We start from the raw sequence: 144,179 nt of genomic DNA, 5'->3' as shown, positions 1-144,179 counted from the left end.
CTATATACATATATAGCTATAGATATTCTTTAGTATGGTGCATGCTTTTATGTTCTCAAAACAATTTGATGTTCCAAATTGAATATTTTTTAAATTTCCATTGTGTTACAAATTTTGACTATTGTTCCATTTCCGAACAAAAGCAAATTTTGAAATGTTGGAATTTCCCATGGGACCAGCTCTGATAAGATGTGCTCCCCTTCACAATACTAGCTTGAAAATTCAAGGAATTAAATGAGGGATATAGTATGCCCAATGTCACTGGAGGAGCATGCAGGGCTTTTCCTACACTGGTGCAAAGGCTGTTAGTTACTTTGCAGTAGTAGTATTTTTCCTGGGGACTGAACTTTGATATGGTGGGAAGGTGTGCATGCTTGAACAACCCTGTGCGCTATGCTGGTGGGTATTTTAATTCCTAGTAGTCACCAAAGCCAGACAGATCAAAGGATACGGACAGATGAAAAGCAGTCCACTGGCCCTCCAGGTTGCCACTACAGGTCCAACAACCTATCCTCTTAAAGTTAAATTATGGAAACACAAGACGATAGCCAGACATGCCAAAGTAATAAACTCTGTCTTGGCAGGAAGGATGAGTCTTTGTTAAATCCATCGAGAAGTCAAGATGTTGAGAAGTTCTTTACTGAAGATAAAACAATCTATGATGGTAGTGAAAAACAACAAGGAGTCCGGTGGCATCTTAAAGACTAACAGATTTATTTGGGCATAAGCTTTCATGGGTAAAAAATACACTTCTTCAGATGCACAAAGAAGTGAATTTTTTTTTATCCATCCTTGTTGTTTTTGTGGATACAGACTACAACATGGCTACCCCCTGATACTATGATGGTAGTGTTTGGAACTTATGGCAGTGGCTGCAACAACAAAAGCCATGCAGATGATGAAAAAAATGGAGGAATATTATCCTTTGAGTAAGCAAATATTGATGACAATTTATCATAATCTTTATAGATTTTAAGAGGATTTGACAGTCTCTACCTTGATTGATTCTGGAACACATTGAAATGTGATGGCATGCCAACAAAGATAATTAACCTCATTGAGCCTTTATATGAAGGTGCCACAGGCATAGTTAAACCAGTCACTAAACTCTGCATTTACCCTAACATAGACACTGGCAAGCAAACAAGGATGTGTTCTCTTGTCTCTTCTGTTTGGCATTTCCATTAACTTCATTATGAGAAAAACTGTAGAAGGATACAACACAGGCAACGTGTGGTTTAACCTTGTACACTAGCATATTTAGAAGTTGCTGCTGATGTTGCTCTTCTAAGTGATATCTCAACTAACATGCAAGCAAAGATCAAAAAATGGTCCAATATTACAAAAAGATAAGATCTATATCAACTCCCAATTCAAGCATTATGTTAGAAGGCAAAGGGATACAAGAGATAAGCCAGTTCACATATAGCTTGACAATCAAGTGCAAGCCAATGGGGATGTCCAAAGGGAAATAAAGTCATGCATTGGCAAGGCAGCACTTGTATTCACTAGCTTGAACAGGATTATAAAAGACCAAACTACAAATATTAAATTCAGATGTTATTTCCATCTGAACATATGGATATGAAAGTTGGAAATCCACCAAAGGTATAGACAGAGATCCAAATGCCTTCAAAAGCGAATACCTCAGGAAAACATTAGGTATTAAATGGAATGAATTTATAACAAATGCCTAGGTTCAACTCCTTATTCCCAAAGTTATCCAGAAAAAAAGATGAAAATAACTGGGACATGTATTAAGAATGAAGCCAAAGCATCTGCCATGGCAGGCATGCCATTGGACAGCTGGAGGAACATGTAAAAGGGGCCAATTGAAAGAATCCCTCTGTCAAACAGAGAGGGAAAACCTAATGGGACTTAACAACCTAGAGGACATATAAAGAGCAGCCCAGAATGGATAGGATTGGGAGAGCCTTGTTTGTGCCTAAAGCAATGTTTGATGGCATGGGAAGGATTCAGATTCAGAAATATTTTACATTTCTGTAGAACGTCTTTACTGTGAAGTATTTCACAGTGTGCCTATGTTACCACTACTTTTTTGAAATTCGCCCAACTTTCTGACAGAGGGAGATGGAATATAGGACAAAAAATGGAGGCGAGAGCAACAGATAGGATTTTGGTTTTTTTTTTAAGCTCTGAAAAACTTCCCCCCACAGTAAACTGCATGATACTATATGCACTACATGTTGATGCTGCTGACTTTTAAACACATGGCTCCAGGAAGCCTAGATATGCCAAACTAGGTGCTTATGCAACTAAACTATTTCCCATCTTGCAGCCATATATACTAATCAATGAGAATTACTGTGCGGAGTTCTAGATTTGAAAAATAGTCACTTTCAGTTTCTATTACTGATTACAGCAATAATAGGTCAATGATTGCTTTTGTATCCTGTCCAGTTGCATGGAGAGTCTCTCTGGACTGCAGGGATACTAGATCATCATTGTTTATGTTCAGGATGTCAATGACAGAGACTATTCAGGAAAGGAATTTAAAGCATTTAGAGGTTGATTTCATATTCAAAAGGGACCAGGATTTATTTTTAAAGGCAATCTATAATTTGTGACATCTCAGAAATTCTGATTACAGGGAACTTAACTGTTGCCAGTAGTTACTTTAACAAGCTTGGCAAAGACACACATGAAGCATACTTTGAGTTATAATTTACACATTAATCTCTGATGACCAGATCAATCTTGCCCTTGTGCAAATGCTGTAGTAAGAAAGAATGCAGCCTTTCCTTTGGTGCATGTACCCCTTGAAAAAGTAGGTACAGCTGAAGTTTGTTTTGGGGGAAGTGCAAACTATATGCACCCTTGGATGGGGGTGTGCATTGTGCCAAAGGGTTTGGAAGAGGCCCTCTCCCCACCTTCACACAGATCTGGCTGGCTACACCATGGGAGGAAAATGATGCACTATGCAAAAAGATGTTCCAGTTCGTGCACTCCCCCTGCATAGTAGCTGATGGATTGTGTTTACAGTTATTGAGTTTTGGTTTCACAATGGATTTTCTTTTTAGGTCAGTGTCTTCCCGTGTTTGTTTATTAGAACACATCTTAATTGCATTAAGCACAAGGGTTTCTTGTTATGCTACACGGGAAACTTCACATTCAGGCATGTTTGCTTCAAGGGATGGAAGGTACCACTGACAGTTATCTTCACAGCTGAACACATTCTAGCAAGAAGATATATTAGCAGGCAAAATATATTTAGTTTACAGCAAACTGTATAAATATTCTGACTGCTAAAGTAGTAATGCCTTCTAAAAGCTTAAGTGTCTTATTGTCTGATTTTATTAGAATTCAGTCTTTTCCTTAGTGTATCCCTGTTAAGAATAGCATTGAATATCTGGAGGGCTTCCATTGAATATTAGAGGAAGGATGCTAGGAAAAGCAAGACATCCTTTCTAAATTTTCTTCTATTGGAGTTATGTCATGGATCTCCATGCACTTTACGTAAGAGTCAAAAGGCATGTAGCTCCTGCATGATATTAGTTGCTGTCATTTCCAGTTTCAATAGCTATTGAACAAACCATAGACTGGTATGATCACCTTCTTTGTGGTTCAAAAGTCACAGAAAACCCAGAGTAAATCTGCTCTAAGTCCCTTCTGAACAAAGTACTGACCATAGTCAATGTGTATAACTGTAATGTGGAAACAGTTCTCCAGAGATTGAACTGAATCAAAAAGGTTTGAATTTCAACCACAGTGAAAAATCTGACAGGAAAGTTATTTATCTTGTTAGCTGCCCAGCTGCTGCACTGCAGAATAAAGAGATCTCATTCTCTTCAACCTAATATAATCCAGTGTTCCTAAATCTTTATTTTATCCTCATGATATGGTTTCAGAAATGGGTCAATTCTGCCATTCCTGAGATTTCCAGCTTGTAGGGCTTTTGTATATGGAACTGCAAAAGCAGGTTAATATGCAGCTAAATTAATATCCAATCAACAGAACAGGTGAAGTCTTCCCACAGGTCCAGACTAAGTTGTGTCAGTATTTTCAGAGCTAATCTCATTTTCCAGCTATCTCTGCCAAAAACTAAAGTTTAATTTAGGTGAAGACCATAATTTCAACCAGAGATTGATTTTATTTACAAAATATATATACCTATGAAGTGTGTTTGTGTGTATGTTTGGGGGGGCATTATTTAAATGAGATATTGTGCGCGATTTATGGTTGGAGTATAGGCCACTAGTGAGGGTGGATTAATTCAGAAGAACTTGGGTTTTAAATACTGTGTTAACTCTCTTCCTATTGTTCTGATCTGGAAAAGATGATCTTTCCTACTACTCCACTCAGATTGGTCTTTTTTTAATGTAAGGTTAAGTTTTTAGGTAAGCATCAGAGGGGTAGCCATGTTAGTCTGAATCTGTAAAAAGCAACAGAGGGTCCTGTGGCACCTTTGAGACTAACAGAAGTACTGGGAGCATAAGCTTTCGTGGGTAAGAACCTCACTTCTTCAGATGCAAGTAATGGAAATCTCCAGAGGCAGGTATATATCAGTGTGGAGATAACGAGGTTAGTTCAATCAGGGAGGGTGAGGTGCTCTGCTAGCAGTTGAGGTGTGAACACCAAGGGAGGAGAAACTGTTTCTGTAGTTGGATAGCCATTCACAGTCTTTGTTTAATCCTGATCTGATGGTGTCAAATTTGCAAATGAACTGGAGCTCAGCAGTTTCTCTTTGGAGTCTGGTCCTGAAGTTTTTTTGCTGTAAGATGGCTACCTTTACATCTGCTATTGTGTGGCCAGGGAGGTTGAAGTGTTCTCCTACAGGTTTTTGTATATTGCCATTCCTGATATCTGACTTGTGTCCATTTATCCTCTTGCGTAGTGACTGTCCAGTTTGGCCAATGTACATAGCAGAGGGGCATTGCTGGCATATGATGGCATATATAACATTGGTGAACGTGCAGGTGAATGAGCCGGTGATGTTGTAGCTGATCTGGTTAGGTCCAGTGATGGTGTGGCTGGTGTAGATATGTGGGCAGAGTTGGCATCGAGGTTTGTTGCATGGGTTGGTTCCTGAGTTAGAGTTGTTATGGTGCAGTGCGTGGTTGCTGGTGAGAATATGCTTAAGGTTGGCAGGTTGTCTGTGGGCGAGGACTGGCCTGCCTCCCAAGGTCTGTGAAAGTGAGGGATCATTGTCCAGGATGGGTTGTAGATCACTGATGATGCGTTGGAGAGGTTTAAGCTGAGGACTGTAGGTGATGGCCAGTGGAGTTCTGTTGGTTTCTCTTCTGGGCCTGTCTTGTAGCAGGAGGCTTCTGGGTACACGTCTGGCTCTGTTGATTTGTTTCTTTATTTCCTTGTGTGGGTATCGTAGTTTTGAGAATGCTTGGGGAAGATCTTGTAGGTGTTGGTCTCTGTCTGAGGGGTTGGAGCAGATGCGATTGTACCTCAGTGCTTGGCTGTAGACGATGGATCGTGTGGTGTGACCGGGGTGGAAGCTGGAGGCATGAAGGTAGGCGTAGCGGTCGGTGGGTTTTCGGTATAGGGTGGTGTTAATGTGGCCATCGCTTATTTGTACGGTGGTGTCCAGGAAGTGGACCTCCCGTGTAGATTGGTCCAGGCTGAGGTTGATGGTGGGGTGGAAGCTGTTGAAAGCATGGTGGAATTCTTCCAGGGTCTCCTTCCCATGGGTCCAGATGATGAAGATGTCATCAATATAGCGTAGGTAGAGAAGGGGCATGAGTGGACGAGAGCTGAGGAAGCGTTGTTCCAGGTCAGCCATAAAAATGTTGGCATATTGTGGGGCCATGCGGGTGCCCATAGCGGTGCCACTGGTCTGGAGGTATATGTTGTCACCAAATTTGAAATAATTGTGCGTGAGGACACAAGTCAGATATCAGGAATGGCAATATACAAAAACCTGTAGGAGAACACTTCAACCTCCCTGGCCACACAATAGCAGATGTAAAGGTAGCCATCTTACAGCAAAAAAACTTCAGGACCAGACTCCAAAGAGAAACTGCTGAGCTCCAGTTCATTTGCAAATTTGACACCATCAGATCAGGATTAAACAAAGACTGTGAATGGCTATCCAACTACAGAAACAGTTTCTCCTCTCTTGGTGTTCACACCTCAACTGCTAGCAGAGCACCTCACCCTCCCTGATTGAACTAACCTCGTTATCTCCACACTGATATATACCTGCCTCTGGAGATTTCCATTACTTGCATCTGAAGAAGTGAGGTTCTTACCCACGAAAGCTTATGCTCCCAGTACTTCTGTTAGTCTCAAAGGTGCCACAGGACCCTCTGTTGTTTTTAGGTAAGTTGTCCTCACTTCCAGTATCTGACCAAGACAAGAAGAGTGCCACAAGAAAATATTTTCAGAAGGCACCAGAAGTGCCACAAGAAAATATTTTCAGAAGGTCTCCAGCTCAAGTAAGCAGGGGCTTCATGTGCTGTGATATAATAATTTTATTGAAATAAGTTACTTTTAACCCTATATAACATTTCACACTAATTATTTTATTTATTCCATACATTTTATTTTTATATTTTAAAAAATCTTATTGTTTTCTACTTTAAATTAGTAAAATTTCTTATCTCTTTCGTTCAGAGTTTTCTCGTTACTACAAACCCCACAGAAGGACAAAGGGAAGTAGCAAACAATAAAGTGAGGAAACCACTAAAAATGATATAAAATAGCTTTCTGTATACCATAATATTGCAACTTTAAAGCATGTACTGTACACTCTTGGGGCTAGACAACAAGTTATTTTGCTGGGATGGGAGGTTAAAGGGGGTTGTTTCTTGTTATGATGGTTCACAAGAAATTTAATCTTAAATGTATCACTGATCCATGACTATCCTACACTGGAGACAAAGTGATTTTGAGGAAAGAAAGATACAGTTTATTAAGCTGCGTTCATTAAACCAACCAAATAAAAACCTCAGGCATCTGCTTGAAAAGCGTGACATTCCAGTACTAGTTTTGGTGGGGATGGATCGAGGAGACAGTGGAAATAGATAGTCACAGGTACAAAAAAACAACAGTTTATCAAATGGATCTAGTACTTATCACATTGGATCTTAGTTCTACGGATATGGTTACATGTTCACCCTTACAATTCTCATGAAAATTTATCAGCTCAAGCACAACTTCAACCCACCTGTCCTTTAGTTCGATATAATGAAGAAACTAATTAAAGCTTACGTGAATGCTAGAAAATATACATATACTCACCACAATGAATGAGTCAGTAAAACCTGGCAAGACTATGGATGCTCGCTGGTATATATGGATGTTCACAATGTTCCATCTTGCAGGATGGAAAGTACTATATAGATCAAGTTTTATGATCTTTTTTATGAGATTTGAAAGAATATCTGAAGGCAGTTGTGTTTGTTTATTTTTCCATACTGTTGGTTGATATTTTAGCTATGTCCCAGAAGTGCTGAGTGCAGCTGGTGATGTACAGCAAATATGGTACTACACCGCTAGCACGGTCTGTCCCTACCTAGCCCTGCGCCCGGTTATTTTTAGTGAAGTAACAGACAGCTCATGGCTTCATGAATTTTTGTTTATTTGCTGTGACCTGTTTGTGACTTTTACTAACAATAACCATGAAAAAATCTTAGCCTTATTCATATAGCATGGTGGACAATCAAGCTCTTATATTGGCGGATATGTTCTGTGTTTGTATATTGTCTAGTACAACAGGGTCCTGGTCCAGGACTAGGGCTCCTAGGTGCTACAGTAAGACAAATAATAATATGACCCTAAATTTGAGTAGACACTGCAACATTGAGCCCTAAAGTTGCAGAATCTGAAAGGCATGCTGACAACTGAAATCAGAGAAAGTGAAACCACGGTTAAGCCTTGTTTGGATGAGTGAGGGAGGGTGTTATGTGGGTAGATACCATCTGTAGAGGATTATAGGACAGTCTTGGTAAAGATACAGAATAGAGCAGCAGTGTTCAGATTCTCCCTTTGTGTTTTACAGTAAATATTATGTTTTAACACCAAAAGGTATCATACAAAGTATTGTGAGAATTTACTGTACATATTTTTGTAAAGAAAGCTCTGAAGAATTCTTTTTATTGAACCAAACAGAAGAAGCCCTGAAAACGCTGCCCTGAAATATCAGTGTTTAATATACAGTAGCAGGTCTGTTCTATATCATCTCTCTCTCTTTTTTTTTAATGTTTGCTAATCTTCATAAATTCTACCTCCCTCCCTCTCCCTCCCCCCAAGATTTTCATTTTACAAATAAAAGAGCTTAATTATTTTTATAATAGAAGGATTAGAGTTCCCACAAACTGATTCTTTCTGTTTAAAAATCATTGTGGGTATAATAAAATGTGAGTAGTTGGTGACCCATGCAGCTGCTTCACAAATTACTAGAGTGAAAAATGAGAGAAGAAATTCTTAAAAAGGATGGCAGTACACAAAACAGTTGTCATTAGTGGATGACAGAATTCAGGTCTAGACTAAGGAAAATAAATTAGTGAGGGAAACCATGGTACAGCAGTTTGTACTCAAGCAACCTTTTCTGTTTTTGTGGGTTTCACAATATGACTGCAACAAAGGGTACGGGCATTATCTAGCCGCAGCCAAAATAATTTCTCTCTGCTGTAGTTAAAGTGTCTAGGGTACTCTGCCCTCTTTACGGTATGTATCATATTTATTAGTTATTGGAGAACAAACTTGGGTTTTTCTATTCTCACGTACACTGGTACAATTATTTATTTTAACATAGTAACTCATTGGTGTAAACCAGGAATGTAAGATTAGATTCCTCCCCATAGAACAGAATGTTATCTATATAAGGAAGACACCACAGTGCATTCTGGTTCTCTTAACAGCCTCACATATATTTTAAACAGGAAGGCTGACAGAGTAGAACCACTGAGAGTGACTTTAAGGAAGACAAGGAATTTTCCAGTGCTGCCCTCTGAGCCCATTTAGGGTAGCTTAAATAGCAGTAAAGATACAGACCCTGGTGGGCTAGGAATTCAAGCATATACCCAGAGTTTTGGGTGTGCTTGTGCAGCCTGTGCTGAAGCCTGCACTGTTGCATCTTCTTCTGTTTTTAGCCACACTACTTTAAAGCTAGTGCAGGCATGTCTACATGGGAAGAAAGCATACCTGCGACTGCAGTGTAGAAATACCATCAGTTAATAGAGCTCAAGAGTAGCTCCATCTATTCCTGCCTGGGATTGCAGATTTTACCACTTCATCTGTTGCGGATCATGAGCTAATTAGACATTGTCTTCAGTTTGGACTTTAAAGTCATACTGAATTGTCTAGTCCATCCACATCCCCTTCCAGTTAATGCTCTGGGGATATGTTTTCTGTTTTATTTGGTTTGTTTCATATTAACCAATGTGCTTTACACCAATTATCTCAGGATGCTATTCCACATCCTATAATCTCCGGTGAGATTGTGCTGCTCCTTTTAGAAGTAAAAATAATTTACAATCAGAATTGGGGTATGGGGCTAAAGCACCTTTAAACCACTTTTGTGCCCTCTCTGTCCTGGGCTACTCTGCAGGTTGGAGGGGCTTCCATATAAGTTTGGACAGTCCTGGGGGCCTGTCTAAATTACAACAGGATCTTTCAAATCTTGTGTACTGCACTCTCACCCCTGACACACCCTCTCTTTGTCCTAGGCCTACCCCCCATGCTAGGGCTTGTGGGGGAGAGGTCCTCAGAAGGCAGGCTTACTGCTATCATCTACAGTGCTTACAGCAGGGTAATCCTCTGACAACTGGAACGGAGGCTTTTTAGGGCCCCTTTACTTTGCTCTGGACCCTTCACATGCCACAGAGGGGCCAGACAGGGGGTGAGGAACTCACTGTTACCGTTAACTTTTTCTTAATATGAAATACCTCTGAAAGTAGAGTCCTAGGTGTCTCTAATTGGGCACCCAAGCCTAGAATGAATTTTTGACAATGTGAATCTTATTTCTTATAATTATTCCCCATATTTTGATCCTTCTGGCCTGTATCATTTTCATTGCTCTTCTCTAACTGTTGCCCAGTTTTGGTAACATATTTTTGATGTTGAAGATATTTGTAACTGAAGTCACATCAGCACATTATAATAACAGACTATCCTCTTCCTGCTGCTTGATGCAATGCTTTATGTAGTCAAGCATCAATCACAAAATCAAATTTACCTTATTGGCTGCCATATTGAAACTGCAAACTCCTATCTAACTTGCTGTACATTCCACAGCTTTTTCAGCATTACCATGGGCTTTTCACTTCTACTCAGTGTATATTCTAGAATATTTCCCCCTTAGCTATTGCCTTGCATTTTTCCAGGTTAGCATCTCATTTCAGTTATTTCCTGCCCATACTTCTAATGTCTCTTGGCCCATTGTATTATTCTCCATCTTTACTAGCATCTTGGTTTAGTATCATGTGTTAGTTTAATTAACATGCCATTTCACTCCTTCTTCCAGGTTGTTAATGAAGATGTTAAATAAAACGGGACCAAACATTGATTCCTGTGTTGCCACACTAGACACCTCCAACCAACTTGATATGTTGCCATTTCTCATTACCCTTTGTCTGCACTCAGCTAGCCACTTTTAAATCTGAGTGACAGTGCTCCCATTGCCTGAACAACAACAAGAACAAAAAGTAAACAAATAATACTTTAAAAGAGGGGAAAGTTCACCGAGAGGCACAAGGTGACAGACTGCTGCTTTTGCTGCTGGGACAATGTGAGCCCCGTGGTTAGAGAGAGGAAAATAGGCAAATAAAAACAGAAAAAAGGAACAGGCTGCTGCTTGGAGCTTCTGCAAACAAAACATTGAAGGAGAAGAAAGCAGCCATATTGGCTGATCACATGCAACCAGGCAGGCAAACAGCTTAGTTTGCCCTGAGGGTTTATAGCCAGCAGAGGATGCCTAAATACAACCAACGGAATAGTTCTATATGCAGTGTTGGCACACAGCCAGAAGAGGTAGATCAAGCACAGATAGTGCTGTAACAATAAAATTAGTTTCCTTGTGGAACCAAAAGTGTCGAAGAGAGCATGAAGTCCAACAGGAGACGAGAGAAAATGGCAACTTTTGTGGGCATTGTAGGTAAGTTTAATGACAATTGTGACTCATGGGTGATGTACTTTGAATATTTTAAGCAATTTATAATCTGCAACACGTTTCCAGATGGATGAGTTCCAACCTTGTTGATAGTGATGGGTCCAAAGATGTATCAACTGCTACATGATCTATTGTCTCTAACTGTGCCTGTAACTGCCACATATGTCGCAATTACTGCAGCAATGCAGAATATTTTTCTTCTCCCCCATCAATGATACCAGAATATCTGATCCATCAGTGACATCAGAGAAGTGGAGAGTCAGTAGCATAGTTTGGTGCTTCTCTATGGAGGTTGTCAGAGCATTGTCAGTTTGGACAAACATTAAGCGATGCCCTGCATGACCAGTTTGTCTCCGGATTATGCAATAACAAGGTTTGGAAGAAGTTATTGATTGTATCAGCACTTATATTCAAGAAGGCTATTGAAGTATCAGTTGCCATGGAGACCACAGAAAAGGATTCTCTGGAATTCTGTGGGAACCAAGAAGTTCATCTTGTGAATTGTAAAGACAGAGGACCACAGGAACGTAAGGAATTTCCAAGTGGCTGTTATGAACAAACTGCATGCTGAGAAGGATTTCTGGGCACAGCAGGTAATTTGCAGAAAGTTCCAGAATAAAGGACACATTGCTGTAACCTGATGCACAGTTCAATGACCAGCAACATCCAAGAAAACACCCATGACAACTGAACATAAGCAGGGATGGATGTCAGGAGTTCATAATGTGAAAAAAGACAAGCTTTAGTGACAGTGACCAAAATTTAGCACTACATGAGTTATTGCAAGCTGGAGTCAGAGATGACATCTAGGTCTCACCTTTAATTGAAGAATTTCCTACAAGAATGGAGCTTGATATTGGAGCTGCTGTTTCACCAAATTCTGCATGTACCTAGCCCAAGTCATTGTCACAATTTCCTTTGGAAGAAAATTCCACAGTTTTGAAGACTTATCCCGGGGAAAAAATTAGTCCCCAAAGGGATACTCAAGGTGAAAATTCAATGAGATGGACAATCAATCATTTTATCCTTGTATGTGATTGAAAGAAAGTATCTGGCTTTATGTGGTTGATTTTGGCTTGAAAAGATCAAGGTGAATTGGACAAAGAGTAAGGTGATCTTGAAAGCACATCAAAATCTTCAAGAAATACTGGACAGACACTCCAAAGTTTTTGAAAAAGAGCTTGGACAGGTGAGCAACATATCAGTGAAGCTCACTGTTAAGTCTGACAGCCAGACAAAATATTGCAAGCCCAGAGTTGTGCTTTATGCATCTCTTGTGGAAACTGATTTAGATTGTTTTTAGTGAACATTAGAGTCCTGTCACCGGTTTCACACAGTCAGTGGTCTACACCCATCTTACCACTGATCAAGAAAGATAGCTCAGGCTGAAATTGTGGAGATTTCAAAATGTCACTGAATCCAGTTTTCTATGCAGACCAGTATCTGCTACCTCATATTGAAAATTTGTTTCCTAATTGTAATGGGGGCAGTGTTTCAATAAATATGGATTTGCTCAATGCATATCTACAAATGGAGATTGATTTGGCATCTTGCAAAATATCTCACATTCAACACACAGAAAGTCTTATTCTGTTACAACAGGTTGCTTTTCAGTATCACATCTGCACCTGCAATGTTCCAGAAAACCATGGATGAAATCCTGAAGGGACTGAATGGAGTTCAATGCTATTTGGATGACATCCTTGTTACAGGATAGGATCAAGAGAATCATCTTTGAAATTTGGATGTTGTTGTACAATGTTTGGAAGACTGTGGACTGAGAGTATGTCAAGACAAATGTGAGTTTTTCAAACCTTCAGTTGAATACCTGGGGCATGTAATTGATGTGAAGGGCTTAAGGAAATTGCCAGAGAAAGGGAAGGTGGTTATTTAAGCTCCACCCCCAGAGAACATGTCACAGTTATGTTCGTTCTAGGAACTGCTTAATTACTATGGTACATTTCTGCCTAGTCTGGTGATAGTATTGGCACCTTTACATGAACTGTTACAAACAGAAAAAATGGAAACGGACTAAAGAGTGTGAGTTTGCATTTAAGGAGACAAAAAAACTGTTGACATCAGCCAAAGTTCTTAGGCACGACAATGCTTCACTATCATTGAAATTAGCTTGTGATACTTCACCATATGGAGTGGGTGCAGTTCTTTCTCACATTTTTCCTGATGGCATGGAAAAACCAATAGCTTTTGGTTGAGCTTGAGAAGAACTGTGCACAAGTAGTGTGAGAAGCTCTCAGCATTATCTTCAGAATTCAGAAGTTCCATACCTATCTTGTGTGGTAGACATTTTAACTTGCTGATGGATCATCACCCATTAATTTCAGATTTTGAACAGAAACATGGAATTCTGTCATTAGCTGCTGCTCCTATACAACGATGGGCATTGCCATTTTCAGATAATTCTTATACTATTAAATTCTGTAAAGAGACTCAGAACGGCAATATTGATGGTCTGTCATGCCTGTCTTGCCCAAAGCTCTCATCAATCCAAAACAACTTTGGATGAAATGTTCTCTCAACTTAATGGATAGATTACCCATCACTAACACAGACATCAAGAAAAAAACTGCTAAGGATTATATGCTTTTCTCTTGTGAAGAGAATGGTTCTACAAGGTACAGCATTAGATCATAAGAATTCCAAGTTTTCACAGTTTGTGTCGCGTCAACATGAATTGTCTGTGAATCACAGTTGCATCTTAGGGGGAAAGAGAATGATCATTCCGAAATCACTTTGATCTCAGGTTTTGGCAGCTCTTCACAAAGGTCATTTTGGCATTGTACAGATGAAGGCCATGGCCCGGAGTCATGTCTGGTGGCTAGGTATTGACAAAGACATTGAGAGGAAGGTGAAGTGCTGTACTACATGTCCTGGCCCAGCTTATCTACACCCTTAGCCGTGGCTTTAGACTCCTGGGACACATTTTCAAGTGAACTTTGCCAGATCTTTAGAAGGTTATATGTTTTTGGTTGTAGTCCATGCCCATTCAAAATGGCCAGAAATTTTCAGAATGTCTTGTATTACAACTACCAAGAACATTGGACATCTTTGTATCTTTTTTTACCCAATTTACTTCATCATTACAGTTGGTAAGTGACAATGGACCTCAATTCTGTTGTGAAGAATTGCAGAAGTTGCTAGCTTCAAATGGAATTCAACACGCACACTGCTTCATACCATCATGCTACAAATGGGCTAGCAGAATACTTCGTACAAATACTTATGCATGCCTTAAGAACTAACAAGTCTATTTTGAGTCATCAGCAGAAATTGTCCAATTTCTTGCTTGTCTACAGGAACACACCATATGCTACTACCCTGGAATCATCTGCAAATCTTTTCTTGAGATGATGTTTGTGTATCTGTTGGGACCTGCTATGTCCTGATATTGCCTCACAGGTGGCCAAATCCTAAACTATGCAAATTGATCAACAATGTGAGACTTGTCATTGTTGTTTTCAAATAGAAGACTTAATGTGGACTCACAGCCATGGTTCTAGAGTGAAATAGGTATCTGGAGAAGTGGTAAAATGCACAGGACCTATTTCATTTGTGGTAAAACTATCTGATAGTATTTATAGAATGACATATGGACAAGTTGCAGCCTTGACAAGTACCAGAGTTTGGGAATCTCTATTCCTCTGATCAAACCTCCTTCTTTTACAACTCCTAATTTCAACAACTTGTTGGGAGAAACTTTGATTCCTTACCACTGTTCCTGTTGTTCAGGACATTGCTACACCACTATCACCATGTTAAGAGCATGCAAAAACTAGTTATGCATCTGAACTTAAAAGTTGTTTAGCTAGTGAGTTGCTGTTCCAGGGCGGAATAATCCTTTGCAATTTGAGAGTCTGTAGTAGTCCACCTACAACTTGTATTTAGGTTATATAGTGTTTAATGCTAGCCACGTAAACAATAATGTGTATACATATTTAGAAAGTTTTTTAAAGTAGGGTGGAGGAATGTGATATCCTGTCCTTTTAAATGTTTGCACATTCACCCCTTTCCAAAGATTCCTCAAAGTCTCACTTTCATGCTCGTTTCAGTTTTACTGCCTAAACAATAAAGCTACCACCACAGCAGACAGGTGTGTTTCAGTCTCCTTCTCTGCTGAGTCCAAATATAACAGTTTGGGGTTTGGTAAACAGAGATGGCAGCCAGCTTAGTATTATAGCAAACACACATTACAATTTTTTAACTTTCTGTTGAAGGTACAGAAAAGAAGTAAAAACATTTAAAGCTTTTGAAATGTAAAGTATTAAATAAAGGTTTATTTTAACAACATTCCTTGTTTCCTTTCCTGTAACCAGAAGAGAGGTTGTTTTTTTTTAATTTTGATGAATCAAAAAAAAATTCTAAAAAATTGAAGTTGAATTAAATATTCCATATAGGCAAAATTGAACTGTATTTCAAATGTGACCATTTTAAATTATTTTTGATTGTTTTATAAACAGAATTAGAGGAAATTTTGAACTGAAAAGTCATTCTGAACTGAAAAAATCCAAATATTTTATTTAGAAAATGTCAGAATGAAACATTTTGATTTTTTGAAGATTTTTCTGGCTGGATTTGACTGAAATAATTTGGCAAAAATAGACACAAATCTGCAATTTTTGCCAAAAAGGTCAAAAAGTTGCTGAGCTCTACTCAATATTAAAGGAAACTCCTGATGTCTTGAAAAAAAAATGCATTGATTTGAAGACCTTACATTATCTCTTCCATAATTTCCCTACTTCTCTAACACATTGAAATGGTTTAAGTGGTCATATATATATGGTAAGTAATTGTCTTGAAGTTCAAGCTCCCAATTACTATGGGCGTGGTTCTGCAAACTGCCAAGTACCCTCAATTCCCATTGAAATGATCAGTTTCCATGGGATAGGAGAGAGTGAACAGCATCTTGAAGACTATAGTCTCCAGCTCTCTAAGCCCTGTATTGGAGAATGGGATGGGAAACTCTAGGCATGGGACTAGTAGTCAGGAAATCTGGGATATACTCCTGCTTTTGATGAAGACTTGCTGTTACTTTGGGCAAATGACTTGGATCTAAATAGTCAGAAATGTCTGTAGTTGCCTCAAGTTCTGGGTGGTCAGGAAACCCAACATTTGTGCACACTTTTGAAATATTAATCATTATCCTCTTTGTGCTTCCATTTCCCCATCTGTAAAGTGGGGAAAATATTTTCCCATTTCATAGGTGTATTATGAACCTTAGCGAAATAATCATTGTGATGTGCAATTAATGTCTGGTCCTGCTACCAGTGAACTCAATGGCAAAACCCTAGTTGACATCAGGGGAGGAGGATCAAATTATCTAATGAGATATCATTAAGACTGGTCAGTGGCAAAAGTGGGAGGAGAAATCAGGTTCTCTTAGCTTTCAGTCTTGTGCTCAGTCTACTAGATGAAAAAGATTTTAGGTGTCGTAATTACTCCTGCCAATTCCTGCTAAACTTTTTGCTGCCTTCCTTAAAAATTCATATTATTCCTGCTGGTCTAAGTTTCATTCTAAATGTTGAATTTTGATAGGTTTTACTGTGACAAGTGATTCTATCTCCCAGCATTTTGTGGGGGAAAAAAAAAACTTCTGGGTTTCAATAGGTGTAAATATTTTCACCAGTTTCACCCAGCCTTCCCCACTATTTTCCATCTGCTCTATATTTCAGTTTAGAAGAAACTGACGATATGGCAGTGACAGATTCTAGTGGTATAAGTGGCTTAAATAAGCACCTGTAGTGGGTGATGTAACTTCTCTGTTTCATCCTAGTACTTGGAGCTACAGCCACCGGCTATTTTTTAAATAAATTTCATTTTCATGATTCTCATTCCAGCAGTTGAACACCTTCAGCCTCAGCTCTACTGCCCCTTTGTTCTACTGCTCTGAATTGCATAGAGTATGGCTGCTTTGGCAGAAGTACTTAAAACACCCATTAGAGTAATCTTCAATGGTATCTTTTCCTAGCTGAAAATGTGTGTCATCATTTGGCTTCTGTGAATCTGTTTCAGCCTCTGTACTGATTTGCACTGCTACTCCTTGATATGTATTAGTGGCAGAGATATAGATAAGTCAAGGGGTGAAGCCAAAAAAGAACAGTGATGTTGCAGTAGCAAAGGAAAGAATGAGACTGAAGGGTGTTTAAGTTGACCCTATTGATTCTTGCAGAACACAGTTCAAAATGAAGCTTTCTTCTTGTGGGGAGGGCTTTACTATATAAGAATGGACAGTGCTCCTTGCTGGTAACTACTGTTTGTTTTGTTAACTCCTTTTTGAGCCACTTCTTTCTTGTTAACAGACAAATAATGTTAAAATTTTCATGGGTAGTTTGCTGCTAAAAAATGAATGTGGAGGCACTGGTAGTAGCTCCACGTTCACAGTTGTGTTGTGATTTGCATTTAGAGCAAGAATTAAATCCTTGTTTCACACACACTGATTGAATTTATTCTCCAGATTTAGTATCTTAACTTGAGAGAATGGAATTTTCCACGTAATACTTTAAAAAATATTTATTAACTGTTGCAAAGTAAAGCTTTTAAAATTTATTTTTTAAAATATTGTCCTGTTTTCCTCAATTGGGGGGGGGGGAGGGGGGAGGAATCTTATTGCTAAACAACTTCAGCCCTACCTAATTTCAAATTTCACAAAGTCTCCTAACCTCTGAGACATAGGCCACTTTTGAACTTTTAAAATTAAATGTATAAAGAGTAGTTCCCATATTCTTGGTAATCTAATTGTGTTTTACAAACGTTATCCCTAGAAACTCAGATCCAACTGTTAGTGCCATTTTCTGATGCTGCCCATCTCATTAGGGTCCAAAAAACAAAACCCACCCCAAAACCTGCAATTGACAAAAATATAAATTATTTTTTTAAATATTCCACCCAGTTCTATCCCTGACACACCACCTGTGCTTTGCATTTATCTATGGTGAGTCAGGCTGAGCGTTTATTACAAGGCATAGTTTGGACTTTGGGGAAAAGCTAGGAATCTGGAGGGTTATGGGAGTGAGTGGAGATTTAGAAGGGCAGGCAGTTGAGCAAGGCTTCTTGGGACATGGAGGCTGATGGAGCTTTGGGAAGATCAGGGGCAGCGAGTCCCCCTCAGACCCTTTCATTTTCTGGCGGGACCCTCTCCACCAGCACAGGGGGTCCCCCCACCCACAGTCACTGCTCCTGCCCCATTCTGGACAAGGGGCAGCCCCACCCCACATCCCCAATGAGGCTACAGTGATGGGCAGCAGCAGGGGAGGAGGCGCACATGTGATGGCAGCCTCTCCCCCTCCTCCCCACCGTAGGGGAGGCGAGGGGGCTTCCTGTACCTGAAAGGGGCCCTAGGAGCATGTGGAGTGACAGTGGTGCAAGGTGAGTGTGGTGCAGCGGGGAAGTGGGGGGGCCCTCCCCCGGAGCTCGCTGCTGCCTGTGGGGAGAGGGCTGGGAGGAATCCTCCTCTCTGGCCCTTGTCCCGGGCCAACCTGCCTACACCACAAACTCCTCATCCCTAGCCCTGTCCCACCCCAGAGCCCGCATCCCCGGCCAGAGCCCTCCACCCCTGTACCCCAACCCTCTGCCCCGCCCTGAGTCCCTCCTACACCCCAAACCCTCATCCCCATCCCCATCCCACCCCTAAGCCCCCTCCCACAACCCAAATCCCTGATCCACAGCCCTCACCCCTGTACCCCAGCCCTCTGCCTGAGCCCCTCCCACACCCCAAACCCCTCATCACCAGTCCCACCCCAGAGCCCACACATTTTTACATTATTTTAAAAAATATATAGTAACTCCTTGCTTAACGTTGTAGTTATGCTCCTGAAAAATGCTACTTTAAGTGAAACGATGTTAAGCGAAGCCAATTTCCCCATAAGAATTAATATAAATGGGGGGGTTAGGTTACAGGGATTTTTTTTGCCAGACAAAAGACTATATTTTATATATATATATATATATATATACACACAGTATAAATTTTAAACAAACAATTTAATACTGTACACAGCAATGATGATTGTGAAGCTTGGTTGAGGTGGTGAAGTCAGAGGGTGGGATATTTCCCGGGGAATACCTTACTGCTAAATGATGAACTAGCATTCGGCTGACCCCTCAAGGGTTAACTCATCGTTGTTAATGCAGCCTCGCACTCTACAAGGCAGCACGAATGGGGGAGGGGAGAAGACAGCATGGCAGAGAGAGACAGACACACACCCTGTGTGCGTGAAAGAGCCTTTGAGACAGCAAGCTCCCTCCATTCTGAGCCCTGTCGTGTGTGTCCCTGCTCTGTGGCGATGGCACAGACAACAGCACTCCTCTTCCCCTCCTCCCCCTCACACAGCAAGCAGGAGGTTCAGGGGAGCAGCATCAAGACAGAGTCAGAAGCAGCACATGACAGTGGGGGGATGGACACCTGAACTGCCCAGCAATTGATAGTCTGCTGGGCGACAGCCACACAGGGAACTTAGGGGAGCTGATAGGGGGCTGTTGGCCCACCCTGGTTCCAATCCCCCACCACTAGCACTCCAATGGGCTGCTCTTTCTGAAAGCAGTGGACAAAGCAGGTGGCTGCCAAACATCACTATAAGAGAGCTTAGTGCAACTTTAAACGAGCATGTTCTCTAATTCAGAGGTTCTCAAACTGTGGTCCACGGACCACCAGTGGTCCGCAAGCTTCATTCAGGTGGTCTGTGGATAGTTCTCTCTAAGGTGCACACCTGGGCAGCTGCACATGAGAGAATGAAGGGCCACCCACCTTATTAGTGGAGCCACACAGGTGTGGCTCCACTAATTAGGTGCCTGGACCTTGGAGAAGATGCATATGGAAGGTGAGGTGGTAGCCTTGAGGGGAATAGGAGGTAGGTGGGAGGGGGCAGTGGCATGAGAAGAGGGGGTGGGGGGAATTTGCGATGTGCAGAGCTACGGCAGCCAGAGAAGGAGGCTCCAGGGCTGCGGCTGCTGGGGAAAGACCCCCTTCCTTCTCAGCTTCAGCTCTGTGGCTGTTGTGGCAGGGGAGAGATCCCACTCCTTTCCAGCCCAAGCTCAAGGGCTGCTGCAGTGGGGGAGAGAGGGAGAGAACTCCACTTCTTCCCAGCCTCAGCTTGGGGGCTGCCATGGCAGGGGAGAGAGGGAGAGACCCCCCTCTCCTTCCCAGACCCAGCTTGGGGGCTGCCGCGGTGTGGGAGAGAGGGCATATCCATCACATTAGAAAGGTTAAGACTACTGATATTAAAATATGAGTTGTGTGCTTTTATGTGTAGAACAAAAAAAGTTAATTATTATTAAGGGTATTTTTTTATATAGCAATTTTATCCAAAGCACTTTACAATAGTTAGCTAACGGTACAAACAACATTTGGAAAGACCCGCAGCAATTTTCAAGTGGTCTGCGGAAAAAAAAGTTTGAGAGCCACTGCTTTAATTGATCAACAACATAACAATAAAACAACGTTAACCGGGACGACTTTAAGTGAGGAGTTACTGTATACAGGCTTACAAGACAGGTGTGTGTGTGGAGGGGGAGGACTTAGACATGTTCTGGGCACCACCAAAAATTATACAAACCTGCCCCACTGGGGAAGATAGGTGAAGATAAGCAGAAGTCCTGGGGGAAGAAGTATGTATGGAGGAGAGAGAACATAGATGGAGTATTGCTAACCCCAAAAGTTCAAAAATCATGAGTCAGGCCAAAATTATGAGTGGTATAAAAATCTTCAGTTTTAAAAAACCACAACAAACTTTAGGTGTTTTTTGCCTTCTGGTGTTTGAGCCTTTAAGGTTCATGTTTTCCAGGTCTTCTTCACAACCATGAGGGCTAGAATCTTACTTTATTTAAAAAAATGAGCACTGAGTGTTTCACATGATCATATGATTCCAGGAGCTCAGGCTATTAGAAAGACACCAAATATAGTGAGACTCTTACTAAAGTCATAAGAGTTGGCAATGCTGGTGAATGATTCATCCGCCAATCCTATAGCACTTTCTCATAAGTAAATGGACCCAGTTTCCATTCAGGTAACTATTTTCTGCCCACTTAAATTCCCTTTCTCACCTTCAGTTGTGTGAAATATTGTCTCTGCCCTATGCTGTTGTATAGCATTGCTGTGGAAACTGCCAAACACTAATAATAGCGTCTGTGGACCATCTAGAGGTGTTTGGTTGTGAGAGAAATAATCCCCATGTATCCCTTACTTTCCTGATTGTGGTGAAGTGAGGCTTAATCAGTTTCTGTTTGTGAAGTACTTCACACTACTGCAGCATCTTTCATCCAAAATTATCCATGTTTCATTATTTAAAAAATAGTTGTGTGTTCCCTTATAAAAATGCTGAATGAACATTTATTAATGGCTGTCACTGAAGGAAAATCAAACCATATGTAAAATGGATCAAATCTGGGGTATAGTAACATACACATGAAGGTAACTTGTCAATTGTTGTTGACCAAAAATATATTTACCTTGATCATATTTTCCTTGTCCCTTAAGAATGTTTGAATTAACAACCTTTTTTTTCTGATTTCCAAAAGGAAATAAGGGGATAGAGAAGTAGAGTATCAGTATTTGGCAAGAAACTAGTACAGTATTAATTAGTTTAAGCCCATGTTATTTTGATTTGTCCTTTAAATTATTTGCCATTTCAGCATGCTTGAAAGTATTCATTTTATTAAATCAGTATAGTTAGACAAACCTTAATATCAACTTTTAGGCCTAGTTGACTTCAAGAAGCTATATGAAAGCTAAGCTCTGTCCATTCTGAATTTGGAAGTGTGCTAGCTATTGTCATATGCTGTTGTGGTATATAATCTTGGAATAACTTAATGGAAAGAAAGAAGGGGGTGGGAAGCAACCATTTAGCGTCCTATCAGAGCTTGATGGAGCCTGATATAATTAACAAACTTGTGATATCGCTAGCAATTGTAATTCCAATTATTTGCTAGCTGAAGGCAAGTTTCACTGCTCTAAGTTAGGAAATCATGTAAATAGCCTAATTAATATAATTTGCCTTATGCTGTACTAAGAAAACAAAAACAAATATGTCATTTTTTAGAATAAATAGCATGATATAGACCAAATATTATAAATATTCAGTAACTTTGCTAAGCAAATATTGCATATTACAGATCCTTTTCAGCATTGCTAAGTAATGCAACATGATTTAATGAAATTATGATGGCTTGTTTTAGCTTTACCACTACATATCAAAAAGGAGAGCACTTCTTTTGCATGGATTAGAGCTAGTTCCTTAATAAAATAGCATGTGACATGTACTACAGCGGACTGAAAGATATAAAGAAGATTTCATCCTTTGGTATCTTCAGTATTTGAATATCAAGAGATTTCCCCAAAACTTAAAATAAATCTTTGAAAAATTCCATGGTGCTGTGGTGGAAAGGTACAATAAATAATACTGTGCCTTTTCCTTCTGTGGAATGAAGAGATAAAGCTATTTATAAAAACCTAAAAGACCTACAAATCATTCTAACAGGTTGTCATATATTAATGTCAGTGAGAATTTAATCACCCAACATAAAAATCTATATATTTCTTCCTCCAACGCTGTCTGGTTTTCATAACTCTGTCTATTGACAAATTCTCGTATGATGATAAATTAGAGGAATGACTAAAAACATAACAGGTAAAGATAGAAAATTTTAAAAAAGGTAGAAGCAGCAGGGTCTTTGAGTTTGTGTGTGTGTGTGTATGTATGTTTATGTATATACATAAAGTTCCTAGAGGCCCCACTTAGGTATTTAGAACTCGTTGTTCTAGGCATTGTACACACACTTAACAAGATGACAATCCCTGCCTTTGAGAGTTTACAAAGCAAGTATGTGCTGAGAGACGACATGTGCATACAGCAAACAGATGCAATGTGAGAATTAAGATTAATGTAATAAGAAGTAGAGCTGTCCAGAAAATGGAAATCACGTCTTGTGAAAAATGTCCCATTTTTGAAAATTCTGTTCCTGAATCAGGATTAAAAGTAAATGTAAATTTTTCATGGGAAGGAATTTACCGAAAAAATTCATTTTGGAAAAACCAAAATGGAATGTTTTGGCTTGCTTGCTGCCTACTAGAAGGTGCTTGTCAATTTCATGGTCTGCCTGCACACCAGCTCTCTTCCCTACTGCCCGGATGCCTCTCTCAATCAAACAGAAAATTCCCAACCAGCTCGAATAAACAGAGGTCACAGCTCACCAGCTGCTTAATCATAGTCAAATATTTGGTAGGCATTGTGACCGCACAAAAAGCGGTGCCTGAATGGATGAAGAAATAAAAGTAGCAAAATGGTCAAAATAGGCATGGGTCACAAAAATAAATCATTACAAATTGCTTAATCATGATCTATTTTAAGAAATGATTCTAAACCTCAGTGTGCTTTACTATTAGCAATGATGCTTTGCACATATATACACCACTTTTTATTCAAGGGACTCAAAGCTTCAAAAACTAACTAAGAGGGAGGGAGGAATTTGGGCAGATTGACCTAGGACAGTCCTTCCCCTCTCAAGATTCCCATTAGCACCTAGGGGAAACCCAGCTATGCACACTGTCTAGTGGAGACCTGCTCTCTCACTTCACCCTCTCCTAGGAACAAGCTATGAGAGACACCAGCTTCAAAAGGGGTTCTATGCCCCATTCCATCACTACAGAGGCCCTCCATCTGACTAACCATCTGATAGGCAGAGGCTGTAGAATGACCACTGCTGCCTAGAGGAACCAGGTAAGGGTGTTTCCATTAGATGCTGGAAAATGGAAAGATGGTGGATGAATGGGGGCAAAAGAACTGATGGAGTTTGGGTTGATTGAGAGGCTGGAATGTATGATTTTTTGGAAAAAGACAGGAAATGTATTTTAGCTAGTGAATCTTATGAGTACCAATGGAGGTAGAAAATTTGAAAATTGTGTTAACTGTGTTAAAATTTTGGAAGCACATCTCTTGCCCTCACTTTGGAGTCTGAGTGCTAACAGGCACATTTAAGTGTGTATAAGGGATCTGAGAGACTCAGCCTTTTCTTAAGGAGTCCTGGGATATTCTGATTTTACAACTATCATTTAAAAATCGTGCTGTGTAAAATAAGGCAATAATGTCCTTACCACTCATTATACTGAATCACCCCTCATCCTCATTGCTTTGGGTTACTGGTATGTTTCCTCCTCATCTGTATATCTGTAATCTTCTACTCTACATAATATAACAACCAATGGTGCTTGTCCTCTGAGCACTTGCACTCCCCCACTTAATCACCTACCCCCAAGTCTAACTAATTTGCTTTTTGTACTTTTATTTTCATAGTCTGTTAATTGTGCGTATGTAATCAGAATGACATCCAAAAAAACTATGGTAACGTATGTGGGGTGTGGATAGTGTATCCTGCTGGAAGGTAGAAGTAGATGATGTGGGGACCTGAGGATTGATAGGCACAGATCATGAATCTCCCAGAGACACTAAAATGAACATATATTATAAAATCTCTTAAACAAACCACAGTTAAATAAAAATAATCAGCTTTCCACCAAAAGTGTGACTCATATTTTGTTACAAACTTCTATGAATTGTCCCTGAATTTCTAATATTTTATGGAATTTAGTGATATTATCCATCGGGATTCATTGCTAAATTTTCTGAGAACTTATGCAAATCTCTGTTTCCCAATGCAAAATGTTAATTTGAAAACTATAATTAGTAGATCCACAGTGACATAGACTCTATATTTATATATACTCATATCACTGAGACCAAAGTAGTATAAAGGAAAAATGAATATATGTAGAATTGCTAGATTTAGTAAGTCATTAGCTTCTTTTCTTTAGGTACTTTGATAAATCTGGTATTGTTCAGATCTTCGGTTACCAAATAGAAGGGAGTGTAACACTTTTTTCAGGGCTTCAACCTGCTTCCACTAACTTCACTGAGGATGGATTCAAGCCCTAGTCCCTTTGTTTGCTTTAATTATTTACCATAATTCTCAGGAAAAAAAAGGCTGTGTATATTAAAAAAAGGGAAATGAACTTCCTTACTCATCATATCTTCTCTGTTTGCCTTCAAAAGTAATCCCTGTATACTTGTTTATTCCATTGATCAAACCAAGGCTCAGAGTGTGTTCCCATTAAATTGAGCTCCAGGCATTCATCTGAAAACAGATTTTGGTGCCTTTTACTTCTTTTAGCTCTGCAGAGTCAATGCAATTCTGGAACAAACGGTTTGATTCTATTCTGCTTTCTGTGAACCATAGAATCGTAGGACTGAAAGGGACTTTGAGAGGTCATCTAGTCCAGTCCCCTGCACTCATGGGAGGACTAAGATTTTTTAGACCATCCCTGACAGATGTTTGTCTAACCTGCTCTTAAAAATCTCCAATGATGGAGATGCCACAGCTTCCCTAGGCAATTTATTCCAGTGCTTAACTACCCTGGTAGTTAGGAAGTTTTTCCTAATGACCAACCTAAACTGCCCTGGCTGCAATTTAAGCCCATTGCTTCTTGTCCTATCATCAGAGTATAAGGAGAACAGTTTTTCTCCCTGCTCCTTGTAACCGTACAACCTTTTTTGTACTTGAAAACTGTTATCATGTCCCCTCTCAATCTTCTCTTCTCCAGACTAAGCACACACAATTATTTCAACCTTCACTCTCTTTGATACTTTCTGGAAAAAAAAAAGTTACAAGTTACATAGGAACTTCTTTTTAGTCTATACTTAGTTACATTGTTTAGTTATTCTTAGCCTATACATAGTTACATAGTTTCCTAAGTTCATCTTAGAGGTTTTTCTTTTTAAAAAAAGGGAACAGAGAAGAAAGAAGGCTTTTTCTCTCCTTAACTCCCCATTTGGGAAGTTTCCACAGTTTACCTTTACAATTAACTCCCACCCTTATCTCTTGAGAAGCGAGAGAGGCTTAACTGCAGTCATGCCAGGCTCAACAGGATTTAAAAAGCGTGACTCCTGCCGTGAACTGATGCCGGTCTCGGATGGCCACACATCCTGCATTCACTGTCTGGGAGAAACTCATGTCTCCCAGAAATCTGCACATTGCACCAACTTAACATCAAGGGCAAGATGTGACAGGGATCTCCGCTTGAAAATGCTTCTGCTGGAGAAATCCCTCCAACCTCCTCAAGAGACGTCCTCTGGGGAGTCTCTTGAGACCGAGATCCATGAGCTCTGATAAGGCTCTGACTTCCAAAACTGTCAGGAAGCGAGCCTTGACTTCTCCAGCAAGGGTCTCTCAGAAAAAGAGAGCTTCCCCAGTGAGGTCTTTACCCTCAGTGCTCCACTAATCCAGAGTGAGCCCTTACGAGGCACCGGGCTCCTCTGGCACCGTCCCTTAGCGGACCCCTGCTGAGCCCCAATGCGCGGCACTGGAGTTGAGACGCCAAGTCTCCTCTATGGCACCGACTACCCCAGTGCAGAGCGCAGCACAGGCAGCAGCACCATGATCAATGCTTCCGCCACCAGTACCGATCCAAGACTTGATGCTGGCTAACAAGCCAAACCTGGCACCGGTCAGCGCTCCAACGGTCGACCGAAGGCGGGACCAGCGCAACTCCTGCATCCTGCTGACATAGCAGTTTCTTCGGCACTGCAGTCACCACTGCTCGGCACCGAACACTCCCCGAGCTACATAGTCCAGTACCATCCTTCATCTCCTGCACCATTCTCCATGCATAGTGGCGAGAAAGGAGACGTGCAGGACACTCGCTTCTCATCTCAATGTTCATCCCCATCACAGATGAGATCTACATGGAATGCTGTGAAGCCGAAGCCTCATCCCTCAGAGCATTCACAGCCCTGGTTTGCAAAGCACTGGCCTTACCCATTACCACCTTACCCCATGCAATGGCCACAGTGGGGTCCTTGGGCCACAGTGGGGTCCTTGGCCCACATACCAGAACGCCTATTCTGGTCCCCCTTCCCCAGCAACAAGAGGTTCCAGAGTACATCTATCATTACCACACAGAGAAACCTCTGACCTTCCTGAGACAGAGATAGAAGAGGAAGAGATACTATCTTAGGCAGACCTGGATGATTCACCACCTGCCCCACACTTATCTTCTGTACCAGATGAAGCAGTGATGCCATCTACTCCATGACACCAGATGACCTGAAAGAAGTTCCAAGAACTCTTCGAAAGAGTAGCAAACAGCCAAGAAATTGCCTTACATGAGGTGCAGGAGAAACAACATACATTGTTAAAAATCTTACATAGGCATCATCAACCAAGATTGCCCTCCCCATGGATGAGGCTATAATAGAGCCCGCGGAAGTAATATGGCAAGCACCGGCATCGGCACCACCCACCAACAAAAGGGCTGAGAGGAAATACTTCGTTCCAGCCAAAGGCATGGAATTTTTGTTTTCACACTCTCAAGTCTGCTCTCTGGTAGTAGAGGCTGCTAATCAGCACAGTAAACAGCCTCATTTCTGCTCCTCATTGCAAGATAAAGAACATAAGAGACTTGGACCTCTTTGGGCGGAAAGTTTACTTGTCAGCCACCCTTCTGCTTAGAGTTGCCAACTATTCTGCTCTACTAGCAAATTATGACTACTCTAATTATAGTAAAATACAAGAGCTCGTGGAGGAACTCCCTGACCATAAATGTCCTCAACTCACTGCCATTATCAATGAGGGTCATTAATAGCCCGCAGAGCACTGCAAATGTCAATGGATGTAGCGGACACAGCTGCCCGAACAACCGCAATAGCTGTGATTATAAGAAAAACATCATGGTTGCAGGCTTTGGGAATTCCAAAAGAACTACAGCTAAAAGTGGAGGACCTCCCCTTTGATAGGCACAAACTATTCTCGTCACAGACGACATCTTCCATACCATGAAGGCCTCCCGAGCAATGCTGCATACACTAGGCATACACCCACTGCCTGACAAATGCCCTCGCTTTAAACCAGGCCTGCACAACACACGGCCCGCGGGCTGCATGCGGCCCACGTGGGCCCACTGTGCGGCCCGCGGGCAAGTGGTGGGGGATGGTTTCCGGGTTCACCCCCTTCCCTGGGGGCCCAACCTCACAGCCCCATGCGCCACGCTCTGACTGCCCTGATAGTCAGAAGCGCGGCTGCCGGGTTCGCCCCCTGCCCGGGGGGGGAGGTGACCTCAGCCCCGCGCGCCGCGCTCTGACCGCCCTGACAGTCAGAAGCGCAGCTGCCGGGCTTGCCCCCTGCTGGGGCAGGGGGACCCGACCTCCCCCACCCCTGGGCAGGGGGCGAACCCGGCAGCCGCGCTTCTGACTGTCAGGGCGGTCAGAGCGCGGCGCGCGGGGCTGAGGTCGCCTTCCCCCCCACGGCAGGGGTGAACCCGGCAGCCACGCTTCTGACTGTCAGGGCGGTCAGAGCATGGCGTGCGGGGCTGTGAGGTCGCCCCTGCCCCCCCGCACACGCGTCTCCGTCTCCCGCTCCTCCTGCCTGGCATCCAGTGTCACTTCCGGGGCTGCTGAGGCGGGAAGCGCTGGGCACGACGCAGAGCCGGTAAGTCCGAGCGAGGGGAGAGGCACCCGGCCTGGGCTCGAGCCACAGCTCACGGGGGCTGGGGTCAGGGGGATGTCCAGCTCAGAGGGGCTGGGCTCGGAGCTGAGGTCAGGGCTGGGGGGGAGGGGGAGGATGGGGTCAGGGGGGTGTCTGGCTCAGAGGGGCTGGGCTCGGAGCTGGGGGTCAGGGCTGCTGGGGGATGGGGTCGGGGGGTGCTTAGCTCAGAGGGGCTGGGCTCGGAGCTAGGGGTCAGGGCTGGGGGGGCTGGAGAGGGGACGGGGTTCGGCGGGGCTGGGTGGCACTGGGGGGAGAGGGGGGCCTGTTTCAGCACGGCCGGGGGATTTCGGCCCTCAGCTATTTTCTTTGGAGTAATATGGCCCTCGCCGCTTTACGAGTTGTGCAGGCCTGCTTTAAACCATACCAGAGTCACAAGACTCCTCGTTTAACCGTCAACAACCATGATATTTCACTCAGAACAGACCCAAACAATGGGCTCAGAGATGATGAGCTCCACAGAATCAGGCCTCGTCCACCCATCCATCTACATCTAAGCCACAATTTTGAAGTCTTGGTCGAGGGTATGCATGACTTCCCCATACCTCTAGTGCCAACAGATACCCCATCCCACAATTTTGGTCACCGCCTATGCCCATTTTACCATGCCTAGGCTGTGATAACCACAGATCAATGGGTTTTGGAAATCATACAATCTGGCTACAACATTCCTTTCACAGTCATCCCCCTTCCCCTCCCCCCTTTCCTGTCCCTCTTCAGGGACCCCTCTCATGAGCACCTTCTGCAACAGGAAGTAGACCACCTTCTACTGCTGGGTGCTGTAGAACCAGTACCTCATCAATACTGAGGGAGGGGTTTTTATTCCAAATATTTCCTGACAGAGACAAAAGGAGGGGGATGGAGACCAATCTTAGATCTCTGAAAACTCAACAGGTTTGTACGCAACCACAGGTTCAAAATGATCACTCTGGCCACAATAATCCCAGCACTAGACATGGGGGACTGGTTTGCAGCCCTCACCCTCCAAGACACATACTTCCATATTACAATACCCCCTGCCCACAGACAGTTCTTGAGGTTCACAGTAGGACGCAATCTTACCAATACAGGTCCTTCCCTTCAGACTGTCCACTGCTCCCCGCGTATTCTCAAAAACCCTTGTGGTAGTAGCAGCACATTTATGATGCAATGGAGTCATAATCTTCCCCTATTTGGACGATTGCCTTCTCAAGGGTGCCAACTGACAAGAAACGGCAGGCATGCTGAAGACCACAATAGACCTGTTTCACCAACTAGGTCTACAGATAAATTAAAAGAAATCCACCCTAGAATGAACCCAGCGGTTGGAGTTTATCAGAGCTGACCTAGACTCCATACAAGCCAAGGCATTATTTCCAAACTACAGATTTACTACATTGAACAATCTTATTTCCACGGTGACCATCAGCCCACAAACTTCAGTGAGGACATGCCTTCAGATTCTGGGACATATGGCAGCTACGACTTTCATAGTAAAGTATGACAGACTCCATATGCGCTGTCTGCAGCACTGGTTGAGCACAGTCTATGCACCCAGGAAACACTCTCTCAACAGATGTGTGACACTACCACCAAGGGTTATCCTCTCCCTACAATGGTGGACACAGCCAGGGAATTTATGCTCCAGGATTCCCTTTCAACCAGACCCCACATCAGTGATTATTACAACAGATACCTCCCTGATAGATTGAGGTGCTCACTTGGGTCACCACAATGTACAAGGCAAGTGGTCTGTGACAGAAACCTGACTACATATCAATCTCCTTGAACTCCGTGTGGTACACAATGCATGCCAACACTTCCTCCCACTCATACAAGAGACCTCAATCTCTATTCTCACTGACAACATGGCGTGCATGTTTTACATCAATCACCAAGGGGGAGCCAGGTCTCACTTGCTATGCGTAGAAGCCATGAATTTATGGAACTTCTGCATCCACAACAATATAAACATCACAGCATCATACCTACCAGGGTGCCAAAACACTACAGCCGACAACCTCAGCAGGCACTACTCACAGGAACAACAGTGGGAAATCAACAACAGTGTTCTTGACACAATATTCCAAAAATGGGGTCACCCAGTAATCGACCTTTTCACCTCAGTGACAAATCACAAATGTCTACTATTTTGCTCCAGGGCAGGCCTGGCACTGGGATCGTTAGGGGATGCCTTCCTCATCCCGTGGAACATGTCACTCATGTACGCTTTCCCGCCGATCCCACTGATCCCATGGGTCATCCGCAAGATACGACTCGACAGAGCATACATCATTCTCATTGTCCCCACATGACCCATACAGACTTGGTTTCTGTACCTCTCATGTCTAGCAGTCTGTGCCCCACAACTGCTACCTTTGAGGATGGACCTCCTGTCCCAGAACAAGGGCCTGACGCTCCATCCAGACCAAGTGAAACTCCATCTCAAAGCGTGGCTCCTCTCTGGTTCCAACATGGGGAATTGAACTGTTCGGAGAAAGTAAAACAGCTATTACTAAATAGCCATCACCTCACCACTAGAAATACTTACTACCACAAGTGGAGAAGAACAAAAAAAGAGAGCAAAAACAGCTGGATGCGACCACGGTGCCTCTATCTATGATCCTAGACTGCCTACTAGAACTGAAGGAAACGGGGTTAGCCATAAGCTCTATTAAAGTACACGTCACTGCCATTATGGTCCTCCACGAACAGATAGAAGGGGCTTCAATATTCGCTCACCCGATTACACAGTGCTTTCTGGCAGGTATACAGAACGTGTACCCAGAAGTACGCTAACCTGCACCACCATGGGATCTCAATCTTGTGCTCAAATGTCTCACAAGACCACCCTTTGAGCAACCTGCTCGCTCCTTCATATGTCAATATAGATCGCATTCCTAGTGGCAATCACTTCTGCCAGACGTGTCAGCGAAATAGGAGCATTGATGGCTGAACCACCGTACACTGTATTTAGCAAAGACAAAATCATGTTATGTCCTCACCCAAAATTCTTACTCAAAGTGGCTACAAATTTTCATATTAACCAAACCATACACTTACTTGCCTTCTATCCCAAGCCACATAATGACACTCGAGAAGCAACGTTGCACATGCTGGATGTCAGACAGGTTGTAGCCTTCTACTTGGACAGAACTAAACCATTTTGCAAGTCACCAAGACTATTCGTGTCTACAGCAGAGCTTTGTGGTAGAGAAGGAAAGGAGGGGATGATCGGGGGAGCGTGCGCTACAGGAAGTGCCAACAGCTGCACAAGATGACTCCTGTGCGTGTCCTTCCCCCGGCCGAGGACTGCTATGAGAAATCTCCGATCTCCAGCGCAGGGACGCACCGACACCTAGAGTGGAGCACCCACAGGGACACACATCTTGAAGAACCATCGTTACTGCACAATATGAGTAACTTCTTCTTTCTGAGGCCTGGCATACACCTAAATATTAGATCAAAATAGCAACATTGTTCAGGGCTGTGAAAAATGTTGCACCCTGTACCAATTAGTTAGGGTGACCTAATCCCTGCTGTAGGCACTGTTAAATTGATGGAAGAGTTCATAGAGAGGTGGATTAGCTATGACAGGAAAAACACCTTCAGTTGACATAGGAAGTGTCCTCATGGCGGCACTATAGAAGTAGAGCTACATTAGCTGTGCTGCTGTAGCCACTGCAGTAATAGACATCATATCAGAGAAGCTACATTTTGGATCCAATGGTGCCACTTTCACAGAACTACTTTTCTGAGTAGGACCACCCTTTTAAGGATATTCATCTATCCCCATTGAGTTGTAGAATAAGCTATCCTTTTCCTTTCTTAACTTTCACTATTTAAGAGCTGTTCATAAACATGGATTTTTAAATTCATATACTTTATTTATTACCAGTGTAGAACCTGCTTTATATTGTGAGACTCCCTGATGAAAGGTTAGTTACCCAATGGTATGGGTTTGGTGGCTATGGTGTAGTGCTCTATTCTAGGGCTGTAATAGGAAATCAAATAGCTTATTTCAGAGCCTTCAAATACATGCCTAGCTGCCTCACTGTTTTATGCTGCTCTATCTTTTAGGATATAAAACCTATTCTTTCTTTATGAAAACAGTTCTTTTTGTTAGATAATCATTTCATTTACATAGAAAGGTTATACTTAGTAAAAATATATGAACCAAAATTGAAACAAAGAGACAACATCATAAAGTACCTTTTTGGAGTGTACTGTATTTTCCCCTTGAAAGGCTTCATTGCTTTTAGGACAGGAAATATTGCTTCAGAACTGAAGATTTAAAGCTTTTTTCTTCTGCCCATAGTAAAAGTAATAAAGCTTTTTATTGTACAAAGACTGTAAATATATTTAGCAATAATTTCAACAGCTGGAAGTGTCTAAATGTCTGTAGTGAAAATACAAGGGTCATATCTACCTAGGCTCAATCTAGAAATTTCTATTGCCTCTTTTTTCATTTGAGCAGTACCTAACAGTTATTGTTGTAAAGGTTGTGAGTGAATCAGATGGTGGAACTGGCTTATTCTAGTCAAAAATACCTAGATATAACTTTGTTAATGCAGTAACAAAAATAATCTAATGCCACCAATCATGCAAATTGTCTCTTATGTGTGGACCCCTGCCTCCACATGAAGTCAATAGAACCCTTACTGGGCTCTGCAGAGGCAGATTCTGCTAGGGTGGATGAGCTTGTGTGGTTGAGGCCATCTATAAAACCCGTTCTATGCCCCAAGGAACTAACAATCTTAAAACAAAACCAGGAACATGGTTTTGGAAGGAACATATGAGAACGATGAATGAAGAAAAGGGGGAAGGTGAAGTGCCTTGAAGAGATGAATTTTAAGGAAGGTTCTGAAGGAGAATAGAAGGTGCAGGAGGGACTGGGACAATCCTTATGGAGACCTCCAGTAGAATATAATATGGATTGAACCAATAGGATTCTATGGAAGTTAGTCTTAAAAACCCTATAAATTAATGTTTTCAGAGTTGGATGCCTATATTTTGGAAATGACGGTGCCAGTTCGGCAGTGAGAGATGTGAGTGTTCAGGCCTAAGTTTTCTCATGTCAAGCACCTAAAATCACTGGCCACTCTTGAAAATGTTGATCTTGATTATGTCATAATACAATCTACTTTAATATAATAAAAGATCTGATCATCACTTCACTATAGTGGTTCCTCCCATTCCCGGTACTTAACCAAGACTTCTCAATAACTTGTCAAACTCAGTAACTTCCTGTTGCAGGTTTTCAACTTCATACTAAGTACTAGAATACAAAAAACAAATGAGAGGAAGGATGGATCCTTTCACAATTAATTCAGGGCCTGGTCTCCTCACCCATTGACATTGGTGGCAAATTGCCTATTGACTTCATTGGCACTTGATCAGTGCCTTAGTCCCTTTTTATATGTTATATCTGGAATACAAATATTAAACTCCTTTCATGCATACAAACATCATAAAGAAATGGCTAATTTATTACTACATAGATTAAGTAAGCATGTTTCAGAGAAGGGGATCTGGGTTTCTTTTAACTGATAAATAATTCAGTGCTAAATGATCAATATGGACACATAATTTAACAACAACAACAAAAATCTCCTGCATACTTGGAAGTTGCCTTCTCTTGCATAATCCAGGATCAAAATCTGTTCTTCTCAGCCCCGTAGCTCCCTTATTTCTCAACCTGCTGAAGTCTCAGTGAGGGGCAAAGCCCCAAATGAGTGGTATATGAATGCTAATGAAGCAGAAACCATAAAATGCATTGGGATCCAGTTCTCTCATAGAATTAACTTTCTCTATAACCTTTGTTGTCTGATTCTGCATTGTTTATGTAAGTAATTTACAAGAGGGAAAAATGAAATGGCATCAGGTCTGTGTGAGATGGAAGTGAATTTAGAATAGGATTAAAATAAAGGGAGATCCCTATTAATGAAGAACAGCAGAGAGACAAGTCTCTGCAAAATCAGTTCTAAAATCATGAGTCAGTGGATGGGGTCTCAGTGTACAATTTTAAATAATAGTTGAACTCAGTGAGTTTCAGTCTGAAGAAAGATTTGTTAGGAGGATAACCAGGAATAAAGGCCCAGATTCTCACCTGTTATAAATGGACACAACTTTGATTTCAATGAAATTTTGCCCATTTACACTAGTGAGAATCAAGCCCTAAAATTGTAAGCAATTATTCATACTCCTCTTGTTGTATGGAAGCTTTCATGGATAATTGGCCATTAGCTCTGGAATCAAACAATAATTTATGTTGACTTAATTATTACTATTTATTTTAATATTCCATATGTTGATCCTAATATTTTTATTTGCTTGTACTCCTTTACTGTCTTCCTTCTGGCTTGTCTGATGTTTGTTTTCCCTTTCATGTATTATCTTTTGATGGTAATTTAAGTACCTGTTTTGTATTTCTTTCTTATTCCCAAATGTAACAAAAAGTTGGGAAGAGGGAAAGATTAAGTTTATCTTTCTTAAAAATAGCTAAACTTTAATAACAATCTCAAATCTATTTTCATTCCTTCTAACAGCCTACTACCCTCCTCAGTAAATATCTCAAGCTTGTTAATGTTTCACTCCTAAATCAATATTAGTGTATTTCCAAAGTTTCAGTTTTATACTATACTCCTGTTGACTTAAGATTACAAGTATCCTCTCAGCTCCTAAATCTTATTATCCTCAGTGGAACAAAATGTACAAAGAGCTGTGGGCACTCTCTGAATAGCGTAGGAGTCTACCTTTCAGCCACACATTCAAAATACTGGTGGTTGTTTTCCTTTTGTACAACGATTGCGATATAAATTCTATGCGGTTATGAATTACAACTGGTCAGATAGGGACAAAAATGAATCACAGATACATTATTTGTTAATTGATGTGGAAAACAATCATCAGTAACATATTTGGTGAGCATCATTAGACCATCTATTGGGTTAGATGAATAGTGGAAGAAAATTTAGTGAATAATTAATCTGACAATTGCCAGAGGAAAAATAAATTAAACGATTCCCAAATATTAGTCATGATGCAAGGAGCGACTGATTGGATGATCCTTTAGAGGCCTTGTCTCAGCATTTTGTGCTCTGACCTGTTCAGCGGATCTCTACATAAGATAAGGATTTGTCAGACTTGTTTAACAGTTGTTCACCTCTGCCAACATATGCATGGAGTTCTTGCCGATGTCCGTGGCAGCTGTAACCAAGTAGAGGGATTTTGACTATTGGAACAAGACTTAGCTCCATGTGATACTAGAAAATGGGGAATACATGATAGTATGGTTCCTATAATGCTCACCTGGAGTCTCTCCTGTCTTGGGCTCTTTCAAAGACAGGAGGAATTATTGAAATAAACACAAGCATTCATGAAAAGAATTAAAGACACACTGAAATAGCGAAATATTGACAGGCTTTTAAGAATTGCCAGACTGGGTCAGACCATGGTTGGTCTAGTCTAGCCCAGTATCCTGTCTTCCGACAGTTGCCTGTGCCAGATGCTTCAGAGGCAGCGAACAGAACAGAGCAATGTATCAAGTAATCCATCCCTGGTTGTCCAGTCCCAGCTTCTAGCAGTCAGAGGGTTAGGGACACCCAGAGCATGGGGTTACATTCCTGACCATCTTGGCTAATAGCCATTGATGGACCTATCCTCCATGAACTTATCTAATTCTTTTTTTAACCTACTTATACTTTAGCCTTCACAACATCCCTGGCAACAAATTCCATCGATTGACTGTGCATTGAGTTAAGAAGTATTTCCTTATGTTTGTTTCAAATCCAATTTAATTGGGTGGAGTTCTTAGTAAACAAAGATGACTGGAACTTAAGCTATCTGGAAGCCTGTTTGTATCTATGGTTTGTAGGTTTGTTTGTTTTGGGGTAGGTGGGGTAGGAAATGCCTTCTGTTTAAGATGTCCTGATTCTATATACAGGGTATTACAACAGGGGTATGCCTTGAGCTACATATAGTACCTTGTGACTCCTGCTCTAGGAGACAGTAGACTCAGGTGCTTCATTGAGGCACCATATTTTCATTCTTTGTAGAGAGGGTGCCAGATGTTGTCAGTGTTTCCAGCAGTAAGCGCTGTTTGTCCTGGAGTGGGACTGCACATCCCACCCTCAAATCAGTGCTAGAACCGTAGAACGTTAGAGTCACAACTCTGGTGTTCGTAATTCTGACATGCTACTGTGTTAAACATAAGCTACTAAAAAAAGTAAAAGGGAACATTTAAAAAAAGGATTTGACAAGGTACGGAAACTGTTTCTGTCCTTGTTTCATTTAAATTAAGATGGTTAAAAGCCTCATTTTTCTTCTTCATAGTGAAGTTTCAAATCTGTATTAAGTCAATGTTCAGTTCAGTTGTAAACTTTTGAAAGAACAACCGTCATGTTTTGTTCAGAGTTATGAACATGTCAGAGTTACAAACCTCCATTCCTGAGGTGTTCATAACTCTGAGGTTCTACTGTATGTCTGGTGAATGACAGCAATTTGGGTGTTTGAGGTATCATTCCTAGATAAATATATATAGTAATATGTTTAAACAAAAAGGTCATGCTGGTAAAGAGCTCTATAATAAACAAATGAACTAATCATCAATAGTGATTAGATATGTCTCTTACTACGCTGCAAACAAATATGTGCTGAGAAAATGAAGCTGATAGACTTCTAGAATAGGAAACCAAGTATTATTGGAGCTGACTATGTTAACTGTTTTAATGTTCAAAAGTTACTCTTTACAAAGCTACCGAATCTGCAGGTCATATTTGTTCAGATAATATACCCGTTGTACAAGTTAATATCCAGAATTCAATTAACAGTCCCTTAGGAACTATTAATGCTTGAAGAATCAATTCTCCAATACCTTTTGAGATCAGAGCTATTGAATTTAAGTTTCCTAAAACAGAGCTAGATCCTCAGCTGGTGTAAATTGACTTCAGTGGTGCTAAACCAGTTTAGGTTCTGGCTTATAAAGATTTTATGTTCCAGAGTTAAAGTCCAAGAATTATGTTAATGATTGACCAGGGTTGTCTGGAGTAACACATCAGAAGAGCATCATGACACATTAGTGCTAGGTATGCGGGACCTATATGATGTTTATACTTCAAGCAATTTCCCCCCTCATAATAGGCCTTATGTGTAACACATCTTGACTTCATATCAATAGTCCCAAAACTCTGAAAGTGACAAGCAATGGAATTGCAGCAGTACTGTATTGGTGAAACAGGATTTATTACTTTAAGCAGAGAGGGCTTGGGGGAGACTGATAATGGTGTGGAGCATTGGTTGAGGTTGGGTCTGTTTCAGGTAGTAAGCTAGTTATAGGAATACTGGACATTGTGGGCCACCTGACCAAAGACAACAAGTGGACTGTGAAATGATTGGAACAAATTAAAAAAGGCTTTTAAAATGGCCAGAGCAGAAGTGGTAATGGTAGAATTTAACTATCTAGGCATAGACTTGCTGCATTATGTGGTGGAAGATGTTTGCAGTTATGTTAAAATACTGCTTTTTAACTCCACATTTATTCCATGAAACAAACTGTTAAGGTTGAGAAATCAAGCATTCAAATGGATATACCAAAAATGAGGGTTGTCCACTAAATTTGAATGTTGACCACTTCTGAGAATAATTTAAAATGTGGTCTTTGTTTATTTTATATAAAAACACAATGTGTAACTTAATACATACTGAAATTTTGTATACATAATTTCATACAGAACACAACCTGCTCTGATTTACACTCTCTTATACCAGACAGAGAAGTTCTGGTCCTTGGAATGCAAAATGTGTGATTGTAACATACAGGGGAAAGAGTGTATTTATTTATTTTCATGCTTAAGTAAGTGAAAATTGACTGAACTGATTTTGCTTAAACTTTCCAAACAAATTCACCTGCTGGCTAAGAAGCAGAATGGGAATTTCAGCCCCTGAAAAAATTATGATCAACTTAAATATAGAAAACATTTAGAATGGAAGTTATAAGTCAATATTAACTGTTGTGTGCCCAGTGCCGATACATGCTATCTAGCCCACATGACATGTCAGGATTCCTCTCATTCACTCATATGCATATCACAAAATGCTGAGTTTCAGACCAGGTTATCAGGAGATTCATGAATCTTCCAAGTTAAGTTTGGCTATATTTTGAACAAACCTGCAATGATATGTAGCTTCAACCCAAGACAAGGTGAAAGCTTGTGGCTTCATCTGTATGCTGTTTTGACTTTTGGGGAGGTTCATTGTATTCAGAATCTGAGGGTGTGTAAACCCACATCAGTCAAAATTGATGAAAATGTTTACATGCATCTATATGAAGTAAAATAGCAAAACAACCCCCCCTGAATTTTGTACAGCAAAGGGTTAACTCCAGAGAAGCAGAATGTCATTTTTGCTATTCTTCTTATGATCCTTTTAGAATAAATTTTTCTGTGTCCAATGCAATTTGGAATCCAGACAGTGCTTCTGAGAATGGATGTCTCAGTGCAAGACAAATGGCATTTGTGGTACTACAGATTCATTCCCTGAATGAGTGATGTCTGTGATAGTATTGCTGGAATGATATCAAAAGCATAGGAGTACCCAGGCTGTTCAGAAGCTTAGCAATGTAGACAGTAAAATACCTGCTCTACTTTCAAATCTGTTCAGTTCATCATCTCTAAGAGCGTTCAAAAAGTAGTCAAAGGTGGTTGTTTTTCTTGAGGGAAGAGGGGCTGAGGGGAGAGTATGAGTTTTGAATGAAGAATACTACTATTGATACTTTTAAAGAACATAAGAATGGAATAACGTAGAGAGTATATGATTCTGAAGGGACAAGATTGCACTAATGCTGATAAGCTATATGAAAGTCAGAAATGCAAAAACAGAAGGTTATGCACTGAAGTTGAGGTGGAGATTATATAAACATCTAAGCCAGACACACAGAATGTCTTTATGCAGAAGTGATTAGAATGTTACAAATAGTAAAAGACAGCAACTGAAATAGGTAATTTTATTCCACTTTGGGGGACTTCACATGATATACAGATACACTAATTAGTATGTGTAGGTGTCTAACAAGTTGACAATATTTTCCCCAAACACCCCCACCTTGTTAGCAAGTCTTGATCATGCTGGGTAAGGGTTAAATCAGACTTCTTCCAACTTACTAAATATTGATAAATTTTATAAATGCTTGTATACAAATGCTACAAATCTAAATACTAAAATGGATTAACTTAAATGCCTGGTATTAAATGAGGATATTGGTATAAAAGGCATCATAAAAAATTGGCAGTACTATGAAAATGAATGGGATATGGTGATACATAGAATCAGAGAAGATTAGGTTTGGAAGGGACCTCAGGAGTGTTACGGGTTGGATCACAGAAACCCCCTGGGAGCTGCCACCTGATATGCCCAGACTACTTCTACCCTTGCTTTCCCTGCCAGCTCGGGACTCCAGCACCCTGTCTTGCAGAGCCAGACACTCCCGTCTGCTCCAACAAAGACCTACGGTCTGAATTACTTGCCCCAAAGCTGCAGGTTTACCTGAAAGCAGCTAACAGAAGTGTTCCTGTCTTTAACACTCAGATGCCCAACTCCCAGTGGGGTCTAAACCCAAATAAATCTGTTCTACCCTGTATAAAGCTTATGCAGGATAAACTCATAAATTGTTCGCCCTCTGTAACACTGATAGAGAGATATGCACAGCTGTTTGCTCCCCCAGGTATTAATACATACTCTGGGTCAATTAATAAGTAAAAAGTGATTTCATTAAATACAGAAAGTAGGATTTAAGTGGTTCCAAGTAGTAACAGACAGAACAAAGTAAGTCACCAAGCAAAATAAAATTAAATGCGCAAATCTATGTCTAATCAAACTGAATACAGATAAGATCCTCACCAGTTCCAGAACGCTCCCTTTTACAAACTAATCTTCTTTTAGCCTGGGTCCAGCAATCACTCTTACCCCCTGTAGTTACTGTCCCTTGTTCCAGTTTCTTTCCAGTATTCTGGGGGGTGGAGAGGCTCCCTCTTTAGCCAGCTGAAGACAAAATGGAGGGGCCTCCCAGGGGTTTAAATAGACTCTCTTGTTGGTGAAGACCCCCTCCTCACTCCTATGCAAAGTCCAGCTCCAAGATGGAGTTTAGGAGTCAGCTGGGCAAGTCACATTCATAGATTCATAGATTCATAGATTCTAGGACTGGAAGGGACTTCGAGAGGTCATCGAGTCCAGTCCCCTGCCCGCATGGCAGGACCAAATACTGTCTAGACCATCCCTGATAGACATTTATCTAACCTACTCTTAAAAATCTCCAGAGATGGAGATTCCACAACCTCCCTAGGCAATTTATTCCAGTGTTTAACCACCCTGACAGTTAGGAACTTTTTCCTAATGTCCAACCTAGACCTCCCTTGCTGCAGTTTAAACCCATTGCTTCTGGTTCTATCCTTAGAGGCTAAGGTGAACAAGTTTTCTCCCTCCTCCTTATGACACCTTTTTAGATACCTGAAAACTGCTATCATGTCCCCTCTCAGTCTTCTCTTTTCCAAACTAAACAAACCCAATTCTTTCAGCCTTCCTTCATAGGTCATGTTCTCAAGACCTTTAATCATTCTTGTTGCTCTTCTCTGGACCCTTTCCAATTTCTCCACATCTTTTTTAAAATGCGGCGCCCAGAACTGGACACAATACTCCAGCTGAGGCCTAACCAGAGCAGAGTAGAGCGGAAGAATGACTTCTTGTGTCTTGCTCACAACACACCTGTTAATACATCCCAGGATCATGTTTGCTTTTTTTGCAACAGCATCACACTGTTGACTCATATTTAGCTTGTGGTCCACTATAACCCCTAGATCCCTTTCTGCCGTACTCCTTCCTAGACAGTCTCTTCCCAATCTGTATGTGTGAAACTGATTGTTCCTTCCTAAGTGGAGCACTTTGCATTTGTCTTTGTTAAACTTCATCCTGTTTAACTCAGACCATTTCTCCATTTGTCCAGATCATTTTGAATTATGACCCTGTCCTCCAAAGCAGTTGCAATCCCTCCCAGTTTGGTATCATCCGCAAACTTAATAAGCGTACTTTCTATGCCAATATCTAAGTCGTTGATGAAGATATTGAACAGAGCCGGTCCCAAAACAGACCCCTGCGGTACCCCACTTGTTACGCCTTTCCAGCAGGATTGGGAACCATTAATAACAACTCTCTGAGTACGGTTATCCAGCCAGTTATGCACCCACCTTATAGTAGCCCCATCTAAATTGTATTTGCCTAGTTTATCGATAAGAATATCATGCGAGACTGTATCAAATGCCTTACTAAAGTCTAGGTATACCACATCCACAGCTTCACCCTTATACACAAGGCTCGTTATCCTATCAAAGAAAGCTATCAGATTGGTTTGACATGATTTGTTCTTCACAAATCCATGCTGGCTGTTCCCTATCACCTTACCACCTTCCAAGTGTTTGCAGATGATTTCCTTAATTACTTGCTCCATTATCTTTCCTGGCACAGAAGTTAAACTAACTGGTCTGTAGTTTCCTGGGTTGTTTTTATTTCCCTTTTTATAGATGGGCACTATATTTGCCCTTTTCCAGTCTTCTGGAATCTCTCCCGTCTCCCATGACTTTCCAAAGATAATAGCTAGAGGCTCAGATACCTCCTCTATTAGCTCCTTGAGTATTCTAGGATGCACTTCATCAGGCCCGGGTGACTTGCAGGCATCTAACTTTTCTAAGTGATTTTTAACTTGTTCTTTTTTAATTTTATCCACTAAACCTACCCCCTTCCCATTAGCATTCACTATGTTAGGCATTCCTTCAGACTTCTCGGTGAAGACCGAAACAAAGAAGTCATTAAGCATCTCTGCCATTTCCAAGTTTCCTGTTACTGTTTCTCCCTCTTCACTAAGCAGTGGGCCTACCCTGTCTTTGGTCTTCCTCTTGCTTCTAATGTATTGATAAAAAGTCTTCTTGTTTCCTTTTATTCCTGTAGCTAGTTTGAGCTCATTTTGTGCCTTTGCCTTTCTAATCTTGCCCCTGCATTCCTGTGTTGTTTGCCTATATTCATCCTTTGTAATCTGTCCTAGTTTCCATTTTTTATATGACTCCTTTTTATTTTTTAGATCGTGCAAGATCTCGTGGTTAAGCCAAGGTGGTCTTTTGCCACATTTTCTATCTTTCCTAACCAGCGGAATAGCTTGCTTTTGGGCCCTTAATAGTGTCCCTTTGAAAAACTGCCAACTCTCCTCAGTTGTTTTTCCCCTCAGTCTTGATTCCCATGGGACCTTACCTATCAGCTCTCTGAGCTTACCAAAATCTGCCTTCCTGAAATCCATTGTCTCTATTTTGCTGTTCTCCCTTCTACCCTTCCTTAGAATTGCAAACTCTATGATTTCATGATCACTTTCACCCAGGCTGCCTTCTACTTTCACATTCTCAACGAGTTCCTCCCTATTTGTTAAAATCAAGTCTAGAACAGCTTCCCCCCTAGTAGCTTTTTCAACCTTCTGAAATAAAAAGTTGTCTCCAATGCAGTCCAAGAATTTGTTGGATAGTCTGTGCCCCGCTGTGTTATTTTCCCAACATATATCCGGATAGTTGAAGTCCCCCATCACCACCAAATCTTGGGCTTTGGATGATTTTGTTAGTTGCTTGAAAAAAGCCTCATCCACCTCTTCCACCTGGTTAGGTGGCCTGTAGTAGACTCCTAGCATGACATCTCTCTTGTTTTTTGCCCCTTTTAGCCTAACCCAGAGACTCTCAACACTTCCGTCTCCTATGTCCATCTCTACCTCAGTCCAAGTGTGTACATTTTTAATATATAAGGCAACACCTCCTCCCTTTTTCCCCTGTCTATCCTTCCTGAGCAAGCTGTACCCATCCACACCAACATTCCAATCATCTGTATTATCCCACCAAGTTTCAGTGATGCCAACAATGTCATAGTTGTATTTATTTATTAGCACTTCCAGTTCTTCCTGCTTATTCCCCATACTTCTCGCATTTGTATATAGGCATCTAAGATACTGGTTTGATCTTTCCTCCCAGTTTTGTCCTGACCCTCCTTTCTCTCTGCCAATATAGCCCACACTCCCTCTCATTTCCGACCCGTCTCCCCGGTCTCCATGTTCCCCACTTACCTGTGGGTTTTGCTCACCTGTCCCCGTCGAACCTAGTTTAAAGCCCTCCTCACTAGGTTAGCCAGTCTGTGTCCGAATAGGGTCTTTCCTCTCCTCGAAAGGTGAACGCCATCTCTGCCTATCAGTCCTTCCTCGAATAGCATCCCGTGGTCTAGGAAGCCAAAGCCCTGCTGGCGACACCATCTTCGCAGCCAGGCATTCACCTCCATGATGCATCTGTCTCTGCCTGGGCCCCTACCTTTGACAGGAAGAATTGAAGAGAATACCACCTGTGCTCCAAACTCCTTCACCCGTACTCCCAGAGCCCTGTAGTCACTCTTGATCCGCTCAGTGTCACACCGCGCAGTATCATTTGTGCCCACATGGATGAGTAGCATGGGGTAGTAGTCAGAGGGCTGGATAATCCTCGACAATGCCTCCGTAACGTCTCGGATACAGGCTCAGGGCAGGCAGCATACCTCCCAAGATGAAATGTCAGGGCGACAGATGGGTGCCTCCATCCCCCTCAGCAGAGAGTCTCCGACCACCACTACCCTACGTTTCCGATTAAGGCTCAGCCACTTACCAGAGGCTTCTAGCTTTCAAACCTTCCTTTGAAACTCACAGCTTCCAACTGCCAGCCACAGCACACGGTCCTTCAAACAACCAAAACAAACAAACAGACTGACAAACACAAGCTCAGCACACAGCAAGTAACCCTCAAACACAAACAAACACACACTACAGACAGTCACTTACCCCCAAAAGGGTGCTGTATTGCTCCTCCTTCACCTGGAGAACTCCCTTGCGAAACTCCCTGTTAGCAGCCCCTGTTCGCAAAAAAGCTGTCATGTCCATGCATGACTCACAGTTTTTACAGGTAGCATCCATTGTTTACATGCTACCTTGAACTTCTTATGTGGATTGGAGCATTCCAAGATCCATTGTCCTTTAAGTGTTTCTTGATTAGGTACTTAATTTCAACATTCCTTCCTCCAGGAACTGACCAAATGCTCTACTAAGGTTATTTAGAAATCAAGCCAGTACACAGCCAACATTCATAACTTTGAATAAAAAATGATACATGCATACAAATAGGATTAATACATTCAGTAGATCATAATCTTTGAGATATGTTACATGGCATATGTAGCATAAAACACATTCTAAGCATATTTCTATAAAGCCTTATGGGAGGTACCGTCACAAGGAGGTCTTCCAGTCCAACCCTCTGTCTCAAAGCAGGACCAACCCCAATTAAATCATCCCAGCCAGCGCTTCGTCAAGCTGGGCCTTAAAAACGTCTAAAGATGGAGATTCCACCACCTCCCTAGGTAACCCATTCCAGTGCTTCACCACCCTCCTAGTGAAATAGTTTTTCCTAATATCCAACCTAGACCTCCCGCACTGCAACTTGAGACCATTGCTCCTTGTTCTGTTATCTGCCACCACTGAGAACAGCCTAGATCCATCCTCTTTGGAACCCCCCTTCAGGTAGTTGAAGTCTGCTATCAAATCCCCCCTCACTTTTCCCTTCTGCAGATTAAATAAACCCAAATCCCTCAGCCTCTCCTCATAAGTCATGTGCCCCAACCCCCTAATTATTTTCATTGCCCTCTGCTGGATTCTCTCCAATTTGTCCACATCCTTTCTGTAGTGGGGGGCCCAAAACTAGACACAGTACTCCAGATGTGGCCTCACCAGTGCCAAATAGAGGGGAATAATCACTGCTGGCAATGCTTCTACTAATGCAGACCAATGTGCCACTAGCCTTCTTGGCATCAAGGGCACACTGTTGACTCGTATCCAGCTTCTCGTCCACTGTAATCCCCAGGTCCTTTTCTGCAGAACTGCCACTTAGCCAGTCAGTCACCAGCCTGTAGCAGTGCATGGGATTCTTCCGTCCTAAGTGCAGGACTCTGCACTTGTCCATGTTGATTTCTTTTGGCCCAATCCTCCAATTTGTCTGGGTCACTCTGGACCCTATCCGTACACTCCAGCAGATCTACCTCTCCCCACAGCTTAGCGTCATCCACGAACTTGCTGAGGGTGCAATTCATCCCATCATCCAGACCCCTGGGCACGCCACTTGATACCAGCTGCCAATTAGACATTGAGCTGTTGAACCCTACCTGATGATCTAGCCAGCTTTCTATACACCTTATAGTTTATTCATCCAATCCATACTTTTTTAACTTGCTGGCAAGAATACTGTTGGAGACCATATCAAAAACTTTGCTAAAGTCAAGGATGTGATGTCCACCACTTTCCGCATATCCACAGAGCCAGTTATCTCATCATAGAAGGCAATCAAGTTGGTCAGGCATGACTTGCCTTTAGTGAATCCATGTTGAATGTTCCTGATCACCTTCCCTTCTGCCAAGTGCTTCAAAATAGATTCCTTGAGGACCTGCTCCATGATTTTTCCAGGGACTGAGGTGAGGCTGACCAGTCTGTAGTTCCTCAGATTTGCCAGGGGGACAAAATACATAGGAATGACATAGTAGGTCACACTGGTGGGGGAGTGGCACTATATGTAAAAGAAATCATAGTGTCAAATATAGTAAAAAACTTAAATGAATCAAACTGTACCCCGGAATCTCTCTGGATAGAAAGTCCACACTTGCATAATGAGAGTAGGAATATACTACCAACCACCTGACAAGGATGGTGATGATGATTGTGAAATGCTCAGGGAGTTCAGAGAGGCTACAAAAAGAGAAAACCCAAGAATAATGGGGGGATTTCAACTATCCCCATATCAAATGGGTATATGACACCTCAAGATGGAGTACAGAGATGAAATATCTAGAGATCATTAATGACTGATTCTTGGTGCAGCTACTCTTGGAACCCACAAGGGCAGAGGCAATTCTTGATTTAGTCCTAAGTGGAGCACAGGATTCAGCTGAATAATATAAACCACAATGTACCATATATATTCGTTCATAAGCTGAATATTTTTGGTAAAAAGGTGATGCATCAAAGATTGGGGGTCGGCTTATAAATGGGTCTACACCAAAAGGTGATGATTTTAAACTCTATGGACTCATTGAATTGAATATCTAGTACATTGTCATTTTGTTTACTTGGAGCGTCTGCAGGCATGGAGTTCCTCAGCTCCCTGTGGCCACAGTTCGCCATTCCCAGCCAATGGGAGCTGCTGGAAGTGGTGAACCGCAGCCACAGGGAGCTGAGGGGTTCCATGCCTGCAGATGCTCCAAGTAAACAAAACATCCCGACCCGCCAGCCGCTTACCTTGACGGCTGGGAGCCAAAGTTTGCCAACCCCTGAAATATAGGGTCGGCTTATGAAAGGGTCATACAGCTATTTTTACCTAACCATCTTGGGGGATCGGCTTATAAATGAATGGGCTAATGAACGAGTATCCTTTTGGGGGGCAGGGATATCAAAGAAACCCACCACAGTAGTATTTTACTTCAAAAAAGGGAAACTACACAAAATTGAGTAAGCTAGTAAAATGGAAACAAAAAGGAACAGTCACAACAATGAAATACCTGCAAGCGGTATGGAAACATTTTAAAACCATCATAATTGAGACTCAAACTAAATGTATACCCCAAATAATAATAATAAAAAAGTTAGAGAACCAAAAAAAAAAAGCCACCTTGACTAAACAACAGAGTAAAAATGGCAGTTAGAGGCAAAAATACATATTTTAAAAATTGGAAGTCAGATCCTACAGAGGATCATAGAAAGAGGCATAAACTCTGGCAAATCAAGCGTAAAACTATAATTGAGAGGCAAAAAAGCATTTGAAGAGCAACTAGCAAAAGACACAAAAACTAACTAATATTTTTTAAGTATATCAGAAGTAAGATACCTGTCAGACAGTCAGACAGACACTGGACAATCAAAGTACTACTGGGGCAATCAAGGAAGACAAGGCTATTGCAGAGAAGCTAAATTAATTCTTTGCATCAGTCTTCACTGCAGAAGATATAGTGGAGATCCCCACACTCAAGCCATTCCTTTTAAGTGAAGATCTGAGGAGTTGACTCCAACTGAGGTGTCTAACCCACCAGTCTAAAATACAAATGCACCACAAAAAGTTGCATTCAATTTTACACCACCATCCAGATAGTTAAGAATAATGCATGCCTAAGTTCCCGAAAGATTTGTAGACCAATAAAATACCTAATTGTGGAAACTTTATCTGCCCCTAAAATAATAGTCAAATTTGGACTTGATTTCCTAATTAATATGTTAAAAATCTGCAGTAGTGGGTAGTGGAACTGGAGCTGATTGAGAACACAATGGTATGCTGCCTTCAATTCACACACATGCAGTATAGCCTCTCTCCAATTCAGTACCTCTGTGGCATTTACTGTTATAACTTGGCTATTTGCTTGTTATTACAAAATATATTAGGTTCTTCTTCAAGTGCTTGTTCATGTTCATTCCAATCCGGTGTGTGCGCACCGTGTGCACGCCAGCCGGAAGATTTTTCCCTTAGCAGCATCCATAGGGTTGGCCTGGGAGCCCCCTGGAGTCATGCCTTCATGGCGCCCAATATAGCGCCCTGCCTACTCCCCACCCCTTCAGTTCCTTCTTGCCGCCAGTGTCGGCTAACTGGAACATCGCTCGCTCTTGCTTGCAAGTGCTTTGGCAGTGACCCTTTAGTTAATTGTACAATAGTGTAAATAGTTAGTGAGTTAGAAATCATTGTTAGTTCTTGTAGTAGTTGAGTTTCTTGGGGGGTTCCTCCCCCCCCCCCAACAATGCCTTCCCAAACTCTGGGGTATGCCCGGGTCCCCAGAGTTCAAACTCTGTGAGGACGGTGGCAAGTTTATGCCCAAGAGTGACCCACACTCTTCTTGTCTGCGGTGCCTCGGGGAGAGCCACACAAAGGACAAGTGCAGGATCTGCAAGGGCTTTCAACCTAGGAACCCTAAAGACCGGGAGCAGAGACTTAAGATCCTGCTGATGGAAGCTGCACTCCAGACACATTCCAACCCTGGGTCCGCAGAACCCACACTGAGTACTTCATCATCGGTCTGCAGTGCTCCAGCACTGACGGTGCGCGAGCCGGCACCGAACAAGGACCCTAAGGCCTCACGGCACCGCCATGGCTCCGCCCATAAAAAGCAATCTTTGGTGCGGCACTGCTCTCAAGTGCCACAAAAGAAGAAAAGGCCAGAGAGGGGTTGGTCTCCCCCTCTAAAGTCCATGGGAACTGTGGTATCGGCAAGCACCTCGAGCCAGGCTGCCTCGTCCCTCCAGCCCTCTAGGGTTTCACTGACTCCTGCCCCAGCTGGGGTTCAGTTGAGTCCGAAGCCCCCATGATCCCTGGAATGTCAAGGTGACCACCTCCAGCTCCCCTCTACACTGGAGGCATTTGAGGCGACTAAGGACCTTATGCACCTCATGGTGCCATCCTCCCTACAGAGGAGGGACAAGTCACAGTGACTGTGCGACCCCACTTTCAGTTGAGGGGCAGACAAGTGCTGACGGTGCGCTGATCCCCATCCCCGGTGCACCTCTCCCCGGCACGGCCCACCCACGCAGGGGAGCCACACCAATCCCCAACCTCTCGGCTCCGATAGAACCAGGATCAGAAGGTCTAGATCCCACCGTGACCATCAGCCCTACCCACCACTGTGGCCTCTGCAGTGGCAGCCTTCATCACAGTGGCCCTTTTGGACAGCCTGGATGTATCAGACAGGGACAGGTCCAGGGCCCAAGGTCCAGGTCGGCGTCGGTGTCTTTGGCGTCCTTCGCCGCCTCCCCACCCCTCAGGCACCACCGGTACTGCTAGCAGTGGCACTGCCGACACTAGCACCGGCACTGCTGTTACACTCTACAGCTCCAGCACCGACCCTCCTATCAGCAGCACTGCCAACAGCTTCGACTTTGATTCCATCGGCATCAATGAGATCGGCACTACCAGAACCAGCAGCTTCAGCTCCTACCTTGGCACTGATATTTCTGCCTCCAACGGGCCAGGCAATGCAGACTGTGGAATACTGCGTGCCGCAAGACCCATGGGCAGCTGAAGGGAGTGAGCAGGGTCCACTGCCAGGCCTCTCCTCCTCACCCTCCCCAGATGAAGCGGTCATCGGGACGTTGATGGCCCTAGTTCTGGAGGATAACAGGGCACTCCAGCAGCTCTTATGCCATGCTGCCCAGAACCTGGGCATACAGGCGGAGGAGGTGGTGGAGGAATCGGACCCAGTTGTTGGCATCCTCACACCCTTTGGTCCCTTGCGGGTCACATTGCCTTTAATAAAGATGATTGTTGAGATGACCAAAATCCTGTGGCAGACCCCTGCTTCTCTGGCCCCCTACAGCCAAAAAGAATGAAAGGTGGAACTTTGTCCCTTCTAAGGGATATGAACATCTATATACCCACCCACCCACCCCCCGACTCACTGGTGGTTGATGCAGCCAATCAGTGGGAGCGCCAGGGCTACCAGGGCCCCTCCCCTAAAAATAGGGAGGCAAAAAGACTTGACCTTTTCAGCAGGAAGGTCTATTCTACTGGGGGACTACAGCGCCGAACCAACAGGCCATCGTGAGCAGATATGCACACAACACCTGCGCGGCGATGGCCAAGTTTGCAGAGCTCCTGCCGCAGGACTCTCACACTGAGTTCTCTGCATTAGTGGAGGAGGGAAGCAGGCAGCATTGGATGCAGCAGATGCAGCCTCACATACAATGGCTATGGGGGTTGTAATAAGAAGGGGTTCCTGGTTACAGGTCTCTGGTCTGTCCCAAGAGGTCTAGCAAACAATCCAGTGGAAGAGGTTCCTCAGGAGCAAAGGGGCAAGGGCCTCTACACCCGGTATTTCTTAATACCAAAAGCCAAGGGTGGCCTAAGACCCATCCTGGACCAGCAGGAGCTCAACAAGTTTGTCAAGAAACTCAGGTTCCGCATGATCTCCTTGACCTCTATTATCCCCTCATTGGATCCAGAAGACTGGTACGCCACTCTCGACTTGAAGGACGCATATTTTCACATAGCAATAGTTCCACCTCACAGACAATACCTCAGGTTTGTGGTGAACAACAGCCACTATCAGTTTACTATCCTCCTTTTTGGCCTGTCAGCAGTACCTAGAGTTTTCACCAAGTGCATGGCAGTCATCACGGCATTCCTGCGCAAGCGGCAGATACAGGTTTTCCCGTACCTCGACTGGATGATCAGAGGCCACTCCAGATCTCAAGTGGAGGAGCAGGTCGGCTTCATAAGAAGGATGTTAATTGAACTGGGTCTCCTTCTAAACGAGGCCAAATCCACACTGTCCCCGGTGCAGAGGGTAGAGTTTATAGACACAGTGCTAGACTCGACTCAAGCCAGGGCATACCTCCAAGAAGCCAGATTTTGGTCTCTGGGTGACATCATATGGGGCCTCAGACAGTTCCCCACGACCACAGCAAGGAGCTGCCTGAAACTGCTGGGGCATATGGCCTCTTGTACCTACATAGTGCAGGATGCCAGACTCAGACTTCGCACGCTCCAGGCATGACTAGCGTTGGTTTATCGACCGGCTCGGGACACTTTGGACAGCATTGTAACCCTGCCTCGCCCAATATTAGACTCCCTTCTGTGGTGGCTCGATCCACAAGTAGTTTCTGCAGAAGTGCCCTTCGCCAGCCCCAAGCCATCCCTCTAATTAGTGACAGATGTCTCGGATCTGGGACGGGGGGCACATTTGGTAAAAATGTCAAAAAAGAAAAAAGATTTTATCCAAAACATTTGACTCCCAAGGAAGTGAAAATTTTCTGCCACAATTTTATTTTTAAAATAGGTCCATTTTTTGAGTGCTGATTAATCAGATACTTATACTAGATGACCGTGGTTTTCAAACATTTTTTCTGGGGACCCAGTAGAAGAAAATTTTTGATGCCTGTGACCCAACGGAGCTGGGGATGAGGGGTTTGGGGTGTGGGAGCGGCTCAGGGCTGGGGCAGAAGGTTGGGTGGGTAAGGGCTGCAGGGTGGGGCCGGGAATGAGGGGTTAAGGGTGTGGGATGAGGCTCTGCGGTGGGGTAGGGAGTTGGGATGCAGGAGGGGGTCAGGGCTCTGGGTTGGGGGTACAGGCTCTGGGGTGGGGCCGGAGATGAGGGATTTGGGGTGTAGGAAGGGGTTCCACATTTGGGGGGGCTCAGGGCTGGGGCGGGAGCTTGGGGCATGGGATTGGGGCACAGGATTGGGGCGCAGATTTACCTCCGGTGGTGGGGGCAGGAGATTGGCTGGGGCAATTGCCTGGGGCAGGGGATTGGGGTGCGGGATTGGGGTGCGGACTTACCTCCTAGGTGGAGGCACGCAAATGGCTTTGTGCGACTCTCGCCTGCAGGCACCGTCTCCCCAGCTACCATTGGCTGGGAACCAATCGGTGATTGGGGCGGGGGCAGCGCGCGGAGTCCCATGGCCCCCCTGCTTAGAAGCCAGGCCCACTGCTGGCTATTTCCGGGGCCCAGTGCGGTGTTGGGAAAGGTAGGTACTAGGCTGCCTTAGCTAGGCAGCACCTTTAACAGCCTTTAACTTCCCGGTCGTTGGTGCTGTTCAGAGCAAGGTGACCCAGTGCCTTACATGCTGCGACCCAGTACTGGGTCATGACCCATGGATTGAAAAACACTCTATATGAAGAATATTCCAATCCTTTTAAAGTTCCCATGTTACTAAGTTTATACATATTTTACCTTTGTTAAGGCTGGTTTATTGCATACTTTTAACTGTAGTTTTGAAATGATTACATCAATTGGACTACCCATGTGAATAAGTGTTCACCAACAGGAGTAAAGGTAGTGCAGTATAACCCTTAATAAACGTGGCTATGATGTACTGTATGGACAGCCACTTTACACTATCATTGGGTGTTTAATTGCAGCACACAAATATATTATCGTAATGTACTGAAACAAGTATGGTGGACTAGCTCCACAAAGCCATGTATCTTTTGGGCTCTGCTACTCCTTGACTTGAGTGCCAGAGGCAGAAATGGAAAAAAATGTCTAGAATAAACATTTTAATTTATTGTGGACAAAAGGCTTTGGCTAGAGGTGTCCATATTAAACTGAATTCCACTGAATAAAGACATCTCTTATTCACTTCAACTTGTCTGGTTGGAAAGGATAAAAACAAAGGCTACATTACTTGCTGCATATTATGCAAAACATATCCCATTTCAATCATTTCCAACCTTTTAACTTAATGTGAAAATGCAAAGAATTTAGATTGAAGGCAATTGATTCTTAGTTTCAAATGATATTTTTCCCACTGAAAACTGTCATTTTCATCATTCCCAATATTGCTTTATGTCCAGAAGGAAAATGCAGAATATCTGCCAAAAAACTGGTTGATTGCTTTCTATTATGTATTTTGAATTCAAAGGATATAGAAACCTGGTTACTAGCAGATGCTGCTGCAGTGGCTGGAAGATGGCCAATGCAAAAGCAACCTTGAAAAGCATATATTCACATGACCAAGTGCAAATGCCATATACATTCTGTATACCTTTGCTATCTAATTACTCTTTTATGTTTCAAGTACTTCCAAAGCCATGTATTTTCTTTTGAGTGGGAGAGAAAATTGAATATGCCTTGTTAGAGTAAATAAAGAAAGGAAACTAAAAACAGCTCCATTAGGGAAAAAATCTGTTGAACAGTGTGTTGTTTCTAAGGTACCTCTCTCAATAACTGTGTGTGTGGTTTTTTAACCAACATCTCTTTAGTGCTAGGCAATATCTAATTGAACATTGTATCATGATTTTTTGCTCTCCTTCTATTTTCTTTGTACATGTACATTCCACGAGAAAGGTTAAAACAGGATGCATATATTTAGAAAGTGTGTGCTGCATCCTTCTCTTGTGGCTGGTCCACATAGACGATAACAGCATAATATGGCTGCCAACTAATCTAGATCAGTGTTTTTCAATCCGTGGGTCGCGATCCAGTACTGGGTTGTGGCATGTCAGGCACTGGGTCGCCTTGTTCTGGTCAGCACCGCCGACCGGGACGTTAAAAGTTCTGTCAGTGATGCTGCCCAGCTAAGGCAGGCTAGTGCCTACCTTTCCTGACACCGCACTGGGCCCCGGAAGCAGCCACAGCAGGTCCGGCTTTTAGGCAGCAGGGCACGGGCCTCTGTGCACTGCCCCCACCCCAAGCACCGTCTCTGCACTCTGGCCAATGGGAGCTGGGGGATGGTGTCTGTGGGTGAGAGTCACGCACCTCCACCTAGGAGCGGGACCTGATGCTGGCTGCTTTCAGAGTGCAGCGCTGTCTGTGGTGCCAGGACAGGCGGGAACCCTGCCTCTGCATCCTGGCTGCATCGCTGACTGGGAGCTGCTGGAGGTAAGTCTGTGCCCCAACCCTGTGCCCCAATCCCCTGTCCCAGCCCTAAGCCCCCCGAAATCTGGAACCCCTTCCTGCCTCCCAAACCCCTCGCCTCTGTCCCCACCCCAGAGCCTGCACCCCCAGCCCAGAGCCCTGACTCCCTCCTGCACCCCAACTCCCTACCCCAGCCCAGAGCCCCCTCCCACACCCTGAACCTCTCATTCCTGGCTCACCCTCACCCCCCCCCCCCACACACACACACCCTACCCCCAAACCCTTCAGCCCCTGCTCCATTGGGTCACAGACATCAACAATTTTCTTCTACTGGGTCCCCAGAAAAAAAGTTTGAAAATCACTGCTTTAGATAAAGTGGTAGAGAGGTCTGTGCTTTCGTACTGAAGTTATCAGGGTTAGTCCTTGCTGATGTCCCATTGCAGAAGTCATTAAACATATAGGAAATATTTATTGATTTCTATTGGGTGTCAAATATTGAGAACAGTTAGGTTTTGTGAATAGCTGATCATCGTTAATTTCTAGCTGGGGTAGTCTTTTGTCTTTAACATAAGAATTGTAATATTATATAAGACTTGAGGTCCAGCTAATCTAGTATCCCAGTTTTAACAGTGGTTAGGGAGAGATGCTTTAGGAGAAGATGCAAAAAACTATATAATGGATGACTGTGGAATGGACTGCCTATAGGAGAAATGTATTCCTCACTCCATCAGTTAGTGGTTGGGCTATACCCTGAAGCATGAGGTTTACATCCTTTTTAAACTTGAAAACATTGCTTTTCTTGTAATGATGGATAGTCTCATAATCTTTATACATGTCTAATCCTTTTTTTTAAATCTTAAATTCATGGTCTCACTGATCTGTTGTGGCAATGAGTTCCACAGGTGAATTGTGAAAGTAAAAAAGTTTCATTTCCTATTTTCAGTTACCTTTCAATTTCAGTGGTTTTGTAATATGATAGTGTGCCTGGTTGAGACTGACGCTCGCATAAAATAAGCTAGTTGTGGTTCCATCCAGATAAGACCGATCTGATATTGATAAGCAGGGTGAAAAGCAGCTGTATGAAATGAGTGGAATTAATATCTGTCACTTCTACTGCTTGCCTTTGTGACTCATGTTTGTAATTTAGGAGTATTGCTGGGCCTTCATCTGCTTCTCGATGCCCTGAGAGCAGTACAGAGTGTTATTTTTCTTTACTCTGAACTAGAAAAAGAGATTGTGTCTGTTGGTCTCAGATGCAGAGATCACCTCCGTTACGTATAAACGTGACATCTCCAGAATGGATTAGTGCAATGCTCTCTGGGTGGGCTATACATGAAAAACCACTCACAAACTTCACCTCAAGCAGAATTCAGCTACTTGCTTATTCAGGAGTGTTTTGTGACCGGAATATGCTCTGGCTGCCAATTCATTTTGGGGTGAAATTCTAAGTGTTACTTTTGATCTGTAAAGTCCTCTATAGTTTGCACCCTCAGTATCTAAGAAGGCAGCCCTTTTTTCCTGCAGTATATCGACAATCAAGATTAACTAAGATGTGCAAGGTTACACTTGCAAATTATTTGCATCAAAGGGTTGCAGGCAGGGCACTTTTTCTGAAAGACCTTTAGCTCTGGAATAATTTGCTCCTCCATTGGCCTAAGTCTATTGAAATTACAGGCATATTGTAATACTCACTTATTTAATCAGATCTTTTCTGAAAGAGAGAGTTTTAGCTTGGAGGAATATTTTCTCTGGGTTGGAAGTACTCTTACAGTATGTCTACACTGCAATTGGAGGTGTGATTATATCTTCGGTGGGCATACATGTGCAAATTTTAATCTAGCTAACATGGCTAAAAATAGCAGTGAAGATGCAGTAGCACAGACCCCAGTGCAGGCTAGGAACATGAACAAATACAATACAGACTTCTGGGAGGGCTTGTGCAGCCCATGCTGAAGCCTGCATATCCGTATCTTCACTGCTATTTTTGGCCATGCTATCTAGATTAAAGCTGGGGTGGGTATACCTACATGAGCTGCAATGACACCTTCACTTGCAGTATAGATGTACCCTGTGAGTCTTTTAGCCTGGAGTTTAATTTTATTATTGAATGTGTTACGTAAAATGCGTGCATCCAAAATTTCATTGGTAAGTGTAATGTCTAAAACAGAAGAATAAACAGTCACCATGTAGTTCAAAGTTTGAGCCATTCTCTCTTAGTGGCTTTGTGCAAATGCTGAAAAAGGGTGGTAGTAAGACTCAACCCCTGTAGAAATCCACAGCTGAGAGTTCCAGGGAAGGAGTTATCCTGCTCTGTAAAATCTCTCCCTTTCAAGGAATAAGACAAACTAATTTAAAGGTCATTGTTGGCATAGTAGCCTCATTAAAATTCTAAACGATACTTACCCAGATTAGTGCAGATTCTGAGACTAAAACTGTACACATTTTGCCAAAATTGTCGATTATTTGTGAGAGGTAGATTGTTCTATGTTGGGCCACATTCTGGTAGGATTTTCTGGTGTGTTACAAAATGATTTGTACCTTGTTTTAGGAGTAATTGCTCAAAAATACAACCCAAAATACCATCTTTACTCTAAAATATAGGCCAATATGATAACTGCTAGGTTTGGGTGAAAAATTAATGGAGCTGCATCCATTCTTCAGGCAGTATGCTGTGTTTGGGCAGGGCATGACTGTGCTGCCTCAGAAAGGAGTTGCCCCTGGAATAAGAGAAGAGCTCTGAATTGCAAATATTTTACTGGTGCCCTGTCATGGGGTGCACGGCTGGCCCCTCTTCTTCTAGGCCCAGTTGCCCTCCCAAATAAGTCCAGGGAGACTTCAGCTCTATGCAACACCCGTGTCCCTTATTCTTTAAGTGTTTTCCCACCACTGTGTCCAACTATATACAGTCCTTACAGGTTTCTCGCCTACCACAGGCTGGGTCAGTAACCGTCTAGAACAGTGCTTCTCAAAGCTAGCCTGCCACTTGTTCAGGGAAAGCCCCTGGCGGTCCGGGCCGGTTTGTTTACCTGCCACGTCTGCAGGTTCGGCCGATCGCGGCTCCCACTGGTTACGGTTTGCCGCCCCAGGCCAATGGGGGCCTGTGGGAAGCGGCGCAGGCTGGGGGATGTGCTGGCCGCCCTTCCCGCAGCCCCCATTGGCCTGGAGCGGCAAACCATGACCAGTGGGAGTCGCGATCGGCTGAACCTGCAGACGTGGCAGGTAAACAAACTGGCCCGGACCGCCAGGAGCTTTCCTGAACAAGCGACGGCCCGACTTTGAGAAACACTGAGCTAGAGGGCTTCTGGTTTCCACCTCTCTCCCTCCCTGACTCCTCTCTCTCTCTGGCTGCTCCCCTCCTCTCGCTCCTTCTCAGCCTTTGTAGCTCCTGGCCTATCAGGCTTGCAGGTGTTGCCAATTGCCAGGCAGACATAAGGCTTTTCAACCAGCCTCAATCTATCCCCCTTGATTGGAGCTGGTGTGGCAGGGGCTGACTAGGTGTGTTTGCAGCAGCACCCTGCCACATGCCCCCAAAAGAGAACAACTTTCTGCCTGCTTCTTCATTCTCTTCTAGCTCTGTGGAGAGGAAATATTGTCATTGCTCCACCCACTCCACCCCATCCCTGCCCACTTCCTCAAGGGGGAGAGCAACCAGTCGGCAAGGGTTTTGCATAGCAGGGAACACAGAGTGAAAAGAGGGGTGGTGTGTTAAAACTTCAGTCCTGTGCCTGGCCACATTAGGGCGAGTTAAAATCTAGCTCATAATGAACGAGATACTTCACAAGTTAAACTTTTAATTTTTTTGAGTTGTTTTCATAAAGATCTCAAGATTCTCCTCTTTCTTCTTTAAGTGAGTGCACATATGCATTCCACTCTAGGCATGTGTGCATCACGCTCACAGTCATCAGAAATATTTCTCTCAGTGGTACCAGTCGTGGCTGCCAAGTGTCACTGGGTGCTAATATAATGTCCCAATCATCCCAGAACCACACAATTCTTTCTTACTGCCCGAGACAGTTGTAGGAAATGCTTGGCTTGCCTTAGGAAGTGCTCTGTGTGCTCATTGTAAATTTACTATAAATTAGTTTTCTAGTTGATCAGTACTTAGTTAAGACTGCAGTCAGGATTAGTTTTGTTTTCAGTCCCCAGTTTTGGGGTTTCCATATCTCAGTACTGAGGGATGCCTCGGTCACTGAGCTTCAAACCCTGCATCTCTTGTGCTAGTGCCGATTTCCATGAGTGACCCATACTCAAAATGCTTGAAGTGTTTAGGTGAAGCTCATAATTTGGATCATTGCCAAATTTGCAAAGACTTTATGCCTAGGAAAAAGAAAGACAAACAAATTTACTTACCTACGTTTTATCCTCAACCACACAACAATAGAGAGGAGCAAAGCCAAAATACCCTAGATCTTAGAAGATCATTGGCATACTGCTTAGACAAGCCTAAATAATTCTGTTGGTCAACCAGTCTATTTGTGGCTATCACAAAAAGGATGAAGGGTCTTCCAATCTCTTCTCAAATAATTTAATTATAGATAGCCTTCTGTATTCAGGTATGTTATGATATAGTAGGCATTTCCACACCAAGCAAACAGGGCTGGATTAACTTTTTGTGGGTCTGGCGCCAAACATATTTGTGGGCCCCCCTGGGGAATGAAGAGGACAGGGGCAAGAGCACAGTGGGCAGGATGGATTTGATTTAAATCATGATTTAAATCAGTAGTTAGGAAGACTCAATTTAATCATGGGTTTCTACACAAAAGTCCATTCTTGTTTGTTGTTATAACCTTAAAACATATTCTTCACAACTCAGAGATAGATAGAGGTAGGTTTCATTTTTTGAAGATACACACTATACATTTTTAAACTGTGATTTATTTTGAAAACTTTTCCGATGAGTTTTACAGCTATATCAGAAAATGAATGATTGTTTGGTTATTTCATTTACCAAAGATAATTGAAGCAGATATTTATGAAGTCATTGGGAGGTGAACTATCTCCAATTCAAGAGGTTAATCATTAATATTTGGAGGATTTTCTTGCCATGCTGTATTAGACGGAGAACATCACCAGACAGACATTTAAATTGTTTTATTTAACTAAAACAACAATGTTAAGTATTCTGGATTTTTTCCCTTCAACAGCAAACATAATATTTTAACCAAAAAAAAATGTCCCTCACATCTCACATTTATCTCCAGACTTCCCTTGTCCAGATCTATTCTGCACCCAACAATCTTCTATTCATTGAACTTTTTGAAACTTTTCACTTTTAAAGAGAGAAAAGGGGTTGACCCTGTGTACACAAATTTGCAGAGGAACAATAGAGTTGAGGTCTGTTATTTCTCAACTCTATACATTATTTATTTATTAAAAACATTTTTGCAGTTAACAAGCATGTTACCTCTGGAGACACAAATCCACAGTTTGAGAACTGCAAAACTAAACATCTCTGATGGTATCTTCTAGACTGAGCACTGAGTCCCATTGGGTAGATAGAAAAATTAACCTGTGTCCCCCTTCCCATCTCTGATGCCACAGAGCCTTGCCTGCGTCCCCATTCCCTATTTCCTATTCTCATTTCCCATTTCCCCCTCCTCCATTTTAGCAGGCCCAAATATATCTGCAGTGCACACCCACAGACCCATCCCTTACAACTTAGGGTCATGTTCCATTTTGGGTCTGGGATCTTCGTCCCACCTCTTTTGTATCCCATGGGAGGGGTAAGGAGTGAGGTTGTGCTGCTGTCAAGGACAGGCATTTCTTTGGCCCTTCAGTGTTTTATACCTTCTCCCCTTGTGAGTGCTGGTGATGCAATAGCTCTTTACCGCTCTTCCCCTTATAGCGGTGGGGGATGAGTAAAGGTCAGGGTGCAGTGATAAGGCTCCCCTGGCCCCCAATGCCTGCACACTTCAGGGGACAGCAGCTGTTGGAAGGGGCATTTCCCTCACTAGTGTTAAGCCGCCCGATGCTCCCAGGACTTGGAGGGAGAGCGTGGCTGCTACTCTAGCCCAGGCTGGATCTGGGAGGAAGGACACAGGTGCTGCTGTGCAAGGTCCCTCGCCCCTGTTAGGAGTTGGAACAAGCATGGGGCACCAGGGGCAAGGAGTGGGGAAGTGGGAGGGAGGAGCTGAGGGGGAAAGGGGGCCCTGGGCCAGGCAGGGGGCGCAGCGGGAGGAGGACGGAGAGGAAGATCTGGGAAAAGGGGGCAGCCTGTAAAAAAAATCACTTCCTTCCAGAGAAGCAGACTCACCCTGCCCAGGGTCCAGGCGGCGTGGCTGCTGCTCCCTCCCCCTGCAAACAGCTGATCCGGAGCAGGGCGAGAGAGTAAGAGGAGGAGGGGCGAGTACACAACACGCTGGGGAAGAGGCGGGGGAGGGGGAGCTTTGCTGCCGGCTGCCCTGCGAAAGCAGAACAGATCCCCAGGCACCGCAGCGTCAAGCTTCCGGGAGAAGAGAGGCCGGGCCGGGCCCCTTTTGGAGCGTGGGCCCTGCACAGTGGCGCCACTGTCGCCATTGTAAATCCGGTATTGCAAGCAAAGTGACTACGCTTTTCTCAAAATCGCAAGCAGCCTTGGCGGTGTTCTTTGCATAAGTTTCTATCCAGGAAACTTGTAGAGTGGCAACCTGGTCTTCAGTCTACACCTTCGCATCCCATTATGAAATAACTCAGCACTCTAGAGGCAATGCTAAATTTGGATAAATTGTATTCCAGTCTGTGTGTACATAAACTCCAACCTTTCCTCCTACTTTGCAGCTTGAATCACCAAGAGTGGAATGTACATGTGCAATCACTTGAAGAAAAAACAGTTACTAACCTTCTGTAACTGTTGTACTTCAAGATATGTTGCACATGTCCATTCCATGCTTTCCCTCCTATCCCTCTGCATTGCAATTGTCTGTCAAGAAGGAACTGAGGGGGATCTGGGGTGGCTGGGCCCTTTGTACTAGCACACTATGGTGTGCAGCAGCAGAGAGCACTGAAGCCACTGCGACAGATGCCACTGAGGGAAAAAATTGTTACAACAGTGCACCAGCATGTGCACATATAGAGTGGAATGGTCATGTGAAACACATCTCAAAGAACAAAAATTATGGAAGCTTAGTAACCATGTTTTTACTCATTGTTCAGAACAATTTTTGGATTTCTTAAGTGAATAGTTCCTGTTCATCAGATTCTTATATGAGTCATAGGTTGTGGAAATTTAGATTGTATTGGGCATGTGCAGTCAAATGGTGTTTCTTTCCCATGATTGGCTGACTTACGTATCCAGTCAGTGCTAATTTTCAACTGTGAATTTTTAAATTCAATAAAATTAAAAATGTACTCATGACCAATAATTGATCATTCAGACTTTCCACTTGCTATGAGAATTGTGCTTGAATATTTGTGGAAAGCAAATATGAAAGGGTTATGAACATGGTAGAATCAAACTTGACTTTCAGATTTAACTGAAATTCACCCATTTGCAATGGATCTCCACTCCTAGTGCATTAAGTATTTATTTATTAGCTACCTACATTGAATAACTCTTCACAGCTCCCTAGAATTCTAGTTCCAATACGTTATCCAGAGTGTAGCTTAGGGCTCTACCACAATACAAATCAATAACGACTTCAACATTACTTATAGCTAGCTCCCTGTGCAGCAAATTGTCAACAGAGAAATTTACAATTTTGGTGTTACTTTGTTAAGTTTTATATTTAAGGTAATAGGTCATTGCCAAATATTTAACAGTCCACTAAGCCCCTGGATCTGCTTGATATCATCACTTTGTTTCCACAGTAGGGTTTGTAATTAACAATGTAGATGAGTAGCTACAGGCAAGATTTTTGTGTGTTGATATGTTAGCTTTCTCTCTCATTTGAAGGGAGCTAATCAGATTTGCATACTTTTTTCATTGCCACGACCTTTATTGCTGCCTATAAAGTTTTTAAATATCTCAAGCATAGCAGCAACTTTGCTCAATTGTTCGTGGGCTCAGTTCATTCACACTTTAATTGTTAAATGAAATCAACATTGCTGAAAAGGAGATGAACGTTTCAGAATAGGAGTGAGTGCACTGCTATCTCTTCTGCTTTTTTGAAGATAGTAAAAAATTAAAATAATTAAATGCAAATGGGAGCAAACTTAGTGCTATCTGGACTGTGTAGTAGAGTGCATGGTTTCTAACAGCTTTCAACTGGAGCAAAATTGCACATTTAATTTCTTTAAAAGCAAAATGAAACTTTAAACTATATAAGAGCCAACTGCATGGTCATTATACTTACCGAAAAAGCACAGTGGCAAACATCATATGTTTGAAAAGATGCAAGAAGAAATTTAAAAAGCATCCAGTTATATCAGACAAATGAAGCTTTAGATGAAGACTCCAGCAGAGAACAAATGAAGACTTTGGCCCAGAATGTGGGTGGTAGTTTTGGACTAATCTTGTAGCACACATTTGTATCCCTAGATGCACTGTGTAGAAAAATCTTTTGGTATAATTCCTTTGGATCCCACCACCATACTGTAACTCTTTGGGCGCCAGGGAAACCCATGCTTCACTGAGTACGGTGATGCATGTAAAAGCCCATTCACTTTATTCGTTCCTGTGAGTAAAATAAGGCAGGTTTGGGGACTATCACAAAAAGCAGACTGTGAGGTCAAGCCTAAAAATATTATGGCCAAGATTTCCAGAAGTTTTAATGATTTTGGGTGCCACGATTATTTTTTATTTTTTTTTATTTTTTTGGAGGAAGGTAACATTGGAAGACCTTTGAGGGACTTGATTTTCAGGAGCTGGATGCTTAGCACTTTCTGAAAATCAGGTCCCCTTCAGGTGTCTCAAGTTGTGCTTCAAAATCACCAGTCCCTTTTGAAAATCTTGAGCTATGACTTCACTGCAGGATACAAAAAAGTATGTGAACATGTATTGTGAGCAAGGGTAGCCTGGCCAAAGGGACATGGAATGGTGAAAGCATTCTGGCCTGTACTTATCAGGCCTTCAACATCACTTAGATGCAATGACAGTCCTTCCATTCCTGTTAATACATGTTAGAGGCAAATAAAGGTCTCATTTAACTCAATAAAATATTGTGCCTTGATAGGTAAAAATACCACTACCGGTCAGTACCTCTTGCCAGTCAGGTACTATATAGTCAATATAGGATGTGCACTGGGAAGGAAACCAGGTAGGAGTGCATCTTCAGGACAAGAAATAATTCACTTTGTGGGAGAAGCCATGTTCATTTAATCTTGTTTTTGCAGCATAAGATACTGGCCTGAACCAGCCAGCCAGCCAGACAAATCTTGAGAGAAGCTCCACAAGAATATTCAATAGTAGCTAGACGAATACAGAAAATTGCTGGCTAATTAATTTGCATATTGAAATGTTTTCCGTTTTTAGTTTCCTTTCTATGCAAAAGTCCTCCATTAAGGTTTTACGAAAATGTTAATACCTCCTACTGTGTAAATCTGTTTTAAACTGTTCTTCGTGATTCTAATGTGAAAAACTCTGAGTATATCTTGAAACAATTTATTGCTAGGACAGCTGCACTGAGTGAACTTAACTTACTTTTAAATTCTCCTTTTATTGATTCAGCTCTTTTAATTAACATTTGACTTTTACATCGTAGAAAAATAGGAGGAAACCCTAAATAATTACCAATATCAATGCTATTAAAATACATATTTTATAATCCATTAATGAACATTACTAGAAGTAAATCCATATACATTATTTTTATCCTGCAAGGGTATAACAGGGCATTATATTTGCCTGAATAAATACAATACTATATTATTTATTGGTAAGTTCCTTTATATACATTTTCTCTTTCCATCCCCCCTTACTCCCAAATGTTAATGAGCACATGGAATTTTTTGTGGTTCACTTGTAACATGGATTTACAATGTAATATTTCTGCAGGATCTTTCTTTGCTGCTGTTCTAAGTTGTTTTCATTCATTTATTTTTAGTGATGACACATATGGCACTGGTCTACATAGCCTTTCAATAGCTGACTGCACAATATACAAGAGAGGAAAATATGCTCTGACATCTTTACTGGGCTACAATAATGCTATCTCTCAGCTTCTTGGTTTCACCAACTCTAGACAAAGTTGTTCATTTTTGGAGATATGAACTTCTTGCCTATACCTCTTTAAGTTAGCTAAGTCACACATGCAGCCAGTAAAACTCATGCTTGCTACATTCAGTAGTAAAAATAGCGTAACTGTGTAAAAAAACCAACTGTGCACCATTTACTTTAATAACATCATTACAATAAGAGTTTAATTTGCCATAATTCGATATTTAGAGAACAGTGGCTAAATGAATGTAGTTCACTTTGACACTGCAGTGATTGCAGATATCCTAATGAATAGTTCTATGATTGATTAGCTTGATGACATCAGCACAATTACAAGACTGCAAAAGCATTAAATAGCAGAATTGTCAGTTTAAAAAAAACAACAATGAAGCATGGAGCAGCATATAAATGGGCCTGCACTGTATACAGGGATCTTTTGGAACAGAACTGTGTTTCATGGAAATGCAGTTGGAGTAATTTCACAGGAAGCAGTCATGGTTAGGCAGTGTTCCATGTCTGAAGGAACAATATTCTCTTTTGTGTGCATAGTTGTTTTTCCCAATGCATTGCCCTGGCATCATACCATCCTTGTTAAGCTTGTTATGGAAGTCTTCAGTAATGAGCTCTTCAGATCTGGGCCACATTTCTGTTTGTTGTGGTGTAAATTAAGCATTAATGAAACAGTTGTAACCTTTTTAAAATCCCTGGTTATTTTCCTCATCTACAGCTTTTGGAATCTGATTTTAGGTATTTGCATTGACTGTAATTGACACCTGCTCTGCTCTCTCATTACACACACATACTGTATATGAGTAGATACAAAATAACTAGTTTGGATCAGGGCTGCTGTAGGTTTCAAGATCCTCTTATGTTTGTACTTAAATATTCCTATCATGTCTTTGAAACATAGCCAGAAATATGTATAGAAGTGAACCATCTGTCACATTGTCCTCACTGCCTGTTATTAGTGGATTTATGATGTATCCGTATTAAAGTAACATAAAACACAAATACAAAAAAGCAAGGAACTAATACTGCAAGCATTATTCACACAAATAGGCCTATTTAAGCCACTGGTACAGCATGCTTGAGGAGTGACTACTCATACGAGTCAGTGTTGCCAAAGCAAGTTCTAGTTTTGGTATTTTATAGTTGGAAGATGCATGTCACAAAAGGAATGTTAAATTTCCTACTAGAATGGTAGAAGCAGTTAAGGGGGACATGATTGGTCAAGAGATGAGATACTAGTGACACTACAGCAGTGCTGCTAAATTACCTGCTGAAGGTCCTGATTCAGCAAAGCACTTGAGCACATGCTCAAGATTAATCACATGCTTAAGTGCTCTACTGAATCATGGTTTAATGGATGATTCTCTTTCATTCTCATTAGAGAGGTGTAAAATAATCCCACATGTATGGATGATATTGGGATATCCACACCATGCAGTATTTCAAACGTGGACACAGCAGGAAGTATTGACAAAAGTTCAACAATGAATATGTGGCTTAATTTGTAGATTAAAGAGAGAGAAATGAAGAAGGTGTGTGTGTTTTTAAAAATAAAATATATCCTAGAAACAAAGACAGAAATAAAAAAAGACCTGGGGTGTGTGTGTGTGTTTGGGGTTGTTCCCCCTTTTCTGGCCAAATGCATGGTTGTTCTCTGTGTTATAATCTGGTAGTTGGAAATCTAGTGAGTATACTAGTTGCATGTTTTATATGATAAACATGGAAAGATGAGCTGTTTAATTCACCAAACTATTTAATAGAGCTGGAGTCTTATCATTACAATTAGTGAAGTAGGTTTGACTTCTGTTTTTTCCAGAAAGTTTATTTAAACTTTAAAGAAAATATTAAATGTTAACTATGCTTTTTTTCTTTTTTTAAGGTGAAGAACTACATCATAGGAAAGTTAACAAAAAGGCGTCAGTTCTTGCCTTGGTGGAACTTTGGTTGAGCAGTTAGTTATGTTTTAGTGATGGTAAATGTAGTGTACATGTGTTGAAATCGTTTTTTCTCTGTTCTGTTCAACACCATGAGAATGTCGAAGAATGAAATTGTTATTCTAAGTTAGAGCACAGTTTTCCTTCCAGTCCTATTATCATTGAAGGTCAAGGCTGTCTGTACTGGTGCAGATGATCTGACTCTGCAACTGTCTCTAATGTTCAGTACAGGAAGCTCTGTGCCTAGTGGCTCTCTGACTAGATTCGTTGCTGGGAAATAGTGGATTGAAGGACTTTCACAGCAGTTCATACCTTTGAAAAATCAATTATCAATTAATAGGGCCTTCAGGACACCCCAGTTTTGAAGTATGGCATCTTGCCATCAAAACACTCAAAACTTTTTGTTGTTACAGTAACATTGTTGGACTGTTCATATGGACAAAAAAACATTTGGTTTCTAACTGCTCCTGTGAATCAATGCTGGGACAGAGCCTAAGGTTTTGTTCTTTTAAAGGCAGATACATTTGGTATGATGATGCTTTGCTGTAAACATTTGTGTGCATAGCAAACTTCTAATTTTGCTCAGACGTTCCACAAGCTCTTTTAAGCCTGTACTCAAACTTCCACATAATCTCCTTGAAGCATAAAAGCAGCCAATACAGGAAGATGCATTAAGCTTGCTTATTTCACACTGATACATCAGCTACACTATAAGAATTCTGAAGTTGAATCCTCGAGGAATCGAAATATGGTCAAAGAACAGCTGGTTTGGGATAAACCTGAATGAAACTGAATAGCTGAGGATCCTCCTCTTCCCTCCCCCCCACCCCGAACAAAAATGTTTCAAGGCAATTTCAAAATACCACGAGAGTCCAATGGTATTTTCTTCCTAAAATAACAAGGAAAAATGGTTTTCTTGTAATTTCACCCCCTAAAAGTCTCCTCAAAGTGGCTTTTTTAAAAGCTTTTGGAAAAAAAACTTGAATATTTGAGGTACAGTGTACTGGACCCTGTGCAACCCTTTTCATTCTGTAATACCAGTTCTTTGAGTGATTGCACGTATCTGTTCCACTTCAGGTGTAAGTGCACTACAGTCAGAGATTTTTCATTTAGCAGTTGGGGCAGCATGCACATGCCCTCTGCTGCCTCACACCACTGTGCAATGGGATAAAGGATGAAGCCACCCCGGAGCCCCATCAGTTCCTTCTTACTGCCTATGTTTGATAGTTGGAGCATGCTGCCTTGTTTTGCAAGTGTTCTTCCTTTCAGGGAATTTGTTCTCTTGTATATAGTTAGTGTGCTTGTCTATAGTTATTTAGAGCTTTAGAATACATTTCACTTGTTAATTTTAATAGTGTGTTGGTACCTATGTATTTCTTGGTACCAATTACTGGTACCAGGGCATGTTCTGGTCTCTGGACTTTAAGCCTTGCACCAGCTGCAAGAGGTCTATGCTGATGAGTGACCCCTCTAAAGTGTCTTGAGGAGGTTCATATCAGGGACTTTTGTCAGATCTGCTGGGACTTCAAGCCCCAGAGCAAAAAGGATAGGGAAGTTTGCACTGCCTTCTCATGGAGGCTGATTTGTGTCCTCCATCTGAATCTTCCTGCTGAGAATGGGCACTAAAACACTTTTACTTCCATCAGAAAGTGTTCCTCTGAATATGATGGAGTCTCAGCACCATTCCCCTTCTATGGTGTCCAAGAAGAGTCATAAATAGCATGCCTCAAAGGACCCTAGCTCCTCCACAAGATTATGGTCTCCTTCCTTCTACTAGCAAGCAAGCTGGATGGCAGGGTAGAATGTCCTTGAAGAAAAGGTGCTCCTTGGTACCGATTTCATCTCCTCTAGAGTCATTGACTTCTGCGCCAGTGCCATTGAGACTGACTCTGACTATGGTACCGACACACCAGCAACAGCCTCTGGGAAACCTCTCAGACTATGTCTACACTACGGACCTTACAGCAACACAGCTGTACTGCTGCAACTGCTCTGTTGTAAGGTCTCCTGTGTAGCCACTCTATCCCAGTGGGAGAGAGATCTCCCACTGGCATAATTAAACCACCCCCAATGAGCGGCAGAAGCTATGTCGATGGGAGACACTCTCCCGCCAACATAGCGCTGTCCACACCGGCGCTTTTGTCAGTGACACTTATGTCAGTTAGGGGGTGTTCTTTTCACACCGCTGACTGACAAAAGTTTTGCTGACAAAAGTGCTAATGCAGACAAAGCCACAGTACTGACAATACCAGAGGCATATGTCACAGAGTGCGGTCTGCTACCCCTCTCAGTACCAGATTCTCCAGCGATACAAGAGATAAATCATCTGGTACTGATTGATCTTCAGATTTTGTTGGACTTACCTGACAGCAAGGTCCAACCCTTGGTACCCTGGCTGACTTCAGACTGTCTAGTGCCACCTTGCCTGGTGCTGTTTAGAGGCAAGCCCAGTATGCTGTTTCCAGTACTGATGTCTCTGGAGTTACACTACTGGCCTTCAGGACTGCATGGTACTGTGCCTCCTTGGTCGGGTTCCTCTTTGGAGTCTGATGTAGGCTCCTAAACTACATGCACTCAGGATAGAAGGCGTCATTTACCTACATTGAGAGTATTCCACTCTTGGTACCTGACAGAGGTGTCACAGTGGTCCAGAGACATGGATCTTTGGGTTGGTCAAGGTTGGGCTCCTCACTCGTCATCTTTACCAGGTTCTTCTACACAGCCCAGAAAGGCCAAGCAAGCAAGGTCGTGATCATACTGGAACATGTGGCATTTTCCCAACACCATCTGATTCTCCCCAGTTCCTCCTCCTCCTGATTCCTGAGCAGATGACAGGATAATTCATATGAGGAGTCCAGATGCCAATACCAAGCAGGAAAAACTTTGTATACCACAACCTCCATCTGGGGAGGTACAGGAGATTCCAGCTCAAATTCCTTTACACTCCATCTCATCACCTAATGAGACAGTGTGTCCTCCCCCCTTCAGAATGACTATAGAGCCTAGCAAGAGCTCCTCAAGAGGGTTGCTTCCTTTCGCAACATCCAGGTAGAGATAGTGCAAGATAGTCGCCATAGATTGATGGACATACTGGGATCAGCATGCCTTCCCATGTGGCTCTGCCTATACATGAAGCCATACCAAAGCCCACAAGATTACTGTGGCAAACACCATCATCTCTGCTGCCCACAGTCAAGAGAACCATATGCAGGTGGTATGTCCTTTTTCAGAGCTATGAGCATTTCTATACACATCCCTCACTGAGTTCCTTGATTGTCTCAGCAGTGAATGAAAAAGTGCATCAGGGACAGCCATCTTCTACCCCAAAGGATAACGAAGCAAAAAGACTCAATTTTTTTGGTAGAAAGATTTATTCCACTGCTCGCCTGCAGTGTCAGATCTCTAACCAGCAAGCCAGATGGCCAGATATGATTTCTCCCTCTGGGACAATGTTCTCAAGTTTGGGACAAGTTACCAGAGGATGCAAGGCAGGAGTTCCAGGCTATTTTGGATGAAGACAAGCTCATAGGCAAGCTAGGGCCTCTCTCCAAGCTGCATTAGATGGGGGCAAATTTAGCAGCCAGAGCTATGATATCTGCAATAACAGTTCACAGGTGTTCATGGCTTCAATCCTCTTCTACAGGAAGTCTGGAAGACAAGATGGGATCTTCTCTTTCAGGGTTCAACCTTATTCTCTCAGCGGACTGATGAGAAGCTTCAAAGACTCCAGGGCTACGCTGAAATCATTGGGGATTCACACTCTATTTCCCAAAAAGAAACTGTTTCATCCTCAGTCATACCAGTGATGCCCACTTTTCCCACAGAGCCAAGCTATGACTCCAGAAGCAAGGGTGAAAACTCGTCATCTTTACCAGGTCCTTCTAGACAGCCCAGAAAGGCCAAGCAATCTGTATGACAGCTTTCTTGAGGGCAGATTACCAGTGCAAATTTCTCCTACCCCTTTTCCAACAGATTATTGCACTTCCTCTGTACGTGGACCCATATTACCACAAACCAATGGGTTCTAAGTACTATGAAACTGGGATACACCCAAGCTCAAGCTGGATCAGGCCCACATAAACCTCCTTGGCCCAGCTTGGCCTTACCAACATTGGTTCTCAAGGCTGCAAAGCCTCTTCACGAGGGCATTTTTGACACTATTTCCAGAACCCAACCTGATCTCCCAGGACCACAGTTGACTCCTGCATATCAACCCATATGCTCTTCATCTTGGTTAATGCTTGGATGGCCCATGGTTAATGCCTCAAGAAGTGGAGTATTTGGGGAATGTAAAAAATACCCTACCGAATAACAGAAAGCCTTCTACTAGATACGCTTAGCAATTGAAATGGAAACATTTCTCCTTATGGTCACAGCAGAAAGGTGTGCAAGTTGGGGCCTGTGGCGGGGCGGCCTGGCTTCCAGGCGCCCCAGGAAGCGATGAGCCAGAACAGCCGCCAGAGTGGGCGGAGCCACCGTGGCCTGTCCCCGCCCCCCGGAAGTCAAGGGGCGGGACAGGAAGTATAAAGGCCAGGCCACAGCGCTCAGTAGCTGGCCGGCAGCGGGAGAGGACAGACGCTGGTGCCCGAGCTCCCGCGGACCTGAGCCTGCCGAGAGCCCGGTATCCCGAGGAGGACTGGCCGAGCCTGCCGAGAGCCCGGTACCCTGAGGAGGACTGGCCGAGCCTGCCGAGAGCCCGGTATCCTGAGGTGGACTGGCCGAGCCTGCCGAGAGCCCGGTATCCTGAGGAGCGGTCTGAGCTTCCCCCCGCCGAGGGCCCAGAGGGAGCGACAGACCTACCTGGTGCTCGGGGCCCGGAGGAGCCCATGATCTGCGACCCAGCAGACGGAACTCAGGAGGAGCAGGTACCCATGGAGGAGGAGATGGGAAGTGGCCCGGGGATAGCAGACCCCGAACCCATGTCAGTGTGTGGCGGTCAGGATCCCCACTGACTGCGCGGCAGACGGACTGCTGCGGATAGGGCCCCGGGCTGGAACACAGTGGAGTGGGTGGGCCTGTGTTCCCCCCTGCCACCCCGGGCCGGGTGGCAGTCTCTCCTCCTCCTTGTCCAAGGGGCCTGGGCCCCTGACAGACTATCTGTTGGCTGCCCCGCCCTGACCTAGGGCCTGGGCTAACCCAAACTGATCCAGCCCCTGCTACAAGGCCTGGGCCACTGACTGACTATTGGTTTGCTGCCCAGCCCTGACCCAGGGCCGGAGCTGTTAATTGTATGCTCAGTCCCTGCACAAAGGCTGAGCTCTGAGCTATCAATTGTGTGCTTAGCCCCTTCCCAAAGGTCGGGGCCCTGTTATTCGCTTTGTAGCGGGGCGGCCTGGCTCCCAGGCGCCCCAGGAAGGGACGAGCCCCACCCCAGAACTACTACAGGGCCCCTCTCCAATATGTTTTGGATTACTTGTTTCACCTGAAACAACATGCAACAATTAGTTCCATCTGTGTTTATCTGCAGCTATCTCTTCTTCCCACCCTCCAATCACTGGTTGCTCAGTATACTTAAATCTGAAATCAATTACTAGACAGGTTACATCCCCAGATGGTGGATCCTATCCCTCCCTGAGACTTGAATGTGGTGTCATGAAAGTTGATGGGTCGACCCTTTGAACCACTGGCTGCCTGCTCTTTGCTTCATCGGTGTATGAAAGTAGCTTTTTTGGTAGCTATTCCCACTGAAAGAAGAGTAGGGGTATTATGAGCATTGGTAGCTGTCCCGCCTCATGCTGTCTTTTATAAGGACAAAATTCACTTATATCTGTATCCAAAGTTTGTGATTAAAGCAGTGTCTGAATTCCACCTCAATCAAGCAATATACTTACTGACTTTCTTTCCTAAGCCCCATTCTCATTAGGATGAAAGGAGACTCCATACCTTGGATGTCAGAAGGGCATTAATCTTTAACTTGGTCAGAACAAGATTCTTTAGATCATCATCTCAAGTGTTTGTGGCAACTAATTCAGTTCAAACTAAATGGAAGGATAAACAAAAATAGATCTGTGACTAGGGTTTTTGATTTCAAAAGGGCTAACTTTAAAAAATTAAGGAAATTAGTTAGGGAAGTGGATTGGACTGAAGAACTTGTGGATCTAAAGATGGAGGAGGCCTGGATTTATTTCAAGTAGAGGTTGCAGAAGCCTGCATCCCAAGAAAGGGGAAAAAACTCATAGGCAGGAGTTGTAGACCAAGCTGGATGAGCAAGCATCTCAGAGAGGTGATTAAGAAAAAGCAGAAAGCCAACAAGGAGTGGAAGATGGGAGGGATCAGCAAGGAAAGCTACCTTATTGAGGTCAGAACATGTAGGGATAAAGTGAGAAAGGCCTTGCAAAGGGAATTAAAACCAATAGTAAAAGGTTCTATAGCCATATAAATAAGAAGAAAACAAAGAAAGAAGAAGTGGGACCGCTAAACACTGAGGATGGAGTGGAGGTTAAGGATAATTTAGTCATGGCCCAATATCTAAACAAATACTTTGCCTCAGTCTTTAATGAGGATCATGAGGAGCTGAGGGATAATGGTAGGATGACAAATGGGAATGAGGATATGGAGGTAGATAGCCAAACTTGAACAGCTTAATGGAATTAAATCGGGGGCCCAGATAATCTTCATCCAAGAATATTAAAGGAACTGGCACATGAAATTGCAAGCCCATTAGCAAGATTTTTTAATGAATCTGTAAACTCAAGGGTTGTACAATATGACTGGACAATTCCTAACATAGTTCCTATTTTTAAGAAAGGAAAAAAAAGTGATACAGGTAATTACAGGCCTGTTAGTTTGACATCTGTAGTATGCAAGGTTTTGGAAAAATTTTTGAAGGAGGAAGTAGTTAAGGACATTGAGGTCAATGGTAATTGGGACAAAATACAACATGGTTTTACAAAAGGAAGATTGTGCCAAACGAACCTGATCTCCTTCTTTGAGAAGGTAACAGATTTTTTAGACAAAGGAAATGCAGTGGATCTAATTTACCTCGATTTCAGTAAGGCATTTGATACGGTTCCACAAAGGGAATTATTAGCTAAATTGGAAAAGATGGGGATCAATATGAAAATTTAAAAGTGGATAAGGAACTGGTTAAAGGGGAGACTACAACGGGTCATACTGAAAGGTGAACTGTCAAGCTGGAAGGAGGTTACTAGTGGAGTTCCTCGTGGATCGGTTTGGGGACCAATCTTATTTAATCTTTTTATTACTGACCTTGGCACAAAAAGTGGGAATGTGCTAATAAAGTTTGTGGATGACATGAAGCTGGGAGGTATTGCCAATACAGAGAGGGACTGGGATATCCTACAGGAAAATCTGGATGACCTTGTAAACTGAAGTAATAGTAATAGGATGAAATTTAATAGTGAAAAGTGCAAGGTCATGCATTTAGGGATTAATAACAAGAATTTTTGTTATAAACTGGGGACGCATCACTTGGAAGTAACGGAGGAGGAGAAGGACCTCGGAGTATTAGTTGATCACAGGATGACTATGTGATATGGCTGTGTAAAAAGCTAGTGCGGTCTTGGGATGCATCAGGCGAGGTATTTCCAGTAGAGATAAGGAGGTGTTAGTACCGTTATACAAGGCACTGGTGAGACCTCATCTGGAATATTGTGTGCAGTTCTGGTCTCTCATTTTTAAGAAGGATGAATTCAAACTGGAACAAGTACAGAGAAGGGCTACTAGGATGATTCGAGGAATGGAAAACCTGTCTTATGAAATGAGACTCAAAGAGCTTGGCTTGTTTAGTCTAACCAAGAGAAAGCTGAGGGGAGATATGATTGCTCTCTATAAATATATCAGAGAGATAAATACCAGGGAGGGAGAGGAATTATTTAAGCTCAGTACCAATGTGGACACAAGAACAAATGGATATAAACTGGCCATCAGGAAGTTTAGACTTGAAATTAGACTAAGGTTTCTAACCATCAGAGGAGTGAAGTTCTGGAATAGCCTTCCAAGGGGAGCAGTGGAGGCAAAAGACATATCTGGCTTCAAGACTAAGCTTGATAAGTTTATGTAGGGGATGGTTATGATGGGATAGCCTAATTTTGGCAATTAATTGATCTTTGACTATTAGCGGTAAATATGCCCAATGGCCTGTGATGGGACACTAGATAGGGTGGGATCTGAGTTACTACAGAGAATTCTTTCCTGGGTGTCTGGCTGGTGAGTCTTGCCCACATGCTCAGGGTTTAGCTGATCACCATATTTGGGGTCGGGAAGGAATTTTCCTCCAGGGCAGATTGGCAGAGGCCCTGGGGTTTTTTCGCCTTCCTCTGCAGCGTGGGGCACGGATCACTTGCTAGAGGATTCTCTGCACCTTGAGGTCTTTAAACCAGAAGTTGAGGACTTCAATAGCTAAGACATAGGTCAGGGGTTTGTTACAGGCATGGGTGGGTGAGATTCTGTGGCCTGTGTTGTGCAGGAGGTCAGACTAGAAGATCATAATGGTCCCTTCTGACCTTAAAGTCTATGAGTCTATGAGTTGCAGACAGGATGAAAGACCTTCCAATTTTGACTAAAAGGATCTTATCATGGATTTCCTCCTGCATACCAATGTGCTATGACATTGCCAACATAACCTCACCCAGCAGGGTGATAGCACACTTAGTAAGATATCAAGCAGTTTCTGCAGCTTTTCGAACCCAAGTGCCTATAACAGACTTGTGTAGGGCAGCAACTTGCTCATACCCGGTACACAACTTTTCACTTCATGATGCCATATTTTAGCTTTCCAGGGATGATGCCAAGTTCACATGAGTAGTCCTTCAGTTGCTGTTCAGGTAGACTCCGAATTCTATCTCGGGATTGAATTGCTTCTGAGTCACCTGAAGGGACATGTGCAATCACTTAAAGAAAAAATAGTTACTAGCCTGTTCTTTGAGATGTGATGCACATTCCATTCCACAACCCACCCTACTTCACCTCTATAGCGGAGTCTGCCTGGTAAGAAGGAACTGAGGGGGATTTGGATGGCTCTGCACTTTATACTATTGGGCAGCAGTGTGAGGCAGCGGTGATACCAGACACCTCTGTGTTCTTGGGGAACCAGGGTGCAGTATCCAGCCGGACTCATGAAAGACAGCCCCCCCCCCCCCCAGCCTCTGCTTAAACCAAAACCCATCAGAAGAAGAAAACTTGCAGAGAGCAGTGAAGGGCATTGGGAGACACACCTAGACCCCTCCTGACAAGGGTGACAAGATTAAGACATCTCCATTAGCATACAGAATGGAGAGCAGAGACTTCTGCTCCCCTTGCCTCATCTGCATGAAAGATGGGACAGGAAGACATCTCAATTTACATACAGAATGGAGAACAGAGAACCACACTGAATTCTGGGACCAGAAAAAGCAGGGAAGCACTGCATCATGGGAATCTGTGCTCCAGATGCTAATGAACCTATGTCTGCACACACCCAGCTCAGCAATTATCAGACCAATTCTAGTAATGAATCCTTAATTGATATCCAAATACCGAAGCAGCCTAGTTGCATTATGAGCTCCCTGGAAAAAAACACCACCCATAGCCAAGAGTGATCAGCTCCTATCGTCTAGTCTAAAGAAAACCCTTGAGTCATCAGTTTACCTATAAACAAATCTAGTATTCTCCCTTGAACCATTGTATTTTCCCTACAAAAATCCCTACTCATTCTCTAGTCAGGGTTCTGATGCTTAGATCCACATTATGGATCAGTTCCACTGGAACTCCATCTCCTGACTGATCATGCTGGGGGCTCTGCCTGTCTCCAGCATTCAGGACCCTCAGCTACCACCATCATCTGGGAACCCTGACCAGTTCAAGCCTCCCCCCGCTCTTTCTCTCTCTCTCAGTTTTCCTTTCTACCTTAGGTATTAACCTTTAATAATGTATGGTTTTGTTGGTTTAGTCCTCTTTGTGTAGTTATTACTATTATTCAATAAATAACTTTTATGGTTAACTTGGTTGCTTCTCTCTCTCTTGCTAAACTTTACTCTTTTGTGTTTTTAGCTTCCCCCATTCACTCTACAGCAACGCTTCTTTTACCTAAGCTAAAGATCCCTGCAGTGCCCAAAATACTGTGGGGTTTGCTCATCAAGTAGGTTACTGCCAGTACAATTGTGTTGGGGGAGTGGGGATAGGGACATGCTGAATCTGGGATGCACAAGGGTAACAGCTTGAAAGTGCTGCTTGACCCAGTCCATGGAGCCCAGGGACATATAAGGGAGGCAGCTTGAAAGTGCTGCTTCCTCCAGCCCAGTGAGTCCAGAGACATATAAGGGGTCAGCTTGACAGTGCTGATTGACCCGGTCTGCTCAGACTTGCTCTGTTAATGTACGTGTGGGTGTGTGAGTGTTCATCCGGTTCTGGGGTGGGAGTAACCCAGCCCTAGGGAACCTAGGTCCTGCAGGATAGCTCCATTGGGAGGGGACTTGCAGAAGGGAGAAGTAAAGCTCCATATATAAGCACAAGTGACACAAGCAGTACATTGACAGGATTACAGAACCCCCTTCCCCAAAGCAGTAACCCGAATAAATGAGCATACCCCAAAGTAATGGGCACATCTGGTAACAGCGGAGAGCACATGTGCCTTCCTGATGGTTACCACTAAGGGAAAGATCTCTGATTCTGGTGGTTTGGGAGCACACGCACCTGAAGTGGAATGAACATGTGCAACACATATCAAAGAACAACAGTTACAGAACATGATAGTGACCTTTTCTTTTAATAGGTTTATATCAGATTGGCAAACCAATTTTGATTAGAAACTAATTAGAACATTCATTTCAAATGTGTGTCAAGTCACTGGGAACTTTTATTGAGGTTTGAGGAACATTGAATAATTTTGCTAAAAAACAATTTTTCATTTTTATATGTTGTTCTGTTTGGAAACAAAATTTAGTAGATGTACCAAAATACTATAAAAGCCTACCCTAGATTTCCTATCCTAAGATTTCTAGTCTGGCTTTGCAGATCTGAGAGTCGATCAGTTTGGAGAATGGTATGTTTTGTTTTAAAAATATATATATATTTCCAAAACTTTTGAAAAAAAAAAAGACATTTTAATTTTATTCCCTCCTCTCTCCACCATGTTATTTTTCCTTTGTTGCAATGGGAAATTGGAAAAAAGTAAAAAATAAAAAGGAGAGAACAGAAGGAAAATGTGGAGAAGGGAGAGAAATTAAGATTTTTCGAACTGGAAAACTTCAAATAAGTTTTATTTTATTTTTTTTTAAATGAAATAACAAACTCTATTCATGTGATTACCCCCCTCCCCTTATCATTTACTTCATGCTCTGGAGTATGTATAGGGTGACCAAATGTCCTGATTTTATAGGGACGGTCCTGATTTTGGTGTCTTTTTCTTATATTGGCTCCTATTACATCTCATCCCCATCCCGATTTTTCACATTTGCTGTCTGGTCACCCTAAGTATGTATCTTCACTTTCAGATGCATCTCTGAACCTTTTGAGGTTTGCCAAACTCAGGACTGTAATTCATTGTACAAATCTGTATGAATTGATTCTCTCCCAATAAGTTACACACACTGTAGAGTTCTTAGCACTGCAGGGGTCAGACAGAATTCAAGCTCTCTATGGGTTATGTATTGTGTCAGGCCACATGCAGTATTTATTCTAATAGATAAATCTGCTCAGGCATTGTATTTTTTAGTATAAAAGCAAATAATATATTGGGTGGTTTCAGGTGATTTTTTGTTAAATTTCATCCAATACATGACACTTTTAGAAATGAAACATTGCACACAGTTTTTCTATTGTTTCTAGAACCCTTGTGTTATTTGTTAAAATATGAAAGTAGATGAGAAATTCATGTATGAAAAGTACATACTGAGCTGCTACTCCAAGGGTAAAACTGCATGCTTCCTGCAGACCCTTTATCCTGAGTAAATGGGCCAGAGCAAAATAAATGGGCCCTATCACAGGGTGGCACTGTCCCTTTAAAAGGAAGCAGGCCCAGTGCACCTGTGTCTCATCAGCTCACTCCCATTAGGAGGGCACCTGGGTTGAAAAGAGAGAGATCTGGTGAGTGTGGGCTGCTGGGGAAGGGGCAGGTTAGAGCTGTCAGAAGCAGGAGACTATATGTGATTCCTGGGAGAAGACTGAAGGCAGGAGAGCTGCAAGAGGCATTTCTTGGCTGTCGTCCCTAACCCACAGTGCCAGGGCTGAAGGCGATAGAGCAGCAGAGCCAAAGACTGAAGAGAGCTAAAGGAGGTGCATGGTGGAGGAGATCACCCCCTGATATATCCAGAGCCAGAGACCTGGACCTGGGGAACTGTGAGCGGGTATGGGGGAGTGAGGGATACTCCTGTGGCAAAGATAATTTCCCAGTAGAGAGGTTGTGAGGGTTTCCACTGGAAAGAGTAGGATTGCACTCCAGTTGGAAGGACCATGGTGACAGTTGTGGCAGAGGGATAAAAGAGGACCATCAGAGTCTGGGCATGGTTGAATGCACCTGTGGGTGGTCTGTAGGGCGCTAAGGGATGGGATGTCTTTGGACTGTAATGTCCAATTGCATGACAGTGATAAATGGACTGTGTGTTTGGGATTTTTATTATGGACTGTTTTGAACTATGTTCTGCTAATAAACCACATTATTGGACTAGAGGATTGCACAGGTTCCTTGAGTTATCTGATAGAGGAAACTGAGTAAGGCACCACTAAGCCACCCTAGACCACACTCAGAGGCAGCTGGTCCTGGTGCAGGCCCCGAAAGCTCTGCAGGCACTGTGGAAGAAGACCATATAGGTGTCTCCGGAGGACCTCCTTCCCAAGCCCTAGTGCAGAGGGCAAGGCTGGGACATATCTATTCCATTGTTGGTCTACATTCACCCCATGTGCTCAAGTTCAGGTTCTTTTTGGTCAGCATTGTCCATGTTAGAACCCTGCAGGGTTGGAACCTGGGATCATGGGTGTTCGTGTCCTGTGATGTCTCTGCATCACTACAAGAGACTTAGGCTAGTCTCCCACAGGAGGAACAAGTGAGGCTGGGCTAGGCAGAAAGTACCACGCAGCAGGACTGGAGTGGTGGCCTGAGATGGCTCCCTGGTTGGCCAATACCAGTATATAAAGCAGGAAGACATGAAGGGGAGCTATCTGAGCAACAACATAGACTGCCTTCCTGTCTCTGTTCCAGACCCTATTTGTGAGAGATCCTAGACTCCAGCTTCTGATCCTGCCTGTCTCCTGATGCCTGACTCTCAATTTACCCTCTGGCCTATGCTGAACTCTGACCTCCTGGGATCTGATTCCTGCTCTGACCACTAGTTAAGATCGCCCACCTCATGTTTGTGGCAGTCCGTTGCAAGCTGAGTCTGCATCCTAGGTGTCCTTGTGCCTCCCACCCAAGGATGTAAAGGGCGGAGCTACTCCAACCATCCCTCTCTTTCTTCTTACTGATGGTGACTACACGTACCTTGATGGTACCAGCTAAGGCATACATTGAAAGTCTTCCTGAGATTTCAGTTAAGATTACTCCATCTCTGGAAAAGGAATACTCTCTCCCCTTCAGCCTTCGAGCGCAGTAGGGAGGCATCACCAACACACTCCCTCAGGTCCTGGGTATTTGCTCCTCATGTCTCTGAGGACTCTAGGGCACAATACTGTTACCCTAGAAATATGGGTTCTGAAAGGGACACCTTCCCATAATACCCCCCGTGGCCTCTTGCTCCACAACCCTACCATCAGTTTGGCTCTATTAGACATTGTGGCACCATGTGGCCAGTTAGAAAGCCATCTTCTGCAGCCCCATCCCAGAGCAGGTCTTCCTCTACACCCAGATAGTGGGGAGTTCTGCAAGGAGATCAGGCAGCAATTCCACCTGCTCGAACACCAGCAAGAACAGCGCTTTAGGAAGAGGATTTGCAGGCTAATGATCAGATAATACCAGCATCCATTTCCTCTTCATCACCTTATGAAGTAGTACCCTCATTTAGTACACAGCCTGATAATTATAAAACCTTTCTAATTATGACACTGGATGGCAGATCGCCTTGAATTTCCAGTCGAAGTTGTCTAAGAGAAATCCCATAAGCTCCTGGGAATTTTGCTTTCATCTCTCCCTGGATGTTTTGCAATGCCAATAAACAAGGACCTAGTGGGGCCAGCCAAACTCTTCTGGCAGACATCTGCATCCCTGGTGCTGGCATACAAATGGGCTGATCACTGATATAAAGTCTGCTTATCAGATTTTGAGCATTTCTGTATGTATCCTGTGCCTGGATCAAACAATAGGGACTGCCAAAATCCATTCCCCAAGACAAAAAGTCTAAAAGATTTGATTTATTTGGCCTAAAAATTATTTTTCAATCTGCAGATGAAAATTGCCAACAATCAGGCTTTATTGGGAAAACATGATTACTTAAATTGGGACAGTATTTCTAAATTCATGGTCAAAATTCCATAAGACAACATGGAAGAATTTAAGTCTCTTGTCTCAGAAAGTCATCTCATGACATACACTTCCCTTCAGGCTGCTCTCAAGGCTTGATGCGGTAGCAAGATCCATGTTGTCACCTCTATTGTCGTGAGGGAGTCCTCTTGACTTCAGTCATCAGCATACCTAAAGAAGTGCAACCAGTGACAGAAGATCTCCCATTAGAGAGATGTAAGCTTTTTAACGTAAAGATGGATGAGGCATTCTTTGAAGTGGATAGAGCATTGGGGCTGGGACTCTTGAGACCTGTCTTCTATTCTTGGCTCTTTTATTGGTCTTATGGGTGACCTTGGGGAGGTCACTTCATCTCTCTGTGCTTCAGTTTCCTGATCTATAAAATGGGGATAATGATACTTGCCTGATTTGTAAACATTTTGAGATCCATTGATGAAAAGAGCAATATGCAAGCTAAGTAGTATAATTCATTGAAATATTCTTGTATGACACTGAGATCTTTAGGTGTTTATACACTTTCATCAAGAAGGATGCAAGTCAAGCAACAACCCTGTTTGAGAAAAACATATTATGCAGAAAGACCATTTGATTCTGAACCTCCTAAGAAAAGGCAGAGGTTCTTCTTCAAATAGAGTCCCTTCGGGCGCTCCACTCTATGTGCACTAGCACTCCATGCGCCTTTGATCAGAGATTTCTCATAGTAGTGTCTGTTTGGCCCACTCATGCATGTTAGTCAGTCTCGTGCCCCAGGCCATTGTTATGTAGCAAAAAAATTATTTCTTCTACATAGTATTTAGATAGATTTTTTGAATCTGGGAGGTGATGCCCAGTTCTCCTGGCTTCAAGTGCTGTTTGTTGTGTTGGGAGGTCAGTCACAGACATAACTGCTTGTATCCATTGCCTTGGGGAGTCTCATGTTGCTCAAAAGGGCAATTTTTGTCAGGTGTTAAAATCAAGAGCCAGGAAAAACAGAGAAATAAAGCTTTGCCGCCTTATGATGGAAAGCTCTCTGCATCTGGCCTCCGATTCAGGCCAAGGGATCTCACCATATATCAGTCCCCAAGCAAGTCAGATGCTTTGGAGCCCTACAGTTCCAGGGCACCCCAGTGGAAGATTCAGGACTCCTCTCACAAGTCCTCCAAAGAATATACCCTGGGTTCACCACGTAAAGATTCTACCGCTAAAAAGTGAAGGTGATCAGTTCCCTCAGTTACCCTGACACCTCTCCAGTCAGATACCGATGAGGATCTCAGTTCCTCAGGTACCCAGGACATGGCTAAAACACAGCTAAAAAATGGACACAGTTTACCAGTTGGTGTGACCACAGACAGCTGTCACCAATGACTGCATTGCTAGACTACACCCTAGCTCTGAAAACCTCAGGGCTATTGATAAACTCCATAAGACTCCACCTGACAGCCATCATGGCTTTTTACCCCCAATAGAGGGTTATTCTGTCTTTACCCACCCAACCACAGTGAGATTCCTCTCAGGGCTGGGAAACCTCTATCTGCCGGTCCAATGCCCTACCCCAATATGGGACCTCGCTCTGGCCTGTCAAATACCTCACAAGACCTCCCTTTGAACCTCTGGTTACCAGCTCGCTGCTCTGTTTATCAATGAATAGGGCATTCCTGATAGCTGTCACGTTGGCATGATGAGGGTTGCTAAAATAGGGCCGCTGATGGCATACCTCCCCCTTCACAGTGTTTTTAAGAACAGGTCATGCTGCCCCATCTCAAATTCTTACCTAAGATCTCTTCCGAGTTTCATTTCAATCAGCCCATTTGCTTGCCTTCAACCCCAAACCGTATCTGAATCCCCAGGATGCACTGCTGCCTACCCTGGATGTCAGGAGAACTCTGGCATTCTGTCTAGACAGAAAAAAGCCCTTCAGAAAGACCAAGAAGTTATTCATCTCGATAGCAAAGGGCTCAGCAATTTCTAACCAGAGACTTTTCAAGTGGATATCAGACTGCTTTATCTCTTGCTACCAGTTTCGTAACTTCATCGATCTTCACTATACACACACATTCTACAAGGTCTATCCCCACTTCCACAGCCTTCCTCAAAATAAACTGATCATTGAAATCTATACAGCTGCTACTTGGGCATCTATACCTACATTCTCCGAACACTATGCAATCACTCACAACACTGCCTTTGAAACTGTGTTCAGCTCAGCTGTACTTTCTGCTGTACTGGACTCAGCTCCAAAGCCCTCTCCTCCTTAGATGGCTCTGCTCAGTAGTCACCTAGAGTGGAGCACCTGTAGGGACACTACTCAAAGAAAAAGTGGTCAATCACCCTGTGTGGTAAGTGTGGTTCTTTGAGATGTGTGTCCCTATGGGTTCACCACTAACCATCCTCTTTCCCCTCCTCTTCAGAATTCTCTGCCATGGGGCTTCGCGGTAGAGAAGGAACTGAGGGCAGTTTACTGATGCAGTGCTATATAACAGCAGTTTGGGACATGAGACTGATTAACATGCATGTGCAGACTGAATGGATACTGCTGTGAGAAATCTCTGATAAAAGGCATTGGGGGCACTAGTGCACCGAGAGTATAGCACCTGTAGGGACACACATCTCGAAGAATCACAGTCACTGCACATGGTAAATAACCATTTCTTCTAGAGCAGGAGACCATCTGGCTCCCTGTCATCTGCTCACACTGCCACATCCTCATCAAAACAGAAAATTTGACTCCTTTGTTGGGAGCCACATAAACCTTTGGCAGGATCCTTCTTTCATCATCTCGGCACCACACTTCCATTTGAGAACTGTTGGTTTTATTTTCTTGGGGCCTGGAAATTTGTCACTATGGATTATTGGGTCCTAGAAATCATGTAGATGGGGTATTCCATACAATTCCAGACCCTACCCCACCACCACCCACCTTCCCCATCCCTCTTCAGGGACCCTTCTCCCAAGATCAAGCTACATCAAAAAGTTGAGTTACTTCGAAGTCCAAGAGCTGTGGAAGAGGTGCCTCAAGAATACTGGGGAAGGGCTTTATTCCTGTTACTTTGTAATACCCAAGAAAAAGGGGGAATGGTACCCTATTCTGGACTTGAGACAGCTAAACACCTTCATCCAGAGATTCAAGTTCAGGATTGGAATGCATGCCTCCCTCCCTAGAACCGCAGGACTGGTATGCAACTCTTGACCTCAGAAATATCGCTTTATATAAAGCCAGATATCTTCTCACAGGAAATTCCTAAGGTTCCAGCTGGGCAATTTCCATTATCAGTACGGAGTTCTGCCATTTGGATGCTCCCCAGGTTACGCAAACCTGATTTACGCAAATCCGCACTCACAGGAAAAGTTCCATAAGTTCCATACGCTTTTTTTTTTTTTTTTGCATAATTGTTGGGTATACATTCCCGACTTATGCAAAATTCGACTTATGCAAGGCGTTCCGGACTCCACCACAATCTTAGGACAGATCTGATTCTGTAATGAACCTTGTCAACCACAAACATCAGTGACTTGCAGGGCACGTGGCCTACTGTATTCATGTAATTCAGCATCCCAGACATCCCTTTCAATGCATGGCAAGGTGTTTGAAGTCTCTATATTGGCTCAGCAGACATAATCTAGACATGACAGTCCAGGGCCCTGCATATGTCCTATCATCCTTAAATTGGTGGAAGGATCTTCTAAAGGTATGCACTGGGGTACCCTTCTCTTCACCATTGCCATCCAACACACTGGTGACTGATACTTCTAGTCTAGGCCTGGGAGCTCACCTAGACCATCTCCAGAGTCAAGGACTCTATACTGCTCAGAAGCTTACTCTTAAATGTCCTGGAACAAAAGATGCTCATTGGGCTGCATAGTATTCCTTCTAGTACTGAGAGGATCAACCACTCATCACGTTAGACAAAACCACAACATTGTTTTAGATCAACAGGCAAAGGGGAGCAGATCTCCCCACCTCTTTGTCAAGAAGCTGTGTATCTTTAGAGCTGGTGCATTTCAGACATGAAATTACTCTGGTAGCACTTCACTTATCAGGCTTACAGAATGTTCTAGCAGACCATCTCAGCAGGTAGTTTGCAAGTGAGAATGAGTGGTAAAAGGCCATCATAGAGGAAATAGTGGGGTCAACTTTCCACAGACCTATTTGTGATTAGGGAAAAAAACACATAAGAAATGTTATGTTCTGCCCCAGAGGAGGTCAGAGCCTGGGATCACTGTTGGATGCATTCCTAAAGCCCTGGGGATAATATCTCCCATTTCATACCTCCTGTTGCATACCTCCTATTTCACTAATACCAAGAGTTATAAAGAAATCAGACAGGACTCAGGCAAGATGTCCACTCTGGCACTAACTTGGCCAATGCATTTCTGGTTCTCAGACCTGATGAATCTGGCCACTTGATGTCCAATACATTTACCTTGTCAACCAGCCACTTTGGGGTGGAGAGCAGGAGGAAACTGGTACTCTGTGCATTACCCCACTTTGTTTTAGTTTTGTGTGGCCTGATTTCCTTTTCTATCGTTGCGCAACCCCTTAGTTTTAGTTTTTGTTGTTTTTTATTATGTTGACTTAAAATAAGAACTTCATTCGCATGGAGCAAAGGTTCACTTAAGTTATGTCATCCTCCAGGCTACTGGGTTAAAAAATGTACCAATTAACAACCCAAAAGCTTTGGAGGGAAAGACATCAACTGATAGCTTCATGGCATGTATCACTTGCATTTTATGTGCTAGACCGTGAACCCCTTAACTCATATTGGCAAGCAATTACTCACAGAAGTAGTCATAGTAACTTCAATTGTTGCATATTTAAACAACCTTGTAATATCACAGGGAATGTATACATCATTAGTGAAACAACACAGCCTTTCTGTCGACATTCTTCAGTATTGATACTTTTTGATTCCCCCCACCCCACCCAAAAAGGGACATCATTAACAGGACCGGCTCCAGGGCTTTTGCCACCCCAAGTGGCGGGAAAAAAAAAGCCGCAATCGCAATTGTGATCGGCGGCACTCCAGCGGCAGCTCCACCGTGCCGCTTTCTTCTTCAGTGGCAGGTGCTTCCCTCCGAGAGAGACCCGCCGCCGAATTGCCACGGAACAGCCCGACGTGCCACCCCTTCCCCTTGGCCGCCCCAAGCACCTGCTTGCTGGGCTGGTGCCTGGAGCCGGCCCTGATCATTAACATGGGCAAAGAAAGTTAAACACCATTATTTGAACTCTATGACTGACAAATACATGGTCTTAATAAAGAAACCAATTACAAAATATTTCCTTACAGTGTTATGCAAAAAGATATAGAATTAAGATCAGATTCTATCAAGCACTTTTCAATATTCTAATTTTTCAGGGTCCCTTTTTAATTTTGATGGTTTTGATCACTTTTATAAAGACATGGAGGGTGCAAGTGAGGACTGCAAGAGTATCCAGCCCTTTAGTAGTCTTGTGGTTTTGCAAATACAATTTTCACAGTTTTGGAAGACTTGTCACGTCTTTCAAATACAGTAGATGTACCCCTTTTAGTAGTCTAGATTATTGCCTCTGAGGTTGGATTAGCTGGACATCTAGGGCTGGCGATTTTCTGTTCCTCTTTAGAGGAATGCATTGTTGCCATGTCATTCCTCTGATGTCCATTCAGAGGATCCTGTAGTCATTGAGATGTGGTGAGATGCTGCTTTATCCTGGCAGGTTGTTGCAGGTGAAACAAAAGACAGGAATTGCCTAGTCTGTGCTGAACATTCCTTGAGGAACACATGAAAATCAGCTGCTTAGTAATACAGTATCATTTCTATACCGGGGATGCTAAAAATGTGTTCTGTTTGTGTCTGGGAATTATAGAGCTGTGATTGTGTTCACCTCTGACAGTTAATAGATGCTGCAACATGATTGTTTGAGGAAGGAAAAAAAATAACATACAGCATTTGCATCTGATTAGCTTGTTTGTCTATAAAGTAGGATGATGTGAACTGTTTCTGAAATAACCAGACCAAACCAAACCTGAATGTCTTCCAGGCTTAGATTAAAAATTGCCTCCCTTCTTCCTATATTCCCCAGTCTCTCCATGTGACTGTGCCTCACTCCCCACAGTCTTCCAGCAAGCCCTAGCTCCCTGCTTATGACCATTTTGAGCAGCATGCCTTTTAGGTTCTAATTACATGTGGCTTGACATTTTATGCATATGGAGAGATGCAGGTAGAAGAAGAAAATGTATAACAATTGAAAAAAGGAGAAGTGAATAATAATTAATATAGTTCAGCAGCTAGGATTTGTAGAAAATCGATAAGGAAAGCAATTGGACACAAGAAGAAATCTATAGCCAGCAGGGTCAAGGACAATAAGGAGTTTAATTATGTTAGGAAAAAAAGTATTCTGACAATGGTATTGGTCCATTACTAGATAGAAATTGTAGAATTATCAACAATAATGCGGAAAAGGCCTTTCTGTTCTGTGCTTGGGAATGAAACAGATGGTGTAGTCATATGCTATGATAGCACTCCTTCCATTCTGCTAGTATCTCATGAGGATATTAATCGGGAGCTACTAAAGGTAGACATTCTAAAACCTGCAGGTTTAGATAAATTCCATCTGAGAGTATTAAAAGAGCTGGCTGAGAAGCTTGCTGGACTGTTAATGTTGCTTTTCAATAAGTCTTGGAGCACTGGGGAAGTTCCAGAAGACTGGAACAAAGCTATTATTGTGCCAATATTTAAAAAGAGATGACATGGGTGATTATAGAACTGTCAGCCTGACATCGATGTCGGGCAAGATACAGGAGTGGTTGATACAGGACTCAGTTTAATAAAGAATTAAAGGAGGATAATAAAATTAATGCCAATCAGCATGTGTTTATGGAAAATAGATCCTGGCAAAGTAACTTGATATCTCTTTTTAATGAAATTACAAGTTTGGTTCATAAAGATAATAGCGCTGATGTAATTTATTTGGGTACCAGGGTACGAAATATATAGGAAAGACAGAGTGGGTTGTGCTAGTGGAGGAGTGAGCCTATATGTGAAAGAAAGCATAGAGTCAAATATAGTATCGGGGTAGCCGTGTTAGTCTGTATCTACAAAAACATCAAGGAGTCTGGTGGCACCTTAAAGACTAACAGATTTATTTGGGCATAAGCTTTTGTGGGTAAAAACCTCACTTCTCTTCAGTGAAGAAGTGAGGTTTTTACCCACGAAAGCTTATGCCCAAATAAATCTGTTAGTCTTTAAGGTGCCACCAGACTCAAATATAGTAAAAATCTTAAATGAATCAAACTGTACCATAGAATCTCTATGGTATAAATTCCATGCTTGAATAATAAAAGTATAGCATTAGGAATATACTACTGATCACCTGACTGGGATGGTGAAGGTGATTGTGAAATGCTCAGGGAGATTAGAGAGCCTATAAAATAGATAACGCCGTAATAATGGGGGATTTATGGGCATGTTACCTCCAGAAGTGGTGCAGTGATAAAATTTCTAAACACCATTAGTGATTGCTTCTTGGAGCACCTAGTCCTGGAATCACAAGAGCAAAGGCAATTCTTGATTTAGTCCTAAGTGGAGCACAGGATCTGGTCCAGGGAGGTGAATGTAGCTGAACCACTCGGTAATAGCAACTATAATATAATTAAATTGAACAACCTTGTAGGCGGGAAAATACCAAAGAAACCCACCACAGTAGCACTTAACTTCAGAAAGGTGAACTACACAAAAATGAGGAAACTAGGTAAACGGAAATTAAAATGAATAGTCACAAGAGTGAAATGCTTACAAGCTGTATGTAAACTTTTAAAGAACACTATAATACAAGCTCAAATTAAATGTATACGCCAAATAAAAATGAATAGTAAGAGAACAAAAACATGCCACCATGGCTGAATAACAGAGTCAAAGAGGTGATTAGATGCAAAAAGCATCCTTTAAAAATTGGAAGTCAAATCTTATTGCAGAAAATAAAAAGAGCATAAACTCTGGCAAGTCAAATGTAAAAGTATAATTAGGCAGGCCAAAAAAGAATTGGAAGAAAACTAGCAAAAGACTCAAGAATTAACAGCAAAATAAAATTTTAGTACATTAAAAACAGGAAGCCTGCCTAACAATCAGTGGGACCACTGGACAATCAAAATGCTAAAGGAATGTTCAAGGAAGACAAAGCCATTGTGGAGAAGCCTAATAAATTCTTTGCATTTGTCTTCACTGCAGAGGATGTGAGGGAAATTCCCACACCTGAGCCATTCTTTTTAGGTGACAAATCTGAGGAACTGTACAGGATTCAGGTGTCAATATAGGAGGTTTTGGAACAAATTGATAAATTAAAGAGTACTAAGTCACCAGAACTAGATGGTATTCACCCAAGAGTTCTGAAGAAACTCAAATCTAAAATTGCAGAACAACTAACTGTGGTATGTAACTTATCGCTTAAATCATCCTCTGTACCAGATGACTGGAGGATAGCTAATGTGATGCTAATTTTTTTAAAAGGCTTCAGGGGTGATCCTGACAATTACAGGCTGGTAAGCCTATTTTCAATACCAGGCACATTGGTTGAAACTATAGGAAAGAACAGAATTATCAGACACATAGATGAACACGATTTGCTGAGGAAGAGTCAACAGGACTTTTGTAAAGGGAAATCAGGTCTCACCAATGTATTAGAATTCTTGGAGGGAGTCAACAAACATGTGGCGAGGGTGATACAGTGGATATAGTGTACTCGGACTTTAAGAAAGCCTTTGACAAGATCCCTCACCAAGGGCTCTTAAGCAAAATAAGCAGTAATGCGATAAGAGGGGCGGTCCTCTCTTGAATCAGTACCTGGTTAAAAAACAGGAAAGAAAGGGTAGGAATAAATGGTCAGTATTCAGAAGGGAAAGAAGTAAATAGCGGTGTCACACCAGAGATCTGTACTGGGACTGGTGCCGTTCAACATAGCCATAAATGATCTGGAAAAAATGGGTAAACAGTGAGATGGCAAAGTTTACAGATGATACAAAATTATTCAAGATAGTTAAGTCCAAAGCAGACTGTGAAGAATTACAAAGGAATCTCACAAAACTGGGTGACTGGGCAACAAAATGGCAGATGAAATTCATTGTTGATAAATTCAAAGTAATGCACACTGGAAAACATCCCAACTATACATACAAAATGACGGGATCTAAATTAGCAGTTACCACTCAAGAAAGAGATCTTGGATACATTGTGGATAGTTCTCTGGAAACATCCACTTAATGTGCAGTAGCAGTCAAAAAAGCTAACAGGAGGTTAGGAACCATTAGGAAAGGGATAGATAATAAGACAGTAAATATCATAATCCTACTATATAAATCCATGGTATGCCCACACCTTGAATATTGTATGCAGTTCTGGTTGCTCCAATCCAAAAAAGATGTATTAGAAATGGAATGGGTACAGAGAAAGGCAACAAAAATGATTAAGGGTATGGAAGAGCTTCCATATAAGAAGAGATTTAAAAGACTGTGGCTGTTCAGCTTGGAAAAGAGACAACTTAAGGGGTGGAATAAGATAAAGGCCTATAAAATCATGAATGGTGTGGAGAAAGGGAATAAGGAAGTGTTACATAACCCATGAACCAGGCATCACCCAATGAAATTAATAGGCACCAGGTTTAAAACACACAAAAGAAAATACTTCTTCACAAAACATAGAGTCAACCTGTGGAACTCATTGCCAGAGGATATTGTGAAGACCAAAACTATAACTGTGTTCAAAAAAGAATTAGAAAATTTCATAGAAGATAGGCCCATCAATGACTAATATTTGAGATGGTCAGGAATGCAACCCCATGCTCTGGGTGTCACAGGGTCTCTGACTGACAGATGCTGGGACTGGATGACAGGGATGGATCATCCTGTCGGGGTGGATTGTCCTATTCTTTTCATTCCCTTTGAAGCATCTGGCATTGGCCACCGTCAGAAGACAGGATATTTGGCTAGATGGCCGTTGGTGTGACCCAGTATGGTCGTTCTTATATTGACTTCTGGAAGGCATTTGACTGGGTACCGCACAATATTTTGATTAAAAAACTAGAAGGATATAAAATTAACATGCTGCACATTAAATGGCTTAAAAGCTTGCTAGCTGATATGTCTCAAAATATAACTGTAAAGAGAGAGTAATCATTGAGCAGGTGTTTGTTTTAGCAAGGTCCCGTAGGGAGTGGTTTCCTGGCCATACGCTTTTTAACATTTTTGTCAATAACATGGAAGAAAGCATAAAGTTATCACTGATAAAATTTGCAGATAACACAAAGAAACTGGGGGAGTGGTAAGTAATGAAGAGGACAGGTCACGGCTACAGAGAAATCTGGATCTCTTGGTTAACTGGCACAAGCCACCACTTGCATTTCAATATTGCTAAATATAAATTTATAACTCTAGGAGATAAGCATGTAGGCCATACATATAGGATGGGGGACTCTATCCTGGGAAGCAATGACTCTGGAAAAAGGACAGTCAGGTGAACATCAACTCCCAGTGTGATGCTGTGTCAAAAAGAGCTAATATGATCATTGGATGCAAAAACAGGAGAATCTCAAGTAGGAGTAGAGCAGAGGTTATTTTACCTCTGTATTTGGCATTGGTGTGACTGTATCTGGAGTACTGCATACAATTCTGATGTCCATAATTCAAGAAGGATATTAAAAAATTGGAGAGGTTAAAAGAAAAGTCACAAGAATGATTAAAGGAAAATGTGTCCTATAATGAGAGACTCAAGGAGATCAATCTATTTAACTTAACAAAGAAAAGGCTAAGGGCTGAATTGATTACCATCTAGAGGCACCAACATGGGAAACAAAAATTTAATAACTGGCTCTTCAATTTAGCACAGAAAGGTATAACCTAATCCAGTGGCTGGAAGTTGAAGCTAGAGTAATTCAGACTGGAACAATTTTTAAATCAAGATCGTGTGTTTTTCTAAAAGATATGGTCTAAGAATTATTTTGGGGAAGTTCTATGGCCTGTATTATACAGAATATCAGACTAGATGATCACAATGGTCTCTTCTGGTCTTGGAATCTATGTATCTATGAAAAAAAGATATTATCTTGCCTGAATGTACTGAGTGACAGAATGTACTGTAGTGGCGCAGAGTCTTGAATAAGGGGGTGGATCACATAATCCTGGCCAGTGGTTGTGCTGGTCTCATTTTAAGGGCTGCCATCTCAGTGGAGGTAACACTGAGGAAGTAGCATCAAGCAACACTTGTTCTTTTGGAATAGGGTGGAGCCTTGAGTGAGGCAACCAAGAACACTCACGAGGTGTTGGCAGTTTCTCTGCAAGGATCTTCCCTGCCCCTTTGGCTAATTCTCAGTTATCTTTGAAGGTCCAGCTAATGAGAACAAATATTTGCCAGTCTGGAGAAGTGGTGCAGTGAGAATGAGATCAACACACCCATCATCTTTGAAACAAGTCTAGATAAAAGTTTTCCAAGTGGTGACCCAGAGAGAAGAGTTTGAAAACTTAGGGTATGTCTACACTACGAGAGTAGTTCAATTTTACTTAAATCGAATTTGTGGAACTGATATTACACAGTCAAACGTGTGTATCCACACTAAGGACAGTAATTCGACTTTGTGAGTCCACACTAACGGGGCAAGCGTTGACATTGGAAGCGGTGCACTGTGGGCAGCTATCCCACAGTTCCCGCAGTCCCCGCGGCCCATTGGAATTTTGGGTGGAGCCCCCAATGCCTGCTGGGGCAAAAAATGTGTCGCGGGTGGTTTTGGGTAACTGTCGTCATCCAACCGTCACTCCCGCCCTCCCTCCCTGAAAGCGCCAGCGGGAAATCAGTTTGCGCACTTTTCTGGTGAGTGACAGCGTGGACGCCACAGCACTGCGAGCATGGAGCCCGCTGTGACCATCGCTGCAGTTATGGCCGTTGTCAACACCTCACACCGTATCATCCACCTTTTCCAGAGGCAGATGCTGAGAAATCGGGCGAGGAGGCTACGGCAGCATGGTGAGGACATTAAGTCTGAGAGGGGCACAGACCTCTCACAAAGCACGGGATCCCACGCCCTGAACATCATGGTGGCAATGGGTCATGTTGATGCTGTGGAACAGCGATTCTGGGCCCGGGAAACAAGCACGGACTGGTGGGACCGCATAGTGCTGCAGGTTTGGGATTAATCACAGTGGCTGCGAAACTTTCGCATGCGGAAGGGAACTTTCATGGAACTTTGTGAGTTGTTGTCTCCTGCCCTGAAGCGCAAGGACACCCGGATGCGAGCAGCCCTGACTGTCCAGAAGCAAGTGGCCATAGCCCTCTGGAAGCTTGCAACACCAGACAGCTACCGGTCAGTCGCGAACCACTTTGGCGTGGGCAAATCTACCGTGGGGGTTGCTGTGATGCAAGTAGCCAATGCAATCGTTGAGCTACTGCTGTCAAAGATAGTGACCCTTGGAAACGTGCAGGTCATCATAGATGGCTTGGCCATGATGAGATTCCTAAACTGTGATGGGGCTATAGATGGAACTCACATCCCTATCCTGGGACCGGACCACCAGGCCAGCCAGTACATTAACCGAAAGGGCTACTTTTCAATGGTGCTGCAAGCACTGGTGAACCATAGGGGACGTTTTACAAACATCAACGTCAGATGGCCGGGCAAGGTTCATGACGCTCGTGTTTTCAGGAATTCTGGTCTGTTTAGACGGCTGCAGGAAGGTGTTTACTTCCCGGACCACAAAATAACTGTTGGGGATATGGAGATGCCTATAGTGATCCTCGGGGACCCAGCCTACCCGCTAATGCCCTGGCTCATGAAGCCCTATATAGGCACCCTGGACACTGAAAAAGAACTCTTCAACTACCAGCTGAGCAAGTGCAGAATGGTGGCGGAGTGTGCTTTTGGACGTCTCAAGGGGAGATGGAGAAGCTTACTGACTCGCTCTGATCTCAGCGAAACCAATATCCCCATTGTTATTGCAGCTTGCTGTGTGCTCCACAATCTCTGTGAGAGCAAGGGGGAGACCTTTATGGTGGGGTGGGAGGTTGAGACAAATAGCCTGGCTGCTGATTACGCCCAGCCAGACAGCCGTGCGATTAGAAGAGCACAGCGGGGCGCACTGTGCATCCGGGAGGCTTTGAAAGCTAGGTTCCTCAGTGAGCAGGGTAACCTGTGACTATTAAGTTTGTTTAAAGAGAAGCTGAACCTGCCCCCGTTTCTTTACCCAGTTAATGTTGACTATCCTCTCCAGTTACATACCCCGTTCACCCCGTTCACCCCCTTCCAACACGTTTAAAAATAAAATAAATGGAACTTTGTTAATGATCACCGTTTTCCTTATTACTTTTCGGGATTCTGTGTGTGGGGGCTATGTGACTTTGTGGCGGGGGAGGACAGTTACAGATCCCCTGCTGCGTGGCTCTGTGATCCAGGCTAAGGACTGCTGCATAAGATCTCTAACCGCCCTCCCCCGCCACAAAGTCACATAGCCTCCCCCCCCCCACACAGAACATGAAAACCACCTCCCAGACTGACCAGGGTGCCTAGTGACTGCAATGTGTGTGTGACCTTCTGCTGAACCTGCCCCCGTGTCTGTACCCTGGTAAAAGTGACTGTCCTCTCCAATTACCAACCCCCTGCCCCCCTTCAAACACACTCTCCTCTAAAAGAACATGACAGAAACAGTAATTAACAGAAACGTATTTTTTATTAGCAACTACACAGTTAGGGGATGACACTGGGACGGGGGCTTGGGTGAGGTGCTTTTGGAGTGAAGGAAAGGACTTATCAAAACTTTGGGAATGAGAGCCGTCTGGTACTTGAGCAGTCTTCAGGGGTGGAGTGACAGTTTTCACGGCTCCTGCCGCCCTTCCTTCTTGGGACTTTGGGTGAGGGGGGTGTGGGACTATGTGGCGGGGGAGGGCAGTTAGAGATAGACTGCAGCGGGGCTCTGTCCTCCTGCCTCTGGTCCTGCAGAACATCCACAAGGCGCCAGAGCGTGTCCGTTTGCTCCCTCATTAGTCCAAGCAGCGTTTGAGTCGCCTGCTGGTCTTCCTGCCGCCATCTCTCCTCCTGTTCGCTGTGTGATCGCTGGTATTGCGACATGTTCTCCCTCCACTGGGTCTGCTGGGCCGCCTCAGCTCGGGAGCAGCCCATAAGTTCTGAGAACATGTCGTCCCGTGTCCTTTTCTTTCTCCGCCTAATCTGCGCCAGCCTCTGAGAGGGGGATGCCGGGGTAGGTCGGGAGACAGTCGCAGCTGTGGGATGGGAAAAAGGGAGTGAATTCCTCACAAAGATAAATTTTTGTGAACAATGAACATAGTCTTTCTCTGTGAACAAGACCATGCACAGCACCTATCACATGCGCACTCAGGACAAGGTCGAATTTTCGGCCTTCGCATTCAGTGCCTGGGGTCTTGCAGTGGAGATCAGACAAGCGGGGCAGGACAGCGGAATTCGGGTAGCAGGCTGACATGGTAAGCTGTAGACTTTTGGCTGCTTAAAACTTAAATTATAGCAGTGCCCTCCTTTCACATTCAAAGCAATGCTCCTAGCGTTGGCCAGTTCCTGCTGCCGGCAATCCGGCAAGCATGAACTCTGCCCCTGTCGCACCCCCTCATGGCTGTCCGCGGGAAAGATCCCTGTATGCTGCCCTTCTCCCATCTCCACCGCGTGGTTGTAAACCGCCGGTTACAGTTATGTAAAGGAGCAGGCAAGCAGTCCCAATACTAACATTCCCCTAATTCAAAGCAGGTCACCATGAGCGACATCACTCTGCTGAGGATTTCTGAAACAGAGAAAGAGCGCCTGCTGTGTGAAAGCCAGCAAAAAACAGGGCCGTATGCGGCCATGCTCTGCGAGGCAATGATCCCAGAGTACTTGATGATAGCCTGGCGCAGAAAAGTTTCCTACCACAGAGGACACAATAAGGCCGCTCTCCCCAGGAACCTCATGCAAAGGCTTTCCAATTACCTCCAGGACAGCTTCGTGGAGATGTCCCATGAGGATTTCAGCTCTATCCCCGGACATATAGACCTTATTTTCTAGTAGCTGCACTGGCAAGGACTAAAAAGTAGAGCGCCTAGGGCAAAGTAATCATGATAAACCGGACATTGTTAGATTCTTTTGCAGTAGTTGCACTGCCAAGGACTAAAACGTTAAGCGCCTAAGGCAAACTAATCATGAAAAACCCATTGTTAATGTTCCTGTTCTGTTCAAAATAAATGTTTACATGTTTAACACACTTACCGACTGATCCTTCCCCTGATTCAGGGTCTGGGTTAACGCGTGGGGAGGGTTGGTAGGGGATCTCTGTGAGGGTGATGAAGAGATCCTGGCTGTCGGGGAAATCAGCCTTGTAAGCGCTGTCGATTGCCTCATCCTCCTCATCTCCTTCCTCATCTTCCCTGTCTGCTAACATCTCCAAGGAAGCGGCCGTCAACAATATCCCATCCTCAGAGTCCACGGTCAGTGGTGGGGTAGTGGTGGCGGCCGCACCTAGAATGGAATGCAGTGCCTCGTAGAAACGTCATGTCTGGGGCTGGGATCCGGAGCGTCCGTTTGACTCTTTGGTCTTCTGGTACCCTTGTCTCAGTTCCTTGATTTTCACACGGCACTGTGTTGCATCCCGGCTGTATCCTCTCTCTGTCATGGCTTTTGAGATCTTCTCGTAGATCTTTGCATTCCGTCTTTTCGATCGCAGCTCCGAAAGCACGGACTCATCACCCCACACAGCAATCAGATCCAAGACTTCCCGATCAGTCCATGCTGGGGCCCTCTTTTTATTCTGAGATTGCATGGTCACCTCTGCTGGAGAGCTCTGCATCGTTGCCAGTGCTGCTGAGCTCACCACGATGTCCAAACAGGAAATGATATTCAAACTGGCCAGACAGGAAAAGGAATTCAAATTTTCCTGGGGCTTTTCCAGTGTGGCTGGTCAGAGCATCCGAGATCGGACTGCTGTCCAGAGCGTCAACAGAGTGGTGCACCGTGGGATAGCTCCCGGAGCTATTAGCGTTGAATTCCATCCACACCTACCCTAATTCGACATGGCCATGTCAAATTTAGTGCTACTCCCCTTGTCGGGGAGGAGTACAGAAATTGAATTTAAGAGACCTCTATGTCGAACTAAATAGCTTCGTTGTGTGGATGGGTGCAGGGTTAATTTGATTTAACGCTGCTAAATTCGACATAACCTCCTAGTGTAGACCAGGCCTCAGAGTGGGATTTTCATAGCACTCAGCATTAGCCTAACTATGCTCTCAATGAAGTCAGTACTATAGTAACTTCACTGGGAGTAAAGTTAGGCCAACACCTGAGTAATTTGAAAATCTCACCTTTAATTTTGTTTTCTACATAAGAACCTAGGCTGTCACTTGTTTTCTTGTTTTGGCATAGAACACTAAAGACCGATAAAAGTTAAGAATTGAGGATTTACTTATATACTTTGTGGGATTTATTCTTTTTATGTTTAGTTAATCATTTAGTTATGATTACATAATATATCTGCAACATTTGTAGCATATATCTATGGCCCATATCCTCAGTAATATAGAACACCATAGGTCCATTGAGTTCTGTGGAGCTATGCTGATTTACATCAGCTGAGAGTCAGGCCGCTAAACTCAATGTTCTGTTGGCAGACCCAATAGTCAAAGGAGAGGAGACTGATCCACCCTTAATTAACTGACTCCCTAGATGTATCTACTGCTTTTCTTTTGATAAAAAGAAAGTTATTACAAGAATAAAGCTGGACATTCCCTGATGTGCTTAAATTATGGAAGGTTTGAAAGTCCTTTCTGCTTTTTGAAAGTGTAGTGTTTCTGTGTTATACTCTTACAGATTAAGAAGTGTGTAATGTGAAGTCTTTAACTCTCACATTAAAAAAAATAAATAAAATGGAGGTGTGGGGAAATCAAAGGTCTCCTGCTGTTAGGCGAAATGAAGGATTCTGCAGATTTTGCAAAAGAAATTATCAAAAGGTTTAGTACTATATGTCTGAGGGCTTGTTTGCTATGAAACACAATATGAATTCATTGAGCAGTCATGTTTTAAAGCAAGAAATCTTGCATGGTGAAGGGACTGCAAATTTGGAAATAACCACATGCATGAAAAGTTTGCGCATGTTTGCTGCTTGCATGAGTGCCTATTTTATGTAATCCACCTAACAACAATACGAAATCCAAGAGGACTTTATCAGAAATTGAAAGGGATTCAATTTGGTCTCATCTAATTCCTTACCTAATTATTTGATGTGGCATGCAGTGTAAAAGCTAATTGAAATTATATTATTTTTGTTGCATAAAATAGGACCTCAGATGAGTTGCCCTTCAGGTTCCTCTTGTTTGGAGTGCTTCTTGATTCAGTTCCAAAAGAAATAAGTCATCTAAATTTAATTGGTAAAATTATTACTCACACTATGAAGCCTTTGTAGATGGCTATTAGTTTAAACATGAAAATGGGCAATCTTCTCCTTTTTAAAGAGCTGATGAGAGCATTGAAGGGAACTCAAGTACATGGAGTTACATACCTTCTACTCTCTTGAAAGGAACATAAGATATATTTTGAATATCTGATGAGCTCCATTGAATTATTTAATCACACTTAATTAATGTCACATTGAGAAAAACTTGTCCTATCTAGCGGGACATTTGACCTTAGTACAACTAAAGTGGTGTTCAAAATCTAAAAATGTATCACTCCATTTTGGTAATGTGGATACATACAAATAGTTGCTGATATGTTAATTCCCATTTTGCCAAGAATATAGAACTTCAACTTGAAGTGTTTAGTTCTTGTTCAAGCAAAACTTCCCATCTTCTATGCAGGTTTTAGCTGCAGGATAGATCCATAGATGAGTGTTGAGCAATGCGCCATCCATAGGTTTACACAAATGTAAATCAATTAAGTCTGTTACACATTGATGAATTCGGTAATTCGTAGGCTAGAAGTGAACTACAGGATAATTTCCCATCGAAAAAAATCTCCCTAGCTTTGAAAGAAGAACATCAGTCTAAAGGTAATAGTCTAGAGCAAAAATCAGTTGAAGAGGTGTTTGCTCGATTAGATTACCTTCACAGAACTAGAGTCCAACAGCACTGAAGGGTGACACTGAGAGTCTAAGGGCATGTCTATGCTGCTCTACAGTTTGGACTATGGGGATGTGAACAACAGTGTACACCAAAGTTCTGCACTGTAACTCCTCCATGTGGATGCTGTGGGCACAAACTAAAAGGTTCCTACTTCACATTAATGTAGTCCTGTTTGAAGAGATATGCCCTAACACACTAAACAATTCATTATAAAAAGTCCATGTTTTATTATGTTGAATAGAGAATTGGGGAGAATGGGATAAACACATGTTCTTGCTTAACAGAAATTATTCTATTAGATTTCCTGTTCTCTGATTCAAAGAAGACATTTCAGGATCTATATAACAGCAACATGATGAACACAGTTACGATTTTGAACATGACTATTATGCCACTCGCCTTCCATGGAGTCATAAAGTCATAAATGGAAGGTGAAATAGTTGAAAATGTTACCTGAGGTTTGCTCATAAATTGCAAGGAATCCTTTGAATGAGCTTCTGTTCCTCAAAGCATAGTATGATTCAAAATATAATATGCTGAAACCAGTCAGTAACAGAACAAATCTGGCAGTGGATGGAAAATTAGATTCTGTGATGGTAAGTAAGCACTGCCTTATACACAAGCTAATCAGGGTCATATTTTCAGTGAAAACAATGAAAATGGGTCTGAGTTTCAAATGTGCAGACCTGGATTTGAGCTCAGTTCAACTTCCCCATAGCTTATAGAGCAAAGTGCAAGTCTGGTGTTCCAGTTTGCATCCATGTGTGACTATGAGAAGAGCTGGGAAAATTGGGCAGGTTTCCTGGCTGGAATACATTTCCTGTGATGTACCTACTCATGTGATTCCCTGTTGCACCAGGCAGCTGAGTCAGCTGGTTTGGTATTTTATTGTGGGAGATGTAGGACTCCAGGCAGCACAGCCTATAGGAAACAATGAGGGCCTGAATTCCAATTCCCATATGGTATGTGTAAAGCAGTTTATAATGTTCACCTCACTTGAAACAAAGTGTTTGGGTCCGTTAAAAAATGAAAACACATTTGAATGCTGGAATTTCCTTCGGGATGCAAATTCAAATTTTGCTCAGCTCTAATTTCCAATACTTGCAATAAATTGCTCACAAGCTACAGACCAAGAAACATTTACTGAAATTATTAATCAAATTTCACATAAGTTCAAGGAAAGTATTAGCTGGTTGTGGGTCAGTATGTAAGAAGAAAAAGTTGAAAGCCATCTAGTTGTTTGCTAAGAACATTTTGTTCCATTCTGCTGAACAGAGTTGGGTGAACCCCAAGGAGTTTGAAATTTTGCAAGCCTTTCTAATAGACATGCAAAACAAAACATTTGGGGAGCTTTGCCAGTATATAGTGCTTCAAGCTGAATTTTTCATGTTGGCAAATCTTTACTAGTATTAGTGTAACCTTTGTGCTCATCTGGATTATTCCTGAAAAAAAAAATCTGCAAATATCAGGGCAGCTTTTCAAAGTATATTGGAAGCTTTGAGTTGGGACCACATTTAAGAGTACAGAGTGAAAATGACTGAAGTCTTCTTCAATCAGTTCCTTTCATTTTTTTAATAAGAGCAGTAGAATAAAATTTTTCACTAGGGGTGAGTTAGCAATGATTGTTCTAGCCTTTCACAGAACATCCTAAAAATAGGAAGAGCAATTATCAGAGAGTTTGAGATTATATCTGGATGTTAGAGATAAATGTGAAATGGGTATGCAAACGTATTCTTAATTTCACTAAGGCAAATGAAACAAGCATTACAATGATACCAATGAATGACTTCTCCATACTTTTTCCATCCCTTATTTGCCATCAGTTATATTATAGCCCAAATATTGAAAAGTGGGGGGAAAGTGCAAATAGCCATTTAAATCCCTATATAGGATCTTCTGTGGGAGGTGGCTGTCCAGCAGTTTTTCAATGTTTCCATTGTCTATTTTGAGGCGATACTCTGTTTTGAAGACACATCAGAATTTTTTAGACACTTTGCCTCTTGTCAAGTTCTGAGTGCCCTGTTACTTGGGCACTTCAAAGAGGCTGGGTGCTGGTGGAGGTATTGGCACTCTCAGAATGGAGGTCAAACCTGGTAGTCCTATCCCAGGCAAATGTCCTATTAATCATAAAAGGGGTTGTCTATGCATGGAATGCAGGATCAGGTCCTGAATAGACCTGGCTAATAAATCAAAGGCAGCCTGGGCCAGAACATACAGATACATCAGCAGTGGGTGAATTGAATGTTCTCCCAAAACATTCTAACATCTTACAGACACTGTGTGTACTTTGAAAGCCACGTTCCATTCTGTGCACAATAAGTACTTATCCTAGAACATTTCAGACTGCAAATTGTTTATAAAAGGTTGGCACCTGCCAACCTAATCACCTATTTTGAGGAAATGCTCTGTTTTGATGACACATCAGAATTTTTTTAGACACTTTGCTTCTTATCAGGGTATATCCACAGATCATAAAACATTTGACACAATTCACAGGTTTCCAAGAGCCAAAACTATCACATTTATAAGATTTTGGGGGTCTTTTCACCATTTTATTCTTGATTTTGCAAGATTACCTTCAGATTGTACAGTGGTTTAGCTAAACACATTTAATGGAATTGGACCATTGATTGTAGAGAACAGCTTGAAGCCCTAAAGGGAGTACTGTAATGTTATAGCCTTTGATACTTACTCATCTTGACTTCAGTTTTCCTTTCAAAGAATGTACAGATGTTAACATTAGCAATATTGGCTTGGGAGCTGTTTTTACCCAATTGTAGAACCATGAGGAAAGCATAATTGCATATGTGAGCCATGTCCTTCAATTCAGAGAAAAAATATTCATCTAAACCAAAAGCATGTATGACTGTTATATTGTCTGTGAAATTGTGGCAAACATACCTGTTAGGTGCAATATAAGATTCTGATGGTAGACAATGACACTCAAAAAAAAATCTCTGGTGAGCTAAGACTTTAGAATTGTCACTTTACTAACATCACAACCACTAGAACCAGATCCACCTTGAACCAAAGTGACCAGGGATTAGACTCAGATTGTCCGGCTCTAGAAACCCAGGACGTAGAACTGAAATTCAGTTTTCCAGGCACAGTGAAAATTAAGCAGCTAGGGAACTGGGCATCTGATGTAGTTCTGTAACACTGGAATTGAATGGCTTCATGGATGGGAAATCAAGACTGGATCTCAAGCTGGGAAACCATTGAAACTATTGGGTTTGTTTAGTCTGGAAAAGAGCAGATTGAGAGGGGACATGATAACAGTTTTCAAGTACGTAAAAGGTTGTTACAAGGAGGAGGGAGAAAAATTGTTTTTCTTAACCTCTGAGGGTAGGACAAGAAGCAATGGGCTTAAATTGCAGCAAAGGAGGTTTAGGTTTGACATTAGGAAAAACTTCCTAACTATCAGGGCGATTAAGCACTGGAATAAATTGCCTAGGGAGGTTATGGAATCTCCATCATTGGAGATTTTTAAGAGCCAGTTAAACAAACACCTGTCAGGAATAGATAATACTTAGTCCTGCCATGAGTGCAGGGGACTGGACTAGATGAGGTCTTGAGATCCCTTCCAGTCCTATGATTCTATGATTCTATATGGGATTCCTAGAGAAGTGGAACCCTATGCTGCAGCAGAGACCTAAAAGTACAATCTTCTTAGATTTTAATCTTAGATTTTTTCTAAAAAGCTACAAACCTTTAACTTTGGACTAATTCAGAATGAAGTTCATAGAACAGTTTTAATTTACCCCTCAATAAGTCCTTGGGCTCTGGTGATTTTTAGAAAGATTTTTAAAATTTCATAACACATCTCTTATGTAAGCAGGGTCTGAATGAGCTCTCCCCTGACATCTAGTGATGAGCTGGGGGAGAAGACTTCAGGAACTGACCTTGTTTGCATAAACACACTCTGTCTAAGTGCACAGCATGATGGATCTGCTTTGCCCAAATGATCACTTTTGGCTGATGTTGGATTGCAAGTCACTTTATTATTGGGTGAAGAGGTAATAAAGAGTGTTATCTTTATTGTGTGAATAAAGAGCAGTAGAACTGTGCTTGCCCTGATTGAGGGGTTCACTGACAACTTAACTGCACTTGCTAAGCAGAGGATAAGGGTGTCAAAGCCCAGTGGAGATGAAACTTCCGTACTAACTGCTGAACTCACTGAGAGCTATGTTAAGTGGTGGGACCTCAAGATATCCCAGAGGTTGCAGTAGAGAGGGCGATGGTGGAGTGGCTGGCGGTGGAGTGGGCAATGGTGCAGTGGTGGCAGTGGGCAGCAACGCAAAGTAAATGGCGCAGCAGCAGCAGCTGAGACATTTTTCAATGCCTTTCCACACCCCCTCCCACCCCCGGGTGGGAGGTGAACTCATGCAAATGCACCTCTGAACTCACTGAGCAACAACAACTGTGAGTGGTTTATAATGGAGGGAGAGGGGAGAGAGATGCTAAAGGAACTTTTGTTTGTTGGACTTCCTCACCACAAGGTGAGAACCTCAGGCAAAGGAAACTAGCCAACTGGTGTGGGGGTGTTTTACTCATGGTCATATGCCTCTTAATCATGCTATTGCTGTTTTCCCAAATTAATGCTTGGTTCCTTTCCCCATTTTATTAAATATTTTCTTTTCTACATGCAAACTCAGTGCTTGCGAGAGAGGAAAAATTGCCGGGGGGAGGGCGCCGGAGGGGGAGGGTGGCCGGAGCCCTGGGAGGAGGGCGGAGTGCCTGGCCGGGGCTCTGCTCTCCCCGGCGGCCAGAGCGCCGGGGGGAGGGTGGCGAGTCCCGGTCGGGGCTCCGCTCTCCCCAGCGGCCAGAGCGCTGGGGGGAGGGCGGCGAGTCCCGGTCGGGGCTCCGCTCTCCCCGGCGGCGAGCCGCGACTGGGGCTCCACTATCCCCAGCGACCAGGGGGAGGGCACTGGGTGGGAGGGCGGCCGGAGCCCTGGGAGGAGGGCGGAGTGCCCGGCCGGGGCTCCGCTCTCCCCGGCGGCCAGAGCGCCGGGGGGAGGGCGGCGAGTCCCGGTCGGGGCTCCGCTCTCCCTGGCAGCCAGAGCGCCGGGGGGAGGGCGGCGAGTCCTGGTCGGGGCTCCGCTCTTCCCGGCAGCCAGAGCGCTGGGGGGAGGGCGGCGAGTCCTGGTCGGGGCTCCGCTCTCCCCGGCGGCCAGAGCACTGGGGGGAGGGCGGCGAACCCCGGCCGGGGCTCCGCTCTCCCCGGCGGCCGGGGGAGGGCGCCGGAGGGGGAGGGCGGCCGGAGCCCTGGGAGGAGGGCGGAGTGCCTGGCCGGAGCTCCGCTCTCCCCGGCGGCCAGAGCACCGGGGGGAGGGCGGCGAGCCCCGGCCCAGCTCCGCTCTCCCCGGCGGCCGGTGCACCGCATCGCGCCGCCCCCCTCCAGGTGCCGCCCCAAGCAGAAGCTTGGTGGGCTGGTGCCTGGAGCTGGCCCTGCTCAAAGGTAGGGTAGATTATTAATTTTATTATTGTTATGAAGTATAAATTGTCAGACCCCAGGCCTTCTGTCACAAAGCCTTAAACAATTAGGGAGAATAAATCCAACTTCTTAAAAGAGCATAGACTTTTCTTTGCTCGAGATCCCATTCTTTCCTTCAGCGACAGTTTACAATGTCAGTTATGGTGTGCTTTTTTCCCTCCTACCCTTATCCCTTCTCTTACTAATTGGTGCTAGAAATTCCTTTGTGAAATAATGAAGGTATACTGGGGTTCAAATTTATAACTTCATCAGCTCCCTTTTATTTTCCCATTCAAAATTTTGGGACAACAGAGGGTTTGACCCTGAATTTTCTTGTTTTATTGGGTTGATAGCTCTTTAATTGACAGTTATAATGGCTCTATGGATAGTATTGTTATCATGTGATCACTTTCCTAAATGAGTGTGTCTGAAAACATACAGTTATAGAAATGTGTTGCTTTTGGCTTGGTGTGTAGAGTTTGTGAAAGTTCAAGGAACTATAATTTTCCCAATTTTGGTGCATTTTTGGCAGCTTTTCACTGGGAAAATGAAAGAATACAATCCACTGAACAGTATTTCTTAAAAATACTAAGTGCGGTAAATATAACATTTTTTTAAATGATTCCATATTTAATAAACTTTAGTTTCAGACTTTTGTTTAATAGGTGAAAGACCTTATTTTTCTGTGTATGAAAATTTCTCAACCTTCCCAGCTTCATAATTCTCAAAATGCTTCTCTTTTCCATTGGAAAGAGCTGGTAAAAATGAGAAGGAAAATCTTTTCAATTTAGCTCTAAACTGCTTTTGTAAACTAAGGAACAAAACATTTATAGGGCAGAAATGGCATTTGTAAAATTCAGTAGTTCACCTCCAGATAATTACTGCCCAAGAGCTAACTACTTCACAGCAACTCGGGGAACATGACAGATGCCACTCCCCTACAAAAGCTCTTTTCCATTTACAAGTAGCATAGGGAAATATGTCTTGCACCAATAGCCATGGAGGACCACATACTTCAAAAAGATGTACATATATATCACACACTTTAACCTGTGTAGCTTAATTGGCTTAATGTGACCACATTGTCATCACATACACAACACTGCAAACAGAGCATCCAGACTATGTGTCTAAGTGAGAAATCCCTAACTACGGAGTGTCTAAATAAGGAGGACAGACATAAAATGGTAAGCATGTTAGATGTTGCTATCTAAAGTATATAAGCGTGCAAATTTGTACTTATTAGGACTGAGAGCCAGATTTGTAATGGTATTTAGACGCCTAGTGGGATTTTCAAAAGCATCTTGGTGCCCAAACTCCTGTTGAAATCAATGAGTGGTCCATGCCTAAATGCTTTTGAAAATCCAGTAGGCACCTAAATATCTTTTTAAAATGTGGCCTTAAATTATCTTCCTTATGCCAAGACTGAGTAACTCATTTTGGTGCAAAAATATGTTGCATGGGAAATGGAATTCACCCCCTGAAACCACACAGCATCTGTGGAGCTGTTCCATACAGTGTTAGGGTTTTGAAGTTGGTGCCTTTTCAGGTCCTATTTGTGGTTTGTGTGTGTGTGATCAGTGGATCTATGTATTTAGGGGTCCACTACCTGTGTTCTGTTCAGCCCTCAAAACACCTGAGCGTTGGGGCTGATGTAGTCCTTATTGTCCCATCTTTAAATGTATGGAGATATCCTATTTCCTAGAACTGGAAGGGACCTTGAAAGGTCATTGAGTCCAGCCCCCTGCCTTCACTAGCAGGACCAAGTACTGAGTTTGCCCCAGATCCCTAAGTGGCCCCCTCAAGGATTGAACTCACAACTCTAGGTTTAGCAGGCCAATGCTCAAACCACTGAGCTATCCCTCCCCCCACATCTTTCTTGTACTGTGCAGGCAAACTATACAGTTTCTGCTGCTTTGGGACAATATGTGTCTGCAGGTGAAGTGGAAAGTACTTGCTTCTCACTATGTAAAGCTTGGGGCAGGGAGTTAGGAGATCTGGGTTCTATTTCAGTCTCTGCCACAGAAGTGCTATGTGACCTTGGGCAAGTCCCTTTAACCTTTCTGTGCCTAATTGTACCCATGTGAATTGACTGTATTACCGGTCTTTCAGAGGGAATTGTGAGACTTAATGCGTTAGTGTCTGCAAAGTATTTTTCCGACTTCAGATGGAAGGTGCTATAGAAGTGCAAAGTATTATTATATTTCACATAATTAGATGATGTACTCAGGGAAATTTAAAAAGAGAAAGCAAATATTTCCAAAATGTCTTCAAAATCCAACCACTCACTCAGTAATTCCATCTGAAGGAAATGGGGAACAACTTACTGCAAACACCAGAGCTTTGCACCTTTAAATAATGATGATTTATTTAAAAGGGCTCTATTAGGAATGCTTTGTTCCTTTATTTAAAAGGGCTCTATTCCCTTAGGTCAGATCAATGAGTGATTGGTTTGATTTTGAATATGTTGGCTCCGCTTTTAAAATTTCCTTTTCATTAAAGTTTTACAAAGCTAAAAAAAGATGAACAATACAACTTCTTCTTGCACGCTCTCTCTCCTCCATTAACCCTCCTTCATGGACACCCTCTCAAAAATCCTCCTTCTCCAGAATCCCCCACTTGTGGCTCCTATAGTATGCTCTTTCCTTCCTTCCTCCCTTCCTTCACATACAAAAGTCTTATTTGGAATGATGTCAGCCCTGCACTTACTTAATAGTGGTCTGTAATAGTACCCCTATTGTTTTTACTCTCCATGTACTAAAAAGCCATTCAATAGAGTACATTACAAAAAGGTGGGAACCTACATCAATGGCGTAAGGCCAAGCACCAAAATTTCTACATTTTCATTCATATTGTGCATAGAAAGTTGTGCGACCAGGGCCCAAAAGAAAGTCTAGCCAAATCTCTCTGAATTTTTACTGTTGAAGCTGTTCCATTTTGGATAAATAATTACTCATTGGAGCAGAGGGACAGTACCCTGGGTCTCCCACATCCTGTGTGACTGCTCCAACCACCAGGCTATAAAGTCATTTTCATGCTTGTGTGTGCTCTCGGTCTCAGCCCCTCCCCCCACGACTCTTCAATTATTTATCCATAGTGCCCCAACTTCAACGGAAGAGATTGAGAGAGCCCCTATCAGAATGTCCCATAGACCAATGGTTAGGGCATGCACCTGAGAGGTGACAGATCGCTATTCAAATCCCTTCTCCTTATTAGGTGGAGGGGGGAATTAACCCAGGGATCTTCCACATCCCAGGTGAGCACCCTAACCATTGGACTAAAAGTCCCTCTTCCTACCCATCCCCACTGTTTTGTGTGAACTCACATTGGGAACCCAATCTGGTAGGTGGTCTATGAAACCCCTACCACTGGGAGAATTTTGAAAGGATGTTCAGAGAAGGGCAACAGTTACAGAGTCTTATGAACATCCCTACACTCTGCATTAAATCCAGTATGACTGACTAATGTGGCATTGATCTTTTACCGAGGTGGAACCTAGAAATTATCCTCCAGAATGCTTGCTTATCCTGTAGGCACTCAGAATTGTTGAAGAGAAAATTGATAGTTTTGCCCATCTCTTATTAACCTCTCCTTATAAATACCTATCTCTCTCAAAGAGAATATTTATGTAGGAGAATGCACTGGGACTTTACTCAGTATGTTCATTATCATTCTGATTTTCCATTCTCTCTGTATGAACGCATTTATCTGTGTGCAAACATAAACCCACCTTCAAGAGGCTAATGCCATATGTGGGATACTTGAAGACTGGGTGGTGGTGGTGGTGGGAAATCCCACTTGTTTAAATACATATAAATGCCACTGTAGTGAGGTTTTTTTTTTTCTGAATTCATGTTGATGTTGGTGAGATGTGAAACTATCCCTTAACCTTCACAGTAAACTCTTTAGCTGCCTTATTCTTTTTAGATAGTACCTGTGCTGATTAGAGTCTGATAGGGGCATATAGGTGCTTCTGTATTACAAATAATTAATAGTAATAATAATTCCATGCAGAGTTCAAATCAATGGGAGTTTTCTGGAAAAACTGATGGAATGTAACCTTAAGCTAAGTTTTAAACTATAGAATAAGTTCTATAAAACTTCTCACAACAATGGCATTTGATGATGTACATCACACATGTGTTTTGAGAATGATTGGCCAATGTCTCTGAACACCGAGCTCTTGACTGTATTACTGGCCTTAACTGTACTTGATTTCTTCTGAACAACTTCATGTTCTTTTGGGGATACTGGATAGTCATTTAGCATGATATTTTTGCTCTATTTGCCAGACTCTGAGATTCATTTTACCTACCCTTGAGTACATTTGCAAAGAAACAGCCTTAGTTAAATTATATACTGCCTACTAGATATATTTCCAGATAAATGTTTCTCTTTTTGTATAGAATAGTCTAAAATGGGAGGGAAAAGTAATGAAATCTTTGAAATAATAATAATAATAATAATAATAAAGCCATAAAATACATTGTCATTTCAAAGTTGTTAAACTAATTCCTCAAATTTAAAATGAGATGGACTTTGTCTTTGCTGTTCAATGTGAAGAATTAAAGTAGTACACATTTTAACAGGGATGTAGTTTGTTGTTAGAAATTGGCAGTTTTGCTCATTGCCAGAATAAGTAGAAAACATTCTAAAACTATGCGTAAGTAAAAATTCTTAGTATGTTTCTGACACATCAGGCAAATATGAGCATTCCTATGGTACTTGAAAACAGTTTCTTTTCAAGAAGCAGGAAATTTAGTGCCCTTAAGGAATCTTAACGCTGGTCTTTTAACAAGTAGACCAAGGTTACATAGTGACTCCAGAATACAAGAAAAAGATATCTAGGTCTATTATAATCTAACATAGGGTTGATTAATACATTTCCAGCAACAGTAGTTACTAACTTGACTTTTTCCCAGAGAGTCTTTTCCATTTGACACTCATGAACAAAGCAGCCAACACTGACATTTAGGTCTGATTAACAAGCTATGTCTGTTGTAAATGGACTAAAAGAGCTCTATTATTTTGATGTTTAACTCTTAATTTGCATCTTTAATGAGGTGTGACCTCATATAGGTTTATGGTTTTTGTTTTCTATAGCTTTGAACAAGAACAAGTTTAATATATTCCAAATAATACACTGCTCATTGTTGTATGCATATTTTCCCCTTAAACATACAATGTTGAAATGGTAATTTTTTCTTTTTGCAAGAAGTACTTTTCTTTACTATATCAGGTTTGAATTCTGTCAAGTTTACAGTTTGGAAAAGATTGATTTGAAGCCTTGGCTACTGAAAGAACATTTAAATTCCCACCATCTTTAATGACTAGGGCCTAATCCTGTTATCTTCATTTATGGAACAATCTTTATTCATGGTAGTAGTTCCATTTTCTTTAGTGTGAGTAAAAACTACTCATGTGAATAAGGATTGCAAGTTATCTCCTCCACCCATGCGCCTCTTAATTTATGATTCTGTGACTTGTCCTTGGGTAGACAAAGTAGACAGATGTTTGTGTTGTTTTTCTTACACTGACTTTTAATGAATTCTTTATCTTGTTGGTGGACATAATGTGTTGAGGTAACATAACATCCATACACTCTCTAGAAATTTATATTTTGAAGACCTTTGTGGACACACAAGCTGACAAATTCTTCTATTTTCCCAGTAAGAGCTGAGACACAAGCCCTACTGGAAATGCTATTGAATTGATATTACTTGACCTAAATAGTTTTCTGAGGAGAAGCAAATGCATACTAATATTTTTGCTCCAAACATTACTAGTTCAAGGTTAATTTGCAAAAGATTTTAATTAAAAAAAAACAGTTGAATTACTAATGTGTTAGTGCCACATCTGCAAAATATTCCAGCTCTTCACTAACTACAAGTTGAAAGAATAAGTTGGGTAGTTGCATATAAATGAGCACGACAAGCCTTGCCCTTTGCTTCAGAAAGATCATACCTGGAAGAGCCACAATGGGCAGTTTGTGGGGATAGGAATGCCAGTCAGCACAGAGGGAATAATAGCCAGTCAGAGAACAGAAGTGAGATGACAGAACACTTTGCAATACAATAATTTGAAGATGTTCATTGTTAACTCAGCCATAACTATATGCAAACTACCAATTGCCTCAGCCTTCAGCTTTTTAAGTTATTAGCCCAATATATGATTATTACTTAATAAACAATAAGCACCCTCCAGTTAGTTATACTAAATGCCATGTACATGTTTAAAGCTGGGAAATCTTCAGACTACTTTCCTTGAGATAAAACTCATATTTTTTTCATTGTTCCCTGAGATTTCTATTCTTGTATTGCACTAATGCCTAGAAACCACAACTGAGCACAACATATAGTAAGACAATCCCTCTAAACAGTCAAGATAGATAATGGGTGGAACAAAAGCAGTATTATCATTGCCATTTTACAGATGGGGAACTGAGTGAGATGAAGTGACATGCTCAAGATTGTACAGGAAGTCTGAAGCAGAACCAAGAATGGACGTCAGCTCTCTTTAGTTCAAATACAGTGTCTTAACCACAAGACCTTCTGTCCTCTCAGGGATTGCCAGTATAGGTGAACACCTTAAATGACTTGTCTGAGTAGTAAGGTTTGAAGCAGAGATTTGCTGCATGGGAGATGGAGATGAAAATTCCTTTCAATACAGAAAAAAGAACATGGTTAGTTTTCTCCATGGAGCCCAAAGACTACATTCCCATTTACAGTGAAATCAGCATGCAGTGATCTCACCAAATACCACCTTCCATTACAGCATTTCTGGTGGCCTGAGTGCTCTGAATGCTTTTGATTAGCACCTCTTCTTCTGAGCTATGAATCAGTAACCACATCAATATTTTTTTGCATCTTTAAATCCAAACTAATACAAAGTAGTTAGATATGATGTATGGAAAGCAATCCTTGAAAGTTTATTGCAACGTGTACCCTTAGAGCTCTTAGTCTTCTGTTTCAAAAGCACATTTGAGCTTGTTTAGAATTTATATTATTAAAGTTATTCTCTGTGACCAACTATGTACAAAGATGAAGGGAAAATATCTGAAAATTCAGCTCCACGCAATGAAAGAAGTTCATGTCATATTTATATTATAGGGACTGCTGATGCGATGTCATTACTGTTCCATATCACTACTGTGCTGTGCCACCCACTGGGAAAATGGTAGAGCAGAGCAACGTACTGTGCAGTGACTTGTCAGTCAATCAAGAAATAGCAGAAAAAGGCAACCAGTGCCATTATTTCAGTCTAGTCCTAGGGGGACACAGCAGACAACAGTGGCAATTGAGAGCTGATTAAATGTGGCTTAATAGAATATATTTGGGTTTGCTGTAAATATTAATTGTATTATGGAGCAACCTAAATATATAGCAGATTGTAGGAGTCGTTGTTGCTCTAATTGGTGACAATCAAAACAGCAATCTCTGTAATAGAATATAAATGCATAGAACACTTTGATCTGAGCTGGTAAAGTCAATTTATTTCACTCATGGGAGTCTTTGTGGATGTTTCAGTACTGTATAAGAGTAGATCATTTACATAAACTGCATAGAACCCCAAATCAAACTCTGCCTCTCTAACATCGTGTATTAGAAAGAGGTGTTCTGCCTCCTAAGTTAAGAGTTGACAAACTGGGACTTTATAGATGGTACAGGTAGTCCTCGGAATTATGACACAATTGGTTCCTTACAATTGCTTTGTAAGTCGGAATGTTGTAACTCGGAACCACAATCTATTCCATTGTGGGACGAATGTTGTAAACTCGAAACCCATAATTATAAGTCGAATTAGGGCATCAGTCTAGAAGTGTCATAAGTGCAGTTCGACTTAAGTCGAACGTTGTAAGTCTGAGGACTGCTTGTGTATTTCTTTTTGTTTAAGACTAGCTAATATCTCACAGACCTGCAACTAGTTGAGATTCATCCTCAGTATTCTCCGACTCTCATAATTCGGTTGTGATCTGCTCACCTATCCACTGAAATTGTTGCAGGTTTTTTACGTCGTGGTCTCCAGTTTAAAACTCAGTTTTCAGGCGCCTGTAACTTAGATTTCAAAACTGATTATACCAGCACTGGAATTTGGCATTCAGGCATCCCACAGATATGGGTTGGCCTCAAGAACAAAACTGAGAATAGGATGGGAAATCGCCTCATTCCAAGAATTTGACCCTTTCACACAAGTGGTAGTGATGGGAACATTAACAGCTGTCAGGGCTGCCACCTGTGCCACTTGTCTTTGTTGTTCATTTCCTTTACTGTCCAGGAGAGACCCTGCCTAACACACTATAAAGAGCTCTTTAGAAAGGAAGCTACTACCAATTTTGAATAAAGCAATTGCAGAGAAGAAACCATTACTTGGCACTAACAGTTTAATTATTTTTTCTAATATTTTGACCTCCTAAAAGAGAAATCCAGGATTGCTCTGAAGCTTCAGGCAATGGCATGATACTGAAACGGCACTGGCGAATAACCACCTCCTGTTCCTAGACAAGAGAAGCAGACTCATATTCATATAGTTGGACATCTCTGTGGCATTAGTACTGTTGGTATCCAATATTAATGTCTTGTGTCCATGTTACAGAAGCCATAGCAGGAGGGAGATAATACAGGGACAGAGTCATTCTGCCTTTAGGGTATCAACCCCAGTGACTAAAGTCAGGTAATAACATTACACCCACCACAGTAAATGCCAACCTGTAATTTCAATTGGGTGTTACTCTTCACTTCCTGTTAAAAAAAGTTTTGTAATGGAGTTTGCATTTCACTGGTGGGTTAAATGATTTTTGTGTAGGTTTGTGTTGCAAGCTACATTTTCTCACACTCACAGGGAAGTAAGATTTGCACCTCCCTGTTTTGCATCTGGGTATCCCGTGTTCTTTTGGCCATTCCCCCTTCTTAGTCACTGTTGCCCACTTGTGGGTAGTGTTGGTCACGTGCAGGTTCGTAACATTGGGAAGATTGCCTCCATTTTCTTCCATCTGTGCATCCCCCTCAAGATGCACTTTGTGCTGTTGGTGATACTCCAATAGGTTCCAATAGCTAAGAATAGCTTGAGGAGACTTGGTCAATTTAATCCCAGTTGGCATGCAGCCCCTTTGAGTTCCTTTGGATGAAAGGCACTGTATATGGAAGATTCTTTCATATATCAGAGAATAAAATCCTGATATCTTTCACATTAAATATTTACCTTACCTTTTAAAATGGGTAGGATTGTCGGAGTTGTAAGCTAAAAACCTTGTGAACATAATGTACTGTATAAGCAGAAAGAACAGGAGTACTTGTGGCAAATTTGTTAGTCTCTAAGGTGCCACAAGTACTCCTGTTATTTTTGCGGATACAGACTAACACGGCTGCTACTCTGAAACCTGTATAAGCAGAGTTTACCTACCTCAGCTGATGTTTGTACCCCAAACCCCCAGTGACTGAGGAGGTATTGCTTCTCCCTGCTGACAAGCCCTCCAGTGATGCAGCTCCTGTAACCTCCATTCCACATCATCAATTTTTTCAAATAAATGGATGAAGTCCATTGGTGGTGCTGGGCAGCTTTGTTTTTGACATATATTATAGAGCCACTGCAGCTCCACTACAGTTAAGCTTGTGTCATGACTTTATAGGGCTACTTCTGATGATCAGCAAGGGGCAACTTTAGAGGTTTTGAAGATGAACACCCTGCAAAAAAACAGAAACCAAAACAGAAACCTTCTCTGCTTCAGTAATGTGATAGGATACTGGCTCCAGATCACAGCAAAGGCCATTACATTGCCTAATAAATATCTGTTCTCAGGGGGAGGAGGCCTTCCAAAATTCATTTTCATATTTCTGAATTTCCCCTCCCTCCATACCTCTCCCTGTCACTCTTGAGGAGCAATCTGCCCCAAGGCATTGGAGCAATCTCTTCCAAGCCTGTCTACAGCGAACCCAGGATCTCAGATTCAGACTGACTCACACACATGCTCTCTCTAACCAACTGAAGTACTAATAAGCAATCAAGACAAGTGAGAAATTTATAGCAGAAGGTCTATGTTATACACTCAGCAGCAGCAAACAACATCTTGCTGCTGTTAGGTGTCTCTGAGCTTGACAGCTGGTGATATATCTCAGCCATTTGAGACTGACTGAGGCTAGAGAGATGTGCATCTGGAGTACAATTTACTTGTTTAGTAGCATGGGGTGAGGAAACCTTAACACCTGGAAGAGAAAATTGCCCTGCTCTTCCAGTATGAATGCTAAACCTGGCATTTTAACATAAATGCAGATGACACCAATTTGATTCAACATCATAAATAGAGGCATGTGGAGCTGCTAATGGGATGAGGATATGGGGATCTAGGCAGAGGGGGGCGGGAGAATAAGAGCTTTCTTGTAAAAATAACACACCAGAAAGCATAGACACTGGGCTGGACAACAGTAGGAAAAGATCTATTGTTGAAACAGGTGTCAGTAATTGGTTCAGCAGCAGACAACTTAACTGCTAATATAAATGAAGACAAACTACATTCAGCACCATCTCAGAAAACTAAGCTAGTGACAGGTAGTTGGGTTTGGTTAAGCACTGAGAAGTTCAGAGGCTCAGATGAATATGTGAAGTTTTATAAAAGAGAACCAAAAAAAGAAACAAGAAATCAAGCTAAAATAAACATTATCCATTAATCTTTTTTTTAATTTTACTTGCTCTCCAGAAGGTTGGAATGCTAACCACATGTAGCAGAGCTGGCAAATTCATATTGAATTACAATTTTGATTAACTGTACTTTTCTCAGTATTCATGAATTCTCTCTGAAATGCTTGAATTTATTTTTTATTTGAAATTATTGATGAACTTTATGAATTAACCTTGAACCAGTCCACTGCAGAGATTCAACATTTGAAAATTGTTCATTGTTAATAATTAGTTATGTCCTGAATGGTTCGTTTATCTAACCAACCGACCATGCACATTTCAAATTAAATATCCAAGTGCCAAATTCACAATTTAAAATTACTTGGTTAGTTATGCAATTCATTCCCCTTCTGGTGAAAATGTGATGATTGGAGTTTAAAATTTGCAGAGATTAGGGCGGGTATGTTATCCATACCAGTGACTTTTTTAACAAAAGAAAGTAAAGTTTGAATTCAGTCCTTTCCTCCTCTACACAAGACAGAGCTCATGTGGTGGCTAATAATGCTTGTTAGCTTTCAGGATAACTATACTATTTGACTTCAGTGGGACTATTCAGGACAGTAATGTTAAGCATGGATGTTAGGCCCTGAACCTGTAAACACTTATTCCTGATTTCTAATCTTCAGGAAAAAAGCATCTATTCAAAGCTCTTGGTTCCCTTTGTAATCTCCTAAGCACACTAAGGTCTTGTCTATACAAAAAAGTTGTACCTTATTAACTATAGTTAAAGCAATACAACCCCCTAGTGTGGGTGCAATTATACCAATATACAAATGTTTATATTGGTATAACTTATTCCTGTATCGGAAAAGGCATCTTACTGCATCCACACTAGAAACTGTATAACTATTTTGTTTTTTTTTTAAATCACACCTCTAACTGAAATAGCTGTACTCAATACAAAAATCTGTATGTAGACCATATAAGAACTGAACTCTTAATTAACCCTGGATTTGTTCTCTAAGGCTAGATGGAAATGTGGAACTTTTAAACCTCAACATAGAGAGATGGAACATCTCAGAGATAATCTTTTTCACAGCTTTCCAACTTTTGTTACAATACTGTAGCATTGTTCTGGAATACAGAGCAACATTGAGTGATTTGTCAGACACAGTGCCATGGCAGATGGTGTCACACTGCATGCTGTTTATGGAGATCTCATACTTTTTTTTTAAAGTCCATTTGAGGTTATTAATTTCAACATGTGTGGTAACAGATTGAGTCAGCCAGGTGATACTGCAAATTGGGTTTCTGCACCATAAAGTACTATAGCTGAGAAACAGTTTTAATAAAGGTAACGTAGGATGAGACAAGTCAGCAGCAATGGTACTAAATAATACAGTGTTAGCTAAATTGGGTGATGATGAATGAGGAAAGAACACGTTAAGATCAGGCGATGTAATATTGGCCCATACAGCTTTGACTTACGGTATGTTTAAAAATAACTTTGCTGTTGGAAGCTGTTGAGACATAGAAAAATAAAAAACTCTATTCAGCAAGGCAATTCGTCAGCTGCCCTAAGCCTCCTCCTCATCTGTCAAGCTTCTTGGCCTTTGCCTCCAAACCATCTTGGTGACATTGCCATCACTGATACTTCACAGAACATCTGCTCCCTAACAGTCAGTTACAGCAATGGAAGATCAGCACTGACCACAACAGAACAGCAGAAGAAGCTGTAAAGTTGTGGTGGAAAAAATAATCTAAAAGTCAAGGTCTAAGTTGGAAATAAGTGTACTTTGGCTGTCTGAGTATTTGTGTGTGCTCTGAAAGAATGTTTGTTGCTGCTATGGTTGTTGAGTGAAAATTTGGGACCAAATGCATTTCTGAGGTCATTACAAAAAAGCATAACCATTCAATTTAATACCTTGCACAAAGCCTGAATTTGGCCCAGTAGGCTGAATGACAGCACAACTACATTTGCTATGCCCCAGCTACATGGGATTTTAGCTGAAGTGAATGAGGTATGCATCTTAGAACTACTTTAACATATGAGATGAAGCTTACCCATGTTGTGCTTTTGAGCCCTTATATCAAACCCAGTGCAAGGTTATCACTAACTGCAACTGAACTGGAAAAAATGATGGTGTTAAAGTACCAAGCAAGAAATTGGCTTTTCTGTCTTAAATGCTTTCCTGTATCTGGTTCTGTAGAGTTCTGTTCTATTGCATCATTTTCTGAAAAGTACCAGTGAGACTTTGTGGGAGACTGCGAGGTGGTTTGGGTTGCAATGCCATTGGTATGCTGATTATTAGAGCTGGAGGAATAATTCACAGCAAACAATGTATTCCATTATTGTTGCCTCTTTCTGATCTTTGATTGTCCATAAACAGCTCAAAATTTTCTCAGACTTATTTGTTGTTCAAAATTATTTTCTGAATAATTTGTACAAATAATTTTTGGCTTGTAGAGTGTGTGTGAGCAGTTGATTGTGCAGGCTTGGCACAACAAATGAGGAATCAGGAGATGGGGAAAATTGTTATTGCACAGATCCAAGTAGAATATATAATCAGGAAGCAAGTTCAACGGTGAGCATTTGAACCATGCTGAACCACATGACATTCATTTCACACACATGTGGGAACATATGCACCTCCCCAAACTTCTGACATTGGATCAGAATAGTGATTAAGAAGTGTAAACAATCTTGATTTTCAGAATAACTTATCCATGTTTGGGCAGCTTTTAACCATGATTCCTAATATACCTTTCTTAACAGATGTGAATATCGAAGTGGTTTGAAAGTGGATGGAGGTTTTGGTGGAACTTGTGGTCATATCAGCATTTTCATTTATGCAAGTGAATAAATCAGGAGTGAAAGTTGTAAGTAGGTAAACAGAGATTGAAAGCCTTGATTGGATCTACTTTATCATTTTCAGGCATGTAATTTTTAGGCACTATTTCTTATGGGTGGGCTGTCATTCCAAAACCTTTTTACAAGGCATGTCAGGTCTATAAATAGAAAGATTTTCAGATTAACAGGAAAGTTGCTAATGTAGGAAAGGAACATCGCTTAGTAGGATTTACTGGTACTACTATGCAACTATACAGTTTTTTACATGTCCCTGAGGATTACTGGATAATTCTTTTAGTACACAAAGCAATTGCCATCTAATATAGACCTATTTGCGGACAGAAATAAATATACTGATGTTTTGTTTAGTGCCTAGTACAATGGGGACATACTTGCTGATTGATGCTTCTAGGCATTACGTCAATGCAAATGATAAAAATAACATGAGTAAGGATACAAGAATTTGGCCTGCAATGGCTCTGTGCCTTAGTTTACCCATCTGTAAAATGGGGATTACATTTATTAGCCTTTCTCAAAGATACATTGTTGAGGCTCCTCTCTTTCCTTCCACTCTCCCAGCTGGTAGGATAAAGAAGGATGGAAATAAATCTCTCTAATCTGTTCTGGTTACTGAGAGGACTCTACACCCACTTGAGTGATACTGAATAATACCATGATTGCTGTGCTGTAAATAAATATGCTACCAGTCTATTTTATTTATATTGCACCATTAACTCCCTGCTGCTGCATTAGAATAACCATGACTTGGCTCAACTCATCCCTGCTGCCTCAATGAGTGAGAGGGAGAGTTCATGATTTGGAGTACTATGTCTGCAGATTTGTTCCTTCTGCTCTGTGACCTTGTAGAAGCTCCTTTGCTGAGACCTAGATCTGTAGCTAGGGAGGAGTCAGGCTTTGGATGAGATTGGATCAGGTAGCAAATACATTGTGACGTCTGCTTTCCTCTTTTGGGGATTCAGCTGAAGTGTTAATGCTGGCAGCCAGGTGCTTTTGTGTCGAATCATAATAGCTTCTCCTTTGTGAGAATTTGGATGGTTTGTAGCTGCTTCAGCCTTATGCCCATAGTTGATCCTGTAGGGCCCTGCTCTCCCAAAGGCCCCATACCTTAGATCCCCATGACATAGAGCACCATCTGAAATTCCCTGTGAATAGTAACCTGATTCCTCCTGCTCCCTGTTTGGAAAGGTGTCCTTTCATTCCATCTTCTGCCTACCATGGCCTGGTAGGGGCATTATGAGAATGCTGAGCCTTGTGAATGGGTGTGCAAAGGACTGACATAGTCTGGAAGGGATGAGGATGTGGTGTTCACAAGGCAGGTACAGTAACTCCTCGCTTAACATTGTAGTTATGTTCCTGAAAAATGTGACTTTAAATGAAATGATGTTAAGCAAATCCAATTTCCCCATAAGAATTAATGTAAATGGGGGGGGTGTTAGATTCCAGGGAAATTTTTTCACCAGACAAAAGACTATATATAGATACACAGTATAAGTTTTAAACAAACAATTTAATACTGGTACACAGCGATGATGGTTGTGAAGCTTGGTTGAGGTGGTGAAGTCAGAGGGTGGGATATTTCACAGGGAATGCCTTACTGCTAAATGATGAACTAGCAATTGGCTGAGCCCTCACGGGTTAACTCATTGTTGTTAATGTCGCCTCACACTCTACAAGGCAGCACGAATGGAGGGAGGGGAGACAGCATGGCAGATAGAGTCAGAGACACACACCGTGTGTGTGAGAGAGAAGCGCATTGTTCCTTTAAGTACGCTGACCCCACTCTAAGTACACTGCCTTTTTAAGTAGATCAGCAAGCTGAGATGGCAGCTGCTGCCAGGAAGCTCCCTCTGTCCTGAGCCCTGTCATGTGTCCCCCCTGCTCTATGGAAGATGGGGTCAGCGGGATGCAGGAGCAGGGGGGGAGGGGGACATGCTGACATTAGCCCCCGTCCCCCCCCATACAGCAAGCAGGAGGCTCCGGGGAGCAGCTCCAAGGCAGAGGACAGGAGCAGCACATGGCAGTGGGGGGAGGGACAGCTGAACTGCCAGCAACTGATAGCCTGCTGGGCGGCTACCGCACAGGTAACTTAGGGGAACGGGGAGCTGATGGGAGGTGCTGGTCCACCCTGGTTCCAAGCCCCCACCAGCTAGCTGCAACAGGCTGCTCTTCCTGCAAGCAGTGGACAAAGCAGGTGGCTGCCAAAAGACACTATAAGGGAGCATTGCACAACTTTAAATGAGCATGTTCTCTAATTGAAATATCGTTAACCGGGACGACTTTAAGTGAGGAGTTACTGTAGTGGAGTGTCCTGTACATGGAGGTGAGGTGGGAATGTGATGGGGCCCTTCAAGAGTTACATTGGGCTTCGCAAAACTTGGTGCCAGACCTAATATACAGCATATGGTGAGGAAAGGATAATTATATGATATATTTATATCCTATAGATCTCTTGTTTTGCCATCATTCCCATGCCACCTCATCTAAAAAGGGCCAATGTGGACCCAGTGCAGATTAGAGGCAGCAGACATAACAGAGAATGCAGCACATCTAAAATCATAAATAAGGATTTTAGAGTTGCATTAGATGAGGCTCAAGTTGTGGCTGCTCCAGAATGGATACAAAATGGGGAGGGAACTCTGCCAACCAGTGGACCTGCACAGGCATCAGACAGGACTGCTGGGGAGTGCAGGGGAGGGAACTGATAGTGCTTTTGCCTGTGCTGGGGTAAGGACTGGACCATAACAGCAAGATGACTGAACTTGGGACAGGGTTAATGGTGCATCTCTTGAACATCTGTAGCTAGGGAAACAACACTATGCTCTTTTTGAAAGACAACATCTCCAACCAGCAGTCCAGCACTGGTGCACCTACTTCCATCCTACAACTTTTCAGTTGAGACCCATCTGTCTTGATAGAGAAGTCAATAAGCCCCAGTAGTATAAAAATGTACTGAATGGCTGACACTTTTATGTCTGACAGGGGCCTTCATCAGTCCCTCACCTGGAGAGCTGCTGTTCTCTGTGGTCAATTGCCTTATTTCATGACAATAAGTTCCCAAAGCCTCAGCTTATCTCTTACATATACAGTATACAAAATAAGTGCCCAAATAAATTAGATACAGTAGATAATGTTTTCAGACACAATCCACAAGATTTCAAATACACATTTGATGTTTTTTACGTTGGGTGCAAAGTATGTTCTGTGGCATATTTTTATATTTTAAAAGGTTAGACATGTTAACATAGAATCCAATCAGCTTCTAAGAAATCACAGGTAGTATGGGGAAATGGCTAGGATAGGTCAAAGAGATGGAGATAATAGGATACTAGTTAAATACATCTTTTTTTAAATAGGAAAATATAGATTTAATTTTTATTCTTAAAATAACATTTGCAGCAGATCCACTGTGCATAGCTAGTACAAATAGAACAAATAAAGGTGATATTTTCATCGTAATGGCCACCATCTCTCCACTGATGTGTAATGCATGCATGGGGATACTTAATAACTATTAAAGAACCAGGGACAACAGAATCAGACTCAAAAGGGAATTAATTTTGAAGGTCACGCTGTTGAATGTCAGAAACTGGATATATAGGAAGATAAAATTTCTGCTATCTATTTTATTTTAGGATTTCTTTGTAAATGAGTTTGCTGCAGGATTTCTTTGAAGGTTGAAAAAAAATCATATCAGTGGTTTATTTCCATTCCAAATCAATTCCCATTTTATGTTGTGCCAGAAAAAGAAATATGCAAATAAAATGATCTTTTGGACCAACTAGATGAGAGCAAAGTGATATTTTTTTTCTGAAGTTCCTAATACAAAGTCTACTTTAAGTTGACTTTCAAAATATATATAGAGAAAAATACCTGTGAGTCAGCATGGGCAGAATTGATCTGATATAAGAACCAACCCAAACAGTGGTCCATCTCATCAACAAACTCATCTTTGTTCTCTATTCAGTCTAAATGATTAACTTAAAAGCAGCTCAGTTAACTTACTCTCCTTAAATGGAGATGAGCCTGGACCAAAACCCAGTTTCTGAAACCCCCCAAACTATGAGGGTATTTGAAAACTGAACCCAGATCTATTAAGATTTGTTTATACCACCAGAATAGTAGGTTTCAGAGTAGCAGCCGTGTTAGTCTGTATCCGCAAAAAGAACAGGAGTACTTGTGGCACCTTAGAGACTAACAAATTTATTTGAGCATAAGCTTTCGTGGGCTACATCCCACTGCTTCGGATGCATAGAATGGAACATATATTGAGGAGATATATATACACACACATACAGAGAGCATGAACAGGTGGGAGTTGTCTTACCAACTCTGAGAGGCCAATTAAGTAAGAGAAAAACAACTTTTGAAGTGATAATCAAGATAGCCCAGTACAGACAGGTTGATAAGAAGTGTGAGAGTACTTACATGGGGAGATAGATTCAATGTTTGTAATGGCTCAGCCATTCCCAGTCTTTATTCAAACCTAAATTGATTGTGTCTAATTTGCTTATCAATTCGAGTTCATCAGTTTCTCGTTGGAGTCTGTTTTTGAAGCTTTTCTGTTGTAAAATAGCCACCAAAAGCTTATGCTCAAATAAATTTGTTAGTCTCTAAGGTACCAGAATAGTAATATCTGAATTTTACAGTTGGCCCATATCTTTATCAAACCAGAACCTTAGATCTGAATTCCAGACAACTCTAAGATACATGAGATCCAGATGTGGACATTTCAACTTAAGCCTGTCTCTGCACTCTCTGATTTTGACAGGGTTGGAAAATTAAGTACATCCCAGATGGAGGGAAGAAATATTTTAATTCTCATGACAAATTTTAATTCTCATGACAAATTCTAATCTCTAGTGATTCCAAGCCTAGATTCCAAGCCTAGTTTCCAAGCCAAAGTTTCAGATAAGCATCTGCTCATACAAAATTGAAGCTAAACTCACTTCTAAGGTTATCATCTATGAGATTATCCTGTCAATCTCTTTGCCACAGCAGAATTGTTCCTTATGAAGTAGAGAGCAGTTATATCTTTGCTTCACAGGATCTATGAAAAGGGTTATCCTGTATGCTACTGAACCCTTCTGTGGAGCAGACATGGGTAAGAAGTGAATCATTCCATTTGATTACAGAACATTTTCAATCTACAGGATGCAGTCCTGGCACTTTGGAAAGAAATGTATGAATAGCCTTATTACAGGAAATAAACCTTTGAAATATATTTTGCAGTTGAGGGAAGAATGGGCAAAATACAGAATTTCCTTTAAATCTTTAATAAAATATTAAAGTGTAGGATAACTGACTGTTTCATCAGTTTAAGACTTGCATAAGCTTGGGGACATGGTCTTGATAAAAAAAATATGAATACGTTTCAATACTTGCAACATCAAAACCTTGATGAAGTGCAAAGCAGAAGAGAAAAACTACTAGTGATGACTGAGGAGAAAAGAAATAGATGGCCTAGGTTGGACAGCATAATATAATACATCCCACACATGCTAAACCAAGGCTGGATTAAACAACACCTTCAAGCAGGTTCTGACGCAGATCCTGTCTGTTTAGATAGATTAGTTTTGTAGTCTTAAATTTCTGCCTTGTTATGGTGCTTGGGAGTGTTTTTATAGCAGTTGCATTGTTCAATGAAATGCACCTTGCAGGGTCAGAAATTCCACACAAGAGAGATGTAATGGTAAGGACCCAGGAACGTATCTATTTATATCATGTTAATCACAGTTCTGGCAGTCCAAGAGCCTTGGAAACAGTAATAGGAAATTAGTTGAGGAGATTCTCTCACCCCTTCATCCAAAGACAGGAATGGATGTTTATTATTTTTACAGCTGTGCAAATTGTGAGTTAAAGAAATGGAAAAATCCTAGTGGTCTCAGTCTGTTTGTTAATGGACAACATCCATGTCATAATTGGAATTAATCTGTACCTTTGTTGGTAGTCTCAGAGCCAGGAATGAGTGGGCCATGGAGACTGAACTTCCCTGGTATCTCTAGAAGTGGGGAAATTCTTCTAGTATAGGTTGAGGAAACTTGCACTGCCATTGCCCAGACTTCACTGGTTCTGTGGATATACAGACTCCAGTTTCAGTTCATTCAGCATCTTTGGCAAGAATAATTTTTTTTAAAAGATGATGAAAACTCCCCAAAATGCTGCAAAGAAAATGAGAAGAGGAGCAGATTTCTTAGGCCAAACCCATTCCTGATGTAACTCTTATGTCTCTTGATAGGTTAGAAGAGCTTTTATATTTTGTTTCATAGGCAAGGGAGAATAACACCTCCTACATCAGTGTGAGCTTCGTACCAGGACCTCTGTTAATTGAAATAAAGATTAAGGATTTTCACACACACACACACACCCCTCTTCAGACAAGCTTATCAATTCAATGAGATCAGTGAAAGCAGGTTAAGAAAGCCCTATCTAACCTTTAATGACAATCAACCTGTGCAGCCAAAAGTCAAGTTATCTGGAGAAAAGGAAATATTTATAAATCAAATGGAGCTTGGAATGGAATTTCAAAATGAAAAACTGCATCACTTTTTAACTTTGGGGATATGAGCAGTGCAAGGAAAAATCTGAAAAGTCTTAATTACAACTTAATTTTCTACAGTGTGGAAACAACTGATACCAAAAATGATCTTTGCAGGATAATGGGCATACTACCTCTGAAACAGCACTAACTGTCCATATTGAAATTGGATGTCAAAAGAACAGATGTATAATAATGCACACGTATTCAGTTAGTCTACCTTTCTTGGCCTAGCTCATCTGGATACTGTAGAACACTGTAGGTATGTCTACACTGCAGCTAGGAGCGAACCTCCCAGCATTGGTAGACACTCGTGTGAGTGTGGACATTGCAGCTTGCGCAGCAGCTCGAGATCTCAACCCCCTGGGTTTGAAATCAGGTACGTCAAGTCTCTGCTGGAGCCACAATGTCCACACTGCTATTTTTAGAACACTAACTTGAGCCCTACTTGCATGAGTCTGTCTACCTGGACTGGAAGGTCTCAGCTGCAGTGTAGACATATAGGATGAGTCAGAGACTCACCTTGGGTAAATCAGTGTAGCTTCCTTGGCTTCAGTGTACCACATTGATTTACACAAGCTGATCTTCTGGCCTTGGATTTTTATCAATTTGGGTACATGGTGGAAGAGATATAACCATCAACACATATTTCAAGGATGTATCACCAATAAAGAATGGGAATATTTTGGTAGATTCAAGACGATATAACTAGAAATACGGGAGTGAAATTGAGCAAATGAAAAGAAAACTTTCACTGAGATTTATTTGACTGTGCAATAATCTCCCCTGAGAAGTCCCCTGGCTTGATTAATTTAAAATTGAATTGGACAAAGCACTTTTCATACTGCGAGGAGCACTGGGAAGAACTGGATTACATGTTAGGTCTCTTCTCACTCTTATTTTTATGAACAGCTAAGAATTCTGGTGGAGATTGGGAACTTCATGAAGATTAGTTCAGGCTGAGTATAGATAAGAGAGGTGATACCTTTCCCTGATAACCATGAATTTTCATGAATTGTCAGAGGTGATAACTGCTCCCTCAGTTGAGATTATCTGCCTAAATATTCATGTAGTGGTTCAAAATGTCAGGCACTTACCAGATTCTTATATATGGTCACTGTTACTCCATAATTGTCCCTTACAGGGTTTTTTGCCCCTTCCTCTGGAACACCTGGTATTCATCACTGTTAGGCCTGGTCTACACTAGAAATTTACTTCAGTATAGCTACGTCTCTCGGGTGTGAAAAATCCACATCCCTGAGAGATGTAGCTATACCAGCCTATCTCCAGTGTAGAACAGCACTACGCCAATGGAAGAATTCTTCTGTTGATCTAGCTACCACCTCTTGGGCCATGACTATGCTACAAAATTGTCAGCTTAACTGACATTGGCATACAGCCACCACAGTTATTTAATTGCCTGTGTGTGCACACACTTGGTTCCTTCTGTCAGCGGTGCCACTGGGAGCGCTTGTATCAATTGTATTGTCAGTGTGAGGCATTGTGGGATGGCTCCTGAAAGCCATTAATAGTTAACATAAGCTACACAGTGTCTACACTGACCCTGCTTCAACCTAATAACATCAACCACGACTCTGTGCTGCTCGGGCAGGTGGTGTTACTAAATGGTGTGGAGATGCACTTACATCAGCAGGAGCCAAATTTAAGTGAAGACACTTTGGCCTTGTCTACACTACAGGGGAAATGTGATCTAAGCTATGCAATTTGAGTTATGTGAATAGCTTAACTCAAATCGACATAGCTTAGATCTACTTACCATGGGGTCCACACTATGCAATGTCGATGGAAGACACTTTCCTATCAACTCCCCCTACTCTTCTAGATCTGGTGGAGTACAGAAGTCAACAGGAGAGTGATTTGTGGTCGATTTAGTGGGTTTTCACTAGACCCGCTAAATCGACCGCCGATGCATTGATCACCGCTCATTGATCCTCTGGTAAGTGTAGACAAGCCCTTCCACAGCTAGGTCAATGCAAGGCAGTTTGAGCTGACCTAACGGTGTAGTGTAGACCAGGATTTGGGGAAATAGATTACTTATGCCGATGGGAGAAGCCTACACTGACGTGCTACAGTGGCACAGTTGCATAGTTTTAAGTATAGGCATACCTTTAGACAGCAGAACGGATTAGATGGATCACTGGTCTGCCCATCCCCATCACTTTGGCAGCTGCACTCAAAAGGAACACTGAAGCTATTTATATGATATCTGAAGCTTGTGTAAGCCTTCACCGCTAGCACTTGATATGATAAACTCAATTTTGGGCAGTCTTTGGCCAATGTATAAGATGCATTTTTGTTCATGTTTTATACTATTAGCAGGCTTTGGAATCTTAGAACTAGTCAATTGGTTGCTACCCCATTCATAGGCACTCTTACGGAGGGTAGGGGGATTGGTAAGTATACACTATGCTTTCATACTGTAAGAAAGATAGATATTTTTTGACCACACACACACACAGACACACACAAATAGCCTGATACCACAGTGATGGCTACTATATACATACTTGTATCAAAAATATTGCTCAATATTTCACAAATACAATACGTGAAATAACATTCGAACACCTATACATAAAATATATAATATTAATAAAAATACCTTTAATTTTATTAGTAAGTGCAAAGATGACTTCCTGTAGTAACATGCATTGAATATGCACATATTTCTCCTTTGGACTTGGTTGCATCATTTTGCTACATTAGCTGGATCAAGCACAAGATTTTTAAATATGTCACTTTGAATTATACTTCATTTGCAAGAGAACTGGAAAAGAGTGGAAAACACCAATGTTAACAACCTGGCATTGTCTCATGGGCCACAAATGCTGTTGCTTTGTTGTGTTTACACTTCCCAAAATAGGTTAAATCAATTGAGTTCAATTCATATTCTGTCAATAAGCCTGCTTCAGAAGGGTGATTGGTCTGATTCAAATTAAATATCAAAATATCAAATCCAGCACAATAATCTTAACTTGTATCCCCCCATGGTATAACTCTTAATATTGAGAAAACACTTAGCCTCTTATATTTCAAAGCAATAAATCAGCACCACTAGTCCCTAGGCTTTGCCTTTTTTCTACTTTCACTTTCTTCAAAGGCATCCATCATGTACTTTCCATTAGCATGTGAGACACAGAGATGTGTTATTTGGACAACTGTACATCAACCACAGTTACATTCATGGGACAGCACTGGACCATGTCAAGGTTTTGAGATCACTAACCCTTTCTTTCAATTGAAAAATATTTTGCAATCATTTGGGTTGAAAGGAATTGCATTTAAAATATTATTCTTCATTACCTATTCCTTGAAAAACCAAGAATCAATGTCAGCTGACACTGGAGTTGAACCCTAGTATCCAACAACAAATTTAAGTATGGAATAATAACTGTAACAGTTTCTGCAAAAACTCCAAAAGGTTGCTTCTAATTGTACATTATTTGGCCTTATTAGACAATGCTGAAAAGCAATTCTTTCCTTGGTTTTAAGAAGAAACTAGAATCTTTGTAATGGCTTAAGTTATTTTATTGATGAAATGGAGTGACCCTTTTATATAGTTCTGTTAACTTAAAATAGTTTGTAACTGATTAGAAGTTCATGTAATTTAAGCATAAGAGAAGTAGAGAAATTTTTCTTGGGAATTTGTGGGTGAAATCAGTGAGGGCTGAACTGGAAAGAGGACTAGAAGGAAACTGTTCAGCAGCAAGTTAGAATCATGAACAGATTTGTACAAGTTTGCAAATGAAAGGTAAAGTATCCAATTTCGGGATGAGAGTAACTGCAGGATTTGCATACTGGAGGATTGTAGGGTTTTCTAGAAGTAAAGATGGTCTTTGTTCTTAAAAACAAACAACCAGAAACAACAAAAGCATATTTTTTACCCTATATATTTTATGTTTTAACTAAGGTCAAATGTAGGGGGCTATGTGAAGTCTATAAGGTGAAGACTATAAATGGGATGGAGATTGAACTGTTCTTTCTCTACAAGTGCTCCCTGAGGTCAAAAGTGAAGCATGTTAAGTGAGGTAATTAAGGGGGGCTTACACCTGTACAAATACTAAGGATAAAGGACTTTGGTTTCTAGTGTTGTGGCGGTGATGCATTTCACAAGCACTGAAATTGTAATAAAAATGTGATTTTTATTTTTTTTTAGGTTTACAGACTGTCACAAATAGAGTTATGGTTTTGACTTACAGTACATGTACACTGAAATAAGCTCTTACAAGGAGTGACTATTGCAATGTTCTCATTTTATACGTGCAACAAGAAGTTTGCACAGATTTGCCAGAATTCCTGAAGCAGTTGCTGTACATTGTGCCACAGAATAATACTAAGGCACAATCAGTCACTTAACGTACTGTTTTGCTTAATACATATATTACACTGCTCTACAGCCAAAATGCTTCTGAAATAAATGTAGTCAAACTTTACTAATTCTGGGTCACTGAGAACGAAAATTATGCTTAAAATTGTTGATTGGCTCTAGTTTTCAAGATATGCTATTGGGTCAGTATATACGACCCTTGACTTGGGAATGGCGGAGGATAAGTGAGTTATAAAAAGAAGGGATCTCAATTTAAACCAGAAATGACTAAAATACATCTTTGACTGGATCTATGAATAAATCTATGACTGGGTTTGGACAGTACTTGCTTTTTAGGCAAAACAATGAATGATGCAATCTGAAGCTGGTATTGCGTCATACATGATATGAATTGCATCATGTTATTCCTAGAAGTCATGGATGATGCAATCATAATGAAGCTTACATCACTCTGCTGAACAAATTGCCCTATATCAGCTCTAGAAATCATACAGTGTTGTGCTCTCTTATTTGTCAGTGTTTGATTTTGCAAAGGGACACATTTCTGTTTAGACAAAGTGAGCAGAGATGCCTCGTACTTGTGTGAACAGTACAGATAACTTTTGCATCACAAAAGCGCAGTATAACCACTATGGTTAAGAAAGCCTATCACCTTTATTTTGGCTGCAAAATTGGAGATCAGGACAACAGGTGGGCCCCACACATATGCTGCAACACTTGTGCAACAAATCTTCGCCAGTGGTTGAACAGGAAAAGGAAATCTATGCCTTTTGCAGTGCCAATGATTTGGAGAGAGCCAACAGATCATACCAGCAATTGTTACTTCTGCATGGTGCCTCCAGTTGGGAAAGGTGTGTCAAAGAAGAAAAAGTGGACCGTGCATTATCCAAACATTCCATCAGCTATATGCCCAGTCCCCCACGGAGAAGGACTGCCGGTTCCTGATGCACCAGAATCATTCTCACTTGAATCAGACGAGGAAGAGGAAGAGGATGAAACTTCTGGTCCTGAACCATCAATGTCACAGGACCCACATTTTCTCCCATCCTCCTCCTCTGAACCACACCTCATAACACAAGGTGAACTGAATGACCTTGTCAGGGATTTGGAACTACCCAAGAGTAAGGCAGAGCTGTTGGGCTCCAGACTACAGCAGTGGAATCTCCTGGCAGGTGATGTTAGGGTTTCCATGTTCCATGACAGTCAAAAGGATCTTGTCCCATTCTTCTTCATGGAAGGTGATCTTGTAGCCTGCAACAACATCGATGATGTGATGGCAGCCCTCAACATCGTTCACGATCCAGATGAGTGGAGACTGTTCATTGATTCATCGAAGATGAGTCTTAAAGCTGTTTTACTGCATAATGGCAATGTTTTGCCATCAATTCCAGTTGGTCATGCAGTCCATATGAAGGAAACCTATGACAACATGAAACAACTTTTGAGGTGCATAAACTATGACCAACATCAGTGGCAGCTTTGTGGTGATTTGAAGGTTGTTGATCTCTTGCTTGGTCTGCAGACTGGATACACGAAGTACTGCTGTTTGCTCTGCGAATGGGATAGTCGTGCAAGAGATTCCCACTACATCAAGAAAGATTGGCCACTCCGACAGTCATTGGAGCCTGGGAGGAAAAGTGTTCAGCATCCACCACATGTTGAATAGAGGAAGATTTTGTTACCACCCTTACACATCAAGCTGGGTCTGATGAAGAACTTTGTCAAGGCCATTGACAAAACACAAGCAGCTTTCAAGTACCTCTGTGGAATATTTCCAAGGTTAAGAGAAGCTAAGATAAAGGAAGGTGTCTTTGTTGGTCCTCAGATTCGTGAACTTCTTCGAGATGATGCATTTGACCATGCACTGCGTGGCAAGGAAAAGACGACATGGAAAGCCTTCCAGTTAGTGGCAATAAATTTTCTCGGAAACAACAAGGCAGACAACTACAGGTTGTTGGTGGAAAACCTCCTCAAGGCATACAAAAGCCTTGGTTGCAACATGTCACTAAAGATACATTTTTTGCACTCTCATCTAGATTTTTTTCCACCGAACTGCGGAGCAGTGAGCGACGAGCACGGCGAGCGATTTCACCAGGACATTGCAACAATGGAGAAACGCTATCAGGGCCAATGGAGCCCATCAATGCTTGCAGACTATTGCTGGACAGTGACAAGAGATGCTCCATTTAATGAATACAAGAGACAAGCCAAGAAGCGCCGAGTAGACACTGAATAGGACTAAACTATGTACATAATAGTTTTTTGCCTTTTTTTCATAATAAATTTTATTTATATAACCCTTTTGCTGATTTTTAAAGTGTTACATAAACAGGACAGGTGAAATATTATCATGTAAAGCGACCATAAACACATGAAAAGACCTAGGTTTACAATTTATTATTAAAACTCTACTATCTACACAATATACATTGACATCAAATGTAAAAACTTAAATATTCTAGAAACAGTAGCCAATCAGTTGTTTTAATTGTCATATTTGAATTCAGCACATCAAAATACATAATAAATAGCACATTTTATCTCTGAAGCAGACGACTTCTCAAAAATTGTAGACCAGTGTTATACATGCTTGTTATAATCAATTCATCTGCAGTGTACTAGTAAACTACACTGGAACATGTAATGTAAAGGGTTACTGAACAGAGACCACTGAAATATAGAAATTGAGGTACTTCCTGCGGACAAAATAACCTGGCAATCAAAATAATTGACAAATAATAGACAGAGGTCCATTGGACCCTCACATTTTGAACCCACTCCATTGTTATGATTGCCTTCCACTGCAAAAGGATAATAAAAGTTTTTACAAGGTTCATGGGCAAAATTACAAAATAAAAAAAGTATTTAATAATAGATGTATTTTTTTCTTTTGGGGCTTACACCACCATTTTATCTCATTATGACTTATTGGTAGAAACCCCTATAGAAAAAATGGCATCTATTATTAAAAACTCCACCAGAAATGCCTGGCAGACCAAATGCTCAAATTGCTATCCTTGCATTGCCATCATTTTAGCTTTTCTGATCACTACACCAACCTTATTGTAATCAGAAGGAGCATTAACACTTATCTACAATGGTTTCAGTTACAATATTGTTTAAGTGCATTACTCTTATATGCCCCATCTAATTTCAGCTGAAAAATATGTTCCCTTCCACCAGCCAAAGGTTGTTTATATCATGTCCTTTATATAAGCAGGAGAAAAAACATTTTTTTTTCATTTCTGTGTTGTCTAAATGTCTGTTTCTGATACAATATATTGTATAACTTTTTCTTATAGGTAAAACTCCATTAGAAAATAATTTGCCTTTGTCACATTGTAGTTACACTGTTGTGAAATGAGACCTCACTTAAAACAATTAGGCTTCTCATAAATGTCATGGTTTCTTAAAGAAAAAAATGCTTAGTATTTTCCAGTGTATTCTATTCAACCAAATATGTTTTTCCCATATATATTTTTGCCCATCTCTATGAAACCAAACTACATAGAATCTTAAAAAAAATATAATAAAACCCACCACAACCTCCTTTGACTTTTCTCTAACCAGATTAAGAAAGCGATGTTTGTTTTAATGTGCCTGTGGCTTATCAATGCTGATGTCAAAAAGCAGGCACATTCTCCGACAGACTACAGGTGTTCTTGACATTTATGGATCCCATTTTATCTAAATAGGCTTTTTTAGAATCAAGATTGCATTCAAAGGCTGCCTTTCAAAATAATTTTATTTCACTTTGATGTGAGAATTTTGTGTTTAGACCATTTGCATTTTTAACAGTTTGTACATCAGAGAGAAGGTAAAAAAAAAAAAAGAGCCAGCACGCATGGAATGAGAATTTAATATTGGGTAACTTTTTAAACTGGAGGTATGCTCACTTCTCTATAATTAGCTCTCCTATAAAACTTTGCTCCAAACCCCATTTAAATGGAATTAAAGCTAGCAACTCCTTTGAAAAATCCAGATTCCAGTGCATCACCACAATGCTTTGGATTCTGTGAGCAGAATTAAAGAGGAGGGATGTCACCACTTTAAAAGATGTTTTCAATGAAAATTATTACATGACAAAAAAGACAAAACTCTTTCTCACTAATACTGAGGGACTCATTTTCCTGCCAGTCATCCTTCATGCAGCTCTGCTTTTACAGGCACCCCTTTTAACAATGCAAGATCTCTCATTCAAATTTCCAAAATACCATCTCAGGCCTTGTTCAGTGTGTGTGTGTGTGTGGGGGGGGGGGGTAAATGTCAAAATCTGCAGCTGCTGCTAAATGATAGGTTGAAAAGGGGCATAACAGCTTTTTAAAAGAACTTACTTTTAAAGAAATTATCATGTATAAATTGCATCTTAGCCCCTCTAGCCTGTTTAGCATTCTGTGGGGGGAAAAGGAAGTGAATGGAGCAAAAGAATAGTACACACAGAAAAAAATAATGTAAATACTGCATTAGTAGTGCATCAATCACTTTATTTATATAGTGGCAATCACTGCAGAACCAAGGCACTGATGAGTGTCTGGTCCTGATTTTACTAGCCCAAGAGGTGTCGGGGTGTGTGGGGGAATTCTTAGACAACAGTATAGGAATCCTAATGCATATGTAATGATTCAGATAGTGCACACATATAGTACCAAGGTGTGTACTGTACAGGGAGATTTTGCTTATGAAACTCTCTTTATTTGATTTATAAGTAGCAATCAATGCAAAAGTCTGTGAGCACAAATCATACTGACCACTGTCCTAGGAGTCTCTCATGAAACAAGATGCATACTAATTCCCCCCTCCACCCTTTCAGCCTGAGAATAGATGGGTCTTGCTGCATGCCCTGAAGATCAACTAATGCTGGCTCTGTTGCACTAGTGGATAAAGCAAATTCCAGAATCATTAGCTCTTCTCTTGGAAGGCTCTGCCTCCAGACACTGACTGCTAGGGTCTATGAGTGAAATTCACACTGATGTAGAGGGCCAGCACAAGTGCTATACACCACTTATGGGATCTCTATATCAGGGAAAATTTTACCCTGTTAGTGCAAATGCCTCAAGTGCCCTTAACTACTACAGTGGTGTATGTGAAAACAATTGGTCTCTAAGAACCAAACCTCAAAGGGCTTTATAGATGATTGGCAAGACCTTGAATTTTACCCAGAAGTAAATAGTAAGTCAGTGCAGTTACTGCAGATCTGGTATAATGTGCTTATTATGACTAATCTTGCTAAGCAGTATAAACATAAATTCCTGTGCATTGATATTAGAACAGTTAGGCTGTATACTCTTTGTCAATTTACAACTGTCCTCCTCATTAAAATTCCTGATCCAGACTCTAAGCACAGTAGAAAAGAAAAAAAAGGAAAATATTTTAAAATATTCAAATTAAAATGAATGTACCTAGACACTGGTGAATATTAATTGATTACATTATGCAGAAAGCTATAAAGGCATCAGTACTATGTACAATTTGAAAAAAGTGTAGCATCAGCATCAGGAGTGCATTCCCTAGGACAGTGGTTCTCAAACTGGGGCCGCCGCTTGTGTAGGGAAAGCCCCTGGCGGGCCAGACCAATTTGTTTAGCTGCCGGGTCCGCAGGTTCGGCTGATCGGGGCTCCCACTGGCTGCGGTTCACCGCTCCAGGCCAATGGGGGCTGCGGGAAGGGTGGCCAGCACATCCCTTGGCACGCTCCGCTTCCCGCAGCCCCCATTGGCCTGGAGCGGTGAACCGCGGCCAGTGGGAGCTGCGATCGGCCGAACCTGCGGACCCGGCAGGTAAACAAACTGGCCCAACCCGCCAGGGGCTTTCCCTACACAAGCAGCGGCCCCAGTGTGAGAACCACTGCCCTAGGAAGAATATAACAATCTAAAGATGACCTCAACCAAAATTCTCTGAACTTTGTGTGGGATTGAAATCCAGATCTGAATTTTGTGGCTCAGGTCTCTCTAAATAAACATCACTAATGAAAATCTATTTTCCCAAATGGAGGATTCTCGGATTCTATGTGCAATTTTTCAATGACAATCCCAGATTTTGGATTCTAGATCTTTCAGAGACTTTCACTTGAGTTTGGCATGTCAAAATGTCATGTAGGTTCTGATCCTGCACTCATTCCTCTATCAAAAGTCCCAGGGAATTGAACAGGAGTATTGCCAGAGAAAGGAGTCTGCAATCAAGACCCATAAGCATGAAAAATAGCTCCTGAAGTCCTCAACATATCAAAACACAATTTTCACCAGGAAGGACGTAGCAGATTTTCCTAGGACACACAGTGGTCATTTAAAAAGTCATTGTCTCCCAGCATTTAGAATAGGCCTATGACATCTCCAACAACTGAGTGAAGGGGGAAAACTGATCTTCCAGACATCACTGCTAACTCTCACATGCTGATTATTTAATAGTGACTATTGTATTTATACTGTATTTGTGAAGATGGTTGTTTATAAACTAATGATCGGTGTTAAAAAGCCAGCATTTATCAGGTTACCACACAAGGTATCTCATGTATCAAAATTTCCTATGCGAAGCAAACAGTTGTATATGCCTTAAGTAAGTGTACAGGTCTTCAGAAGGGAACAATATCTGCTTTCATATGTACAACATACATTCTTGTTTTAGACCTGGAACAGGGGCCTTTGACATGGTAAGGAAGAAAATGGTTTGTAAGGCATGGACTATAAACTTGGATATGCAGCAGCTGAAATGGGCTTAAGCTGGAATCAGCCAACAGCATTGCTGTCAGCCCCGTTTATCTCAGGACATATGGAAAGGGTGGAATTCAATGGTGGAAGTGGGTGACACATTCAATCCTCCATGTGGAAGCTGCAGAGCTGCCTCCATGTGGAAGCTGGAGAGCTGGGGATACACTGAGGTCTGAAGACATACTTAATTATGCAGGCAATCCAGAAGAAAATAATGCACTGCACTTATGCTATCTTCACCTATTCTAGATCTATTTTTCAACAAGTTTTTTTCAAACTGGGCCAAGTGTGCATTCTTCATTAAGAGTTATGGGTTTGCCAAGCTTGCACTTGAAAAATGAAATCTTTTGAGCAATGTTAATGCAAAACAAGCACCCATGACACATTTTTAATGGCTGAAACACCATTTGATTTTTATGCTCGGATAACTCTCTAACAGCTGAATGGATTTTCCATAAACCATCTAAAAAGAATTCACATCTGGGCTAGTGAAAAAGCATAAGAGATTTCAGCCCCAGCGGTATTTTTTTTTCCTGAAAGTAATAAGCCAGCGAACACAGGAGCTTAGAATCAAGAGTTATCTCAAGCATCTCTATAGTGGTGCCTACATGATGCCATGACTTATTAAAAATGTTAAGTGGTACCTTACCAGAAAATCCTGTAAATCCTAACTTGCTCTAATCAAAAAAGCTGATTTGCATTGTTAACAGGGTGCCTCCCCATGTTAGCAAGATAATAATAACAGAGCAATTTTCCTTTAACAAAGACATTAGGTATTTGCAAATAATAACCTTTGAATGCCTTTTGAGGGACTGATTGCTGATATGGAGTTCTGTTCATAAGTTTAAAATCTAGAGAAAGGGAGGAGAGTTGCTTCAATATTTTTATGCTATTATATAACCAATAATTTGACACCTCTCTCTGCATCTAGAATGAAAGTTATCCCATATCCAATCTTGGCACCTCCTCACTACACTCTTCTCTGCATGGTTATGTCTCTGTTGGGTCTCTCTATCATGCGTGCAGTGTTATGGCAGGGAGAATGTCTCCAAAAGCATTATGGAGAAAGTGCTTAGAAGTGTCCCTTACACTTCCTTTTTACAGGTATAGCTAAGGCTGTCCACCAGCACGCTCCTCTGACCCAGCTGCCAATATGCAGGAAGTTCTGGACCCTGGTCATGATCCCAAATGCAGCCACTCTGCAGTGGAGTGCTTCTGGATGTGCTAGGCCACTGTCCCTTGTGCTCCAGGAGTATAAATGCTGGAATAGTAGCTACCCCCAGCAGGGATGCACAAGGTAAATCAGGAGCTATTTATGCTTTCTTCCCATTTCTTGGGCACCTGCTTTAGGACAGGCATAATCTAGCCTCCAACTTTAAAGATCCTACTTCCATCTCCCCCCCAAAATTTTTTTCACAGTATGGCCAAAAAAGCCCAAGCAACTCAGTCTTTTCTGCAATGGCAGAAAATTGGTAGTTTCTAGAGTTGCACGAAGAATTGATATAAAGGAGGAACATTTCTGGTTTGTAAAGATTTATATATATTAGACAAACCACAAAATCAAATAAACAAATTCATAGAGCAAGAAGTGAAAAAGATTCAAGACCCTAGTCTATTTCTAACCCTCTACAAAGAATGGCATATGTAGTACAACATCGATATAATCTGCACTAAAAGTTCGGGTCCTCTCTAAAGTGATAGGCATAGTTCTAACTCTATCCATTTCATGTGGAGATTTAAGTTAACTCCTGTTATGTCCCATGTTTTTCCATCCTTAGCAAACAATGTCCCCAAGAATTAAATGTTTCCCATCTGTATTGTTGACATTTTTTCCTACTAGATCCCTCTACAAATCCATCCTAAATTAATAAACTACTGTGAACATCACAGTAGATAGATTAACTCTTTATTAGCCAGATTTTTGTTCTATAACTCACTCTAAAATATGGCCAAATTGGGATTTAGTTTTCTGTGACGTGGAAGATTTATTGAGACATAGAGAATGGATTTCTTTACTATGCTCCTGATGAATGCATGCTCTACTTGTAAGAAGGGGATTTATTTATTATTGACTGATTAGACCGCTTCAGTCCAGTTCCCAGTGGGTAGGAGAAAAAAAGGCAAGATACTATGAGAGCGCTGGGCAGCAGATTTTGGTTTGCAGGCAGGCATGGTCAGTTGTGGTGGTGAGCTCTCCACGCTGATCAAACAGAAAATTAAATTAAAAAGTTCCTGGGGCTTTTCCTGTTTACCTGGCTGAAGTGCAGTGAAGTTGAAAGTACTGTTCAGAGCGGGCACATTAGAGCACTCTGGGACACTCTGTCTACACTACCCCTAATTCGACCCAGGAAGGTCGAATCTAGCACTACTCCTCTTGTTGAGGTGGAGTACAGGCGTCGATTTTAAAAGCCCTTTAGGTCAGCAGGAAGGGCCCTGTAGTGTAGACAAGCACATTTTAAATTCAACCTAATGTGGGGAATGTCGCTCTAACGACGTAGTATAGACCAACCGTTTGAGTTAATTTCCCAGACCTGAAAGAGCTCTGTGTAAGGGCTAGTCTACACTAGAAGTGCTGGTGAAGGCACTTTATGCCAATGGGAAAGAGTTCTCCTGTGTTGGTGAGTATCTGAGTGTCTGCTGCTGGGACAGTTGGTCAGTTTGACCGCGTGCTTGATTGCTTGCTTGTTTGTTTGAAAAGTGTGAATTGGGAGTGCTTTGTTCCAGGTGGGCCTGACTGGTATATAAGGGCAGTCAGCAGCGAACCAGCTGAGCGGCGAACAGCAGAGGCTAACAGCGGGAGTTTGCCTGGGAGTTCCCCTGGGGAGAGCTCACTGAGGCTTTCATCTGCAGGTTTCTCTGACTAGTTCCTGCAGCAGTTGAGGAAGTTCTTAAGAGGACGGTGATATGGAAGGTGAGCGATCAGCTGTTGTAACCTGCACAGGTTGTGCGATGTTTGTCTTTCTTCCACAGGACAGAAGCGACTTTGTCTGTACAAAGTGCAAGCTGGTCTCCATATTGGAAGAGAAGGTTGGAGGGCTGGAGAAACAAGTATCGACTCTGCATTGTATAAGGGAAAATGAAGATTTCCTGGACAGACGTCAGGAGATGCTTCTACGGCCACAATGTTCTGAAGATTCAGAGCAGGCGCAGCAGGGACAGAAGGATTGTGAAGAGGTTTGGCAGCATGTGACCTCCAGAAGGAGAAAGAGGAGCGTCCATGCACCAGCAATGGAGATACAGGTGAGCAATCGTTTCCATGTTCTCTCTACAGGTACTAATGCGGAGAGTGGACTAGATGACCCATCTGAGGGAAGGGAGCAGAAGGAGACTCCACCAATTGGAAGGCATAAGATGCACTGTCCTAGGGATGGGGGTTCCACGACCACCACTCCCAAGAGGAGGAGGAGGGTGGTGGTGGTCGGGGACTCCCTCCTCAGGGGGACTGAGTCATCTATCTGCCGCCCCGACCGGGAAAACCGAGAGGTTTGCTGCTTGCCAGGAGCTAGGATACACGATGTGACGGAGAGACTGCCGAGACTCATCAAGCCCTCGGATCGCTACCCCTTCCTGCTTCTCCACGTGGGCACCAATGATACTGCCAAGAATGACCTTGAGCGGATCACTGCAGACTACGTGGCTCTGGGAAGAAGGATAAAGGAGTTTGAGGCGCAAGTGGTGTTCTCGTCCATCCTCCCTGTGCAAGGAAAAGGCCGGGGTAGAGACCGTCAAATCGTGGAAGTCAACGAATGGCTACGCAGGTGGTGTCGGAGAGAAGGCTTTGGATTCTTCGACCATGGGATGGTGTTCCAAGAAGGAGGAGTGCTAGGCAGAGACGGGCTCCACCTAACGAACAGAGGGAAGAGCATCTTCGCCAGCAGGCTGGCTAACCTAGTGAGGAGGGCTTTAAACTAGGTTCACCGGGGGAAAGAGACCAAAGCCCTGAGGTAAGTGGGGAAATGGGATCCTGAGAGGAAGCACAAGCAGGAGAGCGCAAGAGGGGAGGACTCCTGGCTCATGCTGAGAAAGAGGGACGATCGATGAGTTATCTTAAGTGCCTATACACAAATGCAAGAAGCCTGGGAAACAAGCAGGGAGAACTGGAAGTCCTGGCACAGTCAGGGAACTATGATGCGATTGGAATAACAGAGACTTGGTGGGATAACTCACATGACTGGAGTACTGTCATGGATGGATATAAACTGTTCAGGAAGGACAGGCAGGGCAGAAGAGGTGGGGGAGTTGCGTTGTATGTAAGAGAGGAGTATGACTGCTCAGAGCTCCGGTATGAAACTGCAGAAAAACCTGAGAGTCTCTGGATAAAGTTGAGACGTGTGAGCAACAAGGGTGATGTCGTGGTTGGAGTCTGCTATAGACCACCAGACAAGGGGGATGAGGTGGATGAGGCTTTCTTCTGGCAACTAGCAGAAGTTGCTAGATCGCAGGCCCTGGTTCTCATGGGAGACTTTAATCACCCTGATATCTGCTGGGAGAGCAATACAGCGGTGCACAGACAATCCAGGAAGTTTTTGGAAAGTGTAGGGGACAATTTCCTGGTGCAAGTGCTGGAGGAACCAACTAGGGGCAGAGCTTTTCTTGACCTGCTGCTCACAAACAGGGAAGAATTAGTAGGGGAAGCAAAAGTGGATGGGAACCTGGGAGGCAGTACATGAGATGGTCGAGTTCAGGATCCTGCCACAAGGAAGAAAGGAGAGCAGCAGAATACGGACCCTGGACTTCAGAAAAGCAGACTTTGACTCCCTCAGGGAACAGATGGACAGGATCCCCTGGGAGAATAACATGAAGGGCAAAGGGGTCCAGGAGAGCTGGCTGTATTTTAAAGAATCCTTATTGCGGTTGCAGGAACAAACCATCCCGATGTGTAGAAAGAATAGTAAATATGGCAGGCGACCAGCTTGGCTAAACAGTGAAATCCTTGCTGATCTTAAATGCAAAAAAGAAGCTTACAAGAAGTGGAAGATTGGACAAATGACCAGGGAGGAGTATAAAAATATTGCTCAGGCATGCAGGAGTGAAATCAGGAAGGCCAAATCACACTTGGAGTTTCAGTTAGCAAGAGACGTTAAGAGTAACAAGAAGGGTTTCTTCAGATATGTTAGCAACAAGAAGAAAATCAAGGAAAGTGTGGGCCCCTTAATGAATGAGGGAGGCAACCTAGTGACAGAGGATGTGGAAAAAGCTAATGTACTCAATGATTTCTTTTGCCTCTGTCTTCACGAACAAGGTCAGCTCCCAGATTGCTGCACTGGGCAGTACAGTATGGGGAGAAGGTGACCAGCCCTCTGTGGAGAAAGAAGTGGTTCGGGACTATTTAGAAAAACTGGACGTGCACAAGTCCATGGGGCCGGATGCGCTGCATCCGAGGGTGCTAAAGGAGTTGGCGAGTGAGATTGCAGAGCCATTAGCCATTATTTTTGAAAACTCATGGCGATCGGGGGAGGTCCCGGATGACTGGAAAAAGGCTAATGTAGTGCCCATCTTTAAAAAAGGGAAGAAGGAGGATCTGGGGAACTACAGGCCAGTCAGCCTCACCTCAGTCCCTGGAAAAATCATGGAGCAGGTCCTCAAGGAATCAATTATGAAACATTTAGAGGAGAGGAAAGTGATCAGGAACAGTCAGCATGGATTCACGAAGGGGAAGTCGTGCCTGACTAACCTAATTGCCTTCTATGATGAGATAACTGACTCTGTGGATGAGGGGAAAGCAGTGGATGTGTTATTCCTTGACTTTAGCAAAGCTTTTGATACGGTCTCCCACAGTATTCTTGCCGCCAAGTTAAGGAAGTATGGGCTGGATGAATGGACTGTAAGGTGGATAGAAAGCTGGCTAGATCGTCGGGCTCAACGGGTAGTGATCAATGGCTCCATGTCTAGTTGGCAGCTGGTTTCAAGCGGAGTGCCCCAAGGGTCAGTCCTGGGGCCAGTTTTGTTTAATATCTTTATTAATGATCTGGAGGATGGTGTGGACTGCACTCTCAGCAAGTTTGCAGATGACACTAAACTATGGGGCGTGGTAGATACACTAGAGGGTAGGGATCGGATACAGAGGGACCTAGACAAATTAGAGGATTGGGCCAAAAAAAACCTGATGAGGTTCAACAAGGACAAGTGCAGAGTCCTGCACTTAGGACGGAAGAATCCCATGCACTGCTACAGACTAGGGACCGAATGGCTAGGTAGCAGTTCTGCAGAAAAGGACCTAGGGGTCACAGTGGACGAGAAGCTGGATATGAGTCAACAGTGTGCTCTTGTTGCCAAGAAGGCTAACGGCATTTTGGGCTGTATAAGTAGGGGCATTGCCAGCAGATCGAGGAACGTGATCGTTCCCCTTTATTCGACATTGGTGAGGCCTCATCTGGAGTACTGTGTCCAGTTTTGGGCCCCACACTACAAGAAGGATGTGGAAAAATTGGAAAGAGTCCAACGGAGGGCAACAAAAATGATTAGGGGTCTGGAGCACAAGACTTATGAGGATAGGCTGAGGGAACTGGGATTGTTTAGTCTCCAGAAGAGAAGAATGAGGGGGGATTTGATAGCAGCCTTCAACTACCTGAAGGGGGGTTCCAAAGAGGATGGAGCTCGGCTGTTCTCAGTGGTGGCAGATGACAGAACAAGGAGCAATGGTCTCAAGTTGCAGTGGGGGAGGTCCAGGTTGGATATTAGGAAAAACTATTTCACTAGGAGGGTGGTGAAACACTGGAATGCGTTACCTAGGGAGGTGGTGGAGTCTCCTTCCTTGGAGGTTTTTAAAGCCCGGCTTGACAAAGCCCTGGCTGGGATGATTTAGTTGGGAATTGGTCCTGCTTTGAGCAGGGGGTTGGACTAGATGACCTCTTGAGGTCCCTTCCAACCCTGATATTCTATGATTCTATGATTCTAATAAATCCACCCTTGCAAGAGGCAGGAGCTATGACAGTGGGAGAAGCTCTCCTGCTGACATAGCACTGTCCACACCACTGCTTAGGTCAGTGTAACTTATGTCGCTCAGGGGGGTGGCTTTTTCACACCCATGAGCGACATGTTATACCAAAGTAAGTGATAGCATGGACCAGGCCTAAGCTCGAAAGCTTGTCTCTCTCATCTACAGAAATTGGTCCAATAACAAATATTGCCTCACCCACCATGTCTCTAATATCTTGGGACTAACATGGCTACAACAACACTGCATAGATGAGGGAGGAAAGGCAGAGGAGGATCTGTAGGTAAGGAGTGATACTGGGGTATGGGACAAGGGCCCTTTGAGGAGAGAAAGAGAGTCTGGACGGAAGAGTCTCTAATAGGAAGGGTGGTAGAAGGAGAGAATCTGAAGGAAGAAAGGAAAGACAGTGAGGTGCAGAGAGTGAGTATGGCAAGTATACATAGAGGGGAATGAAGGGAGAGAGATACCCAAGTGGGGGAAAAGAGACTGGGACAGAGGTGGAGGCTAAAGAGGGAGAGATTCAGTGCAGGTCTACACTTAAAATGCTGCAGCGATATAGCTACTATGCCAACAGGGAACGTCTCTCATCAACGTAGTTAATCCACCTCCACCAAAGGTGGTAGCTATGTCCATGGGAGAAGCGCTCCCATTGACATAGTACTGTGTACACTGGTCGGTACAAATGTGTTGCTTAGGGGTGTGGATTTTTCACACTCCCGAATGACAGAGTTATTCCTATGTAAGTTTATAATTTAGACCTGGCTTCAGAGAAGAAAAAAGTGGAAAGAAAATCCAAGTGTGATTAAACTTAAACTGAAAGAAAAAAGGGCAGCAAGAGAGAGAGAAAGAACAGATAATAAAGATAAGAGAGATTGGGATGTTTTTTTTTTTCTATTGTGTAAAATTTGGCGTTTGTTCCAGCACCTTTTGAAATCAGTAGTCTCAAATTGACATCAGTGGGAGCTGGCTTAGCCCTGCACTGACAAAATGTTTCAAACACACACACGCACTAGGTTTGTTTGTCTTTTTTTTTTTTTAAATGAGGGAACCTGATTCTGGTGAACAAGGGGGCATGAGAGGATTGTTTCTGAGCTGGACATGGAGGCCCTATCATCCTCTGAATGGAGAAAGGGAGAAATCAGCTCAGTTTTGTGGGTTGTTTGCAATGTTGATGCTGACTCTTTGAATATTTTTATAAAGTTTGAGCACATGCTTAGGGAAATAAACTGACCCTTGAAACTTTGGTGCATCCATGGGTGGACGGTGAAGCCCCTGTTAGGGGAGGCTAGCCCCTGGCTCTGTCCATTCCACCCACACCCTCGCCCCAGGCCAGAGCCCTGAGGCCCCCTTTCCCTCCCCCGCAGCCGGAGCCACGAGCCCCTCCCCCGCCCAGAGGAGTCCCAAGTGCCCTCCCTTGGCCAGAGGAGCCCCAGGTTGGCCGGAGGCCCAAGTGTCATCACCCCCATGCCCCCGGACAAAGGAGCCCCAGACCAGCCGAAGCCACAAGCCTGCCCCCACCCCATGTGTCCGAAGGTGCCCCGAAGCTCCCCTCCCTCCCTACCCAGAGGAACCCCAGACCAGTCTCAGCCGTGCCATGGCTCCCTTCCCCAGATCCCAAGTTGCTGAAGGGAAAAGCCTCTCACTCTCGTCCAAAGAAGTTTTCCATATGCCCCATGCAGCTTTCGGGGCGGCTGAGGAAGCAGTATTTGCTACTCAGCTTCCTTGGTTCATCAGTAATCTCACTGGAGTCCAATACTTTTATTTAGTATTTCTTAACTTTTACAGGGACATGACTCCTGACCTCCATCCTTCCTGTGTTTTTCTTCCTTACAACTTCCCATAGCTTTGCCACATATACTGGACTGGCTACAGACCTCTTAAGACCTTATTTGTGACCTCTTTAAGTCTGAAATCCTACACACTCATGGAAAACAGCACAGATTTTAGTTAATTTCACATATACACAGAGGCACAAATTCATATTTGGAGTCTAGATCTGCTTCCACATTTTGTATGAGGATTAGATTTTTGAAGAGAAGCATCTGTACTAGAAATAAAACCTTGTCCCATTTTTTCATTATAGGTATAAAAGCTGTACTTGTAAAGTTCTGAATAAAAGGGACCAAATTTGCAGTACCAATTTGCACATTTATTTTTAATTTTGCAGAAGACAGCATATCAATAATGCATGTTTTCTCTTTATTTTATTGGTGGGATGCCAAAACAGAGGTGTGTTTTTGGC

The sequence above is a fragment of the Chrysemys picta genome, chromosome 9 (assembly GCF_011386835.1).
Source record: "Chrysemys picta bellii isolate R12L10 chromosome 9, ASM1138683v2, whole genome shotgun sequence".
Lineage (NCBI taxonomy): Eukaryota > Metazoa > Chordata > Testudines > Emydidae > Chrysemys > Chrysemys picta.
This window is presented reverse-complemented; position numbering follows the sequence as displayed.